The sequence below is a fragment of the Ruditapes philippinarum genome, unplaced genomic scaffold, assembly GCF_026571515.1.
Source record: "Ruditapes philippinarum isolate M1 unplaced genomic scaffold, ASM2657151v2 ctg267_1_1_1_1, whole genome shotgun sequence".
Lineage (NCBI taxonomy): Eukaryota > Metazoa > Mollusca > Bivalvia > Venerida > Veneridae > Ruditapes > Ruditapes philippinarum.
The window spans coordinates 209,418-323,911 of NW_026855002.1; the positions used below are offsets into that span (position 1 = coordinate 209,418).

The 114,494-nt window shown below is 32.2% G+C and overlaps 2 protein-coding genes across 7 annotated transcripts; both read left to right on the forward strand.

The window, feature by feature from the left end:
- Window positions 1-17,928: 17,928 nt before the first annotated feature.
- Window positions 17,929-113,290, forward strand: LOC132741780 (uncharacterized). 6 transcript variants are annotated; one of them, XM_060730039.1, is made up of 3 exons: window positions 17,929-18,039; window positions 73,750-73,867; window positions 103,537-113,290. In XM_060730039.1, the coding sequence occupies exons 1-3, from the start codon at window positions 17,953-17,955 to the stop codon at window positions 104,844-104,846; spliced, it is 1,515 nt and encodes a 504-aa protein (XP_060586022.1). In that variant the 5' UTR covers window positions 17,929-17,952; the 3' UTR covers window positions 104,847-113,290. The 6 variants fall into 6 exon arrangements, with proteins under 6 accessions (XP_060586022.1, XP_060586027.1, XP_060586021.1 ...); XM_060730044.1 differs by lacking the exon at window positions 103,537-113,290 and adding an exon at window positions 98,514-99,451; XM_060730038.1 differs by lacking the exons at window positions 17,929-18,039; window positions 73,750-73,867 and adding exons at window positions 23,357-24,050; window positions 24,736-24,859.
- On the forward strand, window positions 37,017-55,058 carry LOC132741777 (cdc42 homolog). The gene is made up of 3 exons (XM_060730033.1): window positions 37,017-37,668; window positions 49,103-49,161; window positions 53,151-55,058. Exons 1-3 carry the CDS (start codon window positions 37,524-37,526, stop codon window positions 53,559-53,561), a joined length of 615 nt encoding a protein of 204 aa, XP_060586016.1. The 5' UTR covers window positions 37,017-37,523; the 3' UTR covers window positions 53,562-55,058.
- Window positions 113,291-114,494: the final 1,204 nt, after the last annotated feature.

The window sequence follows — 114,494 nt, forward strand, 5'->3', positions numbered from 1 at the left end:
TTTATTGTTAACAGTGTAAAGGGGTATCATTAGCAACACAGCCTTTTACTTACACATTATTATGGCATGTTTTTACAATAAATCTGAAATGTCCGATAGCTGTACAAGACATATATGTATACATTCCTTTGTTATATTTTTCCAATGCAAACAATTATATACATGTACATAATATATCAATTTAGAAAACAGATATTTTTCAAAATTGTCCAATTGAGGTCATTATAAATCTTTTTTTTTAAAATACAGAGTTATATTATTTACTAAACACCAACTACTGCGATTTGTCTAACATAGAAAATGTACAGTGTTCCTGATAGTTAATAATACTTTAAAATTGAACTACATTTGAATTAGACACTAGAAATTACTTTCTTTGATTGAAAAGTAATAATCTTAAATTCAATAATTATTTAATGTATAATTGAGCTATATTTTAATTTGATATGTAAATATTTATATTGATTTATATATATTGATTTATTGAAATGTTTAAAAGTTTAGATTTTACCAATTTTATAGACCAAAACTTGTTAAAATAGTGAGACATGTATAAACAAAACTGGAATTGAAACATAGATACAATATGATGATTTCATATCCAATTCCATTCCCCCACTTTGGCGGTGGAACATATGGATTTACACTTTATCCTTCACACTATTACTCTGTCCGTCGGTAAACTGACAAAATAGTAAAATATGGGGGCATCTGTGTCGTATAGATACGTTTTTTGTTTATTATCCTTTTTTCGAATGTTCAGTTAACATCTCTAACATCTCTAATTACTATTATTCAATGTAAATCATTTTACCATAATTATATACATTGTAAATGAAATATAAAAGACGATTTAGCGAAATGTACATGTGTTTGTAACTGTTTACACATTTTGTCATATACGATTTAAGAGGACAGAAATATGAGCTTTTGCTAAATGCTACATGAATATTTCAACTTGATCCGTATAAAAGTGCAACTTCATTCAAAACGGCGAAATAACGTCATCTTAAGCATGCCATTGTAAAGCACGCGACTCATCTGGCACCCACATGATACATGAGCAAAATTAATGAAATTACATGGAATCTGCTATGCAAGAAATACCCTGTCAAATCGTTGTAATAGTTTATGCTTATAAATGAAAGTCTGTGTTTCTATTTAGTGATATAAAACCCATATTACTCAGAGTATATCACTCATAATGTTGTTAACATAGCTTTGCCGTTTGTTTGTTTGTTTGTTTGTGTGTTTTTTTTGTTTGTTTTTTTTGTTTTTGTTTTTTTTTTTTTTTTTTTTGTTGCTTTTTGTGTGGCCTATATTTATGATTCTGTAAATTTCCTTATAAATGAAGTGTACAGGAAAGAAATCTAAGGAAGTCTTTGACTTCCTTTTCAATCCTGTTTATATAATGTTGTTGTATTATAATTGTATATGTTTGTATTGTATGAAATTAAGAGCTTTTTGTCACTCAATATTACTTGATATTGATTTGATTTTTTGCTCTTATTTGGTGTATTTTGGGTTTTGGACTGGTTATTGGCTCTAAGGTAAAAATACTCTAAGATACTGGGTGGCAGTGGGCCCTTGCCCTTTGCACTCGACTGCTTGGGTGTTTTGACATGGACCTGAGAGTTACTAGTATATTGGTTAGTAGATGCGGTTGTGTCATGAAAGCTATGGACACTACTGTTGTCACTTTTGTCACCGTGTTGCGATTCGGAGTCAGCAGTTGATTCGAAATTATTTGCCTCAGGAATGTGATCGGTATAAGTTGTGCCCATTTGATGCGTACTAGGTGACTCCATTGTTTGTTCAGTGGAATTTCGCTCTGCGAAAGCTTCTTTAATTCGTTCGGTTTGTGCCTTGATATTGTCGCTAACACGTTTGGGCACATCTGTGCATCTAGACCACCGAAGAAACTCGAACCAGTCGGAGAACATGTTACGTTCTATACGCCCATTTACCTCCATTGCCGCCGGAAATAATATACGAACTTTTTGTGTCCATACCTATTTCTGGCGTCCTTGAAATGTGGCCACAGAACTTTGCGTGCGTCACTTATCTCCCTTGGATAGTGCCTGCTGAATCCGACATTAGAACCTTTGAGCTTAAAAGCATTGTCCATTATATACTCGACTTCAATAGGCTGACAAAAAGGCACCATAATATGTCTTGGTCTGGGTTTTGGAGCGGGACCTAAATGCGGAGCGCGAGGTCTAAACACTCGACCTAATCTGTGTGCCCTCAATATCACAAATGACAATGCTTGTAGATTTAAATAAGTTTCAGTAAGGTCCGTCACAATGTCAACACAGTTTTCGCCTGCACTTTCAACAACCCCAGGGATAATAAAATTTGAGGCTCTATTACGGGCCTCTAGTTCAATTTGTTAATATTCAAGCAACCGTAGTCTCTCATTCGTGACCCCATGATGTGCACAATTCATAAATACAGTGGACTCTATTTGATCAATTCGAAACTTCAATAGTCCCATATTAGACATATTTTGAATAATAATGTTAAGTTTATCATCAACAGGCAGATGTTTATCAATGTCTATAGGCTGTGGCGGAGTTTGAGACATATATTCGCATGATGCCCAACCCGTCGAACGGCGAGCTCTTTTCCTACTCTGAGATGACTCAAAACCCTCACAAAGAGGCCCAAATCTGTGTTTGACTGTGAAGACAGGTTACCATGAAAATTTAGGTCATTACTTGTTATTTTTAGGGACAAAATTAACTACTTTCATTCTGCAAAAACACGTCCGCCATCTTGAACTACCCCCAATGACAATTATTGCACTAAAAAAAAATTCCACCGCAATGATGTGACGTTATTCCGCAGTTAATCTCATTTTTAAGTAACAACTCCGCTGATAAACCTTTTCGGGTAACCTTCATCCCCTGACAGACATTCGCTCAAGCGTATTTTAAGTCTATAAGAAAGAGAATTTCAAGGAAATTTATGAGCTGATAAATCTGATTTCATCTTGATATATTGTCCTTGCAACGAGGAAAACTTTCAGGGCTTACTTACTTTAAGTAATTAAACAATAATCACATTTATTCTTTCGATTGTTATTTTATTTCCAGTGTCAAGATGTTTTCCAAGTATTTCTCTTTATCCATAAATATAATATATATATTAACATGTATGGGCTAATATACATTATATATATATCAGAATAAACACTTTAATGAAAATAGAATAAGGAAGATATTACAGCACGTGGGTATCATTGTTTAATTTAACAGACACTAAATAATAAGAGTATATAATTAAGATACAATTGTTCTGTTCAGTGGATGTGTGTGTGTAAGATACTTGAAGTTGTTGAAATCACGTACTGTTTCATATCAAATTAAAGGAAAAAAATAAACTGAAATAATTTTGTCTTATTTTATTATAATTATTGCTTTTAATTCGTTTACTGAAAATGCCAGTTTTGGTCACTAGTGGCTTTGAGTATATGACATCTAAAGTTGTTGAAAGAAGCGGCAAATGGATGATAATCTGGTAAAAACTGAATAAAATTGAGTGATTCTGGCTAAATTGGCAAAGTTCAGTAAAAGTAAAATTTCAGGTACGTGTTGAATGACCCCTATAAAATATAATTATATTCATAGAAAGAAATCATGAAATGTAATGCCATAATTTCTTTAAAATTTCAACATTAAAGTTAGCATAATGTTATGATATCGTTAAAGTAGCAAGATCCATGTTTTATTTTTATAACAATTAGGAAAATGTATTTAAAAGTAAAATATTGTAAAGTGAACAAAGGAAGAAATTTTCACATTACATAATGCAAAAATAGCCCCTACTGCATCATATTTTTTGCTTGTTTTTGATTTTCTTTTTGTTGTTGTTGTTTTTGTTTTTTTGTTGTTTTTTTTTTTGTTTTTTTTTTAATATGCTAAACATGTACATTTATAAAATTATAATCAACGACGTGATAAAACATCAACATGTCCAGGTATGATACGCACTGGTGAAAAAAAAATCACATTCTCTTACTTCTTCGTGTGATATAACATAGAATATTCACTCAGAACAACCAAATATCCTCTATTTACATGTGCGCGCATTTTTGGATAAAACGTTTATGACTATTTACGTTAATAACGACGTCCTGGAAAATGACATTATCGACCATTATTCCAGATTCTAACACTCACGTGATTTTGTCACTATAGACAAAGAAGGAAAAAAACTGGTGTTAAACTGCCAATAAACACCGGTTAGGGACTACTTGTATATGCGCTGTTATGTTTTCACCCTCGATTGTAAAGTTTACAAAGCATTTTAAAGCAAAAATAAAAAGCATTTTTATTCATATTTTCAGTTCGTATAATGCTTTCTTTTCATACAACACCGAAATAATATCTCACATACACTAACGCCACATATTAGATCCATATCAGTTAATAAATATTTTGACAAAAAGGCGCCAATCCGTATAAGTAGCGTAATGATGTCATCCTAAGTAAACAACTCATTCATAAACAAGCTGACGTTATTTCATACATACAAGAATGATAAATGGGGCACTGACGTAAACACAATACGACGTAAGTTTTTATTGTTGAAAACTTGATAAAATAACGTTTCTTTTTTTATTATTATTTCTTTTGTTTAATAATTTCTATTTATTATATACTTATAAATGAAATATTGAGAAATATTGATGAAATAAAATGCATATTTTCATTTTCCGTATTTTCACTGTAAAAATTTATTTTTCACTGCAGTGAAACATATTTTCCGTATTTTCACTGGTGTCTCGCCGGACTACTTTCTTTTAAATTCTGCCAGTACACAAAATTAAATGGAAAGTCTTTCAAATTTTATCGCAAAAAAAGAGAAAAATGTATATAATAAACAGAAAATTCAAGTTTTTTCTATAAATACATGATTTATTTTCATCTTGTGGCATGAAAATTATCATATTTCACTCGTGGCTACTGCCACTCATGAAATATTTATTTTCATACCACTCGATGAAAATAAATCATGTATTTATAGAAAAAACTTGAATATCCTCTATATCTTCGCAACAGTAGGGTGCGAAAATCGAACAGCGTTAATCGAAAATCGGCACCGGAAGTTATTTCCGCTTGAAAAATAACATTTTTGATTTTCCTTATTTTATCGTGTTAGAATCGAAATAACATCGGTCTGAGAGGTGTATATCGGCTATTTAACACCGGTTTTGTCGTTTTGATGCGAGAAAATTATCCACTCAGGCCTACGGCCTTCGTGGTCAATTCCTACGCATCAAAACTCCAAACCGGTGTTAAACAGCCGATATACACCTCTCAGGCCGATGTTATTTCTTAAACATATATTATAACCCAAGCCTTCCAAATTCCGTCTAGATCAACACTTAAAAATTTTGTAAAAATAGTTATAAACAGGTTTACAAGTCGAGAGGTAGATTTATCTTTAATAAAATATTTATTGATAATAGCTTAGTAAAGTTCACAGATACGCTCAAAACACTAGGTCGAATAATTCATTTCTGATGTCAGTGTGAAATTGCACTAAATGAATATCCTTGGTGTTTACTACTAAATGAATATCCTTGGTGTTCACTAACACTCGCTTTGTTTGTTTATTTAGTCGTTAAAATATTTCAAAAATTATCAGTAGACATTTTTAACGCACAAGCTAGCTTATTTCCTTTTTTTTTTTTTTTTTTTTTTTTTTTGAAGGGTTTAATATTTATTCTAATTACCTCCCTTTATTTGAATGAAAATATCTTTATAAATCTTCATTTGAGCAAATTTGAGTTACAGGATCTATCAGGTATAATATAATCACTTTAGATAATTTTGGTTCAATATTATTTACAGTAACTGCCTGCCTGATAGTTTACATCTTTTGTTGGATTTTAAGTCACACCGATATTTAAAAGGTCATTTGACGACTTTCATCAATTTTAGGTACAAAGGCGCACCTGAGTAGAACCACCAACCTTCTGTTCGTTACCTGGACGGGATTCGAACCCACAGCGGCGACAGGGAATGGACTTTAACTCGGTGACCTTTATAAAAGCACTCGACAACGGAGGTATCGATTCGTGTATATATAACGCCACGACTTGCAACATAACATATATCTTGTTTTAATGATAACAAACATTGATATATCTTTTTTTCTTAAATCTTTTTATTTAAATTAATAATTATGTATATGAACAATGATTTCACGTTTTTTGTAATAGAAAACTCCAGATCGCGTAAAACACGCAGCAGGTCTTTTGATAATAAGTACGCTTTGTATCCTATCATATTGAAACGTTTGCTTCTATTACAACCATATTATGATTATATTTGAAAATAAAATGTCTCAGTATTAAAGGCTATATTGTCTATTTTTGATAAAAACAGCCGTCATAGATCTTGAAAAAAACATCTTGTTTCTCCTTAATGATATAAATAGCGTACTTTATAACTATCCTTTTATAACCAGAGCTTTTCATAGACTACTCGCACTTTTTCATGGTTTAATTCATGCTCATTTGGTAATAAATCTTCACGTTAATAGAAGACAGTGGTCTCTTATTACATTGTTAAGTTCAAATACATTATAATGTGCATCACGACTGTCTGTATATGATATGAAAAAAAGATCAACCTCAAAGATTCTCGAATTCCGTACAGTCTGATAGCATCTGTACATTTTATATGGTACTAAAATTTCTATTGTAAGATTTTATATTATTGACAATGTTTGTAGTTTTTAAGTCAAATTCAAAGAGGAAGACTTTTACTTAGAGTGTTTTGTAGCTAGTTAGCGACCTGCAAATTTTACAGAATATGGCATAAAAACGTGACAACTAAATTCTTGGTTAAGAACTTCACAAACTATTCAATTGAACTTTCAATCAAGACATGTGTATATGTATATAGATATAGATATTTAGCAATGGCACAGTCAATAATATGCTTTGCTTTGTAAACACGTACCTAAAGATCATAGGTAATTTGATTGAATAAAACATGTTCTTCATAATGACTTTTTATCAAAGATTAAGGTAGTTGTCTAACAAATAACTGTTGATTTTTTCGAATCTATTATTATTTTTTTATTATTATTATTATTAATATTATTATTATTTGTTGTTTGTTTGTTTGTTGTTCGAGAGCATCCTAAACTTCTTAAGTTAGCAATCGTCAATGACACAGATTTACTAAATCATAATCCATCTAAATAAATGCCCGAACCACACTAGTCGCACCAACACAATATAGGTCATGTGGCGACTTTCTTGCTTCACTGGTACAGGAAAACTTCAGTTAGCCTTCCGTGCAACAATCATAAATGAATAAGGCCGTGAAAATTATTTGAGTAGTCTGGAAGATTTACCCAGACTCTCAAAGGAGAACACATACATAAAGATGGAAAGCTTCCCTCATATAAAACTGGAAATGGAACATTTAAGCGGAAAGTGATGAAATGACGAGCCTGTATAATTTGCGAGCATGGACTTTGCATTTATATATCGTGACCAATTGTATATAAATTATTTTTAGAATTCACAAGAGATACGTTTTGCATGCTTGGCTAAAAAGTAATGCTGATTGTTGGCTTAACTCGATAGAATTGATAGGGAAACATTTATGCATGTCTTCTTTACGAAAACAGATTTATGCAATGTTGGCATTATTTACAGTTCAGATAATGTGGGATGCGTTTTCTATTGTCCAGTCTGCCTCTAATGCGAAGCACTTTAAGTATCACACAAAAGATGGACTTTATAAGAAGAATAATAAATTATAATCTAACATGAAAATATATTAAGAAATACCTCTATTAAAGATCCTGTAACTCATTTTTTTAAGTTGTATATCGTAAATATGATGCTCAAATGAAGATTTATCAATATTGTAAGTAATGCGGCCATAAATGGCTGCCTGCAGTCGATCTGAGGGGATGTAGAAAATACCTCGTCTATGTTATTGTCTATATTGCTTAATATGCAATACACAAACAAAAATGAGCTTCAATAGTTATTCTGATAAAGAAAATAAATGATTACCAATACAGATGAATCCCCTTAAAAATGTTATGACGTCATTACACACTTATAGCATGACAGTCACTAAAGATTCAAAATGTCAGAGCTATGACAAACATATTCCAAAGATAGAAAGGCTTTTTATTCTGTTAATATACAACTTGGCATCAAAATGAGTTTTGTCTGATTGAAAGTGATATTTAAATGCAACTATGTCTACGTAATCAATTTATGTCTGGCATTTGAGTAATTAATTTACATTTCATATGGATACTCATTGGATTTAAATATAAGCAATTTCACTGAACTGATTCCCTGGTGAGTTTCAAATTCAATCTGAGGGTACATTGATGTCAATCAAAATATATTAGATTTACCATAAAACAATTTCAAAGTGACGGTGTCATTTAAAAACCGGCGTTGTATTTCCTCTGTGAGTATCTCCATGAATGGTTATATTATTTTAGTATGCATATAGTGAAATTTGATCAGTAAGAACAGAAAGTTCAAATGTAAAAAGATAGTTTCCTTAATTTTTTTATGTGTAAAGTTTCACGTAATGTGAACCAACACTGACTTTTCTCTACACTTTTGTAAAATGTGTACTTTTTCTATGTTAACTATATGACTTCTATTCCAGTATAGAAGCAAGATTAAATGTAAATGAGTTTTCATAGACAGTCAGAAATGGCACCTGAAAGGTCGTCAAACTTAACAGGACCGTGTGATTTAATCAAAGAGATCATTACCACTGTTCATCATTTGTCTATGGACACAAGGTCCACAGGTAAAGTAGAAACCTTACCGTTGACACTGAAGAAGAAAACTGTATGTTTATAAATAAAGTTAATTATGAATATCTGCAGGGTTTTAATATTTCATTTATTCCAAATTTTTATTTTTATTATTGTATATCTTATACAAATGATAAATTTACTATATAGATTTTAATAAATATTGTCTTAAAAGGTGTCAAATTTTAAAATTATATATTTCAATTACCTCCCTTTAATAATTCATTTTTCTGTACACTTACACTAAGAAGCTATGTAATTCTTTATTCATATAAAGCGCGTAAACATACTAAAATCTCGTGCTATGTACGATATTAACATTAATACACAACATAAAAAAGAAAACGGCGAAGAAGAGTAAATGGTTTCTCACACTTACAATTATTTTATATATATATTGTGCTCTTAGTTCACGGTACTTAACGATTTGAAACATGAAATAAAGTAACAAATGAAACTTATGGTACAAAAATTGTCAGAAACTGTAACATATAGGTATTTTCTGCTGTATGACACAAGGAAACAACAATATATTCAGTCATAGTCAATTTTAATTGACCAAACATAGACCATATGTCGGCCATTTTGAAAAAAGTATGTCATCATTTAAATCGCGGTAATAGTGTTACATTTCAATTTTTTTAGGTTTCAGATAAAATGCTATTTTGCTTTAATTTAAATATACAAACTATCCTTACTTTGTACTCAAATTTTTTTTTTCAACAAAAAATGATGATTGTTTCAGACGTATGCACTTAATACACTATTGTTGGTTTTTGCAGAAATTTGTAAAATGTTGTTCTGTTTTACGTAAAAATCTAATTTAAAGATTGAAATATTTTGCACAAAAACTTTGTTGTTTAGATGTATGAATGATATAGGTTAATTCTGACTATTTTGTTTTTTACTGGTCACATGAAAAAATATGCCACTACCGTGAAATAAGTGATGACGCGGAATTAGTGATGTTGAGTATACATGTAATCATATCATATACATCAACGCTGGTGTTTAGCAAGCATATTTATATGATTTATCAGTCTAAGTATTGACAGAATATATGTATCTATGAAAGCCTAAAGTCTGGTATACGTCACTTTCTGATTCGTTTGTCCAGTTTCCAGACTGTTCTATCCGAGAAAAAGACATGTAAAGCCTCTAAACTGGCATGTTTCATCAATAACAAGATATCTGTATGGTATTGTAATGTTTCTATATACACGGAATACGTTATCTTTCAAAATATAGACAATGTAATGATTAAACTATAAGGTAAACTATGATATATTTTAGATCACTTTGGATAATTTCAGTTCAATGATTATATTAATATTAACTGCTATATTAACATTAAATGCCTTTCTGGTTACATCTTTTGTTGAATTTTAAGTCACGCTGACATTTTAAAGGTCATTTGGCGACATTTAGGTTTTTATAGTGGGGGAAGGAGGATCTTATGACCAGATGCCCCACCATGCATCAATTTCAGGTACAAAAGCGCACCTGAGTAAAACCACCAACCTTCTATTAGCTACCTGGATAGGTTCCTCGCACAAAAGAATCAAAGATTTTTGATGGGATTCGAACCCACAGCGGCGACAGGGAATTGACTTTAACTCGGTGACCTTGATAAAAGCACTCGACAACGGAGGTATCGATTCGTGTATATATAACGCCACGACTTGCAACATAACACATTACTTGTTTTAATGATAACAAACATTGATATAAAAATATGTTTTATATGTTCTTATTTAAGTTAATATGTATATGAACAATGATTTATTTGATAATTTCATGATTTGACAAAATCCCCCCTGCCAAAATAAAAATAAATAAATAAAATGCAGCAGATGAACTTAAAAATTGGTTAGAAACATTTAGATAAATTTTAATGTGAATTACGAATAAACATTTTGGTTTGAATATAACTGATATTATAGGTGTTTATTATTATAATTATTATTATTATTATTATTATTATTATTATTATTATTATTATTATTATTAAAAAAACTTCCATAAAAAGATGATTTTAGAATATCTTGAAAGTGTACACATAGTAAGCTGTCAAAGGGAAACAAATTCTTACAAGTAGTGCATTTTTAAAGTAGAAGATTTGTTTCCCTTGAAAATAAAGACCTACTGAGGCTATTCACGGGGAAATAGTGTGTACCTTTTATTTAGCATAGAATTTTTATACATGCGGAATTATAAATTGACGGCCACAATTCATGCCAAAGAGGCCTTTATTGAAAATACACATTTGCTTTATATTTAGTGTTGGTCATTCACCTACAAATATGTTTGCCTGCGGTTTTATCGGTATTATAAGTATTATGCTATTATATTTTATAATTTTGCCACTATCAGGTTACAGTTTTACAAATTTCATTGATGCAATCGTCACAAAGGTCACATACATAGTGTGTCTTTTCTTGAGAATGTTATAGGCGTCCGACGCGAAAATACTGCTGTTATAGGCAAAAATGTATTTTCTATGATGATGGAAAATGCTCTGAAACTTGCTAACATTTTGACAGGATACTAAGCTCACTCTTTTATTCGTACTATACCTTTATCCACAATTTAGGCTTTTAGCTATCATTTGTAAAAATTGTTCTGATGACAGAAAAAATGTTAATGTCAAAGGTGCATCGAAAAAGGTTTTTATTGACACGCAGTTCTGGGACGACACCAAATATCCTATGTATGTAAATAATCTATTACATGTATGTCACTCACTTAGATCAAAAGTAATTGTTTACAAAAAGACTATTGTTAACAACACTGCAACTTAACACCGCTGGAACCCAAATGATTTAACTAGCATAGAGACACATGTTTGCCAGACTGCACATCCACACTGTTGTACAGCGTTCACCGGAAATAGCCCATCAAAACATCGAAAACGAAAGTAAAAAAGTGTACGTCGAGTTCACCCAAGGTTATGTTTCAACTGAATTCCTCATCATAACTTAATCGATTTTTCAAAAGTAAACAAGTTTGTGAAAATGAATATGTCTGGTTTTAAAGCAGTATTTTGCTTTTTCTGCAAATTAAATACCTTTTTGTTAAATTGGCGAAAAATTGTAGCGTATTTGTTGACATTTGCGAACGATGTTGATAATTATTACTAAGTCAAACCCAAAACGAATTTTCTGTATCAAAATTCGTCTTTAATACAAAATACAGATTTCCCTCTACTTGTATTTTAGTGGTCACTGATCAACTCGAGCTGCTTTTAGCAAACGTTGTGAAAAACAGTCTTGCCATGTAAACAAGAGTCTAGCACGGTTGTGTACAAGGTGAAGATGGAAAACTATGAGTGTATGGGGTGTATTCGGTAAACGACTGCTATTTTCTGCAAATATAAACTTAAGTACGAGCATGCACGTACGCTGAAGAAGGACTGACGATCGTTGTCGGGAGCAGGGAACATAAATTAGGTGAAACATTTTAATATTTTTCAAAAGATAAAATAATGTTAAATAAGAAACACTAAATTTGTATACGTCCAAAAAAGGACGATGCCACGCGAAAAACTCACGGACATATTGATTGGTTTAGAGCTTTGGACTTTTTAATATGTTAGGATGACCCTACGAACTTGTAAAAAATCGAATTTGGAAAGGAATCGGACCAGTGGTGTTTAAAAAGTTGGCTCGAGAAAATGGTGTTTTTTATGATCACTTCTATACACAAAGAACAAATTGACTTTAGAAAATGACAATGTCACGCGGAAATCTCACGGACATATTGATTGGATTAGGGCTTTGGACTTTATAATATGTAAGGAATACCCTCTCAACTTGAACAAAATCGTATTTGCAAAGGAATCAGACAAGTGGTGTTTAAACTGTTAGCTCTGGAATATGGTGCTTTTTATAATCATTTAAATACACAAAGAACAAATTGACCGTCCAGAAACCGACCATGTCACGCAGATAACTCACAGACATATTTATTTGATTAGGGCTTTGGGCTTTATACTGAGTAAGGAAGACCCTCCAAACTTGTACAAAATTGAATTTCAAAAGGAATCGGAAATGTGATGTTTATTAGGTTGGCTCGAGAAAATGGTGCTTTCTACATTAATTTATGTACACAAGGAACAAATTGACGGTCAAGAAATCTCGCGGGTATATTGATTCCTTAAGAGCTTTTGGCTTCATAAGTTATAAGGAAGACCCTCCAAACTTGTACAAAACCGAATTTGTAAAGGAATCGGACAACTGGTGTTTAAACGGTTGGCTCGAGAAAATGGGACTTTTTACGATTATTTATATATACAAAGAACAAATTGAAGGTCAAGAAAACGACCATGCCATGCGGAAATCTCACGGACATGTTGATTCGGTTACAGCTTTAGGCTTTATATAATTTCCTATTTTCAAAGGAATCGGACAAGTGGTGTTTAAAGATCCTGTATGTTGTGATCAAAGTGGTGAAACACACTAAGTGAAATTATATATATTATATATATGTACATAATTATGCAAATAAAACTATTTTCAAACATCCAAGAATATGTAAAATATGTACAAATATGTGTGCATATTATATGTAATCATTAAAATATATGCATCCGTTTCTTATTTAAGATTTGACTTAAACTTTATAGAAAATAATTTTTTATTACCTCCCTTTATTATATAAATAATAACCTACAATATTGATAAATCTTAATTTGAACATCATATTTATTATTTAAAACCATAAAAAATTGTGTTACAGGATCTTTAAATGGCTGGCAAGAGAAAATGGTGTTTTTTTACGATCATTTATATACACAAAGAAAAAATCGACTGCCCAGAAAACGATCATGCCACGCGGGAATTTCACATACATATTTGTTGATTTAGGGCTTTCCGCTTTATAATGTGTAAGGAAGACCATCCAAACTTATACAAAATTGAATTTAAAAAGGAATCGGACGAATGGTCGTCTTCAAACGGTTAGTCGAAAACAAATGTGCTTTCTACGATCATTTATATACATAAAGAACAAATGGACGTTCCAGAAAACGACCATGCCGCGCGGAAATCTCACAGGTATATTGGTGGGTTTAGGGCTTTGGACTTTATATAAATAAGACCCTCTAAACTTATACAAAATCGATTTTGCAACGGAATAGGACAAGTGGTGTTTAAACGGTTTGCTCGAGAATATGGTGCTTTTCATGATCATTGCCTCATTAACATATCGTTTGCGTCGGCATCAAGATGTTTTGTAATGTTATTCGCTGAAGGATTGGTTTTTGTTGACTGTCGCATTTGCTGTATTTATTTTCAATACTGTGGCATGATTTGTCAGTCAGTGATTCAAATACTGGTGCTTTTGTTTAAACTTTGGAATATTACTTTCGAAATATTGACAATTTGGGCCTATCTTGAGATCACAATAACAAAGGACACCTTGATTATTCTTGTAAATGTGTTCCTCTGAAATGGTTCCTTGAAATGTATAGAACTCTAGAGCAGTATCAAATTCATCAAATTCATCCGGTTTGAATACTTTCAGATCATCTTGCGCTGCATTGACGAATGTAGGAATCGATACGTAGATGCTTGTACTCGGCAAAGCTTTAGCTCGCAACTCCTCTAGCAACAAATTTATTACAGCATCGACGGCATCACGAGAACGTGCCAATTCTTTTCTTCCGAGATCTATTTCACCTTGAGGTGAGAAAGGAAACAAACCATAACTTTTTGACGATATTTTGTGGATTTTTTATATCTAAGTAGTTATTCTTCTTCATCACTTTTCACAGCCGCTGACATTTGTAAATTGTATGGATATCGAATATTTTTACCAGCATAGAACTAGAAAATATGTGAAAGGGTACTTTATTACCATTTATTCAAACCGCAGAAATTGAGAGGTTATTTGAAATGATATATGTTGATGCTTCCAAATTTTCAACCCATTGTGGGTCACAACAGCCAAATTAAACTCGGTAATGGGCCTTTACCACTGGTTCAGTGGTGATCTAAGTTGGCAAACACGTTCGTGATAAGTCTGGATAATTATGTAAAAACATTCAGCTCTGTAGATATTCTGAATCAAGGTCGGTACAGGTTTTTTGTCAAGGACATTATTATACTATTTAAAAAAGCCTACGTTTAAAATAATTTGATACAAATTTGTATTAATCATTAGGATTATTTTTCTTAGTGGATAAATGTTATTAACACAACCAAACACAATATACCTTTTTTTAAGATTACGTTATTTCCATAGAAACGGAAGTAGCACTTCGCGCATGCACATTCTTCGCAGGACAAACACGATGCATACTGATAAAAAAGCTTCATCAGTATTAGCGCAGGACAAACACAGTGCTTACTGAAAGAATAGCTTAATCGGTATTTTGATTGATCTAAATTTAAGGATTAACCAACAGTTTAGAAGCTAGTATTTAAAGAAATAACCGATACAGTTTGAACTTTTCTGCATTTATGCATTCTTCCAGATACATAATTTTAGTATTTTGAAATGTTTCAATATATGGCCGTCTTGCTTGAAGCAGATTGTGCATGAGCAAGCAACTTCATCATATAACAAAGTAGAGTAGCATGTAATAAACTTAAATATATTTTCACATATGTTTTATGTTATAAATGCCTACAGTTGTTTACTAGATATTAGATTTCCCTGAAATGAAAATAGATAAGAAACAAAATTCTGTCGTACTGTATTGCCTTTTCTCTGCAATGATTCCTGAAAGCATTAATGTATTTTCCTTTGAATTCTTGTTAAAGGTCCACAGTGCTCCACCATTTGTGCTGTACTAGTATACCTAGACCTGCGTAATATAATGGAGCCGAGTGCGTTTTTCTGTCTCAAAAATATGATGCAAATTACATTAACAAAAGGAAATCTACTTTCAGATTTTCTTTTGTGAAAAAGCAAAATTCAATTCAAAGAACATATCTTTGAATATTTTTCAATGTGTTCTTTAACACATTAGTTTAAATATATGACAAATCTCAATGCATGAAAAGGTTGAGATACGCCTAAATATTAGTTAAAAGATATTTCAAATTGATTTCAGACAGTTGTGAATGCAAATCATCCATTGTAGCATTAAACAAAGAGATACTTAACTTTAAGGTTGCTGCCATAAGAGTTAGGTAATAAGGTTTTAAATAGATGGTAAAATTAAACCTTTTGCAAAACATTGCTTGCATACATGTAATTGTAAAGATTTATTTTTAAATGCACATTTTGCCTTAGAAACGAATATTTTGTCACCTTTTTTAATTCAAGAAGGGCAGACATTTAGGTTTATAACGTTGTTTAAACATTTATCAAGATAGCAGAGCATTGCAGGCTTTTAAAAGGGGTATCCAACCACGATATTAGACATGCTTCGGATCGGATAACCGAATGTACTGAAACAGTATAAGCATGAATGTTCGAACATTTTTTATGTTTTGGAATGACAAAGGTCTAGTTTTTAAACTAAACAAAATAGTTATAATAGAATATTATGGTGGGTGATAAGACAATATTTAAAAAAATATATGAATGAAATATAAATTTGGTTTTCTGTTTGTTATTTTATCGCAAATGCAATATAATTATGATATACATATTTATTCACATACAAGCGTATGCATATGCACATACAATACATTCAACATATTATTATATAAGTTATTTTGATTAAAATTTTATTTTTATGTATAATTCTCTGTATAATTTAAACACAAGTATGATATTTGTTTTGAAATTTTAACAATAGCTTTTTATCCATTTTTTTATAATAAAAGAAACAACATTTGCATATCAACCTTATTTTACAATATTTTGTTAACTTCCTTTTGTACCTTTTAACACCGAATGAAAAAAGCGTGACCTAAATTTGCTATTTATATATTCCTATTTATATAATTTTTCGAAAATGCTGGCTGTGTTTTCATATATTGCGCAGTTTTTAAAACAACCTAATCATTATGACAATGAATTATGGACCTATGATAAGAATATCGGAGGACGATATTGGTCATGCATCGAAAAAGATTGCCGAAAGTACTGAAACGATATTTTCATAATTGATTTCCTTTCTCTTTGTTTCTAGCATTTCTAAACTAAGTATTTTTTGCATGTACATGAAAATGCTGGAAAACAAGAAAATCGATACATTTTCATATATAGTAATTTCAACATATGTTTTTTATCATTATTATTTAATCAGTTTACCTATCTAATTCATTTTAATCTTTTTCAAAATGCATGTATCGTAACTAAACACATTATCATTTATTGCGTGATTTAAGTCTGATATACATGTATTTGCTATTAAAATACTACCTAATTGAATGGGTTTCGGTGTAGAAGGGGGTGGGATTTGTCTAAACATTTAGATATGCTATGCTTAAGTTGGGTATCATAAAATATTGATAACTGCTTCACAGCCTAATGGACCTTTCCAGTGTTAACAGTTTTATGTAAATTGGCTAACTTGTTATCCAATTGCTACACTGGGATAATAAAAGTCATGACTTTACAACATCTTATACGAGATTGACAGCTAACAGTTAGTAAGGCACGAGACAATGATACATTTATATAACTGGCAAATTTAATGTACATATGATTTCTTTGAATAAAATATTTCTACTCAATTAATGCTTACTTGTAAGATAAAAAAGTTATCGCAGTCTGTTCCGTATTATGAGCGGAAAAAATATATAATAAAAAACAATGATTAAATAACCCGGTATAGGAATTAAACATTTAAATGAAGAAATAAGATCCACTTGTTTTTGCTTTTGGTTTGTTTTGTGTTTTTTTTTAATTAGCATTATTATTATTATTATTATTTATCTATTTATTTATTGTATTTAATGGCCTTTGTTAAACTTATGAAATGGTATACCAAACTTTATTTCTTCATTACAAGTGCTTTGTTGTGTCGAAAGATCACATTTTTCATAACTATGTTATTGACATTTTACTTATTCGATGACGTAAGAAAAATGCGTGACCTAAATTTGCTATTTATATATTCCCTATGAACAATCTACAGGTATCTGGTTTATTATCGGTTTTCCGAAAATGCACACTGTACTTTCCTATATTGCGCAGTTTTTTTTTTAAACTTAATCATTATACAACAAGATGGCGATGCATTATGGACCTATGGCAGGGGTATCGGAGGCGGATATTAGTTATGCATCGCGAAGGATTGCCGGAAGTACTGAAACGGTACTGTCATACTTGATTTTCTTTATGTTGTTTTTGAGCGTTTTTAACTGTGTATTTTTTTCATGAGCATGTAGACGCAATGCTGGAAAACAAGCATACATCGATACATTTTTATATATAGTAACTTCAGTTCTTGTTTTTTTATTATTTAATCAGTTTACTTTTCGAACTTATGTATAAGTATTGCTTTTAATTGTAAACAACACTACTTATCAATGTTTATTCTGGTCTATAGGGATTATAAATTCCAACAAATGAAAATGACTAGCGCTCAAGCCGGAGCTAGGGAAATAAAGGGGATGATAAAACTGTTCATAAAATTTTTTTGTTGTGTTTAAAATCCCTTACAAGGGACAAACATTTATCCAGTTTTTTTAAAATAATTTTAAGGAGAGTTTATGAGGGCGCTAGAAAATGCTTGGTTTCAGAAACTGAATCAATGGCAAACCAAATTTAAACCGAGTATGGCTTTTGACCAAACAGTGGGTTTTGGGTAAATCTAAAAAGCGTCCCGTTATTGGTAAAGTTTTTTATTTAAAATTCCCTTTTAACATTGTTTTGAAAAATAGAATGAAGGTTTGTAAAATGTTCAAATGTCCCGTGTTTTTTTTTTTTCTTTTTTTATAGATAACACATTTCTAGTTATAAAACTCATTTGTTATAATTGTTCTGAGTCCTTATCAGTGAAATATAAGAACCTAGGTCGACAAGACGAAATCTCTTAACCCAGCCCCCAACAAAATCCAGCAACTCAGGTCAAGTAAGGTACCTACACGGTACCTAAAAACAGGAAAGGTCAATAGGGCAGAGCAACGGGTGTGCGTATGATAAATAACAAATTTTGGTAAATTATTAAAACAAATGAATGAGAACGTAAAGGTAATTGATGTTCTGTTGCCATTGACACAGCAACTTAAGCAGCAATATTCTTCGAAATGAAGCTTATAGTTTCATTATTATCATTACCATCATCATTATCTTCCAGGTGAAATAGACTTCGGAAGAAAAGAATGGGCACGTTCTCGTGATGCAGTCGATGCTGTCATGGAATTGCTGTTGAAGGAGTTGCAAGTAAAAGCTTCAACTGACTACGAATATCTACGTATTGATTCCTACATTCGCCAAGGCAGTTCAAGAGACGGTCTGAAAGTAATCAAACCGGATGAATATGATACTGTTTTGGAGTTTCACATCGAGGGGTTACAACTTTCAGAGCAACATATTTACAAAAATAGAAAATATGTCCCTGGATTTTGTTACCTCAAGGTAGACGGAAGCAGTCAATATTTACAGGCTCGATTTCCAAAGCTTTGGCGGGAAAGTGTATTTGAAGAAAGAGATGGCACCTTCTATTTAAGTTCTCGTAAGCTTCATCAAGGAGTGTTTGAATCATTGATAGACAAATCTTCCCGCGCTATTGAAGAGAAAATAGAAGCAATGCAACGCTCCAGAAAAGGGAATTTTCATATTACCAGAAAAATGAATCCTCCCGCTGTGAACATAACGATACATATTGACGATGATGCAAACGATTTGTTTATGAATCAAGGCCAAATCAGAAACCGTTCTGACATCGTTCGGGAAATTGATTTGGACATTGTTCCTGCCATACGTTTAAGGGAAGACAGTCATACCACATATAATGGCCGTCCTGTTAACGCTGTGATACACGCTGTCTGCAAATGGAAAGAGGAGGATGCTACAAGATCATTAGAGATTGCAGACCAAGTTTTGGTTTGGCATATCAATTCCGCTGGCTATGAAAGATACACCTTGGATGTTGCTAGAACCGACCATAAACAAATCTTCATACTCACTGCTCTGCGAATACTGAAGACCTACTTTACAAAAACAAAGTCGATAGCGAAAAGTGAAAACAGACCACCGCCGCCTATTGTCACGGTGCTGAAATCCTACCATCTGAAGCAGATAGCATTATATGTGATCATGTATACATGCCATCTTTATCCGAGTGTAAGAATTGATGATGTCAGACGAGCTTTAGAGTTATGTCTCAATCTTTTGCGTACGAGCTTGGAGAAGAGGCACTTACCGCATTTCTTTTACTCCAATTCTCAGATTGGCCGCATGTTCCACAATTATCCTTTAAACAGGGATGCTCTTCGATTTGATCTGTACCGAAAAATTCCTAATGAATCCCTTCTTCAAGCAGAACTCTCGTATGAAAATCATCTTCTCAAAGATATTGGGTTCGAAAGAAGAGGTGGAGACCATGAAGCGGTTACTATAATGTCGGAATTTTCAAGTGAAATAGGTAAAGGCATGTATTTGATAGAGATATCAATTGGAGGCATGATTTTATGATAGACTTATTGCCAAATATATCTTGTTTAAACTATGAATCAAATCTTTCATGTACATTGTATTGTGTTTGAGACAGAAATAAATAATTATTATCATTAATCAACCAATGAACATGTACAGTCAAGAAAGAACTTAATATGTTCCATATGAGCAAAAGATTCTCTTATATTGAAGAATTTCATGCAACACACGGGATCAAACCAACAAGTTCAACACATTGTTTGACGTTGTATTAATTTTGAAATATTTTTCAGTTATTTTATAGTTTTCTGATTATTTTGTGTTTAGATGAAATGAATAATATAATATTGTAAATATCATTGTAAACATTGTATATGGTGATTTTATCGAAAATCTTATCTTATATCATATCATATAAAAATCATATTATGATATCGATGATATTTTGCATTGTTTATATAACATATACTGACTACAATTATCAATTCTGATTATGATATATGTATGAAGTTTATCAAATTTATTTGTTGACGTAGATAAAAATCACTATTAAAACGAGTGAACTTTCTGTTTATGCTAGAAAGGTACGAGTTTAAATATACTGGCCCCCGAGAAAGGTACAGTGCTGAGAAGTAGCAAGTGCTTGTAGTCGCAAGACATGGTGCACATGCAATTGTATTAGCTTGTTAGTCATGCTACAGTACTTTCGTTATTCTACTGTGTAGAAGTATTTATACCGTATGTATTGCAGATAATTGAATGAAACACGAATATACTCATTAAGTTAATTGATAACGTCATATTAAGTGTTGAAAATTAGGTACCACTCAAGCCGATGCTAGAGGTGCGTGAAGGATTGTTGCACTGTTTAATAATCACACTGAGTAATTATGCAGTTTTCATGTAACTTTGTTGTCTTTTATGCTTCCGACGGATCACCCTTTTTCCAGATTCTTATAAAGAAATATACTTAAGTTCAATTGTGATCATAAACAGACTCTCGAAACCGTTCCTAGAACAATCCACTGCTATGCAATGACTGTAAAAAACATATGCTCAAGGAAACAACGGCTTGACCCCACGTTGCCAGTAATTTTTAGCTCTGTCGCGCTCTTCAAGCTGCAATTTTAAAGTTTTTGATTAGCTTTTTGTTTTGAAGAAGTTGTATATGTCAACTAGAATGTAGCTTACTACACGATCATTACTTCCAACAACCTTTATTCTGAAATTCTCAAGACAATCGGAAATCATTACCATCTGTGTTCTTCACGAATATTGACTAGTAAAGTTTAGCACAAGTAACCTTTAAGCCTTAGTGGTATCTTTAACACTATTTCATCCCTAATTTGCTAAAATCATTTCCATGTGAAATTGAATTGCATTCTTTTAATCCTCATTCATGTTTTTATTTTTATTCTGGTTTGAGGAAGATTAAACCTAGGTTCTGCACATTGTTTCATTATAAGTAAGAATTAAAATTTCTATTTACTAGTTTTAATTTATTTCCATAGGTTTAAAACATACAGAGCGGACACGGAATTTTGAAATTCATACATAATGAATTAGTGCGACCCCGAGCTTAGAAAGATGTAATGTAATATTTGCCTCGCCCTGGAAGTCACTTGATTTATATAGACTTATGTTAGAAAAAGACAAGAATATCTTATTCTATACCCAGAGTTTAGAAATTTGGCATGTAGCATTGCCTGTGTAGTCCTCCACAAACCTGATACAAATCATTCTCCTTGAGCAAACATTTTCCCCGCCCCGGGGATCACAAAATGATATAGTAAACCACAATTTAGTTTCATCGTGTGAAATTAAAATGCACATAGCTAAGATTTTGGCATGTATTATTGCTAATTGGACCTCTACTATTGTTACATCAATCATCACAATAGGGGTAAAGATTGGCCCAACCCTTTTCTAGATAAATTCTCTATAGTCATGCAAAGTTCACACAATATATCTGTACATGAACTTTATATCAAACACCTTGAATAGCTTGTCCTTAAATCCCCTTTACTTTTTGGATAAGCATTATAAAGTATTATAAAGGGAGACCATTTTAACAACTATGTAATATAAATGCACTGTCCTTTAACTTCCGTCGATTTAGCTAATTTCAGTAGGTAGAGCGTTGTTCTGTGAATCAGGCGATCCGGGGTTGACTCCGGGACGATGCAGGTGACTTTCGTTGTTATTTGTCATGTAATTATTTCATCCGGTCACTTCAACTGTACCTCTGCAATGACTTTCATATTGACATTCAAACCCAAGAGATATAGAATTAAACAGTACTGTCTGTAAATTTAGAATTAAAAATGAAAAAAAAAATACATTGCTAGGAGGAAACATTTGTTTATTATTACACCTCATGTAAACTGTATACTGTATAGCCTAATATGACGTAATATGGTATAAATTCGATATGAATATCCACAGACACTTGCGGTTTGGAGCTCAAAACGCCTTTAAAATCCAAATAAAATGCATATTTGTCAATCCCAGCACATGTACTGATCACATATATCAAAAAAAACTTAATATAAGCCGTTTTGAAAAAAAATCATATTTCAACATCTATAATAATACACAAGATAAAAATGTTCGCCGGAAAAAATCCGCACCCCTACCGTCATAATCACCATGTATTTTATTCCATTTCCAATATTTTCACATAATCCTTTGGTCCATCGACACAGAAGATATAATTCTTCACGATGATGGTCAATTTTTAACTTCAACGGTAATATAAACAACGCAACAGCCGAAATAAACATCAAGATTATCGCCGTTTTTCTTCATTGACAAAATCTTTCGATAAATTCAATGGACCAGTCGGCTATGAACGAAGCTATCCGATTATGTGGCCCAAGCTTTGCCGTGTGCAAAATGCGCAGCGCTTTTAAGTTTGGGAACCACATAATCGGATAGCTTCGGTCATAGCCGACTGGCACGTTTGAATTTATCGAAAATAACAATTGTATCTCAGGTAAAATGCCCTTGAACTGTAATAACCCCCGGGTAGCCTCGGGTGTTATTTTAGTTCTCGGGGTGCTTTTATGCACTATTACCCTGAGAGACATGCGTTATTTTTATAATGACACATTTGTATTTGTAACTTGACAGACAGTCATTAGAATGTATAAATGCTTAAATAGGATATCATAAAGATATTAGATCAGAGAATGTGATATTAGAAACATTTTTAGTTTAAATAATGTCTTTTATGTAATTTTCAATCAGCTGTTTGTCTAAAATGTGACAATAACAGACGCTTTCAATATATACTTACCTCAATGTTTATCACTATTAACGTTTTTCATAAAATGTATTTTTTTTGCGTGTACCATTCACCTAACATTTCTATGCAGCAAGTACCTGAATTGATTAAGTTGAAACGTGTTTTATTATTTATCAATAGAAAGAAACGGGAATTATCTACAACTTTGACAACTGTGTAAACTTCATAGATTTATTTCTTTTCATACAACAGGCGATGGTTATAAATTACAATCGAGCCATTTAACAAGTGATTGACCTATTTTTTTATCAAAATAATTTTTCAAAACTGCTGCATGCATTTTACAATATTTCTTAACAACTAATAACCGATCCATTATTGATTTTCAAAAATGGCGACGCAATACGGACCTTTTATAGGAGTGGTGGCGGAAAATATAAGCTATGCTTCAAAGTTAATTGCTGAAAGTAGTAACACGGTATGTGATTTAATTTTTGGGTTAATATATTCTTTAGTAATGTGCTTGTATATGTTCAATTGGGTACACTGCTTGAATTGAAAATGAGACAAAACGTCAACATTACATATTGGTTTTACAGAAATATTTTTGCTTAAATACTTGTAATTTCAAAACTTTATTGTTCAATTTAATGAAGAAATATGAGATTAACCAAATGAAATGGTCAAAACGAGTGTTTTATTTTAATTGTTTTGTTGTTGTTGTTTTTGTTGTTTAAATTATGTAGCAACGAGCGAAACATGTTGACTGTATGCTACTGTATAAATAACACTAACAGACTTGGGGAACGGTCTATTTTCAAAAGTATGTTTTATACCATTCTTAAAATTTAGCATTCGGGACTTATTGATTATACTGAGATTGTTTGGGCGTAAGTGATTGTAATCGCGGTTTTGATAAACTAAATTTCATTGAAATAACTCTTACATTGCTTCTTTTATCCCGCTATCAGCTTCTTAAACGTATGATTAATAAATTGCTGTTTGATAATGTCAATATATCTGCTTTAAATGAAATTTGTTATTAATCAGATAGGGACAAGTTCATTTAATTCAATAGATTTTATATACTGTAATAAAATTTATATGAATTTGAAATTCGGTACAGCTAGTATAAGACTTATCTATCATAATTATATTGAAAGGAAGACAATGAGAGTCATAGAGAACTTGGATCAGCATTGAATCAATGGCAAAAGCCAATAACAGAATTTGGCAATAACTGTTTCCCAGATTGGGTTGTTAATCTAAAAACATCGCCTTATATAGGTAGTATGTTGTTTTTCTACATTTTTCAAACATGACGAAATGACTTATGAATGAAAATGTTATATTCTTCAAAATAATATGATCATTTCTACTTATAAAAAAAAAGGCTAAAAGCTTAAAGATTCCTTCAGTATAAATCACTAATATTTTATATCATAAATTATATAATATTTTTCAGAAGAATTATTAATTCTATAAGACAACTTATTTCTTGAAATTTATCACTGAAAACTTGGTTATTATTAACATCTATAATTAATAAACCATTTCTTAGATTTATTACTCAACACTTTAATCTTATAACTTAATCAAAGTGCTGAAGGCACTGCAGTTGGGACGTACTTGAAGGATCAAAATTACCATTTTTTACTATTTCGGGGGCAGATAATTCAATGTGTGACGGGTGTTGCCAGTTGATAAATATAAAGTACACAGTTCAGTAAATGAACAGTAGTTGATACAATTATTCTATGACACACATGTTCAAATATAATATTTAGGTTACATGTACGTGTAAGTCCATCACAAACCGTTATTGGCCCTTTTTTGACAAGTACAAGTGAAATAAGAGCTGCCAGAGGAAGCTGCAAGCTCGACTATTTTAACACATGACATAATAAAGGGAGACCAAGCTATGAAAAAATAATCAATTGTGATATAAATATATTAAATTTTCTGTATCAGAATCAAGAAAGCACTCAAATGGTCAATATTTTTGCATCACATTATATGAATGTGGCCATGTCATTGAAACTTATGATGGCTTTTGTACAATGCACTCCTCATGCTAATCTCTTTCACTGTGTGAAGTTTTAATTAAATTCCTTCAATATTTTAATCCTCTCTCTGAACAAGTATCATGACATAATATAAACGGAGATAATTTAAAAACTAAGTAATATAGAATTTTGGTTATTTGACACAGCACTTCTGCTATAGTAAATAACTGTGAGTTTAATAACCAATTTAAATGTTTCAAAGATTATCCCTTCAAACTTCAAAAACAGCCTGTCAATTAAGCAGATCTTATTAATTGAGGCACACTAAGCAGAAAAATGGTCAATCAAAGGGTAGGGAAACATTTTTATTTATATTTAAATCATTTGGTTGAGAAACAACCACTTCACAGCTGTGCTTTGCTATTGAATATTTTCATTTGTTTCAATCTTGAATAATCAAAATGTAAACAATGTTCATAAGGATGAACTGTATTGTAAATTTTGAATCGAATTGAGGTCTTGTTCAAGGCAACAAAACTGTATTGTAAATTTTGCAGTTCCTTGTAATGCCTTGAAGGATTTATTTGCACCTCCTTAAAACACCATACTATGATATTTCATGTAAGTGATCATTTTCAGCTAAGGAAACAAACTGTCATAGGCAGTATCTTAATGCCAATTGACAGAAATATTTAAAGTATGTTCTTAACAAACACTTTAATAAACTGTGAGCATGCACTGACACTCTTTTATTTTAGGCTGTACTATATATGAACAAGTTTTGGACTATTTCAGTATGCAGATTAGAAATGAAAACTAAACAATTTCAGTTTCAAGCCTTTTCCTAGACATTTTGGGGAAAATTTCCTAGCACAGAAATTTTGCATCTTGATTGGGAAAAATATTCAGTACCATGTACAAGGTTGTTAATCCAACAAATTGTATATCATTCAAAGCACAAAAAAAACATAAAAATTGACAATGAAATGTGTTTTTGAACATCTTAGTCTGGTTCCATATTGAATTGGAATGGAATGAGCTTTGATAACGAGAACTTTGACTCAATTATGATTATTTTTTAACTTGGAAAAAATAAGCATATTTGGCATTATTTGCCACTGGGAATGGGTTAGGTAATTTGGCCCGTGGTGACACTGGTAAAAAGGCATATGTTTTCATGCATAATTTTTGGAAAACAGTTTGATTTGTGAAGTATACATCGAATATTATGCAAGTACCTGTTGTTTGTGATTATCTTCTTGTCTTTCTTTAATCTTATACTTTTTTAGCCACATGTACCAGCCTTTCCAAGTGAATATTGGAGTAAATACTCTTTTATTTCCATGAAAATATCAATAAAGAGATTTCATCTTCAAAATTATCTAATACTTCTCTTAGTGTGTGTATAAACAATATAAATATATGTGTATGTGCGTGCGTGTGCGATGGTGCGTGTGTGCGTGTGCGTGCGTGTGCGTGCGTGTGCGTGCGCCATAATATGATTGAGTACAGTGAGTACAGCATGTAATGACAAAAAATTTGAAAATTTATGATAATAATAATTCTCCATATTACTCCACAATATAACCACTTAAATAGAAAATGTTCGTGGCGAGCCGGCAAAAGTAAATAATTTGGTCTAAATGGGTGGATCAATATTTTATACCAGTCACATAAAATATACATTTTTTTGTTACTTTTGCTATGGCAAGTTCAATATCGATCTCAGGAATATAGGTTATGTAACTTTTGTAGAGCACCATAAGGTGGAAAATTTCGATGCTCTTGACATGGCATTTCATTGAAAAAAAATTAAAAGATTCCTTTTATAATATATTTTTTAACTCTTGTGACCTGCATATTCATTAAACTGGAACCATCTTCGTAACATTTGTAGAGGTTCTTGAAGTGGACTTTCAGGTTATTCTACATGCCAATTTCTATGTTCTAGGCATTGTAGTTTATGAGAAGAAAATTGTATAAGATTGCACTTTAAAAAGTTAATTTGTAACTCTTGTGACCTACAAAGGCATCAGAGTGACACCATTTACACAACTTTTGTAAAGGTTGACAATGCAATGCTACATGTCAGATATCTAGGAGCTGGACATTTCTATATATTTCTATATAGAGTAAATTACATCAGGGCAATTATCCAAAAGGACCAATACAAATTATTAAACATTTATTTCATCGAGTTTGCTTTAAAACAGTATTCTCACAAGTAACGTAGCCACGAGTGAAAAAAACTATTTTTAAAGTTCACGAGATAAAATAAAATTTCAACTTACACAACAAACAAACAAATTTTCTTTTTATTTTATGCTTAAAAAATTAACGTTAAAAGGAAATTTCCTGAATATTATCGTTAATATTAAAATCTGTTTTCCCTATTGAGAGCCTAAAATAGTTGAATTTCTCATTAAATACAAGAAGTCTTGGGTTGAAAACATAAGTTCGACAATCACCGTTAAATGGCGGTGATTTATTCATTTTATTAAAAAAATATGAATGATCGCTTGTTTTAATAATAAAAAAAATTCTAGTAGTACAACCATCCATCCATATTTCTGTTACTTACTGCGAATCTATTTTAGACCTGGCTTTGTTAAATGTAAGCGGCCGCAATTTTGAAAGGTGTGTATTTCACTGGAGGAAAATAATTGAGTTTGATTCAGAGGGATATCATTTGGATTTGTTAGTCATACACCTTTTTTAAAAGAAAGCAAACTTATTTGAGGATTGTAACAGACAATAAATAAGTGTAGACAGATGTGTAACCATTCAAACACTGGATAGGAAATTGGAAAACTTGGAAGCCTTACGTTGTTTACTTACTCTTCGGGCTGATGGCTGTCATTGCTTTTCAAGTTTTCATAAAACGTACGGCAGTTATTGATCGTAGGATACTTAAATTTGCCCAAATGTCATGAAGAAAAGTTTTGCATGTGGAAACAAATAATTAAAGAGACGATATTTGGTGATTGTAAATTTGAATTTTCTTCTCTTTTTTTCTAAAGGTATTTAAGTTATTTATCAATTTCAGTTTTGCTTTTTCTTTTAACAGCCTGACATTTTCAGAATTGTCAGCAAAAATAAAATTGAGTACCACATGGAAAATCCTTTAAAAGTAGTTCGTCATGAAAGTGTGATTAGAATATCATCTTGTGTCAAAAAATTAATTAGTGTCCTCTAAAGATTTAATTTTGTGACCACAACCTTATCTTCGTGGCCTCATATATATATTACCACAAACTTATTTTTACATACAACATGAAATAGCGCCGTTTCATCTCTAAACGCAATTAATATACAGCTGGCCAGTGACTCTTTCAGAAGCTAGATCAAACTAGTCGCATGGTGTGCTCGCCACAGAAGCATTGAAAACGAAGATGGCATTCAGCTTCAGACCACTCCCCTGTCCCACTCCTTGCTTCGAATCTCGTGTATAAAGTTGTATTTAGATAACTATTTTCATTTATATGAAGATATGTTATGAAAGGGACGATAAAAGATACCTGTTCCAACGGCATAGGTCAATGCATTTAAGATTTTTTTTCTTTGATAATATCTGACATATATTACTTTATTTCTTTGATGAATAATAGCACAAATAGATAACAAAACAACAAAAATGTAAGTATCAATACATGTTTCGCTTTATAAGCTTCATAAAGGGAATGGCGTAAAAGTACAAAACCCTTTTGATGAATAATGTAACTTATAATGATTATTAAATGTTTTATATTCATTAATATTCCATTTATTTCATTTACTAGTTTATGCCTATGTTTCCAATGAAGGTGAAATGACCATTTTCATTGGCTTGAATAAGTCATGGCCTTAAGATGTAAAGTCTTGAAAAGAAAATGGCGGACTATACTTTGCGATTATATCGTTTTATTTGGATTCATTTACGTGACATATATGAGTCTGTCATTATGCTCTATGAGCATAATATCGGTCTTTGTACGAAATGCTCAATTAAAAGCTCGTTTTTAACCCTAACTTACCTAATCATTTGTATACGTAAATCATATTGAAATGCATATACTTATTTTGTTGTTGTTGATCATCTTTTTGTTTGTTCGTTTGTTGTTGTTAATGTTGTTAATGTGTTGTTGTTTTTGTTGTTGTTGTTGTTGTTGCTGGTGCTGGTGTTGTTGATGATGATAATGATAAGGTTGTGGCTGTTTTTAATGTTTTTTCTTTCTTCTTCTTTTTTCATTTTTTAAAATGTTTATTAAGTCATAAAAACTGTATCAGAAAAGCGCGGAATATACTTTTCTGCCATAAACGTGACATATATGAGTCTTTCATTATGCTCTATAAGCATAATATCGGTCTTTGTACGAAATGCTCGTTGATAATCATTGCAAATGAGCAGACTATAAGTTGTATTTAAACACTTGATCAATATCAAATTGAAGACTCGCTATGAATAAACGTCATTAATCGTTCGAAAAAAATTATGTTACAAATCTTAATTTATAGAAATAATATTCTTAATATGTATGCGGATTTTAATACACGATACTTTAATTGTTTACATTCCATTGTAATATTTAAATTGTTTTACCGATATCACCGTAGTGAATGTACGAATATGTTACAAACATTCATGAAACAAGTCAAAATGAGCTTGAAAAAGATGTAGTTGAGGGCACCTGAAGAGTCCTTTCTTCGTGCCTGGAAAGTCGCTATTAAGCTGAAAGTCGCTTTTACTGACCTATACGGTGTTTAGTGGCAACGTTGCTAAAACCTCAGAACACTAACGTAAGGGAGGGCAATTTTTTAGTATATAACACTGTTGTTTGGGGAAACTTGTTTCGGTTTTAATCCTAACTGAGATTATAAAGAACTATTCCTCATGTGTAATTGTTCTCTCGCGGTGCAAGTATACGATGACGAGGATTGATAATCAGTTTTGTACAGTCCTATATACTGCTTCGACAAGGTGTGCAGAAATTACGGTATGATTAAGGGGCGTTCGGCCCGAGCTTTAAATCAGACTTATAGAATTTTACCGTGTAATGGTGAAAAGATGTGTCAGTTTGCATGGTAGGTTAAGAAGCCGATGAGATTAGTATGTTGGTGATCGTTTTTCCAATGGTCGGTAGTCAGAGGCAAACCTTTTGAGAAAATCTCAAACCATTTTGTACAATGGTTATGATGTTCGAGAAACAGGGATCGGACAACTAAGGCGTCACCTTCTTATGACTTTTTTTTGCAGGGGTGTAACCAGAGCACATGATCAGAATTTCTAGTTACCTTTGAAGGCAATATGTGTAATTTAGGGTAACCAATTGCTACTTGCATAAAATTCAGTTCAAGTCCACGACAATTGTGGGTTTTTCTGGTCTGGATGACTGACACAAATGCTAATGTCGTACCGTATAAAAGCCACTAAAATATCTAACTTATGCTATTGACTTACCAACATTTGGACGACCGGAAGTCTCGTTAACGTAGCTGCAGAGCTTAGTAGGCAGCCTCAGTTTTTTGCCAAGCCATAAGTCAAGCTCGGCATTTCTTCGTCGTGTCTAGGAATTGCTATGGACTCTACTTCAACAAAAGCCCTATAAAAATGCTCGGTTTCACGCGCGAGGAAGAGATTTTATCAGTCTGGCTTAATTTTGTTAGAAACAGTTTCAATGGGTTAACGTATATTCCAGAGAAAGCTTATGTTCCTAGAGAATGATTTTAGTCTTACTTGATCGCAAGCACGGATCAGCCCATTTGGGCAGCTGTTGTTCCAAAGGGATTGGGTGTGTGTTCACTAGGGCCACACCTATTGTGTAACCATTCAGTAGCGTGATAGAGTCTCCATTTCTTGAAATGGTCCAATAGTTGTTGGGCACTTCTTTGTTCGGGGAACAGCTTTGCAAATAAGAAAATACCCTTCATCGATATTGAGGCCTTATGTGCAGGTTAGTATAAGCAGACGTCCAAGTCTAAACGATCTAGATGCAATTGAAGGGTTTATAGTGCGTACCTGATAAAATGTAGAAGTCTAGAATACATATTATTTTTCTGTCGCAGTGGTCCTCATTCAAAGTGCAATGATATACAGAGCCTTTTCTCGTCAAGCTGGAAAGTTTTGTGGCAGATGGCACCAATTGCAGACCGGAACCGTCGACCCCCCTCATCAGTTCTCCGTTAATGTCTTCACTTGAGACTAGAACGACTGTTGAGCGGCTTCTTTGCGCGCAAAGTAGACATTAACGCATACAATACAGCTCTTGTGTTAACGTTCGTTAGGGTCACGTTTGCCTGAGCATGCCCACAGAATTCCATATGAGGTTAAATCTTATAAGCTTTTTTCATTACGCAATTTTAGCTTCAGGAAGAAGGAAACTCTATTTTGACAGCTTAACCCTTCTAGTAGAACTTTAACTAAACTTCAAGAATAAAATAAAGTTTTTTATGACGACGAGACTTAACATGCATAGTTTATAAATAAGGATTAAGAATGCTTGCGTAAAAGCAAAGGGAAGTAGATACGGCCTTCTAATGAACATTGAATTTACTATCAGACTATTCAGACTACTTCAGTTAGTATGCCCGAGACACCTATGAGTAATCTATTCTCTGCAGTTTTACAGTAGTCATCTATTTTCGGGTTGGGGAGTACAATGCAAATAAAGTTGACATAAATATGAATAAGAGCCTAGGCATACAGGATATAACTTTTGGTCCAGAAGATGAACATATAATTCTTCTCTTAAGGTTTTCAAACGCAGACCAAATTGGAAAGGGGGCATCGATAAAAATTTCAAAGTTGAAAGATAGTAGTTCATGTCCAATAGAACAGCTTAAAAGATATATAGAATAAAGACCAAGTTCCTCTGTTATGTCACTTAAACGGTCATCACCTGACTATGGACCAATTTTCAGCAGTCCTCAAGAGAGCAGTGTTTGCGCTGGACCCCCATTTGCATGCATGTAAATCACACAGTTTCGCTTGGGGCAGCTTCTTGTGCTGCCAAACGGAGATGGTCAGTAGAGCAAATTAAGCAGTCTGGTAGATGGTCCTCTGATGCGTACAAATCATATATTCAGTCAGATTCAGCCTGCATAACGTGTACATAAATCATATATTCAGTCAGATTAAGCCTGCATAACGTGTACATAAATCATACATTCAGTCAGATTAAGCCTGCATAACGTGTACATAATGCATGATTTTTTTATAAAGGAGGAACTCCTCAGTATTATTTTTTCTAGTGTTTAGTGCATGAAAGTATGCATATACATGTATATATTTTCCCCTTCTCATATTGACACTGGAAACTAACAGCTTTCAAGTTATTTAAGGTTCACCTGTAGTATGGTTGGTGGGGTCATCCATTTTAAAGAGGGTTTATCCGGTAGCAAGGCAGATACCAGAAGATGGCAGTCTAGGTTTAAATCCCATTAATAGCGGCAGGGTTTTAGTGGTTTAACACTAAGTAGGACACGAAGAAAACTGTGTATAGTTTTGAATGTGGGTGATCCACCTCAGTACTTGATTCTACATGTGGAAGGTAATGACTTGAAGAACACGCCAATCAAAGATCTCAAGACAATCTTTAAACGACTGGTTTCTTTCATAAAAGAGCAGTAGCCGTTGGTTACTATTATATGGTCAGAGATTCTTCCTCGTGACTGGGACAAAGAAACAAAAGGGCTACAAGCGGCCCGTAAATAGTTTAACACTTATTTCGTAAGGGTAATCAAAAACAGTGGGGGCTTCTTTTTGCGCCATCGCAATCTAGTTCAAGTCGATTAGGTTAATTATGTCCCAGGGAAACATTTATCTGAGGCATGTAACATGATTTTTATCAATGACTAGAACACATATTAGTGGGGCAGCAATCATGGTTATTATAATTTGGAGTCATTTCTTAATCAATTGTGAAACCAGTGCCTGGATTTTGGCCCTACTTGTACTTTTGGCGAGGATCCCCATATTCTTACATGTCCTTGCTGCTTTTGTTTGCCGGTAGGACTGTCCTGCAAGTCCCATTTGGCCATCAGCTTCGGCCAAGTTTAATTTATTAGAGAGGGGTTACCATGTTTTTTCCGGACCCGCTTTTGTTGCTGTATGCTATAAAAGGTGCCATATCGCTACGTTGCGTCGCCAACTAAGTATTAACATAAAAAAGTAATAGAGTATGAGTAGGATATATGGATTTGCTGCTTGAAAGATTTGCTGTGTTCTGTTTTGATATAACATTTATGCTGATTTTTTAACGCAATGTTTAAAAAGTTTGTGCTGATAAAAAGATAAATAATTTGTGCTGATTTTAACAGAAACTGTTTTGCTTGTACATATCTATATAGTTATATGCTTATGGAGGATTCACACCAATAATTTCGCCAAACATAGGATTAGATATAATATGATGTTTAATGGAAATAATATGATAAAAATTGCTTTGGTGTTTGTGTAAGGTTTTTATCTTTTTTACATTAATATGTACGATGACCAGAGGAACCACAATGGAAATTGCAGTTAAACAGTTTATCTACTAAACCCCTTACAGACAGGGAGAAAAGGCGGAACAAGCTTCCCAAATATTAAGTCAAGTCTATTTCACTATATCCCATCTTTCTCACATGTCAGTTATTGAAATGCACTGGTTATTGCTGTTAAACAAACAGTTTATCTCTATGCCTTACAGACAGGGAGAAAGGCGGGACAAAATCTCCAAATATTGGTCAGGTCTATTACACTATATCTCGCCTTTCTCATCTGTCAGTTATTTTGGCTACCAAACAAAGATACTTTTTTGCTTTAACTGTAAGATTTTAATCAGTCTTTTTTTCTAATTAAGCTTCAAAAGGAAATAATGTCTCTTTTCAAAAGTATGCACAACAATTTTTGTTTTGTTAGAGTTTTATGTTTTTTATTGGACATGGATTTGTTAGAGTACCATCTGCTTTAAGAGAAAAAAATGTGTAGAGTCTTGTAATATATCAATTTTTTAATCATTTAAACTACTTTTACTCCCCCGATAAAAACTGTGTGCCGCATCAAATTCGAGTTAATGCCCAGTTGGCAGCTCTTAATTTGATACCACTTCTTTTGCCAAATTCTTATTTGACCAGTTGATGCGTAAAATGTTTCACGCAGACAGTGATCATGTTGCTAATTCGTTTAGATTACCTCACCAAGACGTGATACTGTAGTTTTAACTCCACGTTAGAATTGCGTTTAAAGACGTTTTCGGTAGTTTTCTTTGCGCATCGTTATGCGCTTCCAAGAAAGATAATCACGAATAAATTACTCTTCAAATGAAGGTCAAGTTGAATAGTATTCGGATAAGTGTTTAAATTTCGACTATAAGCAAATAATGAGTAAATAATACAGAATAGATATTTCTAAAAGTTCAAAAGGAGATCGGTTCAAAAGAATAAGAGGTCATTTAGACAACATCACATAAAGGATTTCTCCAAGCATTAGTACAACAACATTGATGATAATTCTGCGCGCGTTACCCCACCCACTTGTGGTATAGTGACGAAAGTGCGTCGCGACTTGATTACTGGCAGACAACTGGGCAAAGAAGTTTAAAATGATATATTTTAAAAGTGGTGAATAAAAAAACAAAATTAATATCTAAGAAATGTTCCGAATTTCATAATTTTCCTTGTAAATTTCTGAATACTTGCTTACTGTTCGGGTATGTTAGTCGAGTGAAAAAAATAATATGGCCCTAGATATGTTTTAAAAAGATATCCAGTATCATTTACTTAATATAACATCAAAAGAAAAAGAAATTTTTATTACAACATGTTTTTTGTGTATATTTGACGATATTTCTTAAGAAAGCGTGGTAATTTTGACAATTGGCATATGCGGTAACCATGGAAACTGCCCGTTTACAAAAAACTAACACGTCAACATATATATTTTATTTCTATTTTTGAATCCACCATCAAATGTTACTTGATATATCAATAATGTAGAAAATTCTATGAAAGAAATTTCTTAATAGCTTTAATTTTTTACAGAATTAATGTTTATTTTTCTCATTTTTTGTTTAGTTAAAAAGCATGAAAACTTATTTTTTAAAGAAATATGCTCCAATTATCGTTTGTTTTATACAGAACCCTAAGATAAAGCAAGCTTTGTATAAAATTATGTTTATTGTGAGTGTAATAAGCTATTTTATACATTATTATAACACAGTTTGGCTATTTTGACAATTTTGAGATATACGGTACCATGGAAACTGCCATTTTTCAAAAAATCCAACACGCCAACATATATTTTTCTTTTCTTTTTGAATTTGTCATTAAATTTTACACAACATATAAAAAAATTAGAAAATCCTATGAAACACTTTTTTCAATATCTCTAATTATTCTTAGAATTCATGTTTATTTTTCTCATTTTGTGTTCGGTTGAGGAACATGGAAAACTCATTTTTTAAAGAAATATGTTCAGATTACCATTTGTTTCATACAAAATCAACTGCAGAAAATGTCTTTAAATAAAAGACACAGTAGATCTAAATTTAACTCGACCGCAGACAAATGTGATAGAGTTATGCAATTTGAACTTGTTCACACTAATTCTCTTTTATGATTCAGTCACGATCTTTGGTAAGTAGGACCGTCCTTTGGAGACAGAATACTACTACAGAAGTCATTCTCTATTGTATAAAACTAATCAAAAATCAATCATAAAAGAAACTAACTTTTGCCTCTTATAAACGAATTGAAACGGAACATTTTCGTTTATAATTTATTTCTTCCTTCTACTTACGCTTTAAACCGATAAATCAAGTAAAAATAGAAATCCTATATATATAAACAAACTGGGATTACCGAAGCACTAACAAAGTTCTAAGCTCCTGCGTTTATGAATAAATTATGCAAATGAGCCACGTTGAGCCGCCATGTTGGAGTTTCGGTAAGCGTGTTGGAAATTGCTACCTGTTCGTTTTGAAAGCTCGTCCTTACTTACAGTTTCCTTGAATGTAGAAAAACTTGGTTTTGTTTGATTGCATACTGAATGATAGGTATAACAAAATAAATATAATGAAAATCGATCAATCAATAATTGTATACGAGTGTTATAAAGTCAATTTAATTCGTCTTCGTCAGAATAATAAGATTCTGTTGCAGGGTATCGATAAAAGACTGCTTTTTTTCCCGTTTTTGAAATTTATTTGAACACGGAGACAATTTTTCTCAAACAGGTTTATGAATATACTTTACGTTGCAACAGAGTTTACCGTGTGTCCATTCCTTATTTAAATTGTCTAAGAAGTTAAATCTGTTTGTTTACATGTAAATGTGTACCGTCATTATTAAGACGGTGATAATACCGGATATGTAATGAAAATTACGCCGTGTAGTGCAAGTTTTCGACATTGCAATTAAAATTAACGCTTACGTTGATTCAAACTGTTCCTTGTCAGCAAATTGAAACCGAAAGTAGTGGTTGTTCTAGAATTTAATCGAATAAAATGGGTGGGATTTAACCACCGCGCATGCCCTGTGCGAACGTATTGTTTACATCCGGTCGTAGCATAGGGTAAGAGTGCAAACTTTGTTAGTGCGAAGTAACTAAAATTAGCTTAGATTTCCGTAATATTATTTCTTCTAATTCTGCAGTATGACGGAATCGCCCGAATTGTCACGTTTGCAGCGGAAACGTCAATCATGCACTAACAATTGTAAGCAGGAAACCACCTAGCCTGAAAAACTTTTCGATTGCGGCTATGGCCACAAGCCAAAAAGGTCAACCTCAAACTTTTATGAAATTAGTACACTATAAATAGACACGCATGGATTGGTTTAGAAATAAACAAAACTACATTTAGATTCAGTCAAAGGAAATATACATGCTTCGCCGAATACCATTCATATCTGCGCAAATAGTTGTATAACATTAATTTGTGTCATATTTCTCGGATTTTTAAAGTTGTACTTTTCCCCTTTTCTGCAAAATGAGTGGGGAAGACGATGAAAATCGTTTTATAAAATGTGTTGTGGTAGGTGACGCGTGTGTTGGAAAATCTTCTATGATGACGAGTTATGCAACTCATATATTCAGGTCGGAGTTTATTCCAGGGCCATGGGAGAATTATACAGGTGTGAGTTGATGTGAATAATGCATAACTGTTACATGTTTTCTAAAGAACACACATCGTGTTTAAGTCTGCTGGATTTTTAAACAAATGTACATCAAACCAAAATTTAGGCAAAACACTTTCTTTTAAATTATTTATATCTACAAGTGTACTTTACATGTATACTGAAAATGATTGAAATGTTGAACATTGTTGAACTCAGCAATTTTCTCTTTGTGTCTGATTTTCGTTTGACAGTTTTAAAACATAGACATATGTACCCTAAGGTCTATGACGTAGGTTTTCGTTTCCAGGTAAACAGGTAAAATGTAGCCATGACAAAACCCCAAAACCCAACTCATTCTATTTAAATAACTACATGTACATGTAATTTGTAAGATACTATTTAAAGGGCCTGATTGATTTCTCCCCATTTAATTGTTCCTTATTTCTGGATAATTTAAGTGAATGAATATCTATTCTTTTACATATTGCCCATGTTCAACAATAAAGTGTTTAGATCTGTTGTAATAATATTTGTCCAAGAGAAGATCAATTTTCCGTCCTTAACAAAGTTGAACAGGATGTTCTTTGATAGACACTCTTACTCTGAAGAATTTAGGGAAGGGGAAGTTGTGTTTGAGGTCTGTTACTTTTCCAGTTTGTGGATGAAAACCATACGTTATTCTTAGTTCTAGACACCCATGTTAATATAAATGAGATGAACTGGTAGTTTTCTGGTATACATGCATGTGAATGAATGTTTATGCCCTGGTGATAAGATCGGGTGATTAATAGTTAGTCGACCTAGGTTCGATACTTACTATGATTAATTACAATTCAGAAAACGCCATGTTAATTTCGTCTCTTTGTCAATTGAGGAATGTTAACATCACTTAACGTAAACAGTTATCTTGAGTTAAGTGCGCGGAAGATGAAGACCTGAAACTCATTGTTTTGATATGATGTGACGGTGTCAAGTGTTACAAGTACCCTCCTAGACATAAAAGATGCTGTGTGTTAGTATAAGGAAGAGTCTTGTCAAGTGTCATAATTACTCCCGGACAATTATCTGAACCTATCATTATTAATCATCTCTTATCAAGTAATTAGCACAAGATAACAACCCATCGCCACATCTTATCAGAGTTGACTCCTAAGAAACGTAAAGTATACATTTGCAGTGTAAATATGCAAGAAAAGTCGACAAATAAGCGTTTCCCCGTGCAATATATATAACATAAAATACAATCATGCAATTACAGACAATCATTGTTACAGCTCATAAATAATATGGGTCATATTCTGTCCTGTTTATAAACGATAAGTCACGAAGGCGTCTCTCCAAAAACTTGATATTTCCCTCGCGTGATTACATTTGTGATCTTTATATATGAAAATTGACAGTAATGGTCAATTATATGTATACAATTATCATCTGACCGATCAATTGATATATAAACCATGTATATACATGTACTTACACATAATGCGGCTCCATACATGCCTTTAAACGTTTGTCGTCAGTAGTGTAAAATGTTTTTGAAAGTTTATTTCAACTTACATACTTTCTAAATATGTCAGGGAGATAAGTTATAAATTTGAATATAATAATTACAGTCGTTATAACATTTGATGTGTAATGTATATAAAAATTTATAGTAAGAGCTTTAATAAAAACTTCCTTATATGTGGTGACATATTTAGTTGTTTACTTTATTTTCATAATGTAAATGCATATTGTAAGTGATTTAGTTTAATCATATTTTATTACTTTTACTTTTTATACAAAAACAGATATATTGTCACATGCAAACAAACTACAAAGAGTAACGGATATACAGTTATTACATGGATGTTATAGCTATTAATAAGCAAAAGGGTCGGGCCACAAGTTTTAACAACATTAGAGAATTGGCTCTGCCCACATCGTCTCACTGGTAGTAAAAAGATGTGCATGAATTCTGTTGTAATTGGAATTCAATAAAATGTATATATCAGCAATCAATATGGTATCATTTGAGAAAATAGTATTTGATTATTAAAATAATTCAAAAACTGACAAAACTTGAATTAAGATAAAGTAAGAAAGAAAAGAAAATGAAAAAGAAAGGAAGAAAGAAAGAATGAAAGATTGATTGAATGAATGAAAGAAAGAATAAGCACCATGAAGTAGATTCTTGCCCAGTTCCTGTCCCTAGTGATAAATTTTAATATAATAGTTACAGTCGTGATAACTTTTGGTGTGTCATGTATGTAAAAATGTTGAGTTAGAGCTTCATTGTCAACAGGAAGTTACAAATGAGTCTGATATTAAACAATATCCGCCTCTTAGCTACATAATACGGTTATTTTTTTTTAAAGAGGACTGGCGATAAACGATTAATTTAAAATTATACAAAATACGAATAAGATTTATTGTATGCGGTCATTGTGTGTAGTTTTATGTTGTATTGTATGCAAGCACTTGACGGGAAGTTGTTATCATATGTAAATATCGGGTCACTCTTAAATTTTGATCAGTGTAACAAAATTTTATAAATGTTTCAACTAACTTTAATTGTTCATTGTTTGTTCATGTATACTGTAATTATTAAAACATCTAGATATACTTGAAAGACAATGGCTGAAACGCTAACCTTGACCACATAATAAAAGTTTTAATATAAAATCAACTATCATGGGTTAATAGGACATGTATTTTATACAATGTTTATATGATTTCATAAGTGTTCACAGATATATGATTAACCTTTCCTCAATCTACTTCATGACTACAATATACCTATATGATATATGCGCCTGCACGAGATCACCGTAGGGAACGTGTTACAGTATCGCATTTTCGGTTACAGTATAGAATTTGCAAGATGGAGGATTATTTATGGGAAGAGAGGTAGGTGATTTTTATTCAGGTCCATACTACTGGTACTTTAGTTTCTAAAAGATGCTTTTGTGCTTTGCTTGTAAGGAACAGAATCCGGTATCTAGTCATATATTTCTTCAGACCCTGCACCGCAGATTTATCTCTATATTGTCTCATAAATGTGCAGATTTGACGGTTTAAAAAAATGAATCGAGAGACCAACGTATTTTTCTCCCTTTCCGACATTATTTAAGCATGCCTAGATAAAGTTAATCTACAAAACGTTAGTCCTTTGTGTTTAGAAATGTTTATAAAAGTAAATGACCAGTTGAACTTATTTTCATGTTGGTAAAATGCGTTTGAAAAAATAATCAATGTTACAGTATAGAGCGAGGTTAATTTTGGAGGTTACAGCATAGACCTTTAGACTTTGATCCAATTGTGTTACAAGTTTATAACCCAGATTTCGGTTACAGTTTAGATACTTGCCAAATTCAAAGTTCGTTATGAAATGACTCATACATACCTTTCCATTTAATACATTCTTTGAAAGGTTGTATTACTTTTTTTCTTCAGCAGAAAAGTTATATAGTTTGCTATTTTTCTTACTTTAAGTTTCAGATTGAGACTTTTTGCAGAATAAGTAAATTCCTTAGTAAGGACTGTTTTCACAACAACAACAGTAACTGTATGAGAAGAAGAAAAAATATTATGGCTTGATTTCGATTACACATTATAATAATATACCTATTAGTAATAAAATAGAGAAAAAGAATCCAATGAGATGAAACTAAATAAAATGAAATTTTGAGAGAGTCGGAGGTTATGTAGCCTGCATACATGAGATAACTGTCAAAATAGAGCAAAATTAACAAGCGGCAATACCTAAGAATCATTAACAGTATTTAAGTGACAATATTGCAACTATCTATAGTTTTTTGAGTGATTTCCCGTCTACCATAATGTATATTATTAAGTATTTTAAAAAGGGTTGATTTACGTGTGCTTCTGGCATTTAATTTAAAACGACACTAAGTCATTTGAAAACATTCCGCTTTATGTAAAGAAATTACCAGCAAATACCCGTTTGTAAAGCAATCTGACACGAGCGTGCACTTTGACTAGAACCACGACCTTGTCCGTAAATTAGCTTGATAGATCCTCACATTCAAAGATCCAAAGTCATGATTGATTTCTGCTACAGTACAGTAAATGAAAGATGATTGAAAGTCAGTCGGCCTTATCGGAACTTCTGGCCCACAGGACTTCACTGTTGTATTGTTTGTTTGTTTGATTGTCCTCATTTTAACGCCCTTTCCAGAATTGTCAGTCATATAGGAGAATAGACTGTTATTGTCTGACCTAATTTAAAATGACTCTGAAGTAACATTCAATATATATTTTCAGAACATGAAAAACTGCTATATCATCTGTTATTAACAAAAAATAAATTGAAAGACGCCAGTATCATGAGTTTATTGAATGCTTTTTGTTCGAGAATCGAAGGTCTTAAACATGTAATTTTTCAAAATTATGTCTTTGGTTTCGCACCCCGATGCAAACCCGAAACTATCTTGAACAACTTAATTGATAGAATTCATGTAGAAAATTTCATCACATTTAGTCAAGTAAGTACTGAGCGGAATGAGATGCATCATACTTGTAACGACGGACCGAATAGCCATCGGGCCAATAAGCTCACATAGATTTAGAAGTCTATGTATATGTTAGTGTTCATCCGTGCTGTTCTACAGAAATTAGAAACTTCGACGGGAGCGATAGCGACAGGAGAATGTTTTTAAGTGCTGTAAAACAGCATGGATGAAAACTAACATATTTAGTGTCAAACTTTATTTGGCCTCATTATCATTCACTTTATTACGTCACTATGCGGTTTTATGACGTACTATGAAAAATAGAAGTCGAATATGGACGTTATTCGATATAGTATTGACTTTTGTACTTCTATGAAAATTAACGCACATATTTTTTAAGAAATACAGCGTTTTCATTGGATGACAAATAAAGTTGGACACTAAGTAACATTCATACATTTTACCTAGTATATATATATAGAAAATATCGAAGTCTAAACTGTAACCGAAATCTGGGTATAAACTGTAACAAAATAAGATAAAAATCGCTAGGTCTATGCTGTAACCCTGCACAAATCACCTCGCGCTATATACTGTAACATTGTTTATTTTTTCAAACGCATTTAACGAACAGGAAAATAGGTTCAACTGGTCATTTACTTTTATAAACGTTTTCTAACATAAAGGACTAACGTTTTGCAGATTTATTTTTTCTAGGCATGCATAACTAATTTCGAAATTGGAAAAACATGCGTTGGTCTCTCGATTAAAATTTATAAACCGTCAAATCTGCATGTTTATGAGACAATATAGCGATAAATCTGCGGTGCAAGGTCTGAAGAAATATATGACTAGATACCGGATTCTGTTCCTTACAAGCAAAGCACAAAAACATCTTTTAGAAACTAAACTACTTGTAGTATGGACCAGAATAAAAATCACCTACCTGTCCTCCCAACAAATTATCCTCCATCTTGAAAATTCTTTACTGTAACCGAAAAACGCGATACTGTAACACGTTCCCTACGGTGGAGATGAAAACCGTAGCTACATCATCTGAATGCCCGTTCCCAATACAGGCTTCCGTTTCTCTTTATTCCGTAGTCCCGTTCAGGCGTCCATATAAATCAGCTGAAGGTTGCAAATGGAGTTTTGCTTACATGAGCTGGCTCAAGGTGAGCTTTTATGATAATCGAATGTCTGTTGTCCGTCTACATGGTAGTTCGTTAACACTCTAGTGGTCACATATTTTTCCTCAGTTGTCACCAAATTTGATCAAGATGTCCGAATATGGGTCATCTAGGTTCAAAAACTAGGTCACACAGTCTTAACATTGAGAAACCCTTTAAACACTGACCTGTTTCTGTCCAAATGTCCTGGAGCTTTGTGAGAAAAGTTTCAAGCAAACGTTTTAATATGTGTCACCTGGAGTCAAAATGTAGGTCACGCAGCCGAAATATGGAAAGTCCCTGTTTACACAAGAGGCAACTGTTTCGGTCCATATATCCTGAAAATTAGTCGGAAATGTTTTAAGATGATTTCTAGCTCAATGAAACATTTTCTCTCAATGATCTTGAAAAACAATGTTAGAAAAACTGATTAGATGGTTTCTATGTCAAGTTAGAAAATGAGTCACTTAGGGACAAAAACTAGGTCACGAAACCCAAATATGGGAAAAAAGCTTGTTAACACTCTAGAGGTAAGATTTCTAGATTAAATATCCTAGTTGTTTGTCAGAAAGTTGTTTTAATGATTTCTAGCTCAATTTTGAATATGTGTCATCTGGTGTCAAAATATAGGCCACACGGCCCAAATATGGAAAAACTTTGTTAACACTCTAGAGGTTACATTTTTAGCCCAAATAATCTGGAAATTGTGATTAGAAATGTTGTTTTGGTGATTTTTGCTCAAGATCGTGTGTGGGTCATCTGGGGTAAAATGAATAGGTCACACAGCCGAAAATATGGCAAACCTTTATGTCCTAGAAATTGGCCAGAAAGATACAAGTGTTGGCAAGCAAGAGACAGTGTTCAAAGAAGATACGTTACAAGGCTTACCTGATAAAGAAACAAGAGGGCCATGATGACCCTGAGGTCGCTCACCTGTATATAGCTGTCACAATAGGGACTACGATGGGATACCAGGCCGACCACAATTGCTATCTAAAACAACCAACAACTCAGAACAGAAAAATATATACAAATTTATTTACAGAAATGAATATTTATAAATGAAAAATGATTATATGTCAAAAGTCACTGCGCAAACAAACACTATCAACGTATCTCAGTCTATTTCCCCCGTAAAGTTTCTGTCATGATGCTTCAATAAAGTGGTGGCGTGGTTGAACAAAATTCGTCACAATGGCGGGTGTCTTGTATAAAATCTTATCAAGCGTAACTGTACTTCCTACAGTGTTGGCACAGTTGATAGGATCCTGAACAAGGGCATGCGTCACCCTTTAGCCATGGACATACGTGTGGAGGGCCCGTGTCATCTTCGGGTGTGTCCTCAAATAAGAAGCTACAAAGTATAAAACATGATAAGGTCCATGATAATCAAACATAAGGGTATAATAAAGTCTCTTGGAAAAGACTCGACCTTTGTCGGTTTCCAATAAAATAACGTGCTTCTTTGAATAAACAAAATGTCCACTATAGTACACCATACATTCCGTGGAACAAAAATTCAATCACATCCGCATAATACTGCGTTGCAAATATATTCAAGTATACGCCACATAATAACCACCAATAATTAAACGTCTTCCAAAATCATGCCACTGAAGATCCTTCTCTAGAGATACGTTAGTTTTGATACGTTGTATTTACTTATAACAAAAACTGATGATAAATGAAATGAAGTAAGATGATAACGTAAATTAAATTGATTGAAACAAATCATTGCGATACTGCAGCATTTTACATAAAGTTACACAAATACGGTAGAACCATAATAAATTATTTATGAATAGATATATATATCTATAAAATATTCATGGCTCCTATACAATTACAATATAATTAAAACTTCAATTAACATACATCAATTAACATGTCTCGGTATAAATTTGCAATAGCGAAACACTAGAATAAAAAGAGCTTTTAAAATTTAATCTGCAAAAATTTAGAAAACAATAAATTACTGCCAAATAACTAAACCTGAATCAAATAAACTATAATTCTAATAGAAAATAGTATTTTACGAAATAGCAAAAATTTATGAAACAAAATCACTAGAAAATTAAATTTACCTTGTACAAGCTGTAATTTTATGACAAATATAATTTGTCTGTCACCGTCATAGTGACCTGTATAACGTCCAGTGCATTTGCAATATGTCACTTAAAATTTAGTCAATATATAGCAAACTACTGAGTACTGAGCGGGAAAACGGATCGTGCAAAACATGAAAAAAATCGATTTGCACGAAATAAAGCTTGGACGGCGGGAAAAATAGTTATGTAAAATAAAGGCCCGTCCTTCAAATACAGACATAATACATATATCTGGTTAATAAAACAAAAATGTAACTTTCTTATTACTGAAAGGAGTTTTGTGAAATAAACGGCAAAATGTTTAAATTGATACATGGAAATTTATGCAAACCATAAAAATACTCTAAATAATAATTTCACCCGAAAACTCTAAATTGAACAAAAGATGATGCAATCTCACATCAATGAATATAGAGTAAAAATGAGGTTCGGCGTGAAAATATAATGCAAGATTTACAAACGTACTTTCACTTTGTGACAATAGCCCCCCCCCCCCACACACACACCCATAATAAGATGTTTCATGCTAAACATCTAAGCTCTAGCCCATTGGGCTTTTTAAAAGAAGATTTTTTTAAGTTTTTACTATACACATATAGTTAAAACAATGACACCCCTGGATCGGGGCCAATTTTGACCCTAGGGCTTTTATTTGAACAAACTTTGTAGACACTTACTAGAAGATGTTTCATGCTTAATATCTAAACTTTAGCTATTTGGGTTTTTTCAAAGAAGATTTTTAGTTTTTGCTATACACATATTAGGAAAATTAATGACCCCCGGGGCGGGGCCAATTTTGACCCCAGGGCTTTTATTTGAACAAACTTGGTAGACAGCTATTAGAACTTATTTGATGCTAAATATCTTAGCTCTAGCTCTTTAAGTTCTTTAAAAAAAGATTTTTTAAGTTTTTACTATATGCAAATAGGGAAAATCAATGACCCCCTGGGGTTGGGCCAAGTTTTACCCCAGGGCTTTTATTTGAACAAACTTTGTAGACACCCATAAGAAGATGTTTCATGCTAAACATCTAAGCTCTAGCTCATTGGGCTTTTTAAAAGAAGATTTTTTTAAGTTTTTACTATACACAGATAGTTAAAAACAATGACATCCCTGGGGCCGGGCCAGTTTTGACCCTAGGGCTTTAATTTGAACAAACTTTGTAGACACTTACTAGAAGATGTTTCATGCTTAATATCTAAACTCTAGCAATTTGGGTTTTTTCAAAGAAGATTTTAAGTTTTTGCTATACATATATGCGGAAAATCAATGACCTACGGGGCGGGGCCAATTTTGACCCCAGGTCTTTTATTTGAACAAACTATGTAGACACTCACTAGAAGATGTTTCATGCTTAATATCTAAACTCTAGCTATTTGGGTTTTTTCCAAGAAGATTTTTTAAGTTTTTGCTATACACATATATAATGAAAATCAATGACCCCCGCGGCGGGGTCAATTTTGACCCTAGGGCTTTTATTTGAACAAACTTGGCAGACAACTATTAGAACATGTTTGATGCTAAATATCTTAGCTCTAGCTTATTGAGTTCTTTAAAAGAAGATTATTTAAGTTTTTACTATATGCATAAAGGGGAAATCAATGACCCCCTGGGGCGGGGCCAATTTTGACCCCAGGGCTTTTATTTGAACAAACTTGGTAGACACTAATTAGAACATGTTTCATTTTAAATATCTTAGCTCAAGCTCTTTGGGTTCTTTAAAACAAGATTTTTTAAGTTTTTACTATATGCATATAGGGAAAATCAATGACCCCCCTGGGGCGGAGCCAATTTTGACCCCAAGGCTTTTTTTTAACAAACTTGGTAGACACTCACTAGAAAATGTTTCATGCCAAATATCTAAGCTCTAGCTCTTAGGGTTTTTTTAAAAGAAGATATTTAAAGTTTTTTCTTTCGGTTGCCATGGCAACCAGAGATCTGCATGGAATTAAATTCTTTGAACATTTTTTAAAGGTGACCACCAAAGGAACATTCCTGTGAAGTTTGGATGAAATTGGCCTAGTAGTTAATGAGGAGATGTCATATAAAGTAAAAGTTTACGGACGACGGACGACGGACGGACGCCGGACGAAAAGCGATCACAAAAGCTCACCCTGTCACTTTTTGACAGGTGAGCTAAAAATATGATCAAATCCATGCAACCTAAATTGTTATCGATTTATTTCAATCACCTTTAATTTATTTTTAACCTCAGGCATAAACTCAGTTTCATAACTACAATTCAAAACTACCAATATTTAATTAAAAAGGTCAGACTACAGAAAAAAATGAAACAACAGACTGGCTTAAATACAAATATTTGTGTAATATCTTACCAAATTATACAGACATTCTTTGTCTTTTGAAATGCATAACATAGTCATATAAAATAGTTCAGCTTCTGCAGAAAAGCCTGTTAAAAAATAAGGCTAAACTTCATTTTTTGCTAACAATTAATTAACTATGTGAAATGGAGAAATTATAAGACCGATCAGTTTCTTAATAGTCATTCATGTTATGAAGCATAGTAAAAATCATGAAGCAAAACAATTGGTGACATTATAAAACGTAAAATGAATAAAAAGAATTATTTGTTGGTTGCCACGGCTTAAATTTTCTTAGTCCAATCTTTTTATAGCTTTTGTCCATGCATCCCTTCTCCACAATAAGTATATGGGAATCTAATTAATGACATTGTGTTTTCTTTGTTTTGCCTATTTGAGCATCCATACATTTGAATAAGAATGCCTTTATGAAATAATTATGTTTTGTTTTGTTAAAAACCTATTTAAAGTAGTAGCATAATATGTTGTTCCGCAACATTTTATTATGTTAATGCACAGTTTTCATATGTTTTCAATAAAAGAAATACTCTATGTGAGATGGAAATATCATTATGTTACCATTTTTTTTTTTTTTTAATTTTATAAAAAAAATATTTCATAAGAATATTTCATTTATGATATTTCATAATTCTTTTAAATCTTAAACTATTTTATTCACCATTAAGTAATATCCTTAATTTTAACATCAACAAACCCCAAATTAACCAACAGACAAAAATATCAAATAATTCACAAATGTCTGAAAAATGTTAGATATATTTTACTAATAACAATTGCTTATTTTAACAATTAAAGTATGATTATTGTTAAATAACTTCTTTTTAAACTTCTGGAGGTTTTCTGCCTCCATTAAATAAAGCATGAGTGACCTGAAATTGACCTTCGACATTCTGCAAGGCGTCTATATGGAGAACATTTTTAAATTACATTTGCACTGTTTCAGAATGCAGAATGTTATAATATCAAGATTAAGGCATTATATTTACTTTTATTCAATGTTAACAATTTTAATATTTTCAATGTCATCAGGTGAGCGATATAAGGGCCATCATGGTCCTCTTGTTTAAATATGCATGTGATTACTTTTGAATAAATTTTGAAATTGTCTATGCATGGGCACAAGATCAGGGTATTGAACTTAGTGTATTTCTAATGTGTTCCTGATTAAGTGAAACTTATAATTCTTATTTTCAAACCCATTGGAAACAAATACTTTTTAAATACTTATCACTAAGGTATTTTTGTCCAATTTCAAAAATGCACGATAACATTGCTGAAAACACCAATCCATATGTTGCAGATCACGTATTACGTATGAACACATGACGTGTTTTAGTAGTATAATTAATTAAGTTTTGTTTTATCTATTACAGTTACTGTCACTATAGGGGAAACATCTTACCAACTTGGGCTATTTGATACTCATGGACAGGTGAGAAACTCACGATGTTTTAATTTTAAGATGTATCCAGTTCTTTCGTAAGTTACTGGTATAGGTTCGAATAATCCGATAAGTAAGATATAGAAAGCGTTGGACTGTTGGTCTGGCAACGTGGGTTCGATTCCCGGACGGTTTCTTTCTTTGTGATTGATCATGAAATCCTGGCATCTTCAGAAGTTATCAATTGCTTGTGAAAGTGAAAGCATCTTTACAGGTTAACTGCTTGACAGCATGCCCAAGAACGATGCGGTGACTTATCTGTGCTGTGTTCTAACACGTAGTCCAGCATATTTTTTTTAAAGATCAGATACAAAGAAAACCTCGGCTAAAGACATCAATATCACAATATTTATACAGCTTTAAACAAAAAATTGGATAAATGAAATGGGCTGATTGTCATATCCTTACAAACTTAAGTAGGACATACATAAATGTACATTAGTTGACGACAGCAGTGTAAATGAATATGTAGTTACGAGTGATAAAGTCATTGTTGTGTTAAGGCCTCAACAGACGGTTGGATTTTGAAGTACAACACCAATTAAAACTAATATGTACAGGCAAATCTTAATGTGTGAAGGCTACTAATTCTTGAATTCGGAAACCTTAAGTCTAGATGTAAGGGATAGGACATGTTCTATTTTGAAAATCTTGTCGTACAGATTTCTACAGACCTCCCACAATGACAAACAACAGATAACCAAATTATCTCCTGATAATGGGTGTAATGAATGAATTTCCAGAACAATAAGTAACCATAGTAGTAAGATGGGGTAAAAATGATGTTGAAAAACTCTTCAGGAGACCAAAAGTTGTATTATGTTCAAATCCCAAATTATTCCGAAAATGATTATCTCACGGTATTGAACTGTTCTTTAATTAGGGGAGGGGAGGCAGTTTGTAGGCGGCCGGATAGCTTAGTCAGTAGAGACGCGGTACGGTATTCAGAGGGTCCCAGGTTTGAGTCTCGGTCAGGCTTCACATTATTTTTTTTTAATGGAGAGGTTTCACTCATTACTCATGGCGAAAGAAGTATTTAGTGAGTAAAGTATGTAAAGGATCAATTGGGAGGGATCCTTTTTAGGGAAACCTCAGTGTAAAATTACCGTCTGAATGCAAGTGATGTTTTGCTTTGAAAATTGTACATCATATCATTAATAAGTGCTGTACAACTAAATCCTACCGTCTGTTGAGGCCTTTGGCGTCCTTTTATCCAGTAGCATTTCCCTTTTCGGACTACTTTAGTCACCAAATTTATTAAAAGAAAAATGTTCAGCTTTAAAAAATGGTTTTGACGACGAAAATTTTCGTTAAAATGTAACGGTATATTCAAAATTTTTAAAATGATCAATTATCCGCAATGGATTGTGTAAATGTTCTTAAAGGGACTCCACTGACGTTTAAAAGCCTAAACACATAACATTTGAATTTCTTACTTGAATGAGCTGGGGCACTTTGAACAGAGATATATGCGAAGATAGTTAAGAAATATACTTTAAAACAAATTGAAAATCATATTTGTATGCCTTTCTTAGCCATATTTGAGTGAAAAGCGTTTAAACGCTTTTCAATTTGTGTCATTTTTTTACAATTTGAACAATTATTCTGGAAAAACAAATTGCTCAAATGATCTGAAATTTGGCAGTAATATTAATGGTCTAAAACTACATCAAATGGCACATTTATCTGCAAAAATAGTTACAGTCCCATCTATCAAAAAACTTCAGTGGAGTCCCTTTAAGGTTTTGCGCATTCAAATACGTGTTTAAATTACTGTATATAATATTGTAGGAAAAAAATGATCCAACAGTTCTCGAAACATAAGATAATTTAGCTCGACTATTCAAGGAATTGCAAGACTAACCTATTCAAAGTTGGTCGTCTTAGCGCTGTTATGGCTTTGCATGCATCTTCATATCTCAGAAACCACTTAAAGTTCTAAATTCTAAATTATAAGAAGTTTTGCTTGCAAGATCAATATCCTAAAATATTGTAGGTATTTGATAGAAACTGCACACAAGCCTTCGATCATAATTAAAGGTAATCTTTCAAGTATCGTAACTCTAACATGGATTTTGTCGGAATTTTAGTACCTTGTTTTAAACTTGTTTTTCTATATCCTCTTACATGTCCTACTTTTTTTAGTGTATTATTATACCCCCACCCTCCTTCAAAGAAGAGAGGGAATATTGCTTTGCATTTGTCTGTCGGTCGGTCCGTAGACCAAGTGATAACTACAGAACGCTTAGGACAAGGAAATTTAAAATTTGGTACAGTGATTGTTCATGACCAGCAGATGACCCCTATTGATTTTGGGGTCAAGGGTCAAAGGTCATGGTCACATTGACCTTCAAGGTAAAAAAGGTTTCCGATCAATAACTAAAGGACGCTTGGCCTTGGAACATCAAACTTAATTGATTTTGGGGTCAAAGGGGTTAAAGTTCAAGGTAACATTGACCTTGTTGGTAAAAACGGTTTCCGATCAATAACTAAGTAACGTTTAGGCGTAGGAACTTCAAACATGGTACGGTGATAGTTCATGACCCTATTGATTTTTGGGTCAAAGGATCAAAAGTAAAGGTCACATTGACCTTGTAGGTGAAAACGGGTTTCAATAAATAACTTGACAACCCATAGGCTGTTGGCCTTCAAACTTCGTATGTGCATTATTCTTGACCAGTAGATGATCCCTATTGATTTTGGGGTCAGGGGACAACAATGGTCAAAGATCAAGGTCAAATTGGCCTTGTAGGAAAAACGGTTTCTGACCAATAACTCGACAAGCTATCGGCTGTTGGCCTTCAAACTGTGTAGGTGCACTGGTATTGGCCAGTAGATGACACCTATTGATTTTGGGGTCAGGGGGTCATGGTCGTATTGAATTTGTATGTCAAAATGGTTTTCTATCAATAACTGAACAACCCATGGACATTTGACCTTCAGGCTTGCTTTGGGTGAGAAGATTACCTCAATATATTTTTGGGTTTAAGACAGAGAGGTCAAGGTTATATTGACCTTAAACGTAAAAACGCTTTCTGATCAATATCCCAAAACTCATGGGCCCTTTACCTTCAAACTTCACAGGTGCATTGGTCTTGACCAGTAGATAATTCCTATTAATTTAAGGGTCAAAGGTCGATGAAATATTGACATTGTATATAAAGACTGTTAATGACCAATAACTAAAGAACTCAAGTTGCCCTGGTTGATATTTTTTCTTAAACTAAAATTCTTTGGGTATACATATTTCAAGGTCTTATGTAATATATCAACTTGGCTGTCATAAATTAGGCCTACATGATTCATGAATTTATTTATATGTTTTTTGAAAAGATTTGTGATAGCTTTGTCATAAAATTGCTGCACACAACCTTTGTGGTCACAATTACCTAGTGACCAGTAGATAACCCTTATTGATGTTTTGGTCACTACGTCAAAGGTAAGTCATAATTACCTGATCACATGACTAATTGGCTGCCGATAGGGTGCATACATGTTTTACAAGCATATCTTGTTTTACTATAAACATGAGAATAGTCGTGGCGCAGGCTGGCCTGCAACTCTTGCTTTCTGTTTTGTCTTCAATATAAGACTATTCAATGTATCAAAAATAATTTTATCAGCAGCTGTCTTCTGTAAAAATACTTTAAATTTAAAATAGAATAACAATCAGTATAAATATATAGATGTAAGTTTGGTGCATGTAAAAATTGTTCAAATTAAGTAGGTAAAACGTCATGTTGAAGTTATATCTGTAATAAAATTTGCAAAATTTTCTTAAAGCTGCTGATTTACATATACTTGCTTTTATATTACATGTACGATATGTTATTATTTAACATTATTATAACGAAATTGTTTTTCACAAGAATGGATTCAATTTGAAATCACTTTTCATTTCACTATAATTGTAGGCTACTGCGAACACCATTTAAGTGTGCGTTGAATTAATTGCTCAAGAAATTGTTTGTATTTTCCAGGAAGATTACGACCGTGTACGTCCCCTTACCTACCCTGGCACACATGTATTCCTTTTATGTTACTCTGTTGTTTCGCCAAGTAGTATGGAAAATATTGAAATGAAATGGCTACCGGAAGTGCGATATCATTCGCCTACTTCCGCTTTTCTCATAGTGGGAACTCAAATAGATCAACGAGATAATGAACGTGTGCTAGGAAAACTTCAACAAAATTATAGATCAAAACCAGCAACTCATGAGGAAGGTACCAAATTAGCTAAGAAAGTTAATGCATATGGTTATGTAGAATGTAGTGCTTTAACTCAGCAGGGTCTCAATGACGTTTTTGTTGAGGCAATATTGGCCGTTTTGTCTCCAAAAAATAAGAGACCTGCTCCTAGACGAGGGAGACGAAAATGTGTAATTTTATGAGCGAAATTCAACTGATCTCTGCTACAGTGAAAGTTAAATAAGAAACTATATAATGTAACAGTCATCGTTTCAGCATCATAAAGTTGAAGCTTATATGTGCAAATATACAGTGTGTACATATGATATATACCTATATATATATAGGTGATATTTTGGAGGAAAAACAGAAAATAGAACTTAAACATATGTATTACATGTGATGATTTTGTTATATATTGTATATTACTGAAAATCAGTTTACATATTGTCAAAATATTAAAGTATGGGGGCATCTGTGTCATATGTATACGTTTTTAGTTTATTATCTTTTTTTCGAACGTTCAGTTAACATCTCTAACATCTGTAATTTCTATAATATAATGTAAATCATTTTACCATAATTATATATATTGTAAATGAAATATAAAAGACGATTTAGCGAAGTGTACATGTGTTTATATAACTGTATACACATTTTGTCATGGACAGTTTGGGTGTATGAGCTGTAACTTAAAGCTACATGTATATTTCAAATTGATGCATATTCGTACATCCGCGTATGAAAGTACAACTTCATTCAAAACGGTCAAATAACGTCATCTAAACGTTATCCGCAGTTAAACTCATTCTTTAAGTAACAACTGCGCGATCAACATTATCGGGTAACCTTCAACCCCTGACAGACACTCCCTCAATCGTTTTTTAAGTACCGTAAGAAAGGGAAATTCAAGGAAATTTATGAGTTCATAAATCTGATTTCATCTGTTCTAACGACACTTGATATCTTGTCCTTGCAACGAGGAACACTTTCTGAGCTTACTTACTTTAAGTAATTAAACAATAATCACATTTATTGTTTAGATTGTTATTTTATTTCCAGTGTCAAGATGTTTTCCAAGTATCTCTCTTTATTCATATATATAATATTTATATATATTAACATGTATGGGCTAATATACATTATATATATCAGAATAGACACTTAAATCCAAAAAGAAGAAGGAAGATATTACAGCACGTGGGTATCATTGTTTAATTTAACAGACACTAAATAATAAGAGTATATAATTAAGATACAATTGTTCTGTTCAGTGGATGTGTGTGTGTAAGATACTTGAAGTTGTTGAAATCACGTACTGTTTCATATCAAATTAAAGGAAAAAAATAAACTGAAATAATTTTGTCTTATTTTATTATAATTATTGCTTTTAATTCGTTTATTGAAAATGCCAGTTTTGGTCACTAGTGGCTTTGAGTATATGACATCTTAAGTTGTTGAAAGAAGCGGCAAATGGATGATAATCTGGTAAAAACTGAATAAAATTGAGTGATTCTGGCTAAATTGGCAAAGTTCAGTAAAAGTAAAATTTCAGGTACGTGTTGAATGACCCCTATAAAATATAATTATATTCATAGAAAGAAATCATGAAATGTAATGCCATAATTTCTTTAAAATTTCAACATTAAAATGATTAAACATAATGTTATGATTTCGTTAAAGTAGCAAGATCCATGTTTATTTTTATAACAATTAGGAAAATGTATTTAAAAGTAAAATATTGTAAAGTGAACAAAGGAAGAAATTTTCACATTACATAATGCAAAAATAGCCACTACTGCATCATATTTTTTGCTTGTTTTGACTTTCTTTTTGTTGTTGTTGTTGTTTTTGTTTTTTTGTTGTTTTTTTTTTTTTGTTTTTTTAATATGCTAAACATGTACATTTATAAAATTATAATCACACAACGACGTAATAAAATATCAACATGTCCAGGTCTGATACGCACTGGTGAAAAAAAACAACATTCTCTCACTTTTTCGTTTGATATAACATAGAATATTCACTCAGAACCACTTAATATCCTCTATTTACATGTACGCACATATTTAGGTACATTTTTGTAAAACGTTTACGTTAATAACGCCGTCCTGGAACCTATCAAATGACCCTCGTAGTGACCATTACTAGTATTGCAGAACAAATATTATAACCCGAGCCGCAGTTTACATGTCTATAACACGCTAGGCATCTTTATAATGAATTTATAATACTGTAGAATTACTTTGAGGAAAATCAAACATTTCTCCATTATTCGACATAAGCCGTGTAACCATTACAATTATCTACTGAAAGGCGACGTTACAGACGTGCAGTATTATAAACATATAACCAGAGTCGAGGACTTTATTACAAACAACTGTTTTTATACCGTCATATAAACTTCAAGAATTGTTAATACGAGTGTTGTAATACAGCAAACATCCTTTATTAGAGAAAAAGAAGAACTGACTTCAATAACTGTCATCTGTCGTTTATATAAGCGTCACGATTATCCTAGTATATGAAAAGTGAGTTACAAACATGTAGTATAACAAGATTGGCCTACCAAAATTTAGTCTAGGGCAAATAAACAAAATACAATCTTTTCTAAATTTTTCAAGACAAATTTTATAATTTTTAGACAACTAAAAGTTGATTTGTAACGCTTTTGAACATTATTAGTGACATCGTTTTATTTGACGATGGTGTCGACGTCATCATTGTTACGCCCGATTTAGCTCCGATTTACAAACGATAACAACCGATAGTATTCACTGATCCAACCCCGTTTGAGTTTGATGGCCGTTTTTACAGAAAACCCCTTTTAAACTGGGATGTAACGCCACGACTTGCAACAAAACACATTACTTGTTTTAATGATAGCAAACATTGATATTTTTTTCTTAAGTCTTTTTATTTAAATTAATATGTATATGAACAATGATTTTTACGTTTTTATAATAGAAATCTCCACATCGCGTAAAACACACAGCAGATATCTTTTTCAGAAACTCTTATTATGAATTACAAGTAAACAAATTAATTAATTAATATAATTGAATTAAATAACTCCCATAAATTGATTTTATTATAACAAATAAACTTCCGTCAAAGGGAAACAAATTCTTATAAGTAGTGTATTGTTAAGATAGAAGATTTGCTTCCCTTAAAAATAAATACAATTTAAATGCTTATTGCGGGGGAAAAAGTGTGACATAGAAATGTAATCAAAATGTGAAGATATGCAAAATCTAGAAAAAGTCCGTCGTAAAGTAACATACCTGAAGTGTATGTTATACTCAATAGGTTGGACTGAAGGAAGTATTAAAAATAATTGGATGAGCAGTTCGAGTGAGTTGTATTTTCCCTTTTTAAATTTTCTATGTTGTGTAGCAGTTGTAAACTGCAGCATAATTCACCCGAGTGTTGTTATATTTTTTTCTGATCCGTCGGGATGAGTTATTCTAGCATATTTAGTATCGGAGATTGATTTTCGCTCCGCCGCTGCAAGTTGACGGGAGGAGTGTTGTACCTTTATCACGGGGCGGGGACCCCATATGGATCTAAAATTTGAGCATCGGGATAAAATATATGTGAAATTCCAGATGTGAGCTTTAATTCTGGGTGAGGTTTTAACATTTTAAACATTTATATTAGTTTAAAAGTTTTTTTTAAGAAAATCGAAATGGGATTCTACACTCCTGGCTTTCCTCCATATTTTCCCATTTTTGTTCGCATTTATATGCAGTCTTCATCGAGATATTCTTTCCGTCGCGGTTCCTGATGTGTCCATAATATGTAAAGTATATGGAGAAAATATCACAAACGGACTCCAAATACACAGTTTTCACAAAATTACCACCAAACGATGCTTAACGTGCAAACAAAGCCTCATTGAAAACATTTATTGAGAATTGACTCAGCTGGTCAAAATTCCAGTCGAGCTTCATATTTATATTCGTGTTTATTATCTACATATTTGTCAGACTGCACATCCACACAGTTGTACAGCATGTACCGGAATTAGCCTTCAAAACATGGAACACGAAAGTGAACGTCGAGTTTACCCGAGGTTATGTTTTATCTGATTTCTCCATCATAACTTAATCGATTTTTTCAAAACTAGACAATTTTGTGAAACGAAATATGTCCAGACGGTCTAGAAAACGACCATGCCATGCTATTTCACTATTTTATCCTTTAATTTATCTTAATATTGTATTCTTTATAGACCAGGGCAGCGTTTTACTAACGTACTTACGCATAAGATTTGCGTAAATTATAACTTACGTCTAATTTTTTACGTAAAAGTGTTTTACTAAAAATTTGCGTAAGTAAGAATTTCGTAAGTTTTTGCGTAAAGTTACGTTTAAAATTTGTTGACTTAAAACTAACATAAGTAAGACTGACATCATCTATGAATAATGGCAGAGAAGGAAAGCGAGAATTTTAGAAACGGATGTGATTGGTAATGTAATATATATTTTAATGGTGAAAGCGGCTCTGGAAAAGTAATGTCTAAGTAAGGAAAGGATAATGCGGCTTTATGGACTTTTTAAAAATTAAATTTAGTAAAATAATATACGAATGTGGAAGTCGTCCTATCAGCTTAAAGACGAAAGTCAAATCGGTTATTATGTGTTTTATATAATTTTACTTTCACGAGCTTTTGATGCTGATTAATTGAGAATTTTATAAATGACATAATAATTATAATATTAACTGAAACTCAGTTAATTTCATTTGTTCTATACTGTATCAAGTAAATGAAGACGGAATAGAAGAGTATCTCAAAATGATGATGAACTTCATATGTTCATTAAATTGTATGATTTGCAAATGTACATAAAATTATCTGTTGCACTAATTTTTTATGGCAAATATTCAGATAACATTACTTCACAAAAAAACTGCATTGATGACTAAAATCGTTAGTATCTTTTGTTTGCATGTGGCATTTTTGTGTCATCTTTTTACTCATGTTTTTTGCAAGTTTTAGTGTAAAATCGTTAAAAATCAAGGGGGTTAACTTGATAGTTATAAACTAGATAAATAAAATAAAGATAAATAAATAGAATAAAAATATTTTAAAGAATGTGGGTTACTTGAATAAGCTAAATATTTCATATAAAAATGAGAAAAAAAATCCAAATTACGGACATTACAGTTTTTTCACTTCTCAAAACAAACAAAAACCCTTTAAATATCTTCCATGATGAATCATAATTTATAGGATTTTCCTTTCTACCCTATAAATGCATTTATTTAAAAAATGCACTTAAAAATACGTATTGCCCAGCAACATTCCTGAGTATTCGTAGATGACTACGAAATACCAGTTTAGCCTTTTAAATAAATGTTTTGCGGTCATTAAATATAACCAAAACGACTCCTTAAAACCTTCTTTGAAGAGTTACGCACTTTTTTAACGTAAGTTTAAGAAAAAACTTACGAACGTTTTGTGAAACACACTTACGATTTACGTAAGTTTAAACGTAAGCGTAAAGTTACGAAAATACTTACGAAAAACTTACGCAATGTTAGTAAAACGCTGCCCAGGACTTTTAATAATAAGTACGCTTTGTATCCTATCATATTGAAACGTTTGCTTCTATTACAACCATATTATGAGTATATTTGAAAATAAAATGTCTCAGTATTAAAGGCTATATTGTCTATTTTTGATAAAAACAGCCGTCACAGATCTTGAAAAAACATCTTGTTTCTCCTTAATAATATAAATAGCGTACTTTATAACTATCCTTTTATTATCAAAAACTTTTCATAGACTACTCGCACTTTTTCATGGTTTTATTCATGAGCAATTGGTAATAAATCTTCTCGTTAATAGACGACTGTGGTCTCTTATTGCATTGTTCAAATAAATTATAATGTGCATCACGACTGTCTGTATATGATATGAAAAAAAGATCAAGCTCAAAGATTCTCGAATTCCGTACAGTCTGCTAGCATCTTTATATGATACTAAAATTTCTAATATAAGATTTTGTATTATTGAAAATGTTTGTAGTTTTTAAGTCAAATTCAAAATGGAAGACTTTTATTTAGAGTGTTTTGTAGCTACATGTAGTTAGCGACATGCAAATTTTACACAATACGGCATAAAAACGTGACAACTAAATTCTTGGTTAAGAACTTCACAAACTGTTCAATTGAACTTTCAGTCAAGACGTGTGTACATGTATATCTATATAGATATTATTTGTTGTTGTTTGTTTGTTTGTTTGTTTGTTTGTTTGTTTTTGTTTTGTTTGTTTTTTTGTTTTTTTTTGTTGTTTTTTGTCGAGCTTCGAGAACATCTTAACTTGTTTTGCACGCGATATTTAGCGCTAGATTGTGACGTCACAACTTTTTAAACGTCTGTACAGCGTTAATGACTGAATTAAAGATATTGGTGTTCGGATTTATTTTCTTAGTTAGACCATTTTCTATCATTCTAGATAGTTTTCAAAACAAAATTCAACAAAAAAGTTGTTTGTATTTATCAGATTTTTCAAACAAAATGGCGAAAGAAGTCCCTTCAAATAAATATGAGTTTTGACTCCGCCCACATTCATATTTATATTTCATATTTATTTTTAAAAAATATGAAATATATTTGACTGATATAGCACCATATTTCATAGGTAAAATTAAATAAACATATATATAACCAGAGTCGCAAAACGAGGACTTTATTACAAACAACTGTTTATATAGGGCATATAACCTACAAGAATTTTATAATTCAGCAAACTTCCGTTATTAGAGGCAAAGAAGAACTGACTTCAATAATTGTCATCTGTCGTTTATATGAGCGTCACGATTATCCTATGAAAAGTGAGTTACAAACATGAAGTATAACAAGATTGGCCTACCAAATTCCGTCTCGGGCAAATAAACAAATCTTTTACAATCTTTTCTAAATTATTCAAGACAAATTTGATAATTTTTAGACAAATAAAAGTTGATTTGTAACGCTTTTGAACATTATTAGTGACATCGTTTTATTTGACGATGGTGACGACGTCATTTAAAAATGGTTATAATCAGGAGTACAAATAGAGAGGTAGATTTATCTTAAATAAAATATTTATTGATGATAGCTTAGTGAAGTTCACAGATACGATCAAAACACTAGGCATAATGCTGAGGTCGAATCGTTCATTTCTGATGTCAGTGTGAAATTGCATTCAAAACTATTTAACAATGAAAATCCTTGGTGTTCACTAACGCTCGCTTTGTTTGTTTATTTAGTCGTTAAAATATTTCAAAAATTATCAGTAGACATTTTTAACGCTCAAGCTAAGTTATTTCCTTATTTCATCAATTTAAGGTACAAATGCGCACCTGAGTAGAACCACCAGCCTTCATAGATCTTGAAAAAAAAAACATCATGTATCTCCTTAATGATATAAATATTATACTTTATTACTATCCTTTTATTATCAAAAACTTTTCATAGACTACTCGCACTTTTTCATGGTTTTATTCATGCTCATTTGGTAATAAATATTCTCGTTAATAGAAGACAGTGGTCTCTTATTGCATTTTTAAAGTTAAATAAATTTAATGTGCTAGACTGTTTTAAATGATATAAAAAAAGTAAACCCTCGATTCTCGAATTCGTAAAATTTGTTTTATTGTCTAAAAAGTCTATATAAGTTTTTTATTAAATTGAAAATGTTTGGTTTTTTTGTCAAATTTAAAAAGGAAGTTTTTTTTAGTGTTTTTGTGTAATTTCGACATGAAATTTTTTCAGAACGGCATAAAAAGGGAAAATAATTTTGGTAAAAATTCACAAATATTAAATTTAACTTTCACAAGACGTTATATTATTTGTTGATTTTTTGCAAAAGGCACTATAATATGCTTTGCTTTGTAAAAATACTAAAATATGGTAAAATTTTTTGAATAAAAAAGTTCTTTTTAATGATTTTTTTTAAATTTAAAGGGTTTTTTAAAAAATGTTGTTTTTTATTTATTTTTTGTTTTTTTTGCCGAGTTCGGAAAAATTTAAAATTTTAATTGAAAATTTGAAATTTACGAAAAACCCAACATTAAAAAAAACACCCCAACCAATGCAAAACAAATTTAAATCATGTGGGATTTTTGCTTCCTGGGAAGGGAAAATTTAGGTAGCTTCCCTCACAATTAAATGAAAAGGGGTGAAAATTTTTTGGTAGTTAAAATTTCCCCTTCAAAAAGGGGAAAAAAATTAAAAATGGAAAAATTCTCATAAAAACTGGAAATGGAACTTTAGCGGGAAAATGATAAAAAGCGGCCTGTATAAATTTTTTGGGAGGAATTTTTCTTAATAATACCCAAATTTAATTTTTTAATTTTTTTAAAATTTACAAGAATCGTTTTGCATGTTGGTAAAAAAATTTTTTGGCTTATAAAAGAAATTTATAGGGAAAATTTGCATTCTTCTTTTCGAAAAATTTTGAATGTTTGGCTTTTTACATTAATAAAGTGGGGTTTTCTTTGTACATAATCTCTAAGCGAAAGAATTTAAGTATTCACAAAAATGGATTTTATAAAAGAAAAAAAAAATATCAAATGTATAATTAAATCTCTATTAAAATCCGTAATATTTTTTTTAATTTTATTAAATATGGTTTTAAAAGAAAATTTATAAATTTTGTAATGGGTAATGGTGCCTGAGCGATCTGGGGGATTAGAAAAAAAACCGTTATTTTTTGTCTATATTGCTTAAAGCATAAAAACAAAAAGGCCTTTTAAATTTTTTTGATAAAAAATAAATTGATTACCAATCAGATATTCTTTAAAAATTTTAGACGTCATTCAAGATCCAGTCACTAAAATTAAAATGTCAAGCTATGCAAAAAATATTCCAAAAAATAGAAAGGTTTTTTTTCTGTTATATAAACTTTTATAAAATTGTTTTTTCTTTGAAAGTGTATTTAAAAGCATTATTTTGCGTAATCAATTTATGTCTGGCATTTGAGTAATTAATTTACATTTCATATGGATTTAAATATAAGCAATTTCACTGATTCCCTGGCGAGTTTCAAATTCAATCTGAGGGTGCATTGATGTCAATCAAAATATATTAGATTTACCATAAAACAATTTCAAAGTGTCGATGTCATTTAAAAACCGGCGTTGTATTTCCTCTGTGAGTCTCGCCATGAATAGTTATATTATTTTAGTATGCATATAGTGAAATTTGATCAGTAAGAACAGAAAGGATGTTACACGAGTTCAAATATAAAAAGATAGTTTTCTTAATTTTTAAAACATATCTTAATATATATTTTTTTTTTTTGGTTTCTATGAAAGAAATTACAAAAGCACAATGTCAAGAGATGCCTCAATAACTTTAACATAAATTAAAAAGAATTGTTTTCCATAAGATGTTCAAGAAATGTTTTTGACAATTGCAGTTTTACATCAAATGTTTGGATTATATGTTTGTGAGAGAAAATTATACAAATTAATAAACACACAATCTAGGTTACCTCATTTCCTTCTGAAATGTGTTTTTGGCAGCTGTATCTATAGACTGCTTGGCAACAGACTCGACCAATCTTCCAGCACGCCTTTCCATATCCTGCAAACTCTTTCTATTTACTGGGGCAATGTTTAGGGTGGAGAGCATGTTGTTCACTTTCCGGAACCACCAATGCTATCTATCATGGCTAGATTTAAAGAGAAAAACTGGAATTAATTTTTTGTTTTTCATGTTATTTTTTTGTGGAAAATATTAAACCTTTAATAAACAGTTTTGATAGCTGTATATAAAATAAATACTAGCCTTGGACCCCACTGTATATCAATTTACTTACTGTTTACCAATAAATAAAAATAATAGCATACTAGGTGGTTTCTAATGAATGACTTGACCTAGTTATTAATGTTAATGTCTGTCAGTTCGATCTCTGACCGCAAAATCTTGAGATTTAAAAATTAAATGATACAATGAATAGAACAATATAAGGAGGTGGGACTATACTGGTACAGCAAATAATCTTTTTGACCAGATTGCTGATTTTGTTACTCATTTATTTATATATAAAACGTTTCCTAATCTAGGATGAAAAACCCAGAAGATACTGATAAAACTTACCGGGGACACCAAGGCTTGTATTTGCTGTGAAGCAAGGCAGCCTCACTTTCCAATCTATGTGTCCCTTGCCATATGGACAAAGTTCACATGTTCACAGTCCATGTTTGCTGTAAAAAAAAGCATCTACTGTAAAGAAACGTCCCGGATAACCCTTTCCTTAACTCCCAACAAGAGATATTTTGTTAAAGGCTTACTGGTCCTGCTGTCATTTCAACAGTATTGCTAATTTATTCTAAGAGAAATGCCCAGCTCACAACCGCCGCCAACCTCGTCCACCTTCTCTGGTCAACCATTATCCAGGCAAATTCACGTTTGTTCACTTTGTGTGCAACTTAGTTAAAACTCGAATGCTAATGAAGGAACGTTCTTCCGTATAATAATTATGATCATTAAAAGGTTTGATCGTGATCTTTTGCACTTGTTCTTCGTTAATTTCTTCACTGTGAACCGGCCCTTTTGTATCTCGCAACGCCATTTTGAAATGCCAGGATGTAACAGGCGTAGTTCCCGGTACTCTCGATTAAATTTTTAATTCCGATGCAGGGAACCATGTTCGGAATAACGGAAAAGTCCGATTTATAACGGAAAATGACGGTAAATGTCGAAATAACACGAATTAACCGGAAATGTATTACCCAGGTCTTACCTTAATATTTTTATGTGTAAAGTTCCACGTAATGCTTTAGGTGAACCAACACTGACTTTTCTCTACAATTTTGTAAAAGATGTACTTTTTCTATTTTAACTGTATGACTTCTATTTTAGTGTAAAAGTCTGATTAAAATTATAAAATGAATTGTTCATAGACAGTCAGAAATGGCACCTGAAGGTCGTCAAACTTCCCACAGGACGTGGTGGTTTAAATCAGAAGTGATATAACCACTGTTCATCATTTGTCTATGGACAACTAGGTTCCACAGGTAAAGTAGAAACCTTACCGTTTGACCAACCTAAAGGAGGAAACTGTATGTTTATAAAATAAAGTTTATTTAAAATATCTGCAGGGTTTTAATTTATTTCATTATTTCCAAATTTTTATTTTATTATTGTATATCTTATACAAATGATAAATTCTAAATACATAGATTTTAATAAATATTGTCTTAAAAAGGTGTCAAATTTTAAAAAATTATATATTTTTGAATTACCTCCCTTTAATTAAAATTTTCATTCCGTTTATCAAAAATGTAGTACATTAGTTTTGTACATATCTTTTGATAAGAATAAAGCTACATCATTTTTATTCATATAAAGGGCGCGTAAAAAATACAAAATTTCTCCGTGCTGTGTACGATATTAACATTTATACACAAACATGAAAAGAAAAACGGGCGAAGAAGAGTAAAATGGTTTTCTCACTTAAATTAAATCCATTTTACAAGGGTTTTCTTAGTTCACCGGTACTTAACGAATTTGAAACATGAAATAAAGAAACAAATGAATTTATGGTACAAAAATTGTCCAGAAACACTGTAACATATAGGTATTTTTCTGGCTGTATGAACACAAGGAAACAACAATATAATTCAATCATAGTCAATATTAATTGACCAAACATAGACCATATTCGGCACCATTTTGAAATCATCATTTAAAATTCGGCGGTAATGGTGTTGCATTTCAGTTTTTTTTCCAAGTTTCAGATAAAATTTCTACAATGGATATTAAAATATCCTTACTTTATACTCAAAAAATATTTTTTCAACAAACAAGAACATTTAGAAAATGAAAAATGATGATTGGTTTCAGACGTATGCACAAAGCTTAAAATGGACTATTGTTTTCTTTTTGGAAGAAAATTTGTAAAAAAATGTTTGCTCTGTTTTACGTAAAAAAAATTCTAAAAAAATTTAAAAATATTTTGCACCAGAAAACCTTTGTTGTTTTTAGTTGTATGAATAATATTAATGTTAATTCTGACCATTTTTTTCACTGGTCAATTTGAAAATTTGCCCATTAAACAGTGAAATAATGATGACGCGAAATTAGTGATGTTTGAAGTATACATGTAATCAATCATTAGCACATTCAACGCTAGTTGTTAAGCACACGACATAGTTTTATAATTGATTTACAGTCTTAAGTATTGACAGAATGTATATACGTCACTTTCTGATTCGTTTGACCAGACTGTTCTATCCGAAAAAAGACATGTAAAGCCTCTAAACTGACATGTTTCATCAATAACAAGATATCTGTTCATGGTATTGCACAGAATACGTTATCTTTCAATATACATATATAGACAATGTAATGATTAAACTATCAGGTAAACTATGATATATTTTAGAATTTTAGTTCAATATATTAACATTAACTGCTATATTAACATAAAATGCCTTCCTAATTATATCTTTTGTTGAATTTTAAAAGTCACGCTGACATTTAAAAGGTAATTTGGCGAATTTCCAGCTTTAATAGTTGGGGAGGATCTTATGACCAGATGCCCAATCATGCATCAATTACAGGTACAAAAATGCACCTGATGAGTAAAACCACCAACCTTCTATTAGCTACCTGGATAGGTTCCTCGCACGAAAGAATCAAATATCCTTGATGGGATTCGAGCAGGGAAGATATTTTACCTCGGCGACCTTTATATGCACTCGACAACGGAGGTATCGGTTCGTGAATATGTAACACCACGACTTGTAATATAACACATTACTTGATAAAATGATAACAAACATTGATATAATTTTTTTTCTTATATCTTCTTATTTAAATTAATATGTATATGAACAATGATTTATTTGATAATTTCATGATTTTATAATAGCAATCTCCAGATCCCGAAAAAACAACATGCAGCAGATGGTCATAAAAATTGTTCAGAAACGTTTAGATAAATATTAATGTAAATAACAAATAAACATTTTGGTTTGAATATAAGCGGTAACTTGTTTCACTTCTTCAATAAAGTGATATCATAGGTATTTAATATTATTATTATTATTATTATTATTATTATTATTATTATTATTATTATTATTATTATTAAATAACTACCATTAGACTATCTTGAGATAGCTGTCAAAGGGAAACAAATTCTTACAAGTAGTGCATTTTTAAAGTAGAAGATTTGTTTCCCTTGAAAATAAAGACCTATAGAGGCTATTCACGGGGAAATCGTGTGTACCTTTTATTTATCTAAATTGACGACCACAATTAACTTTAATATTGAAAAAACACATTTGTATACCTTTTTCATAACAACCCAGATGTCGTGACATCAGCTTGAGATGGTTCTAACATATTGAGAAGTTAATTCTAGAAAGATTCAATTACAATTCAATCTCAGATCAGATTTATTTTATATTTAGTATCGGCCATTCACCTACGAGTATGTTTGCCTGCGGTTTTATAGGTATTAAAAGTATTATGCTATTATTTTTTATAATTTTGCCACTTTCAGGTTACAGTTTTACAAATTGCATTGATGCAATCGTCACAAAGGTCACGTACCGAGTGTGTCTTTTCTTGAGAATGTTATAGGCGTCCGAAGTGAAAATGCTGTCGTTGTAGGCAGAAATAAATTTTTTATAATGATGGAAAATGCTCTGAAACTTGTTAACATTCTGACAGAAAACTAAGCTCACTCTTTTATTCGTACTATACCTTTATCCACAATTTAGGCTTTTAGCTATCATTTGTAAAAATTGTTCTGATGACAGAAAAAAAAAATGTTAATGTCAAAGGTGCATCGAAAAATTTGTTTACTGACACGCAGTTACGGGACGAAACATGTGCATGTAAATAATCTATTATGTCACTCACTTAGATCAAAAGCAATTGTTTACAAAAAGACTATTGTAAACAACACTGCAACTTAACACCGCTGAAACCCAAATGATTTAGCATAGAGACACATGTTTGCCAGACTGCACATCCACACTGTTGTACAGCGTTCACCGGAAATAGCCCATCAAAACATCGAAAACGAAAGTAAAAAAGTGTACGTCGAGTTCACCCAAGGTTATGTTTCAACTGAATTCCTCATCATAACTTAATCGATTTTTCAAAAGTAAACAAGTTTTTGTGAAAATGAATATGTCTGGTTTTAAAGCAGTATTTTTGCTTTTTCTGCAAATTAAATACCTTTTTGTTAAATTGGCGAAAAAATTGTAGCGTATTTGTTGACATTTGCGAACGATGTTGATAATTATTACTAAGTCAAACCCAAAACGAATTTTCTGTATCAAAATTCGTCTTTAATACAAAATATAGACTTCCCTCTACTTGTATTTTAGTGGTCACTCATCAACTCGAGCTGCTTTTAGCAAACGTTGTGAAAAACAGTCTTGCATTGTATACAGAGTCTAGCATGGTTTTGGATGGATGGAAAACGGGTGTATTAGGTAAACGAATGCTATTTTCTGCAAAAATAAACTTAAGTACGAGCATGCACGTACGCTGAAGAAGGACTAACGATCGATGTCGGGAGCAGGGTTCGTAAATTAAGTGAAACATTTTAATATTTTTCAAGGATAAAATAATGTTAAATAAGAAACACTAAATTTGTATACGTCCAAAAAAGGACGATGCCACGCGAAAATCTCACGGACATATTGATTGGTTTAGAGCTTTGGACTTTTTAATATGTAAGGATGACCCTACAAACTTTTAAAAAAATCGAATTTGGAAAAGAATCGGACCAGTGGTGTTTAAAAAGTTGGCTCGAGAAAATGGTGTTTTTTATGATCACACAAAGAACAAATTGACTGTTTAGAAAATGACAATCACGCGGAAATCTCACGGACATATTGATTGGATTAGGGCTTTGGACTTTATAATGTGCAAGGAAGACCCTCCAAACTTTTACAAAATTGAATTTGGAAAGGAATCGGAAATGTAATGTTTATTAGGTTATCAGATTACCTTTTGTTCAATTCAAAGAACGTATCTTTAAGCATTTGACAGTGTGTTCTTTAACAAATTAGTTAAAACATGTGACAGATGAAAGAAAATAACCATTTGTTCATGTTTTACATGATGAAAGTAAAATACACATGCATCTAGATAAATCGCTAGGCATCAAAAGGTTGAGATACGCTTAACTATTACATCAAAATAATGCTGATTTCAAATTGATTTCAGAAAGCTGTAAAAGCAAATCCATTGTAGCATTAAACGAAGAGATATTTAACTTTAAGGTTGCTGCCATAGAGTTAAGTAGTAAGGTTTTAAATGGATGGTAAATGATACGTTTTGGAAAACATTGCTTGCATAATTGTAAAGATTCATTTTTAAATGCACATTTTGCCTTAGAAAACGAATATTTTGTTTCCTTTTTTGCAGGCCTTTAACAGGGGTATCTGACCACGATATTACAAATGCGTCGGACAGGGTTTCCGAATGTACTGACACTTAAGCATGAATGTTTGAACATTTTCTATGTTTTGGGATGACAAAAATCTAGTTTTTAACTAAATAATATTATGATCAGACAAATATAAAAAATGTTATGAATGAGATATTGATTTCGTTTTCTTTTAGTTTGTTATTTTATCGCAAATGCATTATTATGATTTATTTATTTATTTATTTATTTATTTATTTATTTATTTATTTATTTATTTATCTATTTATTTATTTATTTATTTATTTATTTATTTACAAGCGTATGAATATGCATACAATTCCTTTAACATATTAAGTTATTTTGATTAAAATTATTTCATGAATTCTATGTATAACTTAACCACATATATGAGATTTGTGTTGAAATATTAACAATAGTTTTTATCCATTGTTTTATAAAAAAAACATTTGCATCTTAAACTTATTTTTACAATATTTTGTTTACTTTCTCTGTATGAAAAATCCTTGACATAAATTTGCTTTTTATATATTACCTATATATTTTTTTCGAAAATGCTTTCCGAAATTCACACTTAGTTTTTCTATTTTGCGCAGTTTAAAGAAAAACGTAATCATTATACAACAAGACGGCAATTTATGACGGACCTATGACAGGAGTATCGGAGGACGATATTTGTCATGCATCGAAAAGATTGACGAAAGTACTGAAACTGTATTGTCATACTTGTTTTCCTTTCTCTTGGACTATTTGCATTTCTTAACTAAGTATTTATTCTTGAGCATCTACATGAAAATGCTGGAAAACAATGACATCAATACGTTTTCATATATAGCAATTCCAACGTTCAATTTTATATTATTTAATCAGTACATGTATACTTTTCTAATTCATTTCCATCTTCTTTAAAATGAATGTTTCACGCATGATTTGTGAGGATAAATTTATGTATCAAACAAGGTCTTCTTTTGCATCTCTTTTTTTTTAAAAGCCAATCAAACCTTGAAAATAATATAACATTTATTACCCAAAACACTTTCTATTTTTGGTGTAGTTATATATAATGGAAGATAAAATACCAGTTTGTTTATTTATGGTTACTTAAAGACAAGTTCTTTCACATTCAGTGCTACTTTCTTCAGGTGATACTCGACAAACATGGTCTTATCCATTATTTAATAGAAGACAAAAGTCTATAGCTTTCTTATATTAAGGATGTGTTATCATAAAAATATACCTAACGATAGACATAATCGTAGCAGTTAAATTAAGAATGATTAGAATAGGCTTACGGTGCAACTATTTTTATGTAAGTTTTCTTTAGGTTTTTATAGCTTTTGTTTCTTTTTTATTCTTTTCGTTCGGTTTAACCTATTTTGGCCATGCCGATTGTCATGCTATTATAGTATCATCCCTTTTATATGTTCGACTTAAGTTTGTATGCTGTAATTGGTTATGTATATGTCAATATTGTTCTTTATTTCTATAATGCGTTGTATTAAACGCCTAAATTATAGATGTTATAAATGTGGGTGACAAAAATGTAAATATATTTATATGCTGAATAAGTATTAATTTGAAGATGCTGTTTGAAAAGATACTGAATAAAGACTGTAGATCGTATATTAAATGATGAAATAAAAAGGGTGTTCCTTATCAGTTAATGCAAAGAGTAGGCAGAAAAAAGTGCTTTACGGTATTTGACGTGAAAGTTCTTTACTAGATAAACGTGCATTAAATTTCATAAATGATGTATGACTTTGTCAAGCAAAATACTTAAAGTAAAAAGATTCATTTTTATAATTGTTGATTTTTATGATAGAAGAAGTGACACAAACCTTTTACATTTAGCACATGAATTGAATGTTCTTGTAAATTGTTCCTATGGTTACAAAAATCTCACCGCTAGTGATGTAAACATTTTCTGTCACATTTTCAAAGAAATAATTATGCGGTATCCACTGTAGCACTTCCATAAAAACTAACTGGCTAAGGATAACATTTTTCCATCTCACTCACGAACTGAAATTGTGTGCTAGTTTAAATTTACATCCTTTTCCTTTTTTAGAAAATAGGACTATACTTAAAACGTATTTTAGTGTTAAAGCTGCATGCCTCCAGGTGCGCAAGCTTTATTAATTTTTATTTATTTATTTTTTAAACTTGAGAAAAAATGTAAAAGTTAAGAGATTAACAAGATATGTTAAGTGCTACTGATGACTGATTTTTGCAGTATTTATCACAATATTGCTTCTGCGTGGGCTATTTTTCAAATTTTGGTGTCACGCTGCTAAAATGATTTTGACAATCTTTGGCTTAGTCCTACTGTCATTTAGTGTTTATCTTAATACGCAGTATTATTGATTGCCTGTCTGATATCCTTGTATATTGCTATTTAAATATTACCTTATCACAAATCTACGTATTGAATAGGTTTCTGTGTAGACAAATACTGCGAATTTGTTTAAACATCAAGCAAGATGGTTGAGCATTGTGGGCTTTTCATTAGAGCATCCGACCACGATATAAGAAATGGTTCGGACAGAACATACTGACACGGTGTACATGTTAGCATAAAGGTCGGGGAAAATTGTCTCATTTGGGATGGAAAAGATCTAGTTTTTAAGCTAAATAATATAATAATGGTGTGCAGACTAGATGTAAAAGTGTTATGCATGTATTATTTATTTCGTTTTCTTTTTGTTTGTTTATTGCAATTGCATTATTATGTTATATTATGATATAGATTTTATTACAGAATACATGTGGGCATCATACCTATGAGCACACGCGCACACAAACACACGCACACACACACACACACACACGCACACACACACACACACATTCATACATACATATATAATTCAACATTTCATCTTGATTCAAACATTAATAATCTTCTTATAATATTTTCATTTTGAGATGTTAACAATTCAATAAATTTTGGTATATTTGGTCTTTTCCAAAAATATTTATTTATAAGCTATTTTCTCAAAACATATAATAATGCATGAAATTCATCTTCTAATTTTGAGCAAATATTACATTGTCTTCCATTATAAGGAATTGCTTCACGTTTATGCCATCTACCAGTTTCTACTTTTACATGTAATCTAATATTTATGTGAAAAAGACATGAAACGTGATAAAGACTCCCTAAACTTTTCAATATTAACCATTAACAGATATGATTTAAAACCAAAATCACAAAATAATATACAACTTCTTACTCTTGACGAATCTCATAGTTTTGTATACTTATTTTGTATAAATGTCTCTGTTAATCTTTGTTTTACCACAGTGACTGCTAAAATATATTTACATCTCCAACACACTGATTAATCTATACTTAATTGTAACAATAACATAACAGACTTAGCCCAGGTCATTGAATTTGGTTTAAGTTCTAAATATCTACACATAAATAAGATCATACACAACTTTAATGGATGTGTGCTGCTTGAATGAACAACTTTTAACCAGTATTCTATAACGTTAATAGCTCTCATTGTTTTTTAAAGATGTCCTTCCTAGTTCACCATAGATAAAATCGCTTTGTGTTTGTCTTTTTATTCCTAACAACTTCTTACAATACTTTACATGTATGTTTTCTAACACCTGACTATCAAGTTATCCCTATACCTGTGATCCATAGTTTTTATCCATCGTTTTATACATCTTAAAGTTGTATATGAGCGTATAAGGCATCATAAATAAGCACCAAACCGATGTCAGAGACAAAAAGCTGAGTCGGTAAGTTAAAAAAAACAACGTCATGACTTAACAACATCTTATACGAGATTTACAGCTAACCGTTAGTTAGACACGACATAATGATACATTTACATAACTGCAAAATTTAATGCATTTTCTTTGAGCAAAATAATTCTAGTCAATTAATGCTAACTAGTGAAAAAAATGAGTATTAACCCTGAGATAAAATAGTTATCACAGTATATCACTCAATCTGTGATTTTAAATGTGCAGTTACTACATGTACATATAAACCATTCCTTTGAAACTAAGTACCGTATTTAAAGCGGAAAAAAACGTAAAATTAAAAATAATTACATGAACTGTTATTAGAATTAAAAGCTAAAATGAAGAAATAAGATTCGTCCAATGTAAATCATTTGTTTGTTTTTTTTTTTTTTTTTTTTTTTTTTTTTTTTTTTTTTTTTTTTTCTGTTTTGTACTATTGATTATTATTATCTGTTGCCACTGAAGTGTATGAAATGTTGAATTTGGTATTGAATGACTTTTTTAAAACAAAAACTTCCTGTTGTACCTTTTGATGTCGTATGAAAGGTGCATGATCTATATTTGCTATTTATATATACCTTATCTACAGATAAGTTTTTTCTATCTGTTTTCCGAAAATGCACACTTTACTATCATATATTGCGCAGTTTTATAAAACTTAATCATTACACAACACGATGGCAATGCAGTACGGACCTATGGCAGGTGTATCGGAGGACGATATAAGATATGCATCGGCAAGGATTGCCGGAAGTACTGAAGCGGTATTATCATACTTAATTCACTTTCTCTTTGTTTATAAGCATTTTTAACTGAGTCATTTTTCATGAGTATGTAGATGGCAATGCTTGAAAACAACCATATATCGATATATTTTCATAGATAGTAATTCCAATGCTTGGTATTTTTATTATTTACTTTTACAGTTAACTTTACTAAGTTATGTAAACTACTTGTATAAGTATTGCTTAAAATTGTAAACAACACTGCTTATCAATGTTTATTCTGGTCTATCGGGATTATTGATTCCAACACTTTTGAGTGTTGAAATGAAAAATGACTACCGCTCAAGCCGGAACTAGCTATGATGCACCTTTTCATAACCCTCATGAACATATTTAATAAAACCGAATCCGCAATTTTCATATAATTTTGTTGTGATTAATGCTTACAAGGGACCACAATTATCCAGATTTTTATATAATTTAAGGAGAGCTATGAGGGCGCTAGTATGCTTGGATCAGCACTGAATCAATGGCAAAGACCAATTACCGAGTATGGCTGTGATCCACAGTGGGTTGTAAATCTGAAAGCGTCGCCGTATATTGGTAAAGTGTTTATTTCAAATTACTTGTAACACTGCTCTTTGAAAAAATAGTTAAGAAGAATGTCACATGTTCTACGTCCCTTGGTTTTTTCTTTGTTTACAATATCATATTAGATAACATGTTTCTAGTTATGAAAGACATTTGGTATAATTCTTCTGAGTCCTTAACAATGAAATATAAGAACTAAGGTCGACAAGGCGAAATCTCTGAACCAAGTCTCAAACAAAATCCAGCAACTCAGGTCTAGTAAGATATCAACAAGATACCTAAAACAGGAAAGGTCAAATGGGCAAAGCAATGGGTGTGTATATGATAAATAACCAATTTTGGTAAATTACTAAAACAAATGAATGAGAGCGTAAAAGTAATTGATTATCATTATCTGTTGCCATTGACACAACAACTTAGGCAGCAATATTATTCGAAATGAAGCTCATAGTTTCATTATTATCATTACCATCATCGTTTTCTTCCAGGCGAAATAGACTTCGGAAGGAAAGAATGGGCACGTTCTCGTGATGCCGTCGATGGTGTCATGGATTTGCTGTTGAAGGAGTTGCGAGTAAAAGCTTCAACCGACTACGAACATCTACGTTTTGATTCCTACATTCGTCAAGGCAGTTCAAGAGATGGCCTGAAAGTAATTAAACCTGATGAATTTGATACTGTTCTAGAGTTTCAGATCGAGGGATTACAACTTTCAGAGCAGCCCATTTACAAAAGTGGAAAATGTATCCCTGGTTTTTGTTACCTCAAGGTAGACGCAAGCAGTCAATATCTACAGGGTCGATTTCCAAAGCTTTGGCGTGAGAGGGTTTTTGAAAGAAAGAGATGGCACCGTTTATTTTAGTTCTCGGATGATTCATCAAGGTGTATTTGAATCATTAATTGACAAATCTTGCCGCGCTATTGAAGAGAAAATACAAGCGATGCAACGCTCCAGAAAATGGAATTTTCATATTACCAGAAAAATGAATCCTCCCGCTGTGAACGTAAAGATACATCTTGACGACGACGCAAACGATTTGTTCATGAGGCAAGGCCAAATCAGAAACCGTTCTGACATCGTTCGAGAAATTGATTTAGACATCGTTCCCGCTTTACGTTTAAGGGTCGACAGTGATACAAAATATAATGGTCGTTCTGTTAACGCGGTGATACACGCTGTCTGCAAGTGGAAAGAGGAAGACGCGGCAAAATCGTTAGAGTTTGCAGATCAGATGTTAGTATGGCATATCAATTCAGCTGGCTATGAAAGATATACCTTAGATATTGCGAGAACTGATCAAAAACAGAAATATATACTCACTGCTCTACGCATATTGAAGACCTACTTTACCAAAACGGAGACAATTGCACACAATGAAAACAGACCTCCGCCTCCTATTGTCACAGTGCTGAAATCCTACCACCTCAAGCAGATAGCATTATATCTGATTCTATATACTTGTCATCTATACCCGAATACAAGAGTTGATGATGTGCAACGAGCATTGGTTCTCTTAGTAAATCTGTTACATACAAGTTTGATTAAAAAGCATTTGCCACATTTCTTTTATTCCAATTCCCAAATTGGCCTTATGTTCAACAACTACCCTTCAAACAGTGATGCTCATCGTTTTGATCTGTACCGAAAAATGTCCACTGAATCACTGAATCAAGCTGAGCACTCCTATAGAAATGATCTTCTCAGAGATCTTGGGTTCGTTATGGGCGTTGGGGACATTGAAACCTTAATATTTAGGTTGAAATTTGACAGTGAAATTGGCAATGGCGCCTACTTTTGACTTTTGTCAAAATGTACAAGCAAATTATGTTAAAGTACGACATTTTTAAAGAAGAACACTTTCTCGTATATTTCGACGGTGACATTATGTTTTTTTGCATTAAGCATTTACATATATTCTCTATAAATTTTAAGGATTTTAAGTGATATATATCGAAAATGTAAAGTAACAAACAAAACGGATAAAAATAGCCGGTGGCTAATGTTAAAAGGATTTTCATTAATTTTTTTTTTAAAAGAACAATGTACTCTCTTTCCAAATACCATAAAGTTATTTTCTTTTGCTTTTTTGTGATGATGTGTTGTGCATTCATTCTTTTTCTGTTTTTATTTATAAATCTAATACATGAATCAAAAAATGAACATGTTTTCACATTTGCAACTGTGAAGAAAGAACATACGTATTTGTTCCATGATTGATAAAAAAATGAAAAGATTATGTTTTTTTGCAACACATCGGATCATACAGGTGCTATATACAATTTTCAGTCAACAAATGCCGTTGTAATAATTTTGAAACTTTGGTAAATATCACTGTAAACCTTGTATATGATTATTTTATCTTCTTGAAATAAAATTCATATGACCTTGAAAATCTTTTGCCTTGTTTACATAACAAATGTCGGGTACAATAATCAATTCTGATGATATACGTAGAATTTTATCAAGTTTATTTGTTTGACCTAAATCAAGACCACCATGAAAAACGAATTTAAATCCTGTTGAAGCAAGAAAGATACCAGTTAAAATATATAGGCTCTCGAGAAGGTGCAGTGCAAGTACTGTAGTCGCCTGCATGGTGTAAATGATATTGTATTGTTTTCGAATGCATGCTACAGTCCTTTCGACATTCAACTGTGTAAATGTATTTATACCTTATATATTGCAGCGATTGATCGAACAGGTATATAGACCTTAAGTTTATTGATTACGTCTTAAGTTTTGGTAATTTGATACCACTCAAGCCAGTGCAAGGGGTGTGTGGGATATTGCAATTTTTTAATAATTTCTCATGTACAAACTCAATCAAAACGTGTCTGCAGTTTTCATATATTTTTATTGTCTTTTATGCTTCCAACGGAACACCATTTTTCCAGATTCTTATACAGAATTCACTTAAGTTTGATTGTGCAAAGGCTATAAGCTTATAAACACACTGTCTCGGAGCCGTTACTAGACCAATCCACTGCTGAGAAATATGTGTAAAGTTTTGATGCTCAATGAAACAACGGCTTGACATTGCGCTGCCAGTAATACTTAGATTACTGCTCTGACGCGCCGACCTATCTGCAATTTTAAAATGTTTAATTCGCTTTATGTTTTGAAGAATTATATTTGTCAACTAGAAAATGGCACACTACCCGATGCAATGAAATTCTCAAGACAATCGTAAATCATTATCATATGTGTTCTTCACGAATATTGACTAGTCAAGTTAAGTACAAGTAACCTTTCAGTTTAACACTGTTTCTTTCCTGATTTGAAATTGAATATCTTTTATTATTCTCTTGCATTTAGCAAGGCTGTTGTGTTTACCTTTATGAATATGTTTCTTTAACTAGATGTGTATTACAATATTGAATATATCTACTTGATTCCATATTGTATATTTCTGCTATTTTTGAAAGAGTTTAGTCTCATTTCTAGGAAATGTAATTGACAATGGCCATACTTGCGGTGTCAACGTTCCTGAGGCCATCAATATTTTTCTTCTTCTTGATTTAAAATGAATTAAATGTTTATATTTTAGTGATGTTTCAGGACATTCCATAAATAACAAAGTTCGTTTTTATGTTTAGATGTTTTATGGGTTCTGGTTGACACAAACGAAAATGAAGGCCAAGAATGATAACACACGAGTAAACATATATTGGATTCATTAAAACAGATAGTTGGTTGGTTGGTTGGTTGGTTGGTTGGTTTCTTCTTTTAAACATTTTAAGATAAGGAGCTAATTTGTAATAGCAATAACACTAGCGCTTTCAAAAAGCAGTTGTGCAGCTACTATACAACTCAATGTCTACCATGTCTTGCGATCACATGCACATGTTACGTCTATGTATTTAAAAAATGTGATAACAGGGAGTAGAAATCCTTATACGCTGTGGTAATGTATCTAAGGTAAAAAGATATTCCTTGATTGTATAACATAATGTGAGAGATAACCGATAAAACTTAAATTAATTTTGTCCTTCGGTGACAAAATATGCTTAAATAAACCATCAATTTTGGCACAGACGTTAAAAAAGACAAAACAAACAATTTGGGCATGGGACCAATTTCTTATGTGCCATGATAATTACCATTGCAGCGGCCACCATTACATGAAATTAACACCTTCTTAATCCAGTAGCAGCTACTTATAGCTAAAATTATATCGCGCCAAATATTACCAAAAGTTCATGTTAAAAACTCTTATGATACAATGCATTTTGAAGAACAAAAACGTATGTATCAACGGTCCTTTAGACATTGAGCTGTTAACACCAGCATCACGTTGGATTATAATTCATAATTCAATTGGAGAGTGATCGAAACCCGATGTTTTATATGCTTTAAAAGAATGTTTTTTTCCTCATCATTTACCTTCAATCATTAATCATAGTTATGGGATATTTAAAGTGGTGTAGTTTGATGTTTCGCAAGCCGTATGCATTTTGAAATCTTCAAATATCTCTTAATTTGACGAAAGCTATTGAATGTAGGGCTATCATATGAAGTCCATGTTGAACATTGTCTTGCCTTAGACAAAACTTTGATAACAATTACAACCCTAACTAAAAATGCTCTACCAACCACAGGAAACTAAAATATAAATACAACGATCTACCGCGAAGAGCAACATTCACGTAATATAGTCCCAACAACGTTCAGTTATATAGGTTGTTTATGAATAAAACCAAAGACAAAAGAAGAAACATACTTCGCTCTAAAACAAAATTACTAAACTTGTATAGGTAGGCTCAGCATGTTTGCCATCTTGTGTCTGATATGAGTTATATGATATTAAAAACATATAATTACAGTTACGATATTTAGAAAAGTGCTTTTGGTACATTTCTTACTGCAAAGAAGGTATCTATTCTGTTTATCATGTTTGTTGCTCGGAATTGTAATAAGTCTCAACCATATATTTTGGGAGTAACATTGTTGATCATGATGATGAATAACAAACCGAATCTATTCTTGTTAAATCTTGTCAACGATAACTCGGAATTTGTTGATAAGTCTGGCAACTTCTGAGCTATACCAACAAAATAACTGACTAAGAAAGATCTCATTTAACAAAAACAACACATTAATTAACTGTTAATCCGTGTGTTGTTTTGTGCTCACAAGCATGATCAAGAGCTGTCAGGATAAAGAAAAATATCCAGGGTACATGATGTTTTAAGGACAGCCTTCTTATATAATTTTCAATGTCCAATCCCTTCCCGGCTTTGGACTTGGTGGTGTATCTTGACTCTTGCAAACATTTGAGGCCCTCAGACGGAAAACACTGTCAAGATACGGCAAATTATCTACCATGTCCGTTCATTGTTTTCTTTTTATTTGATCTGGTAATAGCGCGAAAATGCTCTGTCTTCATATAACAGGCTGATGGCTTTGCAATGTTCCAAAGGGAAAACTTATACGGACATGTGTTTTGGATATTGTTTTGAAAAAAATGAGAAAAAACATTATACCGTAATTGCAAATGAAGGCCAACGGTTAAGAAACCCAGCGACCAAATATAATATGTTGGGTTATAGGACACCCTTAGGGGCACCAAATTGGAATTTGACATATAATTATAATTAAGCGTACCGGTGTCATTAAAGAAGGAAGAGAGATAATGATTAATAAATGTTTGATGCATTGATAACGCAAATAAAGGTTGGTGTGTCTTTTTTATGTAATATGTACGAACAAGATTAGTCTTGAAAGTTGTTAACAAATTTGCAGTTTATCGATCGAAAACCAATGTGTAGAGTTTAAAAATGGTTATTAATTGTCGATTGTCGAAATATGTAAACCTAAACTTTCTACAAAATAATCAAGCTCTTTTTATCCTTATGCAACAAATGCACATGTGTTTTATAAAGAAAATGGAATAGTTTAATAACGCATACTTTGAGAAAATGTTCATCATAAATATATTATATATGTCTGCCTTTTTATCATATCATTATGATATGACACCTGAAACAACTGTTAAATCTACCACCAGTTAGCGTATATATCTCTTATCCACACTTCTTCCTTAAACCCTTTCACCACAATCAATAAGAAGATTGTGGCGCGTGCACCTGGCTGGAAGTGCAGATAAAATAGCGCTAATGTAACCAATGAACTTTAATTTTTGATGAATTGATTGAATTTTTTTAGTACTTTTGATATCTATTTTAATATTTCCTTGTAATAAATGAATATTTAAAACAAAAAAGGTCAAAGAATGCTTAAAAATATGTATTAACATCTTTAGAAGACAGCGATGTCAAAACTCTTGGTCAGACTCTCGTCTTTATTTTCCCATAGACTCGCATTATGAAAAATGGTCCCTAATCCTACCTTAAATTTAGGTTTAAGCTAATGAGGTGATTTTTGCTAAATAAAGAATAAAATGCCTGACATAAAAAAAATGATCTTTATATATAGGGGTAGCAAATCAAATTGTTTGCAAAATGATGTCAAATAGGGTTATCCCCTCTCTTCATTGAAATTTCTGCTGATCACCGGACTGGCATACACTTTTTTTTATAAATGCAAATACCCAAGACTCAAATTATCCCAGAGATCATTTTTTTAGAAAACAATTTAGTGTTAGTTTCTAAATAAGTGTTCATACTTAAAAACATCCCATTTTCATCCAATCGCCTCATGTCCCATTGAATCATGCGGTTTTTCCATGCACTTGTTTCAACTCATCGGCTGGCCAAGTAACAAAACGATAGTCTGACCTCTGCAATATTTTATTTCATCTTACTTACATCTTACAGAGTCGTGAAAACTTATGAAAAACATAAATAATGTATAAAGGAGATAAGACAATGTTTAAATGCTGATAACAACGCATTTTTATCAAAATATAAAATATTAACAGGTAAAGCTTAAAGTAAACTGATATGATAGACACCTTCTTTCAAATGTGTGCCATTATCATTTTCATGTTAAATTATTGAGTTTCATTATAATAAATATAAAGTTAAATATCTGTAATGACACAACTGAAAATCGTCGAGATTGTCATAATTAAAAAAACATGAAATTAGTTTTTATTTAGTTTTAATTTTAATCATTGATATTAAAATACTTCTTTTTATAATATTGTATGTGATGATACAATAAAAACGATATCAACAGATGTTTGACCTAAATTATCTTTTCATATAGTTTTTTTTTTCAAAAATAATATACATGTACGTCATGACTGGTTTTCCAAAAAATGCATTTCCAATATTGCGCAGTACATAAAATCTGAATCAATGTTATCAAAATGGCGACACAATTCAGACAGTTATCAGGAATATTGGCGGAGGATAAGAAGAATTGCTGAAAGTCGCGACACGGTATGTCTATAAACTTGTGTTGATTTGTACTGTTGCTTTATAGTTGTAAATAATCAAATTTGTGTACACCGCGAGCGTTTGAAAAAAATGACTTGATGTGTGTGTGTGTGTGTGTGTGTGTGTGTGTGTGTATGTGTGTGCGTGCGTGCGTGTGTGTGTGTGCGCGCGCGCGCGGGTGCGCGTGTTTGTGTGTGTGTGTGTGTTCGCGCGCACGGGAAGGGGGAGATTTGTGTAGCTGACGTAATTCCGTGTCTTTATTGTTGAATATATTGGAGAAATATAGAAAAAGGGTCATGTATTGGTATTTTTATTTACAACATATATTTTTAGTTGTGGTTTAAGGTGACAACGGAGTCGATTATCACTGAAAATACCTAAAATGAGCTTTTTTGCCTAGTAGATTTATCCAGCTTTTCTGAACACATTCGTGATTTAATTTTGGAAGCAGTTAGTCCAAAAAATGTGTTTTAAACGTTTTAAAACGGTACCTGTACCATTTTTATCTGCTATTCGCGTAACCTGTCAATTATCGATAACGCTCCGCCCCCTGTTGAGGCATCAATGAGGGAAATCGGTAGTTCCATATATGCGTGAATTACCGGTCCATACTGGTCCATACTACTCGTAATTCATGTATCGTACAAATACAGAATATCGTCTACCTTTTATTAAGCCTTTTTAATAAAATAAGAAATTGTCGGCCAATGTACGTAACATAATGTATGAAACATAAATAATTAAGTATAGTGGTAAATCGCACGACCACGGGGTTGATTAAAGATGTACATGTAGTTGCTAAAATATCCATAATGTGTGAAAATAATGTGTCTGTCCCGTTAATCTGATAGATATTACATTGAGTTTATGGACTTTGTACGGATTCAAGGGCTTGCTTTACATTCAACCTCGTTTTCTAACAATGTCAAGTAAAACAACAACAAAAACAGACAACATTTTTTATGTGAACGCCTATATATGACTTGTGGTAAGGTGTCCCTGACACATTTCTAAACCATTTTAGGTTGTCTAAGGATGATTATTTCTCTATGAATCAATAAAAAAGATAATAAAATATATTATCAGTGAATGGTTTGAATAAATTGTTCGCCAGTAAATCGAACACAGTACTAATAAACCTGGGACAAAGCATAGAATTTATTGTATATCCGAGTAGAAACTGGATCTCTATGCCGTGCTTAGATGCATAGATGATATTCATGATAATAGAAGTAAAAAAGGTCAGATCTTAATGATCGAGTGATACCTTTTATTTCTATTAAAATATGTTAAGCATTTATATCAATTTGGAGGAAAAAATATATAATATCCCGTTCTTATTTGTACATCTACCATGGACTTTAAAAGACCGTCAGAAGCTCAGTTTTTTGTTATTTTAATATTAATTTCATAAACGAATACACAGAGTGACACTGGTATAATATAATAATAATGCTGATGATATTCAAAAGTGAAACAATTATATACCCCGCTAGCGGTGCGCAAATACGTTCCATTTCCCCCCACCGAGTGCCTCAAATTTTACCGAAAGTCACGTGACATGTGCGACCGATACCAGACGGACGGTAAATCACGTTAAGATTTGAAGAAATTTCTGTTATAAACTGATATTAATCAGCAACTTTTTAATTGGTCAGATGTCACTGGGTCATAAAATGTTGTTAGAGTATGTTACCGCAACTTGTGACCCTCTCTGGTGCGATATTTGTGTATTATGCAATTATTTAGCGTGAAACGTAGGGGTCGAGAGAGAACAGCCGATTTATGACACTTCGTTTGATGCGGGTCGGACTAACTTTGAATCGGCATAACTTTTTAATAATCAAGCAATTAACATGCGGTTTAAAGCACATGAAAGGGAATTCATTTACGGAGGGAACCGTGTCAGTGATTTTTGTTTGCTCAATCAGCGGCTTAATTATCTTTAATTACGTAATATGTATGGTGAAAAAAGTCGCATAAAATGTTTGACGTTACGTAATATTTTTTTGAGAAAAGATAGAAAAAAATTGAGACACGGTTCTCCAGATATTATAAGTATGTTTATTTTCCAAAAGTTTGATGACAAAAAAATAAAAAATGACTTTGATATGACGATTTAAAATTTTTGGATTTTTATTAAAAATCGATCATTTACAAAGGCATTTTTTTTTTCAAATATGTTATTTTTTATGGTGATCAACGACATTTAATGCACAAAGATTAAATACATAACAATTATTACTAAAATAAGTTGGTTTAAATGACATTTATGTGAGTACCACGAAAAGTGTCTGTTGTCACCTTAAGCAAGGCACAAATTTATCTCAAGCAGAACCTATTCAAGGTTTTCTTTATGTGATACTATCAGTTTTTAGAAGCGCTATGTTTTCTAAACTGTGAAAGTTTATACTGTAAATTAAAATAACATGAATAACCTTGGATCTTTTTTGAGCAAATGATTCGTGTTGTAACGATAGAGTTTAAGAGATCGCTTTTCATTGCCTCTCATATACATGTATACTCGTACAGACGCAATCAAACCGTGTCTACGTTTTCATAAATTATAGTTTTTTGAAATCTCTCTCTTTATCCACAACTGTGCTAATTTTTGATTGTATGTAATTTTATTTTTGATTGTATGACATTTTATCTTTAAGATTCCCTAAACATTTTATTTAATATAATATGATCAAAGCAATTGTTTTGTGTTCATTTTTTAAATTTTATCAATATATTTTACATATCTCAAAAGGATGACAATGTGAGTCAATGGATCAGCATTGAATTAATGGCAAAGACCAATAACAGAATTTGGCTCTAGCTGCGATGCGCATAGGGTTGTCAAGTTGAAAGCATCACCTTATATTAGTATTATTTCTTCATTTGTTTATTTCTACATTATTATTATTAAGTTTCTCCATTATGAAATTACTCATTTTATAACAAATATACATTTTCTTTTATATTTTATGTAAATTACTTTTAATTTCATTTGGAAAAAAAATTGTTTCAAAATAGATCACAAGTATTTTTCCTTTAGTAACTTTATTTACAACATGAATCGCTGTGCTTTCTGTTCCTTTACTCCACTAGGTGAAAAAGATTTTTGAAGAAAGAATGGGCACGTTCTCGAGATGCAGTCGATGCCGTAATAGATTTGCTGTTGAAAGAGTTACGAGTAAAAGCTTCAACCGACTACGAATATCTACGTCGCCAAGGCAGTTCAAGAGATGGCCTGAAAGTAATAAAACCGGATGAAAATGATACTGTTCTTGAGTTTCACATCGAGGGGAGCAGCACATTTACAAAAGTGAAAAATATGTTCTTGGTTTTTGTTACCTCAAGGTAGACGCAAGCAGTCAATATCTTCAGGGTCGGTATCCAAAGCTATGACGGGAGTATTTGAAGAAAGAGATGGCACTTTAGTTTAGTTTAAACATATTTTATTCCTTTCAATTTTTTACAATATGTACAATGCAAATATATAGAAAGAGAAATATATAAATACATTTTGAAAGAAAAAGGGTTGGACCACAAGTTCAAATAACATTAGTAAATCGGTCCGTCCCTAGTACGAATATAAAAAAGTATTGATACTATAGATTACATTGAAATGGCATTGAGAAATATAACAAAGTACATGTATTTTAGGAACAAGAAATGTTAGATCATTTGCTGAGAGAGAGAGAGAGAGAGAGAGAGAGAGAGAGGGAGAGAGAGAGAGAGAGAGAGAGAGAGAGGAGAGAGAGAGAGAGGGAGAGAGAGAGAGAGAGAGAGGGGGAGAGGGGGGATGTACTTTTGACAGTCGCAATTTATTTTTTTAAGAGTAAAAATCTTCAGCATTAAGCAGATTTTATCGGAAACGTTCTGTATGCTTAATATATCTTTGAACTTCTAAAAATATTAATGAATTGTCTTCTTCGGAATAGGTAATCTTACCAAAAAGAAGAGTACACGTATTTAATGGATGAAAATGCGAGTAGCATTAAAAAGTTGAATACGTTGTGATGTATACCGTCTGCAATTGAAAAAGAAATGTTCAGCATCTTCGAAAGCATAACCGCATTCACAAGATGCATTTTCTCTTAAATGATTTATAAATAAATCAGCATTTAAATTGCTACATTTGTTTACAAATTTGAGCATGTAGAACCGAATGTAGACGATCCCCGATACAGAAAAAATTAGGAACTGTCGGAGGTTTGTATTTCTGTTTAAGTTTGCATTTAAATATATAAATGGAGGATGAATTTCTTATGTCGGTATCCAAGTTATTCCATAATGACGTTGCTGATGGAATATAAATGAGTTTGTAAAAATTTGAGTACGACGTGCTACAGTTGTATAATTATCTCTGTTTTCTTAAGACATAAGGTACATTATTAGAAACAGTGTCTGGAAAAAATGTTTAATAAATAGTCCGGTAAGGTGCCCTGTTTAGCTTTATACACTGTAACAAGTTTTTGAATAGTTCGTCTGTCAGACAATGATACCCAACCGATTTCATTAAGCAAACGCTCAATAGAAACAGACCTTGTTAGGCCAGTGACGATACGTGCCGCTTCATATTGAAGTTTCTCAAGAGAGTGTTTCTCGTAATCCGCGCATCCATCCCAGACAATTGACGCATATTCTAAGATTGGTCTCATGTAGGAAATGTATATTTGATTTAAAGTTTTCCGTTTAAGTTTGTATTTTAATGCTCTCATAGATCCTAGAACTTTGGAAGCAGATATTAATATATTGTTTATGTGGTCATGCCATTTACCATCAGTACTAAAAGTGACACCTAAGTGTTTATGACTGTTAACATAATCAAGAGAAACATTATCAAAGTAAAGAGATGGCTTATCGTCAGATCCAAGTGTGAAAAATAACACTTCTGTTTTGTTAGGATTAAAGTTAACTAGCCAACGTTTCGACCATTCCGTAATTTTATTTAAGTCTTCATTAAGGGTACGTTCCATAAAGGCAATATCAGAACTGGAAACTGCGAGAGAGCTATCATCTGCAAAAGTCTTGTTACACTGATTAGATTATCGGCAATAACATTGACATAAATTAAAAATAATAAGGGGCCAAGGACAGAGCCTTGGGGATCCCCAGCAGTGATATGTTTACTTTCAGAATAGGAGGAACCAACAAAGACCTTTTGATTTCGATTACTTAGATAATTATTAACCCATTTTAGAATCTGACCATTAATTCCGTATTGTTTTAATTTGAATATAAGTCCTTCGTGCATACTCTAATCGAAGGCTTTTGAAATGTCACAAAAAACCATACATTTTGGGATTTTATTATCAAAAGAATAACAAATTTGATGGTAGATGTCAAGTAATTGATACACAGTCGAATGCCCTGGCAAAAAATCCAGACTGATTTTCGTAAATTAATTTATTTGCGTGTAAATGGTTATAAATGTGTTTATAACATAACTCTTTCCATTATTTTTTCAGTACAACTAATTAATGAAATCGGTCTATAGTTCGAAGGGATATTTTTATTACCCTTTTTAAAAAGCGGCATGACAACAGCTGATTCCAAGGGCCGGATATATACTTTCAGATAGTGAACGGTTAAATAGAATACAAAGAGGCTTACAAATGGAGGCCTTACATTCTTTTAGCATACGATGACTTACTTCATCTGGGCCTGATGACTTATTAATTACAAGGGACGATAATATATCAATAATTTCCATTTCAAGAATTTGAAAAGATTGTAAAACTTCATTCGTTTTAGTACTAAAGTTTGGAAGATTTGCATTAGCGGCGTCAATTGTTGATATAGAAACAAAATAATCATTCAAACAATTAGCTTTTTCAGTATCGGAAGAATAGATAACATCATTTCCATTAATTTCAATATTTAAGGGGGTATAATTTCACAATTTTTATTTTCTTTCACAAGCTGTTTGACTGTTTTCCAATATGAACGGGGGTTGTTTTCACTACTGTCACTTAATGAGTATTCTAAGTCATTATAGTATTTTTGTTTTTGCGTGTGTTTTAAGATTATTTACTTTATTTCGAAGTTGTTTATATTTAACCCAATCGGTAATTTCCCGGATTGGACAGCTTTTGCTTTTTGACGATCTCTTTTACGAGAAGTAAGACGAATAATAGAATCGTACCAGGGTCTGTCATTTGGTCTGATAGTTACGTAATTAGAAGGGATACACTGTTTCGCAAGCCCATAAATTTTACATTAAAGTTTTCGGTTGCTTCATCGAGAGTATTAGAGTAAAGAAATGACCAGTCTGTTGTTAATATTAAATCGTTAAATTTCTCAAAATCAGAGCGATTGTAATACCACACAAGTCTTTTGTAAGATACTGATTGGGGTAATTTAAATTTGATATAAATATAAGTGCCAAAATGATCACTGATATTCCTCGGTGTCTTAAAAATACCCGAAATGTAAAATTAAATTCTGGTCTGAGATTGCAATTGGATCAATAAGAGTTTGACGAGTTGTCTGCGACTCGTGTCGGTTCCGTAATAACATTATACATATTATCAAAATTAATACATCGCGAAGTTTATGGTTCCTTATGTTAAACTGTCTTGATTAATGTCACCTACAAATAGGACTCTTTTTGATTTATTAAAAGCATTTTCTAGACAAATATTCAATCTGACCCAAAAGTCTACATTTGTATTAGGTGGACGATAAATATTACCTATCAAATTTTTTTCATTACGGTCTTTTATTTCGATCCAAAGTGATTCTGGTAAGGTATTTTTCCAAATCAATTAACCTTTTAGATACGAACTTTTCATTAACATAAACTAAAAGTCCACCAGAGTGACACGTGTTGTCTTTACGGTATATTTCGCTGAAATTAGTTAGTTTCAAACTGTCAATATTGATCGAGTTGTCCAAATGTGTTTCCGTAAAACAGATAATATCAAAGTCTAACCAGTTATCTGTAATATATTCAATTTTTGTTCCGAATACTTCTTATATTCTGATGAAAAACTGATAGAGATCCGTCACTGATATCATTAGGCCCTGGATTTAATTCAATATCACCTGATGAAATTATAAGATTTGATAAAAGAAATGCAAAATGTAAGTTCAACGACTGAGATAAAGTGTTCGATGCTTCGAACAAGTTAACAAGTTCATTTGTCAATTTGATTACCAACATATAAGAAACAAAATACCCCAAAATAAAGATTGACAATATTCAAATAGATAAACCGGGTAGCACGTCGTATTAATAACACATACTGCATTAAATAGATAAAAAACTTTCATTAACGCTTTATACGGATAGCTACAGTATCGAGTTTTCTTAAGCAACTCTGAGTGCTGTTATAAAAAAAGACCGATCGCCGCGCGGTAAGCACTTAAATCATTCATTACTAAACGGATACAGGCTAAATACTAGTAAGATTGTACGACGACGGCGACAGACAGGTAATCAAAACTTAGCAACATCACGTCCAAAAATACATCCTAAAAGACTGGATTTAATAGAAAAAAAAGAAAAATAAGAAAGATATTATAAGATAGTACATTATCATCAATATGGGAAAGCAAATAGAGATATTTTTGATTTGTAAAAAATAGAGAAAAATATACTTGTTCAGAAATAACACATATTCACATATTATTAATTGGCAACACTAACCTGAGACAAACTTTGGAACTTGCACAATACAGAAATTCATTAGGTATATGAAGCTTAAAATAATTTATTCATGATATTGTTACCGATAATGCAAACCCCGAGTAGATGTTGCCAACCATAATACAAAAATCATGTAATGAAAAAAATATTATCCAAGATCAAAAAGACAACAACAAAAAATCAAAAAGCAGTAAACGTTCGGATAAATGTTAATTGAAAATGAATGCAACTAGACAAAACTTGAAAAACAGGGGGACATACTAGCTATTTAAATGCTATAATCCAAACGCTACCGTTTGAGCCATTGTGAGTGATTAAGTAGGCTATAAAACAATAAAAAAATATGAAAATTGTAATAATTATAATATAATTTTTCTTGTTATCATAATTTTTATGTAAAAATATATACTCCGTTTAAAATTATGTTTTCTTTTATCTTTATTATATAAAATTCATGAAATGTAAACTAAAGAACGTATATGGCCTTGTTTACTCCCGTTTAAATTATAGATTTATTTATTTTCGGTCATTTTTCATTTTGTTGAATTTGACGACTGTTTTTAAACTGTAATCATGTACTAATATTCAGAAAGAAAATTTTAATATAAAGATATTTTCCCCATATATACATAGTACATATATTTACACGTTGGTAACTACCAGAGCAAATCAAATTCCGCATTGTACACCATATATATAGAGTAAGTTTACCTGATTTCATATGTATATACTCATACATGTATATGCTTTTAAAAATATATTGTTCTAATGGAAATGGACTAATGGAAAATGCATTATCGAACAATTTGTTAATGTGCATAATCAAAAAAGAAAACAAAGAAAGAGAAACAACAAAAATCAAATACACACAGACACAACACAAATAATTCTTATGGCAATGTTAAAAAACAAATAAATAATCAAGTGGCTCGTGCTCGGTCACGCTACTTATTAGCCTCAGGTAAAAAGATTTACAAGTTTTCATTGGCTACCTGTAAATAACTTCTCACATACGTAAGATATAATGTGTAGTAAATAATAGCGCTAGGTCTCACGTGACAAGAATAACGCATTACAATTGGTTACCTGTAACTTAATTCCTACGTATAAATGCGCATAAATAAAACTTTTACTATGAAATAGTACTATAATGTATTGAGCTGTATTGAGCTGTTATAAAAAGAATTTCTTAAACACTACGCTCACTGTGCATAAACAATGCACGCAGAATAAGTAATAATAATAGTAAGATTGTGCACTATTATATAACGATACATGTTTAATACTGATGTATTTAACATCACAAAGTGTTATTTGACACACTAATGTTTTACAAAAGTCCTAATTCTGAAGAAGAGACAATTGCATGTATTTTGTCATTATTGTCTTTGACAAGCATCTTACCGTCGAAGGTCCATGCTGATTTAAGATGTCGAGCCTTCACCATCTGTCCTTCATAATCTGTGCTCGTTTCTTGGTTAAATCCTCGTTAAGGTACACATTTTTAAAAGAATGACAATCATGAAGCTTTTTTTTTGTTTTTAAGAAATTGTCTTACGGAAACGGTAGCTAGTAATTTTACTAAAATGTCACGTTTTGCATTTAATTTGCTGCCTGTGCGATGAGAACGGTCAATGTCCTCGATATCTATTTCCGTGCCCCATTTCCTTCGCCATCTGAAGAACAATTTCATCGGTGCTTTCGCCTGGTACAACAGGGAATCCGGAAATCCGAACATTGTTTCGCCTACTGTACTGCTCGCTCTCATCCCTAAGTAATTCTAGCTCTTCAACCCGTCCGGTAACTTCCTTTAGATCAGATCTCAGAGTTGTGTTTTCACCTTCTAGCTTGCGAATCCTGTCTTCATATACTTGGGATACAGAGGAGATTATGGCCTTTGTAGCTTCCGTAATGGATTCCTTAATGAAAGACTTGAGCTCATCTTTGAGAGCGTCTTTGACAATATTTGCTATTGATAGCATATCACTAGTATTAAGTTTATTTTCTTTTCGGGATTATGGGAATCCTCCGGCGTTGTTGGAGAGATAGGGGAAGGCCTTTTTCTATCTTCTACTGAAGGCGTATTCATTTTATTCATTATAGCCACTATTTTACAGTATTGTTTATAGATTATAAAGAATTTAACATGTATAACTGACCTGTGTATTGTCCAGTTAATTGATAAGGTACATATATATCCAATAATAATCACCGAAGCACAAAGAAGTTTACACGTGTCATATACGTACACGTACACAAACTACATTCTATTTGATTTTATCAGCAACACCAGCTATAAATAAGCATAATCCTTATTACAGTGCGTTTTAATTAATCCATATCACCAGAATTTACATTTATTTTGCTAGTTCCGAACATTAAAACACTAAAAATATCAAAATATCTCAGAGCTGCTAAAATTAAGCGGCAGCCATTTTAGCCTCGTATTCGCAAGATGGCACTTTCTTTTTAAGATAACGTAAGCTTCATCAAGGTGTATTTGAGTCACTGATTGTCAAATCTTGCCGCGCTATTGAAGAGAAAATAGAAGCAATGCCACGATCCAGAAGATGAAATTTTCATATCACCAGAAAAATGAATCCTCCCGCTGTGAACATAACGATACATCTTGACGACGACGCAAACGATTTGTTTATGAGGCAAGGTCAAATCAGAAACCGTACTGACACCGTTCGAAAAAGTGATTTACACATTATTCCCGTCATACGTTTGAGGGTAGAAGTCATGCCACATATGATGGTAGTCCTATTAACGCCGTGATACACGCTGTCTGTAAATGGAAAGAAGAGGATGCTACAAGATCTTTAGAAATTGCAGACCAAGTTTTGGTTTCGCGTTTTAATTCCGCTGGCTATGAAAGATACATCATGGATGTTGCTAGAACCGACCATAAACAAATCTTCACACTCACTGCTCTACGAATACTGAAGACCTACTTTACAAAAAAAAGTCGACAGCGAAAAGTGAAAACAGACCTCCTCCACCTATTGTCACAGTGCTGAAATCCTACAATCCTACAATCTGAAGCAGATAGCATTATATATGATCATGTATACATGAACTTTATCCGGGGATAAAAATTAATGGTGTCATACGAGCTATAATTTTATTTCTTAATCTTTTGCAAACGAGTTTGGAGAAGAAACACTTACCGCATTTACTCCAATCCTAAGATCCGCCACATGTTCCACAATTATGCTTCAAATAGTGATGCTCTTTATTTTGATCTGTACCGAAAAATTCCAAATGAATCACTTCGTCGGTCTTGTATGACAATCTTCTTCTCAAAGTTATTAGGCTTTAGACAGGAGGTGAGGACCACGAAGCAGGTACACTTAGTACAGACTTTTCTAATGGAATTGGTAAAGACGTCTATTTTTGAAAGAACAATTAGTTGAAGGCGTGTTTTTTTTTATTTCAATCTGAAAATGATAGACTTATTGCTAAATATATCTTGTGTAAACTGTGGATCTAAGTGTTATATACATAATTTTGTGTATGACACACAAATATAAATTCAATACATTGATCAAACAGTTAATTATATTTTATATATTTACAACAACAAAGAAAGAACTTATTTGTTCCATAAGATTGATAAAGAAAACAGACAAAAACATTATGTTAATATTTTATGCAACATTTCGGGAGTAAACCAGTGCATTATAAAGCTTTTAATCAACACATTGTAATAATTTTGAAATCATTTCAGTGATTTTATCATTTTCTGATTCTTTCGATCCTTTTCATTTACACCGTATGTATTGCAGATAATTGAATGAAGCACGAATACATACCTTAAGTTTATTGATAACATCATATTAAGTTTTGAAAGTAAATTGAGTAACACTCAAGCCTGTGCTAGGGGGCGTAAGGGATGTTGCGCATATTATGCAGTTTTCATGTAATTATGTTGTGTTTTCATACTCCGAGGGATTACCCTTTTACAAATTCTTAAACAGAATTTACTTTAGTTCGATTGTGCAAAAAGCACAAAGCTTATACACACCCTCTTGAAGCCGTTACTATAACAATCCACTGCTAAGCAATGATTGTAGAGTTTTAATGCTCAAGGAAACAGCGACTTGACTCTACACTGCCAGTAATTCTTAGATTACTGGTCTGACGCACGCACCAACTTGTAATGTTATTATTAGTATTCGATTCGCTTTTTGTTTAGAAGGAGTTGTGTATGTTAACAACTAGAAACTGGCACACTACTTGAAAGCAGCCATCGTGAAATAACTTCCAAAAACATTGATTTTGATAAATCTCAAGATCATTTTCATTAATGAATACTTGCTCCCAATTCATAATTTTATAGTAAAAGGACCCCTTTTCACTAAAATACCGTGAGTAAAATACTACACAAAATGGTGATCTAACCACTTATTGACAGAAATTGACAAATACACTACTGAACTATTACAAAAATGGTTTATTACGCACATAAGATATGCATATAATGATAACTGTGTCCTTCCATACGTTTATACGAAAATATGTTTGGGGTAACAAGAAATAATGCTGACACACCTGTCATAATTCTTTATAAAAAGTGACCACTTTTTCTATGTATCATACTTTCACCTGCTGAATAAAACAGCCTCAGAATTTTAAGTTAATATCCAATGTGCCTTCTCCTGATCTGAAACCTGTATAATTTGAACTATGTCCCCTTCATCGTAAAAAAAACTGATACAGTTGATAAAATTTATTTTAAAGAAAACCTGTTTAGTTTATTAGAATCACTCTAAAGTCCGTTACCCGGAATTAACCTGTACTGGTGAAATTTTAGGAGAAAGGCTCGAACCCATGATCCTTATTTTAAGAAGAATTCAACATTAAGACATGAAACTGGTAACATTCGGAATAAAGAATCCTCCGCAGATGTGTTCATACGATGGTTATCATGTACCTTCAATGAAAGCGGCGTATGATTCCCAAGAAAAGGAATGCGTTTGCTCAAACGAGAAAACAATGGGCAAACCACCTTGCGAAATGGAAAGTGGTGGCTACTGAAAGAGAGCAGAAACTAGTATTTAAATATGGTGAAAATGTAATATATGTGGCAGTATGGCTTTTGTTGGTAGAATAAAATGTAGTTTTTGCTTTGTGTAATACATCTTATATCTTTTATGTTTTAATTAAAAACAAAATATGAAAAACATAACCCCAAATACGGGCCTCAGAATCATCAAATATGATCAGATTTTAAAGTATTTCCAGAAGAACGGGCATAAATTTTAATGAAGTAAATACAAGTATTAATAGGCATTTTGAACGAGACACTGAAACAACGTCAAATATGGTCACGTGTATTGGTGTTTTACCCTTTGCACGTTAATGACCAGAAATGTTTCTCATGGAATTGGGGGATTTCTGTATCGGTTAGCTTAAAAAGAGTAACTAATAAATTTGTTGCCCATAAGGACTTATAGTGGCAATTACAGCAGTAAAAACAGTTTGAGATGTTTTTTTATTAAATCATTTATATGACGTTATCTATGCATCACTGTTGCCATTTCTTCATATAAACAACCTAGTATTCTTCAATATTCAACTATGTTGGCAGTAATACATCACCGTAGAGGTATAAACATGCTTTAACGAATAAAATCACGCGCGAATGCTCCGTCATTGCACTTTATCAACTAAAATAATAAATTCTGAAGAGAAACATTGTAAAACTCTTAGATTTATTATTATAGGTTAATTGTGTACATCATGGCATCAATTTAAAGAAACAATCTTTTACAAAAGAAGTTTTTTGTTTGTTTGATGGTTTTTCTTGTTGTTGTTTTTTCAATCTTCGTTTTGGTAAAGAAGGACTTCAAAATGCGCAGAGCGGTGAGTTGTTGGTAATTTCTAGCAACATCCAAGTTGTATCTGGCATATCCAGATGAACTAATATGCCAAACCAAACGTTGGTCCGCAATTTCTTAGGGTTTTGCAGCATCTTCTTCCTTCCATTTTCTGAGTCCTAGCAGTTAAAGTGATTTCACGGTATTTGGTGTACGTGTCAACGCTTTAATATGGCAGAAAAGATGTCTAAATCAATTTCTGGCACGATGTCACAACGGTTTCTAGTTTTACTTTGCCTCGTGAACAAATCGTTTTCGATCGTCGCCAAGATTTATTGTATTGCTATAAATTGCGGTATTGCAACTACTTAATATCAAAGAAAGCATAGCATGTAATAAACCGACACAGACCAAACAAATTATACAGTCTTTAATATAATACATTTTCCCATACATATGTTTTATTAATAATATAAATGTCTACAGTTGTTTATTAGAAATTAGATTTTTCTCCAATAAAAATAGATAAAAAAATAAGATTCTGCTCATACGTATTAATATTTTCTGTAATGATTCGTGAAGCATTACTATCTTCCCCGGATATTCATGTCAAAGATTGACAGTGCTCCGCCATGTGTGCAATGTGTGCAATGTAAAACTAGAACTGCACAATATATTAGAGACGAGTGCGTTTTTCTTTCTAAAAAATATGATGCAACTTACAATTAAATTTAATTAACAAAACGAAAATTACTATCAATTTACCTCTTGCGAAGATGAAAACAAAATTCTATTCAAGGGACTTATCTTTCAGCATTTGTCAGTGTGTAGTTTCATAAATTAGTTAAAGCATGTGATAGAAGAAAGAAAATTACCATTTCTTTCTGTTTTACATTATGAAAGTAAAATTTACAAGCATTTTCAAGATAAATCACTTGGCATCAAAAGTTTGAGCTACGCTTTAATGTTAATTAAAATATTACATTAAAATCTTATTTCAAATTGATTTCAGACAGTTGTAAATGCAAATGCATTGTAGCATTAAACGAAGAGATATTTTACTTTGAGGTTGCTGCCATAGAGTTAAGCAGTAAGGTTTTAATGGATGGTAAAATGATACGTTTTGGAAAACTTTGCTTGCGTAATTGTAAAGATTCATTTTTAAAGGCACATTTTGCCTCAGAAACGAATATTTTGTTTTCTTTTTTAATTCAAGAAGGGCAGACATTTAAGTTTATAACGTTGTTTAAACAATATCAAGATGGCTGAGCATTGCAGGCTTTTAAAAAGGATATCCAATTACGATATTAGACATGCTTCTGTATAAGCATGAATGTTCGAACATTTTTTATGTTTGAGAATAACAAAGTTCTAGTCTTTAAACTTAACAAAATAGTAATAATAGAATATTATGGTGGGTGATAAGACAATATGTAAAAAAATGAATGAAATATAAATTTGGTTTTCTGTTAGTTTGTTATTTTATCGCAAATGCCGAATGAAAAAAGCGTGACCTAAATTTGCTATTTATATATTCCTATTTACAATGTATATAATTTTTCGAAAATGCTGGCTGTGTTTTCATATATTGCGCAGTTTTTAAAACAACCTAATCATAATGACAATGAATTATGGACCTATGATAGGAATATCGGAGGACGATATTGGTCGTGCATCGAAAAAGATTGCCGAAAGTACTGAAACGATATTTTCATAATTGATTTCCTTCCTCTTTGTTTTTAGCATTTCTAAACTAAGTATTTTTTTCATGTACATGAAAATGCTGGAAAACAAGAAAATCGATACATTTTCATATATAGTAATTTCAACATATGTTTTTTATCATTATTATTTAATCAGTTTACCTATCTAATTCATTTTAATATTCTTCAAAATGCATGTATCGTAACTAAACGCATTATCATTTATAGCGTGATTTAAATCTGTTAATATCCATGTATTTGCTATTCAAATACTACCTAATTGAATGGGTTTCGGTGTAGGAGGGGGTGGGATTTGTCTAAACATTTAGATATGCTATGCTAAAAAAAGATATCATAAAATATTGATAACTGCTTCACAGCCGTATGGACCTTTTCAGTGTTTACAGTTTTATGTAAATTGGCTAACTTGTTATCCAATTGCTACACTGGGATAATAAAGTCATGACTTTACAACATCTTATACGAGATTGACAGCTAACTGTTAGTAAGGCACGAGACAATGATACAATTACATAACTGGCAAATTTAATGTACATATGATTTCTTTGAATAAAATATTTCTACTCAATTACTTGTGCTTACTTGTGTGATAAAAAAGTTATCGCAGTCTGTTCCGTATTATGAGCGGAAAAAAATATATAATAAAAAACAATGATTAAATAACCCGGTATAGGAATTAAACATTTAAATGAAGAAATAAGATCCACTTATTTTTGCTTTTGGTTTGTTTTTGTGTTTTTTTATTATCATTATTATTATTATTATCTATCTATTTATTTATTGTATTAAATGGTTTTTGTTAAACTTATGAAATGGTATACCAAACTTTATTTCTTCATTACAAGTGCTTTGTTGTGTCGGTAGATCACATTCTTCATAACTATGCTATTGACATTTTACTTATTCGATGACGTATGAAAAATGCGTGACCTAAATTTGCTATTTATATATTCCCTATGAACAATCTACAGGTATCTGGTTTATTAACTGTTTTCCGAAAATGCACACCGTACTTTCCTAAATTGCGCAGCCTTATAAAACTTAATCATTATATAACAAGATGGCGATGCAGTATGGACCTATGGCAGGGGTATCGGCGGCCGATATTAGTTATGATTGTGAAGGATTGCCGGAAGTACTGAAACGGTATTGTCATACTTGAATTCCTTTCTTTTGCTTTTGATCGTTTTTCATGAGCATGTAGGCGCAATGCTGGAAAACAATCATTTATCGATTCATTTTCATATATAATAAATTCAATGCTTGCTATTTTTATTATTTAATCAGTTTACTTTACTAACTTATGTGTAAGTATTGCTTTTAATTGTAAACAACACTGCTTATCAATGTTTATTCTGGTCTATAGGGATTATAAATTCAAACAAATGAAAAATGACTACCGCTCAAGCCGGAGCTATAGCGGCCATGAGGGATGATGCCCCTTTTCATAACCCTCCTGTACAGATTTAATCAAACTGAGTGCGCAATTTTCATATGATTTTGTTGTGATTAATGCTTCCATGGGATCACAATTATCCAGATTTTTATATACCTACAGCAAAGCTATGAGGGCGCTAGTCCGCTTGGATCAGCGCTGAATCAGTGGCAAATACCAATTACCGAGTATGGCTGTGATCCACAGTGGGTTGTAAATCTGAAAGCGTCGCCGTATATAGGTAAAGTTATTTCAAATTACTTGTAACACTGCTCTTTGAAAAATAGTTTGGAAGAATGTCACATGTTCTATGTTCCGTGTTTTTATTACATTGTTTACAATAGCATCAAAGATTACACATTGCTAGTGATAAAACATTATCAATTGAAATATAAGAACTAAGGTCGGCAAGGCGAAATCTCTTAACCCAGCCCATAACAAAATATAGCAACTCGGGTCTAGTAAGGTAGCAACAAGGTACCTTAAACAGAAAAGGTCAAATAGGCAGAGCAATGGGTGTGCGTATGATATATAACAAATTTTGGTAAATCATTAAAACAAATGAAAGACAACATAAAGGTAATTGATAATCTATTGCCATTGACACAACACTTTAAGCAGCAATATAATTCCAAATGAAGCTTATAGTTTCATGATTATTATTACCATTATCATTATCTTCCAGGTGAAATAGACTTTGGAAGAAAAGAATGGGCACGTTCTCGAGATGCAGTCGATGCCATAATGGATTTGCTGTTGAAAGAGTTGCGAGTAACAGCTTCAACCGACTACGAACATCTACGTATTGATTCCTACATTCGTCAAGGCAGTTCAAGAGATGGCCTGAAAGTAATAAAACCGGATGAATATGATACTGTTTTGGAGTTTCACATCGAAGGGTTACAACCTTCAGAGCAACATATTTACAAAAACAGAAAATATGTCCCTGGATTTTGTTACCTCCAGGTAGACGGAAGCAGTCAATATTTACAGGCTCGATTTCCAAAGCTTTGGCGGGAAAGTGTATTTGAAGAAAGAGATGGCATCTTTTATTTAAGTTCCCGTAAGCTTCATCAAGGAGTGTTTGAATCCTTGATAGACAAATCTTGCCGTGCTATTGAAGAGAAAATAGAAGCAATGCAACGCTCCAGAAAAGTGAATTTTCACATTACCAGAAAAATGAATCCTCCCGCTGTGAACATAACGATACATCTTGACGACGATGCAAACGATTTGTTTATGAATCAAGGCCAAATCAGAAACCGTTCTAACATCGTTCGGGAAATTGATTTGGACATTGTTCCTGCCATACGTTTAAGGGTAGACAGTCATACCACATATAATGGCCGTCCTGTTAACGCTGTGATACATGCTGTCTGCAAGTGGAAAGAGGAAGATGCTACAAGATCTTTAGAGATTGCAGACCAAGTTTTGGTTTGGCATATCAATTCCGCTGGCTATGAAAGATACACCTTGGATGTTGCTAGAACCGACCATAAACAAATCTTCATACTCACTGCTCTACGAATACTGAAGACCTACTTTACAAAAACAAAGTCGAAAGCGAAAAGTGAAAACAGACTACCGCCGCCTATTGTCACGGTGCTGAAATCCTACATCTGAAGCAGATAGTTATATTGATCATGTATCATGCCATTTTTTCCCGAGTTAAGAATTGAGGGTTTTCAACGAGCTTAGTTTATTCTAAATTTTTTTGCTACGATTTTGGAAAGAAGAGGCTTTTCCCCGCATTTTTTTTACCCCAATTCTCAGTTTGGCCGCATTTTCCCAAATTATTTTTTAAACGGGATGCTCTTCGTTTTTATCTGTACCGAAAAAATTCCAAAGAAAACCCTCCTTTAAACGAATCTCGTATAAAACATCTTTTCAAAGATTTGGGTTCGAAAAAAAGAGGGAACCGAGGTTAAATAAGTCGGAAATTTTCATGAAATGGTAAAAGGTTTATTTTTTAAAGAACAATTTAGGATGTTTTTTTTACGAAAAAAAAGATTTTAAATTTAAAAATTTTCTTGTTTTTAAAATATGAAACAAAATTTTCATGTACTTGTATTGTGTTTGAGAAAAAATAAATTTAAAAAAACATTTTTCAAAACCCCTGAACATTTTACAGAAGAAAGAACTTAATATGTTCTTTAAAAAAAAAACAAAATTTTTAATTTGGGAATTTTTCCCAAAACGGGGAACCCCCCAAAAATTTATTTGGGTTTTAATTTTTTTAAAATTTTTTTAGTTATTTATAGGGTTTTTGATTTTTTGTTTTAATGAATAATTTATAATATTTTAAATTTATTGTAATTGTTATGGGTTTTTCAAAATTTTTATCTTATATCTTCATATAAATTATTGTATCGATGATTTTTGCTTGTTTTATAAAAATTACTGATACAATTATCAATTCTGATTATAATATACGTATGAAATTTATCAAATTTATTTGTTGACGTAGATAAAAATCACTATCAAAACGAGTTAACTTTCTGTTTATGCTAGAAAGATACGAGTTAAAATATATTGGTTCCCGAGAAAAGTACAGTGCTGAGAAGTAGCAAGTGCTTGTAGTCGCAAGACATGGTGCACATGCAATTGTATTGGCGTGTTAGTCATGCTACAGTACTTTCGTTAGTTTACTGTGTAGAAGTATTTATACCGTATGTATTGCAGATAATTGAATGAAACACGAATATACCCATTAAGTTAATTGATAACGTCATATTAAGTGTTGAAAATTGACATTGTCTCATTATAAGTAAGATTTAACATTTCTGTTTACTAGTTTTAATTTATTACCATTTGTTTAAAACATACAGAGCGGACACGGAATTTTGAAATTCATACATAATGAATTAGTGCGACCCTGAGCTTAGAAAGATGTAATGTAATATTTGCCTCGCCCTGGAAGTCACTTGATTTATATAGACTTATGTTAGAAAAAGACAAGAATTCTTATTCTATACCCAAAGTTTAGAAATTTGGCATGTAGCATTGCCTGTGTAGTCCTCCACAAACCTGATACAAATTATTCTCCTTGAGCAAACATTTGCCCCGCCCCAGGGGTCACAAAAATGATATAGTAAACCACAATTTAGTTTCATCGTGTGAAATTAAAATGCACATAGCTAAGATTTTGGCATGTATTATTGCTAATTGGACCTCTACTATTGTTACATCAATCATCACAGTAGGGGTAAAGATTGGCCCAACCCTTTTTCATCAATTTGTTTCTAGATAAATTCTCTATAGTCATGAAAAAATCACAAAATATATCTGTACATGAACTTTATATCAAACACCTTGAATAGCTTTTCCTTAAATCCCCTTTATTTTCCGGATAAACATTATAAAGATTATAAAGGGAGACCATTTAAACAACTATGTAATATAAATGCACTGTTCTTTAACTTCCGTCAACTTAGCTAATTTCAGTAGGTAGAGCGTTGGTCTGTGAATCAGGCGATCCGGGTTTGACTCCGGGACGATGCATGTGACTTTGTTTTTTGTCATGTAATCATTTCATCCGGTCACTTCAACTGTACCTCTGCAATGACTTTCATATTGACATTCAAACCCAAGAGATATAGAATTAAACAGTGTAGCAAGCAATGTTAATTGTCTGTAAATTTAGAATTTAAAATGAAAAAAAAATACATTGTTGAAAGTAAATTGACAGGAGGAAACATTTGTTTATTATTACACCTCATATAAACTGTATACTGTATAGCCTAATGTGACGTAATATGGTATTAATTCGATATGAATATCGCCCGGACTGTAATTGTTTGCAATATTCCCCAGGAACATGTATAAATATATAGACTTAAGAACAGGTAACGTTTTAGTTAATTCCCCTGGCCGCTCTGCTCACTTAAACGTTTTACTATATTAAAATATTTTACTTTATCAAAATGTTGGTTCGGTATAAAAATAACAATTGTATCTGTATCTCAGGTAAAAAGCCCTTGAACTGTAATAACCCCCGAGGCGGAGGGTAGCCTCGGGTGTTATTTTAGTTCTCGGGGTGCTTATATGCACTATTACCCTGAGAGACATGCGTTATTTTTATAATGACACATTTGTATTTGTAACTTGACAGTCATGCTTAAATAGGATATCATAAAGATATTAGATCTGATAATATGATATTAGCAACATTTTAAGTTTAAATAATGTCTTTTATGTAAATTTCAATCAGCTGTTTGTCTAAAATGTGACAATAAAAGACGCTTTCAATATATACTTACCAATGTTTATCACTATTAACGTTTTTCATAAAATGTATATTTTTTGCGTCTACCATTCACCTAACATTTCTATACAGCAAGTACCTGAGCCAAGAACCTGAATTGATTAAGTTGAAACGTGTTTTATTATTTATCAATAGAAAGAAACGGAAATTATCTACAACTGTGTAAACTTCATAGATTTATTTCTTTTCATACAACAGGCGATGGTTATAAATTACAATCGAGCCATTTAACAAGTGCTTGACCTATTTTTTTATCGAAATAATTTTTCAAAACTGCTGCATGCATTTTACAATATTTCTTAACAACTAATAACCGATCCATTATTGAATTCAAAAATGGCGACGCAATACGGACCTTTTATAGGAGTGGTGGCGGAAAATATAAGCTATGCTTCAAAGTTGATTGCTGAAAGTAGTAACACGGTATGTGATTTAACTTTTGGGTTAATATATTCTGTAGTAATATGCTTGTATATGTTCAATTGGGTACACTGCTTGAATTGAAAATGAGACAAAAAGTCAGCATTACATATTGGTTTTACAGAAATATTTTTGCTTAAATACTTGTAATCTCAAAACTTTATTGTTTAATTTACCGAAGAAATATGAGATTAACCAAAAGAAATGGTCAAAATGAGTGTTTAATTTTAATTGTTGTTGTTGTTGTTGTTGTTTTTGTTGTTTAAATTATGTAGCAACGAGCGAAACATGTTGACTGTTAAGTGTGCTACTGTATAAATAACACTAACAGACTTGGGGAACGGTCTATTTTCAAAAGTATGTTTTATACCATTCTTAAAATTTAGCATTCGGGACTTATTGATTTTACTGAGATTGTTGTAAGGTTTGGGCGTAAGTGATCGTTATCGCGGTTTTGATAAACTAAATTTCATTGAAATAACTCTTACATTACTTCTTTTATCCAGCTATCAGTTTCTTAAACGTACGATTAATAAATTGCTGTTTAATTATGTCAATATATCTGCTTTAAATAAAAAAAATTATTAATCAGATTAGGACAAGTTCATTTAATTTAATATAATTTATATACTGTAATAAAATTTATATGAATTTGAAATTCGGTACAGCTAGTATAAGACTTATCTATCATAATTATATTAAAAGAAAGACAATGAGAGTCATGGAGAACTTGGATCAGCATTGAATCAATGGCAAAAGCCAATAACAGAATTTGGCAATAACTGTTTCCCAGATTGGGTTGTCAATCTAAAAACATTGCCTTATATAGGTACTATGTTGTTTTTCTACATTTTTTAAACACGACGAAATGACTTTTGAATGAAAATGTTATATTCTTCAAAATAATATGACCATTTCTACTTATAAAAAAGGCTAAAAGCTTTAAGATTCCTTCAGTATTAATCACTAATATTTTATATCAGAAATCGAACAAATTAATATGAAGTGTGTATTTCTTATCCAGGTGAAATAGATTTCGGAAGAAAGGAATGGGCTCGTTCGCGAGAAGCAGTTGATGCTGTAATGGATTTGCTTCTGAAAGAGTTGCGATTTAAAGCTTTGACCGACTATGAGCACCTACGTATAGATTCCTACATTCGCCAAGGCAGTTCAAGAGATGGCCTGAAAGTAATCAAACCAGACGAATTTGATACTATCCTTGAGTTTCACATCGAGGGATTACAATTTTTAGAGCAGCCCATTTACAAAAATAAAAAATATGTCCCTGGTTTTTGTTACCTCAAGGTAGACGCAAGCGGTAAAGTTATACCGGATCGATATCCAAAGCTTTGGCATGAGAAAGTATTTGAAGAAAAGAATGGCACCATTTATTTAAGTTCTCGTATGATTCATCAAGGTGTATTTGAGTCACTGATTGACAAATCTTGCCGCGCTATTGAAGAGAAAATAGAAGCAATGCAACGCTGTAAAAAGGTGAATTTTCATATTACCAGAAAAATGAATCCTCCTGCTGTTAATATAACGATACATCTTGACGACGACGCAAACGATTTGTTTATGAGGCAATGTCAAATCAGAAACCGTACTGATGTTGTTCGGGAAATTGACTTAGATATCGTTCCTGCCCTACGTTTAAGGGTAGACAGTCAAACCATATATAATGGCAGTCCTGTTAACGCCGTGATACACGCTGTCTGCAAGTGGAAAGAGGAGGATGCTGCAAAGTCTTTAGAAATCGCTGACCAAGGTTTGGTATGGCACATTAATTCAGCTGGCTACGAAAGGTACATTTTAGATGTTGCCAGAACTGATCAGAAACAGAAATACATACTCACTGCTCTACGCATACTGAAGACCTACTTTACAAAAGCAAAGACAATTGCAAAAAATGAAAACATGTCCCCGCCTCCTATTACAACAGTGCTGAAATCGTATCACCTCAAGCAGATAGCATTGTATATGATTCTGTATACCTGTCATCTATACCCGGATATGAGAATCAATGATGTGGAACGAGCTCTTCTCCTGTTTCTGAATATATTGCATATTAGTTTGGAGGATAAGCATTTACCGCATTTCTTTTACTCCAATTCTAAGATTGGTCACATGTTTCTCAATTACCCTACACACAATGATGCTCTTCGTTTTGATCTGTACCGGAAAATTCCGAATGAATCACTGAACCAAGCTGAGCTTTCATATAAAAAGCATCTTCCTGCAGCTTTGGGATTCTATTTAGCCTACGGTGATGAAGACATCGGGAAGCTAAGGTCGGAGATTTCATCTGAGATAGGGAAGGGCATTTTCTTTTGATATGATGTGGACATACGACTCAATATTTGATATTTCATGGACAAAGAAAGATTTACGGCTCAATTTTTGATATTTCATGGACAAAAAAAAGATTTTTGATTGTTTTAAAAAGATAAACTTTAAATTCTATTGAACAGAACAGAACAACACTTATTAACTCTAGTTAAATATAGCAACACAAGAGTGTACAATACATGGTATATCAATATATAATATAAAAAGTAACATGGCAACTGAGCAACTGAAAAAAGTACCATCGATTTTTTTATTATTTGAACATCTTATTATTACTCTAGGAATGGCTGTTAGTCGTTAAATTGACTGTCGTATCCACATTTGTGAAAGGCACGGAATCCGGCGTCCGGTGTAACACGTAGTGATGCTGTTGAGACAAAATGCTTGTCTTTTTGTCGTGATTCCTAATCGCGCATTGATTGGCTGTATTTATCTACGTTATCTGCCTCGTTATTGCTGCTAGAATTGTCGTCTGTTAACATTTCTGATTGTTTGCAACGTGTCATATATTTTTTGTAATGGTATCTCCTTTAGCCGACGTGCGTTCTATGTGACGTGACATTTGCATAACGTTTTGCCAAAGTGAAAATTTATCTTGCACTACTCTGTTTTTCACAAAAAGTTTGCGGGGTAGCCAATATAAACAGTTTTAGTGGGATTTTTGACCGCTCTTCATTGCATTTAGGCCAGATGCGTGACCTTGCTTCAACAAATTCCTTGGGATAATCTTTGTTTATGCCAAAGTTGTATTTACCTTTGAATTTATACGAGATAAAATATGCTCAACAGTTCGATAATCATTGAAACAGGTTATAATTGGCCGTGTCTTCCCCGGGTTCACTTTTCCAAGCAGATGAGCACGTATTACACAAATATTAGTAAGGTCAATATCAAGTTCATCACGAAGAAATGATATTACAAGCGAATCACAATTTTCGGATAAATAAATTTCCTTTATACCTCGGAAAACTAAGGTATTTTACGGTTACGAGTTACAGCGTCAATACTTTTATATTCAAGGGGTTTGGCTCTCCTATTTAGCTGCACATTAGCATCAGACAGATTTACAATATCGTCTTCAACATTTGATACACGTGCATTTAAATTATCTGTGTTATTGTTTGTACACGTCAGCATTTAAAACAGTGTCACGAGTTTATCATCCAAGTTCATAGATTTAAACTGTTCAATAGAAAAGGGGTCAGACTTACACCTCTATATTTGCTCATTATAGGTTCCACCAGTGGAACGCCTTTGCCTTTTGGAGCTTTGTTTGGTTTTAGTACGCCAGTCGTATGGGTCAATGTCACCGCCGCCATGATGTTCCCCCCGTGCACGAGCAGAGCTGGATGCAAAGTGCCTATTTAACTCCATAATTTCTGCTTGTTTTTCCATTTTTAGAGTTCACCACCAAGTTTAACTATAAATCCACTGTTTTATCCAGAAAACAGTTAAAATATAAAATCCAAGACTAGAAAAACAATCAAAACTAATAAGAGCTAAATTGACCGCTCCGTCCATCACCATGTCACGTGATACACATTATTATTAAATTATAGTTTTGGGTTCATCGAATTGAACTTGTTTCATAGTATGCTAAATGACAATTCGACAAGAGCGTAGATATGAGTATCTTGTTCAGTTCTTGACAGAACACATCTCAGACGTATACATTTATAAGAAACGATATAAAGCGATTTTCAAAAACAAATGCAGTAGTTTTATGAGCTAAGACACGCATACTGTAAAGTAAAACATGTCGGCAACAAAATAGGAATATAGTTTGAACAACTAGTAACTTGTATAATTATATAGTTTGATAGTTTGCGATTGTTCTTCAACATAAAAGACACATTTTCTATCATATAGATAAAAACTTTCTTTTCGATTTTTATCATAAATAGATAGCTAAGTCTTGCAAAATGACAAGAAATGTCTTGAGAGCATCATTGAGAGTAATTCTACTGGATTAATTTTTAATATAAAATAGTTTAACTTAAAACGCCAACCTCGCAAAATGATAAAAAGTTTTCCTTAAAGACACGTTATGCCCCAGAATGCTTTAATTTTGCTGTGCAGTTATATTTCTTAAAACATACTATTCGGCTAATTATGTGAACCATCTTTTGTTCTGTTGCTTTTTTGTAAATATTGATAAAAGAGTGATGTATGGAAGTCAAAATACTTCTTTGTTTACTATTACTATTAAGGCACAAATTTGTCTAGGGAGTATATCTCTTGGCGGAGCTCTTGTTTTTCTTTTGGTTTTGGCCATGTACATATAAAACATATTTACCTTTTCTATGTAATACGTGTGTAGTGTCAAAGTTTGCAAAGGCCGAAATTGTTCTTTCTTGATTAGTGTATGAAACTTTTATATTAAAATGATGTTGCAGGATAGATACACCAAGGTTTTAATTTCATTATGTTAAGGCGTTCGATAAAGCCATTTATGGACTATAATATTAAGGGTTTCATCCATTACATATTAAACAAAATGAATACTAAAATAGTAACAATAATAAACATTGACATTGAACGGGCTAGTTGCTAGGGCAATAACTGCATACCATTGCCTTATTCTTGAACAATAACTCCGTATTAATGTAGCATTGTACTTTCCACCAATATTTCTAACCAAATGCTTCTTGTAGATAATGTTTTTAGTAATTTGATATGACTTGTTTGTTTGGTTGGTTGGTTGGTTGGTTGGTCGGTCGGTCGGTCGGTCGGTCGGTTATTATATGTTAAAGAGTTTGAATAATTTAAAGTCTTGTGAAATGTTTAACTTTAAGGTAAAGATAAATTGTAAAAATATCGAAAAAGTATAACTCAATGCACAGAAGAGACATGGCTTTCGGCTTTTCTTTTTATACACAATTTACGATAATGAGCTAAAAACAAAGAAAAAATTGAAACAATATCACTAAGGCACTCAAAATAGTGAAGTTTTGCAATGCTATGAATTGTGTGTAGCTTAACCATTTGCTAGTTCAGTGACAATTTTTACAACACCTTCCATGTTGTGTAAATTATATAGTCTTTTGCTCTTTCTCACAGATCCTTTTTGCTTATTTTTCATTGCAGCGGGTGTTTATAGGGCGTAATCACAGTAGATAAATGTACTCTATACAATGCAATGTTTACCATGTAACACATGTTACATCCGATCACTGATACCTATATATTTAAACTTTTTTCGGATATTACATGGAGTAGAGTGTTAATGTATCTAAGGTAACAAGTTATTCTTTGATTGAGTTATATAATGCGAGAGTTTTCCGGTAAGACTCAAAAGTTTAATTTTATCCAATTAATGTATGTGTTAGCTGGAACATTGATTTGTTAGGACGTACATAGCTATCGGATCGATACAAATCCGCAACCAGCTGTAATTTTACGGCTAATTGCAAAACGTGTTTTTTTCACTCGGTGCACGGAAATCAATAATGACAATCAGTTACATAATAAATAGGACGCATTCACCCATTTATATCACAACAAAAGAATTATACCTTGTATTTTAAACGGATATAGAAATTTAAAGAACCTTTGCAGATCGTATGTTGATAAAAAAAATTAAAATATTGACAGGTAAAGCGTGCTCCGAAAGAAAGCAGATAAAAGAGTGCCTTCTTTAAAATGTGTGTCATTATTATTTCCATGTTTAATTATTGCGTTTCATTTTTAGTCAGTTAAATATCTGTACTGACTCAACTGAAATTCGTCTATTTTCAATCCCCTTCCTACATTTCTTGTCAATTTAGGTTAATATTAGGTAAAGTAGTATTCATTTGTTGATGTCGTGTTAGAATCGAAATGATATATCCAAATCGGTGATTTTATCGCTTGATAAAAACACTATTTGGGATATATAATTTCTTAATCACATGTCTGACCTTAATTTCCTAATCAATTATTTACGTCATATCTGGTTTTCAAAAAATTCCTTTCCTATATTGCGCAGTACATAAAATAACAAAATGGCGACACAATTCGGACCGTTATCAGGGGTATTGTCGGAGTATATAAGTAATGTTTCAAGAAGAATTGCTGAAAGTCTATAAACTTTGAGCTAATTTGTATTGTTGTTCTATAGTTGTACAGTATGTGTAGGTAATCCGAATCTAAGGCAATCCGATTCACATAATTTTATTTCTTTTTTATTCACCAATATAAACAAAATGATACGTTCCTAATGTTCTCATTGACAAAAGAATCAGTTGATAAAGTTTTTAAAAAAAAAATCAGCACTTGTGTGTAAGGAAATATATGTTTTAAGTGATCCAGAACTACTTGAATGACAAGATGTTTAGATAACCTTTGTTTTAAAAGAAGGCCTTAATATTTTCAAATGAGCTTTTCTGTAGTTACTGTTAAATGTTTGTCTAATGTTTTGAAATAATCAATTAAATATTTTTCATGTTGATTTCTATTTTTTCTTCATCAGTTTTTGATATAAAGATTTCAAGAAAACTGTGGTAAGCCGTGTGACAATTCTGCGATTTTTAGATCATGTTTCTTTGAGATTATTTTTATTATGTTATATGAATGTTACAACCAAAAGCACCCCAAAATATTGCAAAAATAACGCTTATCATAAGGTGATTCTGATTGCCTAGTACACTGACTGTATATGTTCATCCTTTTCTACAACGCATGTGTTTAAGAAACAAATACAACTTGGTGTTTGTGTTGTGTGTGAGCGCGCTCGTGCGTGTGTCTGTGTTTGTCCACGTGTGTGTATGTACCTGTGTTCTCAAGCGCGGGGAGGGGGTAATTTGTGTAACGGATATGCCGTTGCTGTCCTTATTGTTGAATGTATTGGAGAAATACAAAGAAAATGTCATTGCATTGGTATTTTTATTTACGACATACATATTTTGTTGTGGTTTAAGCAGAACAATAGCATTATATTATCATTCAAGGTTTTCTACATAAAATAATTTCAGTTTTTTAGTCTAAACTGCGTTAGTTTACATCGTAAATTAAAAGAACATGAATACCTTTTGGATCTTTTTGTGTCACCTATACAGAGTAGTGGCGACATATAACGATCACTTCTCCGTTGTCTGTCCGTTCATCCGTTACAAAACTTGTTAGGACTACTCCTCAGACACAGAAATGATCATTACTGAGTCTAGTTGTGCAAAATATCGGCATTATCCGGTTCAATGATTTTTTTGGCAAAGTTATCGACCTTACATGCTGTTCATTTCAAAAGTTTGTCCGGACTTCTCTTCTTATACCACTTATGCACTTCCAATTAAACTTATCAGGATTGATCTTTAGCTTAAGTCCTTGTGCATATTACATGGGTTTTCCGGTTGAATGATTTTGGTCGAGTAATGGCCCTTGAATAAAAGGTGTTTTTGTGAGTGTTTCCAGCTACACAGAAACTTGCCCGGACTGTTTCTCGGAAACTAGTAGTGCAGTTTCATCAAAACTTCACAGGAATGGTTTTGTTAGGAGTTATGGCCCTTTAATTATTTTCATTTTAAAAGTTTATCCGGACTACTCCTCTTATACCACTAATACAGTTTCATTGAAGCTTTACAGAATTGATCAGTATCTCATGTACTTTGAAATAACACACGAGTTTTCCGCTTGAATGATTTTTTGGCCGAGTTATTGCCCTTAATATAAAAACGCGTATTGTCCTGTTAATAATTTTTCTGTTTCCTGCTACCCAGTAGCTGCAACATGCAATTGGCTAATATGAGGCGACACATGTGATCACTGATCGCGCTTTATTGTGAAAATGATTCGTGTTTCAAGGATAGAGTTTAAGAGGTCATTTGTTATTGCCACTCATATGTACTTGTACAGACATAATCAAACTGTGTATTCATATATTATAGTTTTTGAAAAGTCTACTCTTTATCTACAACTGTGTTAAATTTGAAGCTTGTTTTATGTCGGTATGTATTTTTTGTTTAATAATATAATCGGACATTATATGTTTAAGACTTCATAAACATTTTATTTGATATAATATGATCAAAGCAACTGTTTTGTGTTCTTCTTTTTTAATTTTATCAATATATTTTACATATATCAAAAGGATGACAATGTGAGTCAAGTTGAACATGGATCAGCATTGAATCAATGGCAAAGACCAATATCAGAATTTGGCTCTAGGTGCGATGGGATGTAAGTTTGCTGTTGAAAGAATTGCAAGTAAAAGCTTGAACCGACTACCAATATCTAGGTGTTGATTCCTACATTAGCTTAGGCAGTTCATGAGATGGCCTGAAAGATATCAAACTGGATGAATATGATACTGTTCTGGAGTTTCGCATCGAGGGATTACATTTTTCAGAGCAGCACATTTACAAAAGTGGAAAATATGTTCTTGGTTGTTGTTACCTCAAGGTAGACGAAAGCAGTCAATATTTACAGGGTTGGTTTGCAAAGCCTTGAAGGGAAAGGCTATTTGAAGAAACAGATTGCACTTTCTTTTTAAGTTCCCGTAAGCTTCATCAAGGTGTATTTGAGTCACTGATTGGCAAATCTTGCCGCTCTATTGAAGAGAAAATAGAAGCAATGCCATGGTCCAGAAAAGGAAATGTTCATATCAACAGAAAAATTAATCCTTCCGCTGTGAACATAACGATACATCTTGACGACGATGCAAACGATTCATGGCCAAATCAGAAACCGTTCTGACATCGTTCGAAAAATTGATTTAGACATTGTTCCTGCCATACGTTTAAGGGTAGACAGTCATACCAAATATAATGACCGCCCTGTTAACGCCGTGATATACGCTGCCTACAAATGGAAAAAAGAGGATGCTACAAGATCTTTAGAAATTGCAGACCAAGTTTTGGTTTGGCATATTAACTCCTACCATCTGAAGAAGATAGCATTATATATGAGCATGTATACATGTCATCTTTATCCGCGGATAAAAATTGATGGTTTCAGAAGAGCTTTAGTTTTATTCCTTAAGCTTTTGCAAAAGAGTTTGGGGAAGAGACACTTTCCGCATTTCTTTTACTCCAGTTCTCAGATCAGCATCAAATGTTCTACAATTATCCTTCAAATAGTCATGCTCTTTGTTTTTATCTGTACCGGAAAATTCCAAATGAATCACTTCGTCAAGCTTAGCTCTCGTATGAAAATCTTCTTCTCAAAGATATTGGGTTTGAGACAGGTTGTGAGAACCACGAAGCGGGTACACTAAGTACGGACATTTCCAATTGAATTTGGTAAAGGATTCTACATTTGAATAAACAATTAGTTGGAGGCGTGTTTATCGATTTCAATCTGATAATGATAGACTTATTTCCAAACATATCTTGTGTAAACTGTGGATCTAAGTTTTATATAGTTTTTACATTATTTGTGTTTGACACAAAAGTTATTCAATACATAGATCAAAGAAAGAACTTATTTGTTCCATAAGATTAATGAAGGAAATAGACAAAACATAATGTAAATATTTTATGCAACATTTCAAAATTAAACAGGTGCATTATAAGACCTTCAATCAACATATTGTAATAATTTTGAAACCATTTTCAGTAATTTAATCATTTTCTGATTCTTTCCTTAAATTAATTAAATAATTATATTGCTATTGTGTAGATGTATAATTATTTTGCTATTGTGTAGATGTATTTATACCGTGTGTATTGCAGATAATTGAATGGAACACGAATACTCACCTTAAGTTTATTGATAACAGTATATAAAGTTTTGAAAATAAACAAGTATTAATAGGCATTTTGAACGAGACACTCAAACAACGTCAAATTGGGTCACGTGTATTGGTGTTTTACCCTTTGCACGTTAATGACCAGAAATGTTTCTCATGGAATTGAGGGATTTCTGTATCGGTTCGCTTAAAAGGGGTAACTAATAAATTTGTTGCCCATAAGGACTTATAGTGGCAATTACAGCAACAACCAGTTTGAGATGTTTTTTTATTAAATTTTCTAAATTTAACATTTATATGACGTTATCTATGTATCACTGTTGCCATTTCTTCATATAAACAACCTAGTATTCTTCAATATTCAAATATGTTGGCAGTAATACATCATCGGAGAGGCATAAACATGCTTTAACGAATAAAATCACGCGCGAATGCTCAGTCATTGCATTTTATCAACTAAAATAATAAATTCTGAAGAGAAACATTGTAAAACTCTTAGATTTATTATTATAGGTTAATTGTGTACATCATGGCATCAATCTAAAGAAACAATCTTTTACAAATGAAGTTTTTTGTTTGTTTGATGGTTTTGCTTGTTGTTGTTTTTTCAATCTTCGTTTTGTTAAAGTAGGTCTTCAAAATGCGCAGAGCGGTGAGTTGTTGGTAATTTCTAGCAACATCCAAGTTGTATCTGTCATATCCAGATGAACTAATATGCCAAACCAAATGTTGGTCCGCAATTTTCAAGGATTTTGCAGCATCTTCATCCTTCAAATTTCTGAGACCTAGCAGTGTGTATCATAGCGTTCAAATTATACGGTATTTGGTGTACGTGTCAACTCTTTAATATGGCAGGAACGATGTCTAAATCAATTTCTCGCACGATGTCACAACGGTTTCTAGTTTTACTTTGCCTCATGAACAAATCGTTTTGCATCGTCACCAAGATTTATTGTAATGCCAATTGCGGTATTGCAACTACTTAATATCGCAAAAAAGCATAGCATGTAATAAACCGACACAGGCCAAACAAATAATACAGTTTTTAATATAATACATTTTCCCATACATATGTTTTATTAATGTTATGAATGCCTACAGTTGTTTATTAGAAATTAGATTTTTTTTCTCCAATAAAAATAGTTCTGCTCATACCGTATTAATATTTTCTGTAATGATTCTTGAAGCATTACTATCTTACCCGGATATTCCTGTTAAAGATGGACAGTGCTCCGCCATGTGTGCAATGTAAAACTATAACTGCGCAATATAATGGAGCTGAGTGCGTTTTTCTTTTTAAAAAATATGATGCAACTTACAATTAAATTTAATTAACAAAACGAAAACTACTATTAATTTACCTCTTGCGAAGATGAAAACAAAATTCTATTCAAAGGACTTGTCTTTCAGCATTTGTCAATGTGTAGTTTCATAAATTAGTTAAAGCATATGATAGAAGAAAGAAAAATACCATTTCTTTCTGTTTTACATTATGAAAGTAAAATTTACAAGCATTTTCAAGATAGATTGCTTGACATCAAAAGTTTGAGCTACGCTTTAATGTGAATTAAAAGATAACATTAAAATCTGATTCCAAATTGATTTCAGACATTTGTAAAAGCAAATCCATTGTAGCATTAAACGAAGAGATATTTAACTTTAAGGTTGCTGCCATAGAGTTAAGTAGTAAGGTTTTAAATGGATGGTAAAATTATATGTTTTGGAAAACATTGCTTGCATAATTGTAATGATTCATTTTTAAAGGCACACTTTGCCTCAGAAACGAATACTTTGTTTCCTTTTTTAATTCTAGAAGGGCAAACATTTAGGTTTATAACGTTGTTTAAACATTTATCAAGATGGCTGAGCATTGCAGGCTTTTAAAATGAGTATCCAACCACGATATTAGACATGCTTCGGATCGGATAACCGAATGTACTGACACAGTATAAGCATGAATGTTCGAACAT

Excerpts from the sequence above, each read along its gene's own strand:
- LOC132741777 (XM_060730033.1), top strand. The coding sequence starts at position 37,524 with ATGAGTGGGGAAGACGATGAAAATCGTTTTATAAAATGTGTTGTGGTA. Across the intron at positions 37,669-49,102 it reads GCCATGGGAGAATTATACAG|TTACTGTCACTATAGGGGAA; the intron begins GTGTGAGTTGAT and ends TATCTATTACAG. Across the intron at positions 49,162-53,150 it reads TATTTGATACTCATGGACAG|GAAGATTACGACCGTGTACG; the intron begins GTGAGAAACTCA and ends TGTATTTTCCAG.
- LOC132741780 (XM_060730038.1), top strand. The coding sequence starts at position 23,964 with ATGGCGACGCAATACGGACCTTTTATAGGAGTGGTGGCGGAAAATATA. Across the intron at positions 24,051-24,735 it reads TTGCTGAAAGTAGTAACACG|GAAGACAATGAGAGTCATAG; the intron begins GTATGTGATTTA and ends TTATATTGAAAG. Across the intron at positions 24,860-103,536 it reads AAAAACATCGCCTTATATAG|GTGAAATAGATTTCGGAAGA; the intron begins GTAGTATGTTGT and ends TTTCTTATCCAG.